Below are 144179 nucleotides of genomic sequence, written 5' to 3'. Positions count from 1 at the left end.
TTAGTAAATGTATAAAGGACTTATCAAGGTTGAATTCAAAATTAGGATCCACACGGGCTAGCATTAAAAAAGGAGAAAAGACAAACTCCAGTTTGAGTTAAAGCCAATGAGAAGGGTTAAATTAGAGCTTGTATCAGGTGGGCCCTGTAGCTTAACATATGTGTAACAAATTAACAGAAAGTAGATTTCTTATTTTGCTTGCATTTGCCTATTAGAGAGATGGTTCTTTAACAAAAAGTGACAGAACAAAGAAAAGTCAAGTTTGAAATGAAGGTCCATGTGGAGTGAGGCGCTCCAATTTCTAGTACCAGATTAAACAACACAAGATGTAGAAAGAACTTGCTTTTCAGGAGTAATTATAGAGTCTCTAGCAAATTCCTCAAAATGTTCCCCATTGGCTACCTTTAAATATATTCCACATGGTTAGTGATAAAACTTAGCTGTTATTTTTCTTGAGTCATACAGACATCCCTGGAAGAGTTAGCATGGAATAGATTGATATTCAGCCAGCTTATAACATCTAGGCAGAAGGGACATAAGCATATTATAATTGGTTTTCTTGAGTGAGACCAATGAGGAATCAACTTCCTGGGCCCAGATCCTGGTTCTGACACTTATTTAGCTCTGTAACATTGGAAAGAAGTGGGGATAAAACCTTTTGGGGTGGTTTCAAGGATTAAGTAAATCAATATGTATAAAAGTACTTAGAACAATGCCTGGCACATAGTACATACAAAGTAAGTTTTAACTATTATAAAAGCCTTAGAGCCCAGAAGTGACATCTCCTTACCAGCAATTGCTAGATGGAGTTTTAGAAGTTGCCAAAGGCTATTTGACTTATGGACAGAAATGGGCTAAAGCCTCAGGAATAAAAAATATTCTTTTTTTTAAGACTACAGGTTCCACAGGGAAATAATGTATCTCAAGGACAAAAAGCTAATAGTCTAGCATCTGATCCCTTAGAACTCTATTCCAGGATCCCAACCCAATGATGAACTTTCTAGTCATCTACTATGTCTCGAAGTAGGGTACTTTTTGTACTGTCTTAGCATTTTATGAATTTGAAATCAATTTGAGGACTATACAGCCTCTATACTTACTGAGATCTTGCTTTCAAGGGGTTTTACACTGCCACTAGTCAGAGTCTGGAAGTATGTGTTATACCACAAGATTACCAGCATTAAGTATTTTAATTTTTTTGCCAATAAAAATGGACATCTTTGTCATGTGTATATTTGCAATTATAAATTTTTTATAACAAATGAGACAGCTTTGCTAAATATTTTAGCTTGTGGATTGAGTTACTTAGAAACATAGCTTGAAGGAAATTTTGTAATGATATCAAAAGTTATAGTAAAGATTGCTTATATAATTAAAGGAAAATAATCATCAAATGATTTTTTGAAACAATACAGCACAACTTTAAAAGAGGTTATAACAAATTCTTTAGAGAGTAGATGACTAGATTAAATGGTTCAAAGAATACTGCATTTAAGTAAAGGAAGTCAAAATATAGATAAGTTTTTTAAAAAATTCTTTAAATACAGAGGTAGAAATTGGGTGGGCTAAAACAGCATGGAGGGGAGGATTCAGCTTAACTGTAATAGGTTTTAAAGAAAAATTGTGCCTCAATAGTCTCCCAAAATGTGTAAAATTTTAGATATTTAACTGGCAATAGAATACTCAGTAAAATACTGAACTTTGCATACTACAGTGGTGTTTTCTATAAGAAACACTCTTCTCCCTAATTTGAAGTGATGCCAAACACTTATCACCCTATAGATAGAAACACTACCACAGCCAGTCTTAGTAAAACTAATTTTGTATAATTAACAAACATTCTAGTGATTACAGTTAAAGAAAATAAAGGATGAGGACTGAAAGAGAAGGCAAGAAGATTTTTGTCTTCAGAAGGTGTTCTCTGCAATGCCTCTAATCTAGGTCAAAACAGATAGAAAGGGCCCCAGTTCTGAAAGATGATGTGTAGGGCAGAACCTAGGTGGCCATGGAGAAGACATCCTACCTGAAATTAAGAAAGTAATGAAGCTGTAATGTGTATTTCCATAACTCTACCTTATATGTTAATATCTCATCTGTTCTGAGATTAGCAGTTTGAACTCTAAGTGGCTGATAAGGAATGATATACAATGATAGACCACAAGATTCCAAGATCAGTGATTAAAAAGAATAATCATGAGCCACTGCTGTGTGGCCTCTTAGAGGGGACATTCACTCCCGCTAGGCAGGGAAGAGATTTTCATGTTACTGACCAGAAGAGAGAGGAGCCAACCAGGATCTCATTACCGATCATATTATTCAGACAGCTGTGTTCTCCTCTCAGTATCTGGAGGAAAACTAAATCCAGGAGTTGGTCCTTTCCTCAGTGCCAGTCAACTGATAGAACATTCTGGTAGGCCACACACTGCGAGTGGGCAGAGCCTTCTTCAAAGGACTTTGATTTTAAGAAACACCAAAGTTTTAGGACACTCAGTATTATGATAGAGGAAATTACCTATATTTTACAACTATATTCTGAAATAATTGCCAGTATTTATTGAACATTTTCTAAATTCCAGGCACCTTGCTAAGCACTTTACTACATTTTCATTTAATCTTCACAGAAAACCTAGAATTTCCTGTCTTCCCTATTTTAGAGATTGGGAAACTAAGGCTCAGAGAAAAATATACAACTGGTTAATTGTGAAGCTGGTATTTGCACCAAGGATTATTTTACGCTGGAGACTATGATCTTGACTACTACACCTTTTTGCATCTTTTAATTAAAATATGCTTATAAATGTGAAGATGACCAGTCTACTGTTCTCGACAGAAATATCTCCTCCAAGTTTCTGGGAAGAGGATACTCAAATTTGCTTTGTCAGGTACCAGCAACAGAAAGCTTAAATTCTTTTAGTATTTGTTCCTTTGTTATCCAGAGTCTAATGGGAATTAAACCTTAACTTGTTGAATCCTTTCTTAGTTATAAGACTATACCCCCAGAGATAAGTGGCCCACATACTTGTCAAAATAAATATTCTTTGTCTCTTCTTCATTCTCTTTTCAAAACATTACGACTGTCCTCTTTTGCATTTTATCATATTTAGCAAATTTTTTATTTGAAACAGTTCAGCATTATCCTTCAAAACAACCTGTTTACAAAGCATTTGTTTCACACATATGCACTATACATATTTGCACTGAATCAATTTAAATGACCAGTCACAATTTTTTTCCCCAATAGAGAAATAAAATAAGTAAAAACATACATTGCTGAATTATTCAAGCCCAATTTTAAGTTCTAGGTATAAACAGCTTAAAAAAGTTCTTACCTTACCTAGAAATCCACATAACACTGATTAATTGAAAACAAAGTAGTCCATAGGAATGAAGATTTACTTCAGGTGTGAGGGAAGAAGACAAAGGGCAGTCTGAGTATCAGAGAGCCAAGTTTGATTACTGATTTACAACAGACCAAAGGTAACCAGTGATGTCACTCAGGATGCCCCTCCTTCACACTAAACTCCAGCAAGTTCTGAGTCAATAGAACTTAAGAGCCCAGAAATCAGAATGTCTGATTTCAGACCATGTAAGGGAGCCACTAAGCCTAGACCAATGGCAGTAGTGCGATCTGGTTTCCCTGCCCCACAAGCCAGGCTGCACCCACACATTGAGGCAGACAACTATCTGGGGTGGGCCTGCCCTTTGACCTGCATGTCCAGGGCGTGTCTGGTTCCCTGCACAACGGTAAAGAAAATCATACGGCTGGTTTCAGTGGGTGCTGACTGTTCTATGAAAAAGAATCAACCCTACACAAAGTCATAGCTCATCCACATTTACAATTCTGTCTGCAGTTGTGGTTGCTGAACATCCAAGCTTCAACTCTAAAAGCTTCAGAGAAAAGCCTTCTCTTTAAATACTTCCCTGAACTCTGCAGGGAGAGCTTAACCATGTTTCTCCTTTATATTATCACATCACTTAACAGTATTACAATTATTGGGTGTTTCCTCTCTCTCAATCTCTCTACCACACACACACAGAGAGAGAGAGAGAGAGAGAGAGAAATAGGGAGCATGCTTTACTCATCTCTTCATCCTCAACAACTAGCACTGTGCTCACCACCTAGTAACACATAGTAGGTGGTCACTAGTGCTTTTTGACCGCATGGGAACAAAAGTTACAAAGTGAACAAAAAGATACTTTATGGTAACAATAAACCTGATTCTTCTGTCTGGATCAAAGGAGACCTTCCAAGCCTCAGCAGGGCACAGAAATCCCTTGATTATATGGCGTTGCCTAGCTTCCCAGCCTTCACTCTTTACTCCTTACATCTACTTTATCCTCCCACCACACCGAGACACTTGGGGCAGAGGGCAAGGGTGCATTTGGGGAACTCCTCCCCTCTTCTTCCCCTTCTCTTCCTTGTTCTCCTTATTGTAAATCCTATTTGTATCTAAAATTCTACTCTAGAGTCACCAGGCCTTCAAACTACTTACTGGAAGCTGGGTCAGGTGCCCCAACCCCTCTCCCATCATTCCCAAAGTCACTTATGCCAACTTTTATCATTATTTAATAAAACCCATTAGGAAATGAAATCAACTAAGGCTGCCTTAAAAGATACAGGCAATCCCAGCTTTCACCTCTGGATCCCCAGAGCCACGTAGCTGCTGGTACATCACAGCCATTCTTAATGTCAGCTTAAAGAAATATCTAAGTTCCTAAAGCACACACACGGGGACAACAGACTTTCACAGAATCTCAAAATAGAACTAGGTATTCTTTGAAGATTTTTGAAATTTTAAGATGAAATACTAGATACCCAAAGATACTTGTTACACAGGGATGGTTCAAGATGAATTAAGATTAAGAATATGAATAACTAAGAGATAAGGGTTGTTTAAAGGTTTATGTCACAGAGGAAGTTACTGTGAAACTTCTGCCACTTTTGAAGTGCAGATCAACAGTTTTAGCTTATTTACCTTTCCCTTGAATGTATTTGTCATTGCCTCTCCAGGAGGCGGAACTGAAAGGAAGTAGGAGAAGCCATTAGGACCCTGTATTAGGGAAGCCTGTGTCACTACTGCAAACGAAGGCAGAGTTGTTAAACTTTGAGATCTGTTACCACTTCAAATATCAGTTTGGGTTTTCCTTCGCAAAGTTCCTCCATAATGCCTTCAAGTTGCTTGGAGGAGAGATGGCACAGGATATTGTTAACCCTGATTATATCCATGAAGCATGTGCACTAAGGCTCAGAGGAGAATTTAAAGTAACATTTACATTTGACAATTATTAAATTTGCAAACGTTCTGAAGAAATAAAAGTATAATTATCCTGTAACTTATGGATGGGAGAGTAGCTACTGGCTGAATCCTCAGAGATCCAATAAGGCTGAAATTAATAATCCAACTGAAGTCTTTCAATAGAAGAAAGTGAATTTGAACTCTAAACCTGAGGGTTGGACTGATATGACTAAAATGTAGAAGATCCTAAATTGGTCTAACAGGCAGACTAGGCAATCCTGGACTTCATTCATTAGGCATTTACTAAGTTAATTGAATCAACATGTGTTTCTAACAAGAAACATCTAATATACCGGCTAATAGATAACATGACCTATTAAATTCACACATTTGTCTTCCAAGATGCTAAATGCACTGTTTATCATCATTTATGCATGTTTTCCTTTCTTGTTCTGTTATTGCTACAGAGCTACCACATTATGTGCAGGAGCTCCCCATGGTCTCCTAAATCCTTTCTGTGACCTTCACTTGGTTCTGTTTTCCCTTTATTTCCTTGTATTTCTACTTCTCTCAGGTCTAGAATAGACTCAACTATGTTCAAAGTGCTTTTACAACTTCCTTAATCACTCTGGGAAATAGGATTGCTTAGGTGTCTCCCTGCCCTTTCTAGGATGAAGAAATAGTTGCTAAGAGTGAACAAGTGATGAAACTGATGATTAAGTGACAATGTTGGGCACTGTGTTAGACATCTGCCAAGCCCTCCTCAGATTCCTCAGCCTATCTTTTTGCTCTGGCCATTGCTGCAGCCACCAGGTGTGCACAGGGACACCTGACAGCACCCTATCACACCTGTTCTGTGTTTGTCTTGCTTCTTGTTCTAGGGTTTCTCTGCTTTCCTGGTGAGAAAATTAACAGCTTTCAATATTAGCTGTCACCAACAGAGGTCAGATTGCTTGCTTCTTCTGGGTCTCTGGTTGAATATCCCCACCAGGACTGAGCCCAATTTTTGGCTCAGTGATAACCAGCTCAACAACACAACTGTGGATTGGCATCCCCTCTTTCCTCGTGCTCCACAGCTCCCCTATCCCCAATTTCCTGAGTTCACTTTCTAAAATAAACCACTTGTATGAAAGACTTGTCTTGGGTTCTGATTCTGGTGTAAACCCAAATTATAACAGGCTGTAGACATTTTTTCGATATTCTCACCCATTCTCCTTGCTACCCTATAAATCACGTGAGCTAAAATTCAACACATCTTTTTTCTCCATTTACAATTATAGACAGAACAAAGACTATCAAATCTATTTGAATACCAAATATAACCTCTATGCTTCTTGTGCTTTGCATATGTTATGTGCTTAAACATGGGAAAATTGTAGTTACATTTAAAGTTGTGATTGTTTAAGAAGACAGATACATATGTAAATATGAAGAGAAATCCATGAGCTGCCCTTCCACAGATGACTTGAGAGCTGTAAGTAATTATCTTTACTCAGTGACTTTTCTAAGTCTGTGAAGCTTCTATATAGGCCCTGGCTGGCTCCATTTCATACCATTTTCTTATTCTGGCTTATTTATTTTAGATATGTTGATGACTTTTTTTAAACAGACTCACCAAATAGAGAAAACAGAATGATGTCTTTATAAATTTAAGATTTATAAAAGCAATTATACCCATAGTTACCAATTGTAATTTTATATATATACACATATCCACATAATATTTGTATTAATGGGGGGTTGCCTTTCAAGAATTTTATAAAGGTGGAATGTGATTATTCATATTTCTTTGGTTCTGGTACCATAAGCAGATTGAGAGAAAGGTCAAGGAAACCTCTTGAATGAAGGTTCTATATTGCTATCAGCATCATATACCAGCTCAGAATCAAAAACTACTGGTGAGAGAGGAGCTAAGATGGCGGCATAGAGAGGAGTGGAAGACTGTTAGTCCCCCCCTGGAACAATTCATAAATGACCCAAAAACTAGTAAATAACCTGGAATAACTGCAGGGGGACGAACATGACCATCCACTCATCATCCACCAACTTGAATTGGGAGGAATGCCCAAGATCGCAACGTAAAATCTGTACGTAAAATCATGTGGACCTGAGCTGAGAGCCAAGAGCCGAGAGTCCCTCCCTTATGGAAGCCTCGCGGTGTTAGAGAGCAGCACTCTCCAAACAAGCAAGTGGACCTCAGCCCAGCCCCAACTGGGGTTTTAATTTTAACTGCTCAATACAGACAGCGAATCCCCAACAAGCAGACAGAGGCTTTTGGTGACAACTGACCTTGGGAGAGTCAGGGGACATATCTGTCTCAGGACGGGGAGCCCAGAGGATCAGGTTCTATCTCTGGCTGACGGGTGAACCTGGAGCTTTCTGTCCCTTTCTCTCTCTGTGAAGAAAGCCTCAGCAGTATTCAGCCTGCAGTGCTTTGCAGTAGAGAAAGCCTCAGCCATTTTAAAATCAAAGCACTTTGACCAGCGGTGTCAGAGAAACAAAGAACTTATTGATATGCAGAAGACCTCTTTGGAGGGGGCATAGCTTCCCAAGAGGAAAGGGAGGGTCCCTGCTCTACTGCCTGCCTTACTGGAGGCAGGGGGAGGAGAGCTACAGGACACACCCTCTTACACCAGCCAGTGACAGGCTGATAGGTGCACCTGCTAGTCAGAAAAGCACAGATGTGTCAATCCTCAAAGAAAAACCATCAGGGAAACCAGATACTGAATATTTCCTCCTTCTGTGACCTGAGCCTGTTCTCATCTGGGAAAACCTGATTGGGGTGGCCTAGGAGGTCAGATGCCTAGAAAACAGAAAACTACAACCTACACTAAGAAAAACGAAGTTATGGCCCACTCAAAGGAGCAAATGTACACTTCACCTGAGATACAGGAATTTAAACAACTAATGCTAAATCAATTCAAAAAGTTTAGAGAAGATTTGGCAAAAGAGATAGAGGCTGTAAAGAAAACACTGGGCATACATAAGGCAGAAATCAAAAGTTCAAAAAAACAACTAGTAGAATCTATGGAAATGAAAGGCACAACACAAGAGACAAAAGACACAATGGAAACATACAACAGCAGATCTCAAGAGACAGAAGAAAACACTCAGGAACTGGAGAACAAAGCACCTGAAAGCCTATACGCAAAGGAGCAGATGGAGAAAAGAATGAAAAAATATGAGCAATGTCTCTGGGAACTTAAAGATGAAACAAAGTATAAGAATGTATGTATCATTGGTGTCCCAGAAGGAGAAGAGAAGGGAAATGAAAATTTCCCATCTCTTAGGAAAGATAAAATTACAGATCCAAGAAGCGCAGCGTACTCCAAACAGAATAGATCTGAATAGGCCTATACCAAGACACTTAATGATCAATTATCAAATGTCAAAGACAAAGAGAAAATCCTGAAAGCAGCAAGAGAAAAGTGATCCATTACATACAAAGGAAGCTTAATAAGACTATGTGCGGATCTCTCAGCAGAAACCATGGAGACAAGAAGGAAGTGGTGTGATATATTTAAGATACTGAAAGAGAAAAACCACCAACCAAGAATCCTATATCCAGCAAAGCTGTCCTTCAAATACGAGGGAGAGCTCAAAATATTTTCCGACAGACAATGAGAGACTTTGTGAACAAGACACCTACCCTACAGGAAATACTAAAGGGAGCACTACAGAGTGAAAGGAGAAGACAGGAGTGCATGGTTTGGAACACAATTTTGGGAGATGGTCGCACAACAATGTAAGTACACTGAACAAAGATAACTGTGAATATGGTTGAGAGAGGAAGATTGGGAACATGTGAGACACCAGAAGAAAGGAGGAAAGATAAAGACTGGGACTCTGTAACTTGGTGAAATCTAGAGTGTTCAACAATTGTGATAAAATGTACAGGCATGTTCTTTTAAGAGGGAGAACAAGCAAATGTCAACCTTGCAAGATGTTAAAAACAGGGAGGCATTGGGAGAGGAATGCAATCAATGTAAACTAGAGACCGTAACTAACAGAATCATTGTATTATGCTTCCTTTAATGTAACAAAGGTGATATACCAAGGTAAACGCAGATAAGACAGGAGGATAGGGGAGGCATGTTAGACACTTGACATTGGTGGTGTTGTCTGACTCTTTACTCTACTTTGATTTAAGCTTATTTTTCCTTTTGCTGCTTCCCAGCTGTCATTTTTTTTTTCCTCTTTCTTTTGCCTCTCTACCTTCTTTGACTCTCCCTCCTGCCTTGTGGAAGAAATATAGATGCCCTTATATAGATAGTGGTGAAGGTGGTGAACACATAAATATGTGACAATACAGAGAACCATCGGTTGTTTACATCGGATGGAATGTATGGTATGTGAACAAAACCATCTTTAAAAAAAAAAAAAATGGGTTGATGACAAAACCTCGAGGCCAATATACTGAGTGAACTAAACCAGACACATAAGGACAAATATTGCAGGGTCTCACTGATAGTAACTAATTATAATATGTAAACTCACAGATATGAAATATAAGGTACCAAGATACAGGATGAGGCTTAAGAATGGGGAGCAGTTGCTTAGTATGAGCAGAATGTTCAACTAGGATGAACTTAAATGTTTGGAAATGAACAGAGGTGTTGGTAGCAAGATGTGAGAATAACTAACAGTGCCAAACAGTGCATGAATGAGGTGGAAAGGGGAAGCTCAGAGTCATATATGTCACCAGAAGGAAAGCTGGAGGTCAAAAGATGGGAATGTATAAAACTGAATCCTATGTGGGCAATGTCTGTGATTAACTGTACAAATATTAGAAATCTCTTCCATGAACCAGAACAAATGCATGAGAATATAATTAGAAGTTAATAATAGAGGGCCATAGGGAAGAAATATATGCCTATTGCAAACTATATACTACAGTTAGTAGTATTTCAATGTTCTTTCATAAACAGTAACAAATGTACTATACCAATGCTACGAGTCAACAATTGAGGGGGGTTGGTTAGGGATATGGGAAGATTCGAGTTTCCTTTGCTTTTTTTTTTTTTTCTTTTTTCATCCTCACTTTATTTCTTGTCTTGAGTAATGAAAAGTTTCTAAAAATTGAACAAAAATTAAGTGTGATGATGGATGCACAGCTGTATGAGGGTACCAGGGGCAACTGATTGTACACTTTGGATCTTTGGATAATTGTATGGTACCTGAACAATCTCAATAAAAATTAAAAAAAAAATGCTGAATATCAAAATATTCTTGATTTGGAAAAGACAAATGTAAGTATGAATAACAGTCCAAAGGGACTGCATAGTTTGTGAAGACTATCAGATCAGTTAGCCATAATGCTTCTAATTTAAGAGCCAACAAGGATAATTTTATAATATTTGACAGATGCCAGAAATCAGGCAGCCTTAATATAAACAAGCTCTGATTGCTTGTCACTAAAGATTGAGCAGTAGTGTGTTAAGCTATACACATGGAGAAAAGAAATTAAGACCCAGCGTCTGGATCTTAGATAAGTGGCTGAAATATCCATTACTGTGGAGCAACTGGTTGAGTTTATGTGTTCTTTAGGAAAATCATGGAATAAAGTATACAGAATGGCCCAGGAATCCATGAACTATGAAATAGAAATACCTATAAAATTTCATCTGTCACTATTCAATGTGCTGATTATCCATATGCTTAATGATGCATATGATTAACAACTTGGTAAAATTATTAAAGAGTACTTAAGTTTCAGCATAAAAAGTAAGAAGTCATCTCAGTTTAGACAATGGTTAAATGAAAGTTGTTTCATAATTGTTCTTAATTCTTCAGGAAAAAAAAATACTTGATTAAAAAAATTCTCTTGAAGTTTTGTGCAATTTACTGGTTAGTCAGGAAATTAAATTTGCTTCTCATGGTTACATTTTCATGGTCCTCCCTATGTTCCAATGTCAGAACTGGATTCATATTTACAAGATTATCTTGGTAAAGGCAAAGTTATGAAAGTAATCAATTTGTTTCAAATTCTATATTCTGACCTGGCAATAAATAAAAGTAATATATATTCAGACAAGAGCCAAGAGTTCGTAAGAGAGGGAAACACAGTGCCTGAGGAATGCTCGACATTATAAAAGGCCAAGATTGGTGGTCACCTTTTAGTGGTACAGATGGTCGACAGAATTCAACAGGATCAAGAGCAGAAAAAACTCTCTTTTCAAGCCCATTGGGTAACTAAGGCCTCAACTAGTGGCAGACAGGATGGACTTTATTGGATATGCATTATGAAGTCTTCATGCTGTAGGAAATTACAGACTTGCTCTAGAAACGGGGCAATTATGTGAAATGTTAATGAATACTTTCAGACAAAAGAAGTGTCAAAATAGCAAAGTGGGATTGGATTTTATGAGGAGGTTAATTTCTCAAGTCAGCATATAAAGCAAAACACTTGAAAAGTCAGTTACCTCTGGAAGTTCCTTATGAATAGCTCTTACCACCTAAAAAAAAAACAGATAGGAGCATCCAAGTTCAGAAACAGATTCTTTTCTTTTCTTTCTTTCTTTCTTTTTTTTTAAGATTACTATTTCTTCAGTTCAGGTTACTATTTTTTCAACTGTGGTTTCAGTGTGTCAGGCTTACATATGCGGTACCAAAAATATCTATTTAAAAGCATTATGACCCTAATCACTAAGAAATAAACGGTTGCACTCAAACTTATGCAGTAAGACTTTCGGACAGTCACAGAACACCATATGGCTTCAATTACCTTTAAGATCTGTGAGATATTTCTACTTACATACGAAAGCAACAGCATTTAGGTCATACCCTACTCTAAACTCTGCTTTCTGTGGGATAGGCTCATTTCTATGCAGAAGAAAGCAGTCAAGAAGTATTTATCCACAATAAAGAAAATTTTAAAAACCCATCACAAAATGATACATTAGGATCTACCATTACTAAGATTCTAAGTCAGCCTCCATGTCAATCACCTAAGTCTGAATTTATTGTTTGGATGTTTGACTCAAGTCTCAGATATTTTTGAAGGTTCTCTGATAGAGAACTGAGTCACAAATTTGGGTCAGTTTTGAGCATAAGATTTAGCACCAGACAGACCTACATTTTAAACTCAGATTCACTTTATTTTAAAACTTTTTACTTTTAGATGATTGTAGATTCACATTAAGAAATAGATCCCGTGTAGATCCATGTACCCTTTAACCAGTTTTCCCTGGAAGGTATTATCTTGCAAAATTAGCATAGTATCATAACTAGGATTTATTGATATCAATAGTCAAGATAAAGAACATTTTCATCACTTCAAGAATCCCTCATTCACCCTTTTGTAGCCACCCCACTTCTTTTCCCCTCCCCAGTTTAACCCTGGCAACTTCTAAACTATTCTCCATTTCTGTAGCTTTATCATTTCAAGAATGTTACATGAATGGAATCACATAGTTTGTAACCTTCTGGGATTGGCTTTTTTCACTCAGCATAATCGATAATGTACATGTATCAATAGTTGATTCTTTTTTATTGCTGAGTAGTATTCCATGAAGTGGAAGTACTACCAGTTTTGTTTAACCATTCTTCCGTTGAAGGACATTGGGGTTGTTTCCAGTTTGAGGCTATTATGAATAAAATTGCCATGAACACTTACTGACAGGTTTTTATGTGAACCTATGTTTTTACTTCTTTGGGACAAGTGCCCAGGAGTGCGATTACTAGGACATTTAAGTTTAAGAAACTGCCATATTGTTTTTCTGAGTGACTGCACCATTTTACATTACCACCAGCAAGGTAAAAGGGATCTAGTTTCTCCACATCCTGACAAGCATTTTGTGTTGTAACTATTTTTTATTTTAGCCAATCTCATAGGTGTGAGGTGATAGCATTGTGGTTTTAATTTGTATTTTTCCTAATATCTATTGATGAACAGGTAGGGGTGGAAGTACAAGCTCCCTACATAATCTCCACTGATGCTATATGGAGAGGGGCTGTAAGTCCCAGCTCCCCACTCAGCCTTCTGACACCACCGGGCCTGACGGTGTGGCACTTCATTATGGACCCAAGAAGGTGGCATTCTAGGCTTTCTACCACATTTTTCTTTGATGTTTGGGTCAAGTAGAGCCAAAATGTATATCATGCTAGGCTGCACCTTTCCTCGTCCTTTTAGTAGGGAGAGCAGGCTTTTCTTGGGCTCTTTTTGTCCACTGTTGATGGATCCTAGGTGCTGGCTTCTTCAGATCCAAGTATGGATATATGAGGCCAAAAGAAAACCTAGGGAACAGATCACACTGTGGTTTCTTGGATCCCGTGGTCCCCAGTCTGTTGACCTTCTCTCTACCTTTCAGAACCTTGCTTGTTTTCTACATAATGTCCAGGTTTTTAGTTGTACTTAGCAGGAAGAAAAGGGACTAGTACTCCTACTCTATTGTCACTTTTAAATAGCTATTTGATCGTGGCGAATTAACTACCCTCTTTATACCATGGTTTCCTTGTCTGTGAGATGTGGAAAATATCTATTTCATAGAGCAGTGCAGAGGGTTAAATAAGAACATACGGTATCGTGCTTGGCTCATTGTGGACATTGAAACATTGGATCTCTTCTCTTTCAAATGCAAAATTACTCACAGTGTCTTGATCTTGCAAGTGTGTATTACAAGACTTCTGAATCTTTCTATTCCAGAGGGACTCAATATCTGCCAGACCCTAAAAAGTGCTCAGTATCATTAGGACCATTCCCCCTTGGGGTTGGTGATTTTGACTTATATAAGCAAATGCAGTTTCGTTAGCAAAGCCCTTAGCACATAGTAAGTATTCAAATGCCTACTCAAATGCGATTTCCTCCTATATTATCCTAATTCCAAGGATGTGTCCACAGCAACAGGGCCATTCCCTTGGTAGCAAAACGGTGATGACGCCTGACACCTATCTCATAGGAACAAAGTGACTACCGGTGCAAACACTCTCTTTTGGATGATACCTACTCCTCCCAATAAATAAATAATGAAAGACAGGTATGCTACTGTAATGTCTTCCTGCCATTATCATTAGTCTTGCTCGGTCTTGCGTCACAGCAGAGTGGAGAATTATGGTGAGGCCAGCAGAACGGAGGTGAAAACAGTTGCCAGCAGAGTCAAAGTCTAACTTATAAGTGAGTTACGGCCACCATTAGGGAAAACTCAAGATTCCATTCCAGCAGAGCCACAAATCAGGCTGTCCTTTACTGCAAAACAGCAGTATAGGTACGTGGCTAGTGTCATGTAGAGATATAGAATCTTATTTCACCTATGTTAAGATCTAGGATGAGAGTTATACACGAACAAATCTAAACTATAATATTCCAAAGGCATATAATTTATTAAGTAAAAAATACTAACTTTTAATTAATTTTAGACCACTGTAACAATGAAGTACATAACGATAGTTTCTTTAAGTGATTAGATAACATAAAATTGTTGAGCTAGAGACCACTGCAAAGTACTCAGTTACAATCCTGAGGTTAATCAGTTCAGCATCCAGATTCAAACAATCAAACTAATCTGAAGGTGAAGATTCTCATATAATGGTTTAGAAATTCCAGATATGGTGAATTGATAGCCATCCAGGTAGTCTGTTTTAAAATGCATAGTTATTTTTATATACAGTAAATGATTCTAATTTTCACATACTCATTTTTCTTGATTTTTCTGGAAGATGGAAATTTGCCAGGGTCTCCTTCCCTAGTTTAGAGGGGAGTTTAGGATTCTTTAAAACCAGCCTATTTTATATGAAGATCAGATTTCTTCCTCTGTGGGAATGTATTTTCTGTCTGCATGATTTAGAAGAAAATCCCATGTCCAGAAACATAGGCTTCCTGTTTCCATATAAGTCAGATGCAACTTCACATCCTCTTTTTTCCCTCGAAAAACCTTGCTATTCACCTGTGGAGGCCAAGTATATCCAGACTTTGAGTTATATTTTTTCTGAATTGCTAGGGGTATGAGGAATGTCTCAAAAGACCTGGCAACTGTTTATTTCTCTACATAATTTATTTAAAAGATCTTGAGAACAGGAGTCATATCATTTACTTTTGTTTCCCTAGCACCTAGCCCATTGCCTGTAACTAAAAAACATTTATTGAATGAAAGGGGTTTGAAAGGAGGAGAAAAAAATAACCAAAAGGAATTATCTCAGGCATTTATTTACAATGTTGTAATGTGATGAGGGCCCAAATTTCATGTTCTGGGGTGAGCAACATGCTTACAGATAAGTCAAAATGAATTGTTCACATTTTTGAAAGGTGTAGCAAAACTGAGTCTGTGTTTATCACAGAATAAGTTGCAGGCTCCGCAACACTGGGGCCCCAGTTTAGCAGCCATTACTGATCAGTTGGGTTCAGTGACAGAGGTGGAGAGAAACAGCTGGCACAAAGGTGTTGCAAGGATTATTGGAAAACTTTCAGACCTTCAGCATCTTTCACAGGAATAATAATGTAAATGGGAATCTTAGAAGTGCAAGTTTCTACTTTCCAATGGATTGAATGCCTCCCTAACTCAAGAGCTTTCAAAAGCAGAGCCTGGTTTTTCGCTCTAGGAGGGATAAAAGGAAATAGATGACAGAGAATTGACAGAAAGTAACATGGAGGCTAGAAGTAGAACAGAGTGTGAGAAAAATCAGAAAGGAATGAAAATGTTAAGATTGTATTAAATAACAAAGGCAAGTAGCAGGTTGGCTTTACAAAAAGTTCTGGCGATAGTCAGATTCTTGCTTCTGCCTTGAATTATGTTAACCTTTCCCTTCTCCTCTCACAGGAGTATTTTTGGGTGAGGTAGATTTTTAACAAAAATGGGTTTTATTTAAAAATACCCAGTTATCAAAATATGGAAATTTACTTTCCAGTAGGAAACAATTAAAAATTGGGATATCATGAAAAACATAATAAAGAGTTATCAGTATTTATATTTTTAATGGTATGGTAGATTAAATAGCCTAAACAACCCTATCCCAATGGAATCTATGAGGGTGGATAGAAATATTTTAAAAATTACATGTCAATATGTTGGTACATATTCCAAATAAGGAATATGAAAACTTCCCCAAACTGTTTAAAACCAGGAACCCCTGGGAGATAAGCAGGCACCAAGACAGGCTCTTGTCCATCAGTTTCTGCTGAACCTTGGAGATTCTTGAGCTTCTTCTTTGTGAGCTAATTTGAGGAAGAACTAAATCCTATGGTCCACCCAATTGGGGAATCTATTAGGAGATCCTTGCATAAAATGTTGACTCCTTCAGAATATGAGAAAAAAAAAAAAAAAAAAAGAGAACACTGCCACAAATTATTAATCAAGGAAACATGCCTTCCTAAACTTGGTCTAGGGAGAGGGAAAAGAAAAGAAATTCTTCCCTGAGGATTCATAAACGTGAACTAGCCCTCACATACTTCTCCTGTCTGAATTCAAGTTACGTGTGGTTCCAGAAAAGCCCAAGCACATAAGTTAATTTGAGGTTGTCCTGAATTAGTCAAACCTCAAGGTTACTGAGTGAAGAAAACATTAATCCTCTCTGAGGAATTTAACAGCAACCCAGACCTCCAAGAATTCCTACAAATAAATTTCCAGTGAAATTGAGTGTCTCCGTACATATACACATACCAAAATACAAACCACAGGATAATAATGAAACAACCAAGAGTGAGAACTGGTAGAAATAGACCCACAAAGATTTCAGATGTTGGAATTATCAAGCAAAGTAAAAAGCAAATGTGTTTAAAGAAATAAGACACTTGAAAATGAGCTGGGAATAAGATTATAAAGAATAAGAATCAAGAGATTTAAAACACAATCAAATAGAATATGTAGAAATGAAGACTACATAAATGTAAGAATATGGAAGTGTAAAATTCAGAGTATAAACTAAAAAACTGATAATTAATTTTACTTTTTCTCTGTCTAGACTAGAAGACTAATTTGAAGAAATTCTCCAAAATGCATCCCAGGAGGATTGATATAGAAACATAAAAGAGAAGATAAGAGACATGGAGAATAGAGTAAAAAGCCCAACATATGTCTAATTGGAGTTCCAGAAGGGCATAGAGCCTGAGGAAGAGAAAAAGTGGCTAAAACTTTTCAGTAATTGAAAATCCGAGAATCCTCAAAAATCCAAATCAGTGAAACTAAAACTAAAATCACACCTATACATCATGATAAATGTTGAAGAAAGTAGATTGTAAAAGTAGCTGGAAAAAAAAGGATAATCTACAAAGTAAAGGCAATTAGAATGATAGTCAAATTCTTGAGAGAATGAAAGAAGGCAATGACTCTAGAGTTAAGTGAACATGCTGCTAGGGTGGTCCTTAGAAACCAGGGGAAGGGCTATCCCACACTGACTGAAGTAAAAATGCCAAATTGCTGAGGCACACAGTGGAAAATGAGGCTAAAAGGGTCAAGGAAGTAGGCTTGCTGGAGTGTGTATAGAATGAGATCAGAAGATACACCAGAGGACTAAGTTCCACAAGAGGGCCCAGAAAACACATTTATCAAGACCATTAGGAATGGGCTGGAAAGAGGAGAGCCCAGCAGTGCTCAAAAGTTCAGTGGTGGTTCTCTTCCTCAGGTTAGGGCTGAGAGTAGGAGAAATGGTCTCTGATTTTGGCTCATTAATAGCAAGGGGGATAATAGAGAATAAAAAAAACCAGGTTGCAGTGCCTAAAGGCTAGGAACTAGGAACTAGGGAGCCACAATTACCTTAACAACAAGCAGGAAGGGCAGCCAATGAGGCTTGACCTGCAGGGAGTTGTCATATCCCTATGACAAAAGACTAGCTGGCAATGAAGGTACTGCTTAATAAATACAAATAAAAGAAGGTAAGAATGGATGAGCAGGAATCTGAAGGCTGTTGTCCCACTTAAAAGTCACAGTTTTTTTGGTTTTGTTTTGTTTTTTGTTTTGTTTTAAACTTAGTTCCTGGATTTGAACAATTTTAAGATCTGGAAATCATTCACCAAAGGGGTGGCCGGGTCCCCAGGTGGAAGGACTCTGAAAAACTATGGAAATTACCTATTGTAATGATTCCACCAGTCCTTTAAACAAAATTGATGGCATTTATTTGGCCGTAGTGTAAAGAGAATACCCAGACATTTCAACGACTTTTGAATATAGGTTAGTTGATACTGATACCAGAGACCAGAATAGATATCAAGGCTCTACCATTAGAGTACAGGCATGCAAAGACCAGTAATAAATGGATTCCACTGGCTTACAATACATCTACTTGAGCTGTAGAACTCCCCAGCCATCATCTCCCTCTTTCAAGAATGTATATATAAGGTTGACATATTTGGCTCTTGGAGTAATCCCCACACTGGGTCTTTATACTATCAGTAGAACTATCATAGTAGGGAAGTCCAAGTGGAAGTCTCTGAAATACTTCCCACCAGCTAAAATAGTAAATAAAAACAGTGTCACAGTTCAGGTGGAATGGCAGAGATTAGTACCATTCTCAAATATCTAAAGAGTACATGGTGTTGGCCCTCATTGTATTTCCATTTAATTTACCACTCTGGCCTGGAAAAATTGAGTGGATCTTGGAGAATGACTGCAGACTACTGCAAATTCAAGCAATTAGTAGCCCCTATGTGCTGAATGTGTTACCCTTGCTAGAGCAGATTAACAAGGCCTCTGGTACATGGTATGCAACCACTGATTTAGCAAATGGTTTCTTTTCTATCCCAATCAGAAATGAAAATCACACACATGGAACAGATAAAATTCATTTATGGTTTTGTCTCAGGAATACGTTAACTATTTAGTTCTCTGTCATAATACAGTCTGAAGAGATCTTCATACCACTTGCAACAATAGTCCTATTATTATTCCCAGCAACCTCCTACTTTTAAGTACCCCTCTGGAAGAAAGGCCCACAGGAAATATGGAGTTGCTGTTCTTTGAATGTGCATGGAGAAATGGATCTACATAGTACAAGTGTGAATTGCAGCAGCAATGTAAGTGCTTGTGGTAGTTTGAAGCTGAATGGACCCCAGAAAATATCATGTTCTTAAGGCTAATCCATTCCTGTGGGTGTAGACCTATTGTGAATGGGTCCTTTTGATTAGGTTATTTCAGTTGAGGCATGACCAAGGTAGGTCTTAATCCTCTTACTGGAGTCCTCTATTAAAGGATGAAAGACAGAGAGAAAGACCCAGAAGTTGAGAGAGAAGGACACACACAAGCTTGGAAAGATAAAGCAGCCAGAAGAAAAACTCATAGAAGTTCAAGGCTTTCATAACAGAAGCATAAAAATTATACTCCCAAATCTGAAAAGAGACAATGGGAATTAGGTTTTTAAATTCATGAAGATCTGCCAAAGCCAAAAAGGATGCCTGGTGTCACCAGATAACTTCAAATAGACCTTGTTCAAATCCTCCATGATACAATCCATTACAGTTGGGATAAATTGGCCCAGATGTTAAACATTGATGGGAAAACTTTTCTAGAATAAGAGAAGATATGTCCAATTCTTGCCTCATCTGTAACTAACATATTGCTTGAAAAACTGTAAAAGTGAGACAGCCTAAACCATGAATGACAGGATTAGTTGAGCATCTCCAAATAGATATTTTAAATTGCTTCCCTCCATAGATGAATATGTACTAGCAATAGCATGTTTATTTTCTGAATGTGTTGAAGCCATAGCAATCATCTGTTAAAGCCATACCAATCACAGCGGAATAAGAGACTTGATGTTTTCATGATTTTGACCTAGGCCATCCTAACTTAAATATCTTATCCATTGATAGTGAAAGACCTTTTACTGGGACAATTATTCATGCATTATACAAGACTTTGACCTTTATTCAGAAAGTTCACTATTCTTATTAATCTCCAGTCCTTTGGGAAAGTGGAAACCTTCTTAACAAAATTGGAATGTTACAAGCATTAGAGACCTTAAAAAGATATTCTCAAGAGAACCTCACCCAAGCAAGTCAACTGCTGACTTTTAAGATTTTCAGAGGAAGCAGACAACTGCATGAAGTAAAATTTCTGCCCCAAATCATCTGAACCAGAGGCTCAGAACCACTGTCACACTCTCCATTGCATATTTGTGTTCATCATATTTTTGTTCATATTTTTTTTCTTTATTGGCTTAAGGTTTATATTTCTGGCATACTAATAACTATTTGCTTAAGTCTGTACTAACCTAGGGACCTAACACTACATTTCAGTGCCACCAGGCTATTGCTAGTATATTTAATTTCAAAGATGTCATGTTATACTAATATCACAAATACTTGTTGTAGACAATACATAAATGAAGGAAAATATCCTTGTGGGGGATACTTTCTTGGAAGATAACTATAAATATTTTGTCTGATCAATGTCTGAGAAACATAGCTATAGGTTGATCATGTATCTTACACAGCTCCTGAGTTTTTTCTTAATTGAAATCAGGCTCTTCAATCCCAACCCAAGACCAAAGCTAAATGTTCTGGGGCCTATCAGTGAGGCCATTCCAAATGTTTGATTCTCTAACAGACTTAGTGAACCATGTCTTCATACAAAATGACGGGATAAAATCCTTCTTAGGTATTTAAATAACTGGCTCAACAGACTCCTGAGGATAATGATTCCATCCCTAGGAGCTGAACACAGATAATTTTGAGGAAATGTTTGTCACTTTGATATATGGGAGCCTAAGCCTTGGGCTATATTGTGAACTACTTCAGCCAACCTTCATTCTTTAGCCCAAGGAGTTATAGAAAATAGAATAGCTTTGGATTGTCTTGCCAACCACAATGGAATCTGAGCTATTGTGAACATTTCATGCTGTGCCTAAATTAGCATCACAGATGAAAAGAACACCATAGCTAAGCTAAAAATAAAGGCAGCCTGGTCATCCAAGGTAGGCTCACAAGCTTTGGGGCTTGTTTCCTTATTCAGACTTATTTGGGTATAGTTCCAGAGTGCATTTTAGTCCTTTCATAGGGCTTTCAGTCATATTTGTCTCTCAATTGTTTCATTTCTATTGTCCATAGTCTTAAATGTTTCTATTCAACCCCTGTTCTGAAACAAATTATTCCAAGACTGTTTGTGCTATAGTCATGGTAACAAAAGATTACCAGAACAAGTTTAAGCCTAATTGAGGACACCTCTCAAGGCCAACCAATTGGTGACTGTCTGTTTTGAAAGTGGTAGACTCACTCCAGTAAACATACTTCAAAGCCTGATATCAACCCACTTCTGCCTCTGAGCAACACAAAACATGCTTGTAAAGCTGATGTCAACCCTTTTCCACCTCAATACAACCTTAGAATGACAAAACTATCCCTGACCAGCATAACTTTCCTTGAAGTAAGCAATAAAGGCTCTTATACGTTGATACAATGCAACTCCTTCCTTGGTGAAGGTTTCTGAATGCCCACACACCTCCCCCCCCCCGCCTTTTTTTTAAAATTAAGAAACCAACAAGGTCATATTCTCCATATCCACTGGCTGAAAGAAGTAAAGACTAACCCACGACAGCTGAAGCTCTTGCAGTCCCTGGGGAAAACAGGTACACTGTTGAATGTAGGAGCTTGGGCAACATCTGTGATCTAGACAATTTCATGGGCCTTTTAGAGGAACAGAATATTATTGTAACTCTAGTAATATAATCAGCTGTCTCTATACTTTGGAACAGGTTTTGAACAATGTCCATCCTGCTGTTGGCTTCCGAGCTCTGACTACAAACTTTTGCTCTTCCTCTCCTGGGGCCATTTGGGCCATTCTTGGAGTAACTGGACATTTTTCACCTCATGATTATGACAAGGTTAAGGAATGCTGATGTGCTTCAGCTTCTCCAGGGGCAGTTAAATGTGCATCTGTAGTGGAATTCTCCATCAGCCTTCCCAAGGAAAGAAAAAGAATGGATAATGGAATATAGTTTGGGGGGCAAACATAAGAGGTGAAAGGGCATCTCTTTGAGTTCTTCATAATTTAATCTATAAGATCATGGACTGTGATGATTTGTCTATGGTTGGCTTTTGGACTTCCTCTGACAGCCAACTTTGGTTTGAAAACTCACCAGTGGCTTTGCCAACCCTCATTAGACTGCATGGCAGTCTAGAACATATCCACCCAACCTTCTCTCCCTCTTTTCTTCACTCAGCATCAGATTTGCATCACAGTCTGAGGGGTATCACAGCCTTCCCCAACTCTTTATTTCCCTTCACATAGGCATTTTCCCTAATGAAAATTACTATCTTGGTGTTTGTTTCTCAAAGGATTCACACTAACAGGACTTATTGATGGCTTAACTCTATCCTCAGTGTGCACTTTGAAAACATGTTACATTAGATGTGAACTTGGACCAACAGAAAGTAAGCAAATGTTTGTTCAAACATCTTCATATAATGTGAACAAACACTGCAGTAGGAAAAATCCAGTCCTCAATAACTGATTCCAGCCTTCTTTTTTGCTCAGCTAAAAAAAAATGCGATCTACTCTAGTAATTTAGACCAAATGCAAGAGTCATTTAATCTGATTCCCATTCAAAGATGCCTCTCCAGGTTTCTTCCACCTTAACCTTAAGTTCTCAGGTACAACATTCACTCAGTTTTGGGTGGGGCAGGTGCATGGGTTTGCTGAGAGCAGGGAGTGGAGCTAAGAAGGGAAAAGAGTGAGAGTACATGTTTTTGGTATGATTGGAATCTCTTCTTGTGCAGCCACTGCTCAGCTACCTTTCAGCACAGATGACATCCAATCCAGTCTCTATCACGTGACACAGTCATTTTTATACAGATACATATTTTTATGACATCACCTCCTGTTAGACTGCCCTTTTCCAATCAGCTCAAGTAGGATTTTTCTCCTCCTTACCCCTTTAGGCCTGTAACTGGTTCTTAAATCCCTCAGCAGAACTTGTTTATTAATCCCTAATACCATCCACACCTCATTAAGTAGTCCCTTCATTCAGAAGCCTTTTACAAAAATCCCAGTTAGCTGTGCTATTTCCTGCTGGGATCCTAAAAGATAGTTTTTCTACAGAGGCATTGCCAAGTTAACTATAAAAGATTTGCAAAGAAACAGTTGCTAAAGGAATTAATTCAAGGGGACTTAGCAGGGATTGGGGAACAAGAACTAAGTCAGTCTCCCCATGCTGTGGGAAGCACAAACAACACAGATCCAGAAGTCTCAATGAGGGCCACAAAATAAGAGAACTAACCCAAGGAGTAGACAAACAAGTGATAACTCAGACTGAGAATCTACAGAATTGTTCCCAGATGTACCTACTTCTAGAGCTCCTGCCCATCCCATGGAGAGAAATCATGCTGTCAACATACAGAGAAATGGCTAGCTGAAGTCTTTCTGAAGACTTCTAGGTCATCCCAAAAATATAGCTTTGTTAGACGTTAAACCAAGAGATAAATACAAGTGCTCTTTAAAATCCATTTTTATGGTACTAAAAAAGGTGGGATAGAACTGAGTAAAGGGACCTGGACTGCCTTGGAATTAAGGACATCAAAAGCCAGTAAGAAATTGATGTAAACACACTCTTGACAGCCATACTCCAGCCTTTGGGCTCCCTTCTGTCTTGGCCCTGGGATCCAGCCTGCTTGACAGCACCAAGCACCAGCCTGACTCAAGCCCTGTACAACTCTGTTGACATGTGCCCACCTGCAGAATGAAAAAGTACCAGGCAGAACCTCAGGAAGACCTTCAAAAGGAGAGGCTTGAAAACCAAAGGCACATGGACAAGGACTTCTCAAAACCATAAGAGGACCTTTCTCAGGATTATTATACAGGAGCTTTAATCAAAAGAGTTTGCCCCAAAGTTGGCATAATTGCTACTACTCCTTAGTCAAGGAAAACCAGACAACATAAGAGTCAAATGACCACTTATAGATATCAGCTCAAGATTTGAAGACTTATTTGTCCTATAGATATTAAAATCAAGATTTACCTAAGCAGATGTATGGGTTATTTTCAAATATTCTCTTTGCAATTGACTTTGATATATTTTTAAAGCCTGAATGTTTCCAATAATCAGAGTTGATTTTCTAGATTTTTTCCTTCTAGCCTAGATAGTGTTAATTTTTTTTATAATCAAGGAAACTTTGGTAGTAACTTTTGATGGGTTTAGTTTTATCAGAATTTGTTTGAAAAGCTCCCAATTTTTAAAAAAAAGTTTCTCAAAGCAATAAACTATTTTAAAAATACATTTTACCTTTCTTGTAGAAAGTGGCTGAAAATATTTGGGGATTCCAAGATAAATAACTTTATCTCTTATCAGAGATTTAGATGGATATAGGGAAAAAGGAATATAAAAACCTTACCCACAGAGTAAAAGAGGTCTTGAATGTGCAGTGTGCAAACTTGGCAATTCAGAAGTTGCAATGACAGTGAAACACATGTTTATTACTTCCAATCCTCACCAGTGTTGTCAAACATCTTTGCATAACAGGTATAGATTTGACAGTCAAATTGGAAAGAACATAATTGAAACCCATTCTCTATAACTGATTTCATCTTAGTTCTGGAGGCCCAATCCTGCTGACAAGCCAAAGAAAAATGGCTCAATTCAGCAACTATTTCCAGTGAAGTTTGAGATTCATTTCATTGCATTCCTGTTCAAAGATCCTTTCTCAGGTTGCCTCTTCATCTCTTCTTGTTTTGCCCAGAGATGATATCCACTCAGCCATGGGGAGAGAGGACACAACCATATCTTTCTAGGTTGCTTCTGTGTAGTTGCTGGTGCCTAAGAATTTGGTCTTTTAGCACAGACATTGGCCAATAAGGTCTCTATCACATGACATATGAGTTTTTCCTGAAGATGCCCCTTCACCTCTCTTGTGGCTTCCCAGTATCCATAGTCCTATGGAGGTTTGACCCAATCCATCCATATCAGGGACTGGCAAACTATCAGATCTGTAGAGCCTGATGTTGTAGGACCTAGGAACTCAGAATGTTTTTTTTTTTTTTTAATAGTATCTACAGAGACCATCATATTTTGCCTGCAAAACTTAAAATATTTACTATCTGGTCCTTTAAAGAAAAAGGTTGCTAGCCCCTGTTCTATGTACTTTGAAAGAAAGGTGTCAGATGATAGTTACAATGGCAGAATAGACTTAGACTGCTGCAGCAGGGGAGAAAAACCAAGAACAGCTGATCTCAACTCCAAGCAGTACAAATAAGGTTAAGGATTGTTAAGGGGAACAAGAGAGAAGGGGAGAGGGGAACTGAAATTACTGACTGGGGCATGGCAGTGGGTTCATGGAGGCTGGGTGGTTGTACAGTCTTTCAAGAATAGCACAGTTGTGCAGTCTTTCCAAGAACAGTACATCCTGCGGTTTGGCATTATTGCACTATCTTGGAGCTCAGCAGGGGGTCAGGGGTTCACCCAGGGACATCGCCTAGCATTAGCAGAAGTCGAAGTTTGAACCAGTCTCAGGTACAAAGTTGCAACAAGTACATGGACCAAGCAGATATTTCTTCTAAGCATTTATAGTACACACTCACACCACGGGTTGGCACACATTGCCCTTTGATGCTGTTACTTCCCTCTATCTCCTAATCCTATGGAATTAATACTCTTATACTCAATGATCTGATGCTAACCACCTGGACTCATGGGGTGCTTGGGTCATCTTGATGCCAGACTCAGTGCCTTGTATATTAATTAGGGGTTGCCTTGGCTCTTTTAGCCTATCCAGACTTCACAGTCTTCATCCACGTCCTGTGCCCTGGCCATGCTGGATCAATCTGATTCCCACTGCTCAACAAACTCTAAATATGAAGCAGATGCCAGTCCCCTTGTACCTTATGGAAGGGTCTCTTGCCCACTCAATCCCCTGATAAAGGAACGTTATTCATTATGCTTACTCCCAAATATCTGTATCCCAGTACATCAACATTTAAAATCATTCAAGGACCTCCCAAAAGGAAAATCCATGAAGCTGGGACCTGAGTGGACACATGTAATCTCTCAGAAATTTCTGTTTATGCAAGCATATTCTGACAGAAGGCAGGTATTACTTGGTATTACCAAGTATTTGTTTACTTTGTACACCAGTATGAAAGGGTCAGACAAGAGGGCAGTCCATGTGAGGAATTTTCTCAAGACTGCCACAATTCCTTTCAGTTGTAGCAAGGGGAAAATTATATGCATTTATTAGTTTTAGATACCATCTTAGTTTCCCAGCTGCGATCACAAATACCACAAAATAGTTTGACTTAAACAATGGGAATTTATTGGCTCATAGTTTTGAGGGTAGGAGAAGTCCAAAATTGAGGTGTGTGTTAGAAATTGTAGGAAGGTGTAATGTATGAATCAAACCAACGTGAACCATAAACAGATAGCTGCCCTGCACAACAGCAGGTGCTGGCCTGTCTAAAAGGGAAGGAGAACCAAGGATACGTATAACAAAGGAAGTCACTGAAGCCTAACAGAGTTTACCCGTGAGTTGCGATAATAGTTAATAGATCACCTGTGTCTCCACCGAGGGGTAGGCTCCCCCGCTGCCAACCTGCCGGTAAAGCTAAGATAATGACGTCTTTGTGATCATCCCAAGGAATTAACCCTTCCTTGAGATATGCAGCAAAGCACTTGTACTCTTGGACAAATTGCCATAAATACTGGCCCAAGTCCCAGAAAAAGTTGGAGGTCTCACCCAGAGGGGATGACCCCTGGGTGCCAGCTCGGACTCTAACAGGCTAAAGAACCGGGACTTCCCCAGCCAGTAGTCTTAGATGTGGGGGTTTTCCCCAGCTTGGTGAGGTTTTCTTTTCCTTTCCTTTCTCTGCTGAACAGACTGCTTTGTCTGCTGGGCAGACCACTTTACTTTCAACTCTTGTGTCATTAATGATAGATATTTGTAACCCTGGTTTGATAAGTTTTTTCTTTCCCTTTCCTTTGTCTGCTGGACAGACTGCTTTACTTTCAACTATCGTATCATTCATAATAAATGTTTGTAAGTCTTGTAATTCAATAAATTCTCTTCTGTGAAGTTATACTACATCACTTTGTGTCTCTTCCCTCCTCCCATGATTCACCTCGCACAACAAGGTGTCAGCAAGGCAATACTTTCTCCCTGAAGACTGTAGGGTTCTGGGGTTGGCTCCTTATGATCCTTTGGTCTTTGGCTTTTCCATCATATGGCAGCACACATGGTGGCACCTTCTCCTTTCTCATCCAGTTCCATTGACTTTCAGCTTCTGCTCCTCTCTCTGACTCTCTCTCTATTATTTAATTTCTTCTTCTGATGAAGGACTCCAGTAACCCAGATTAAGACCCCACCTGTTTCAGTTGGCCACACTTTATCCAAAATAACATCTTCAAAAGGTCTTATTTGCAATGGGTTCACACACACAGGTATAGGTCAATATTAAGAGCATGTTTTTCTAGGATACGTAATTAAACCTACCATGGATACTGTTGATTTAGAGTTTGATATTCGCTATTACTTCAACATGAGTAACTGATTTAGAAATATTGGGACTTTAGAGAAAATTACCAAGTGTAAACAGAAAATGAACCCCTTTGTCTTTTCCTTCTAACTTAGTAACATGAGGGAAGATAGTCCAGTAAGTAGCAAGACCTCACTTTTAATGTCAAAGTGAGAAATACAGTAAGAATACCTGAACCCAGTCCACTATTTCTGTAATTAGATGATGTTTTCAATAGGTTTTAGTAAGGCCCTAATAAAAACCTTGCCAAATCAAGATCCAAAAAGAGCTAAAACTACCTCATTAGTTACCTGCTACATTATTCACCCATCTTGGAGAAAACACTGCTTGGATCATGATAGAAATAAGTATTTAGAAGTAGGGATGTCACCATAACAAAATTCCTAAATTATTTGGCATTATTTGGCATTGGCTTAGTGGCTAGGTGGCAAGGAACTCTTGGAGGTTGGAGGAATAATCATCCATGTAATACAGGGATAAAATATTTAGAATTATCACTTGTAACACCTTGGACAATAGAAAAAGTACATGTTCAGTGAATTTGCAATTGTAAGGGTAGAGGTTGGAAAATAGAGTCTTAGTTACCATTTGCTGTATTTGACAACGAACAAGAATTCAATTAACTCATGAAAGAGTTGGCTGGTTTGCAAGCAAGAATAAAGGGAAGAGAGAGGGCCTGGAAAGTCTGGGACTCGCGGGCTTGGAAGAGGCACTGATTCTCATCCACAACTGGCAAAAGATAAAATTGAGAAGGGCTTTGACCAATAAAGACTGACAGAACAAAATTAAAGGGTTAGCCAAAGCTTAAAACCTCTGAATAGATTCAGTTATCCCAGAGCAAAAACCCAGTTAAGGCTATAGCGCCCAATACATCCTTTCAAGAGAACAAAATAGGTCAGTGAAAGGATAGATAGGGCATGATTTCCCCACCAAAACCTTGTAGGCTCAAGCTGGATAATTAATTAAAAGAAGCACAGTGTTGAAGTTAATTGTGGGCATGGCTAGTGGCAAATGTCACTGATTGGAACCAAACAGATAACCCAGATATTTCTTTGGCCCAAAGAAGCACAATACTAGATCTAAAATTGATGGCCGTCTGAAACTTAAAACCATGCTTGGACCCTAAAGCACATACTTAAAAAGCTTCTCATTTCAGAAGAGGGCATAATCTCCACTGCCCTCCTCAAATGTAACCAAGGAGGATAATAGAGAACAAACTCCCCAAGGGTGAAGCCAGGGGTCTGGGAGAACAATGGACAAGTAATCTCCACCCAGGAACCAGAACTGAACCCTATTTAGAAATGTCCCCCAACCCTAGTGTAAATAGCCCCTTATAACCTGTTCCCGAGCTGATTTTAGAATTGCTACATTCCTTTAACTCCCAAGTGTCCCATTCTTTCCTTTCTGAATAGGCTTGTTTCTTGCAGTTAGCCTGTTTCTTGCAGTTATTCTGCCAATATGTACTGGATGTGTGAAACCAATAACTCATTTTGGGGGGGCTTTTATAAAGGGGGTTTATTTGGCAAAAAAAAAATACAGTTTGAAGGCCACAGAAGTGTCCAGACTAAGGCATCAAAACGATGACATGTTCACTGAAGAATGGCCGATGGTGTCTGGAACACCTCTGTCAGCTGGGAAGCCATGTGGCTAGTGTCTGCTGGTCCTTGGCTCCCAGGATGTGTTTCTAAAATGGCTTTCTCCGGTGTGTTCTTCCTTCTTTCTCCCAGGGCATTTCTCTCTAAGCATCTGGGGGTCCTCTCTTAGCTTCTCTGGGGCAAACTCTGGGCTTCATTTCTTAGCTTAGCCTCTCCAAACATCTTTCTGTCTGCATCTCTAAGTGTCAACATCCGTGTAGGCTCTTAAATCTCTTAAATACTCCGGTGAACTAATTAAGACCCATCTTGAATAAGTGGCATCCACACCTTCATGGAAGTAATTTAATCAGAGTTCTCACCCACATTTGAGTGGGTCACATCTCCATGGAAACATTCAATCAAAAGGTCACACCCTAATCAAGACTAATAGGTCTTGCCCTACAAGATTGCATTAAAGAACATGGCTGTTTAGGGGCCCATAACAATTTGAAAGTGGCACATTTCACCCCCTGGACCCCAGGATGACATGTTCTTTCCAAATGCAAAAATACATTCATTCCATCACTATATAGACAAGTACAAATTCTCATCAAAATCAGTTAGCGATGTGGTTTGTCCTAAGGCAACATTCTCCTCTGGCTGTGGACCTGTGAAACTCAGAACAAGTTATCCACTTCCAATATACAAAGGAGGGACAGACATTCCCATTGTCATAGGCAGAAATTGGAAGAAAAACAAGGTTCATGGGCCAAAACAATTCCTAAAACCCACAGGGCAAACCTCATTAGATTTCAAAGTCTGGGAGTCATTTATCAAATTATATTTTTTCCTTGGGGCTAGAGAGAGCAGGAGTCCAGCCGTTTCCAAGGACCTTTGTGGCAGTCCTTTTCTCTCCAAACACTGAGGTGAGTGCTCCAACATATCCCTTCACTGGGGAGAACACCTTCTTCTTAGGCCCACCTTCCTCAAGCATCAGGGTGCCACCCAGACTCTGCATCTCCAGGGCAAAGGCTCTCCCCTCTCTGAACAGTGGGGTAGTGGCCAGGCTCTCCAAAATCCCTGGGGAATGTGCTCCACCCTCTCTTCCTGATCATCAAGGTGGAAGGCCCACCCTCAGCCTCCGTAGCAAACTCACCCTTTCCACATGCATGCGTTGCTCTGATCTCCTTGCCTGGGAATTCGTGGCTTCAGACTTTGACTTCCAGGTTTTGCCTTCTCTGAAAATTTTATCTTTCTAACTGTACCTTTTCTGTCCCTTTTATACCAGACTGGCAGTGGGTCCATTTATACAGGTCTTGCAAAAAATTTGTTGGCTCAGCAGGCAGTATACAGGGATCAAAAACCATTAGATAATAGGACTTTCCACAAATCCTTTCTGGATAACTCCACTCCAATCCTGGCTTGTACTGAAATGGCTGGCTGGTTTTCTATTTGGATAAATCCTCACATGGAACCTCTAAGGTCTCACTTTCTGGAAGCCCAGAATCTTCCAGACCATCAATTTCTGGTTTCTTTGTACATAAGAGTTCAGTTCTCAGCTAATCTCTCTCCTCTCTATTTTTATTATAAACTGCAAGGCGAAACCAGGCTGCATTTTCCACATTTAGTTTTGAAATCTCTTCAGCTCAGTATCCCAGCTTGTCACTTTTAAATTCTGTCTTCCATCTGACAACAGGACTCAATTTTTCCAAATTCTCTGCCACTTTAAAACAAGGAGCACCTTTCTTCCAGTTTGCTATGACACATTCATCATTTATGTTTAAGTCCTTGTCAGAAGTATCATTAGAGTACATACTTCTACCAACAGTCTCACAAAGCAATCTAGGCCTTTTCTATCAAGCTTCTCACAATTCTTCCAGAATCTTTCCCTATCTATTTTAAATGCCATTCTAACATGCTTGGTATTTGCAAACTCAGAGACACTCCACTTCTCTGGTACCAAAATCTGTTCCAATTTGCTAATGCTGTCATTATGCAAAATACCAGGAATGGATTGGATTCTATAAGGGGGGGTTATTTGGCAACAAATTTACAGTTCTAAGGTCATAGAAGTGTCCAGACTAAGGCATCAACAAGATGATACCTTCACTGAAGAACAGCTGATGGCGTCCAGAACACCTCTGTCAGCTAGAAAGTCATGTGGCTGGTGTCTGCTGGTCCTTTGCTCCCGGGTTGTGTTTCAAAATGGCTTTCTCCAAAAGGTATCTGGGCTTCTGCCTTCTCTCCTCTCTGGCAGCTCCTTTGCGTCCTTTCTTTTTTCTCCAAGGGCGTTTCTCTCTAGCATCTGGGGGACCTCTCTTAGCTTCTCTGGAGCAAACTCTGGGCTTCATATCTTAGCATCTCCATACAGCCTTCTGTCTGCATCTCCAAGTGTCTCCAAGTGTCAGCCCCAATAACTTATTTTATTTCATAGGTTTTCAGATAAAGAACCACACCTAGACCTCACATAAAAATTCTATTTATCACTCAGATCCTGGGCCTTAAGTTTGATGCTCTGACAGGGAGTGACTTTGGGGTTGCATCCTTCAAGAAAATATGAATATATTTTGCCTGCAGGAAGGAGAGTGAACTGCATATTTGATACCCAAAGGGGCAGATATTAATTAGTGCTTTTTGTTGACTCTCTACAGCTCTGTTTTCTTGGCAAATGGTAGGACTGTACTTCCTGGTACTCTTGGAATGGATAAGGCCTCATGACAATTCCTGGCCAATGAGTTGTAGGCAACATGGTTCAATTCTGGGCCAAACATTTAGTTATTAGTGCTAGAATCTCTGGAATTGTCTCTCTTCCCTTGGTCTTAGCAACCAGCAATGCCTGAAGTAGTGGCTTCTCATTTAGTCTCTAAGTGACTGATGAACAGAGCCCACAGTGGATATGTTCACTTTTCACTCATGTATGCCACTGAGACATGGGGGAAGTTTGTTACTGCAGCATAACCTAATCTCTCCTAAGTGATATGGGGTCCAATGGAGAGGGCTGTGGATAAAAGGCAAGGAATGGGGACATTGTTCTTCTTGGTACGATATTACAAAAATATGTAACATTATGAGCATCTAATTTTAGAGCCCAGATATTATAGATTCTTAAATTGGTTTTTCCAAAGATACTTGTGGTATTTGAAACAAGACTAATACCTAGAATGTATACGAAGGAGATAGGAACTCTATGGAAAAAAAATATTGTGCCAAGTGTATATCCACAGGTTATTTATGGAAAGGAAACCCAAAAGGCCTGCAAGTATATAGCAAGATGCTCAAATGTATTAGTAGTTAAAGAAATATAAACTAGGACAAGATATCACTTTTACCTTATTTGCCTAGAAATAAAAATCCAGATAGTGGTCAGCAAATGTTGGCAAGAATGCAGATTTGGGAATCTTCAAGAATAGCTGATGGGAAAGTTTGTTGCTGGACAAAGGTGAGCTCACTGCCAGATGCACACAGAAATCGATTCTGTGACACCAGGGTTTCAAAGAGAGAAAGATTACACTGCTATCTGTAAGGAGACAGCAGCAAAGCAAGCTCAGATCTGTATTCCAGAGTCAAAAGTGTTTAGAGCTTTTATGGGATTTAGACAAAGGGAGGTAGAGATAGTGACACTGGTAGACAATGTTTATTGGTTATGGTTAAGTGGAAGTAAGTACAGGCCTGGAGACTGACAAGAGCTGGGGTAAGCATTAGGTTACAGTCTATAGCAATGTGGTAAATAGTTCAATTAACATAAGGTAACAAGTAACGAGACTAAGCTAAGCAAATGGACTATAAGATCTGACAAAAACCAGCTGACGCAAATAGATTGTTACTGGTTACAGCAATGTTGTAAAACACAAGATAACAAGTAAGGGAATGAAGTAAACTACATTTACAATTAAAATCTTGTAGCTGGTAGTTATGACCTACAGAGAAACAGAGGCTTTTCCCAAGGACCCAGTGGAAGGGTCCAAAAGGGAAATGGGCTACTTGGCGATAAGAGACACTACATGGTTTCAAGTTGACTGGTGAGTCCGTTCCAGAGGGCAATTGGTCATGACTTAAATTTAAAAATCCTTAAAACTAGTTCTGGATGTAAAAGGTATGAAACAGAATAAGGGAAACCATTTCGGCAACTTAATAGTTGTAACATGTACACTGTTCTGCATACAAGAAACACGTACAAAGAGATACACATTCAGTCAATTAGAGTATTTGTTTATGACAGAGGTGAATAGGAGATAAGAGTGGGTTAAAAGGGAAAATAAAAACCTTGATGATAATGAGCCATAAACTGATTAATGCCATCATCTGTGCTCGAGATTTCCCCCAAATAAGTAACTTTGTTCATCATCCTAACTGTGGTAGTTTGAAGCTGTTATGTACCCCCAAAAAAGCCATGTTCTTTTAATCCATTCCTGTGGATGCAGACCTATTGTGGGTGGGACCTTTTGATTAGATTATTTCAATTAGGATGTGATCCACCCCATTCAAGGTGGGTCTTAATTCATTTATTGGAGTCCTTTATGAGCAGATAAAACACAAACAGAAGCTAAGAGGTAAAATTAAGAAAAGCTCATACAGAAAAGCCCCAGAAAAGCTAAGAGAGGACCCACAGAAGTTCAGAGAGGAAGCCACTGAAGCCAGAAGCTGAAAACAACAAAACCTTGGAGCAAAGGACCAGCAGACACCGGCCATATGAATTCCCATGTGACAGAAGTGTCCTGGATGCCAGCAGCCTGTCTTCAGAGTCCAGGTATCATCCTGTTGATGCCTTGAATTGGGACATTTTTGTGACCTGAGAACTGTAAATTGTAGTTAATAAATCCCCGTTGTAAAAGCCAACTCATTTCTGGTATATTGCATTCTGGCAGCTTTAGCAAACTGAAACACTAACCAAAAGTGAGTTATGTCAAAGAGCAAACAATTTGTTCAGTAGTTGAAATAATTTAAGGCCTTCCTGTCACTTGTCACATGGCCAATGACTTTAAGCCATGGAAAGACACTGTTACGGAAGTCACAGACACCTGTAAAGTGGCCACAACCCAGACCCACCTACCCCCACACCTCCTTCTCTGGAAAGTCACAAACACAGACTAAGCAGCCATCCTCCAGCTTTCCACTACTCCCACCTCCTTTTCTACTGTGTGCCATTCTACAACCTGGGGCAGATGCTAAGTCTAATGAAAAGGCCAGCTAGAGCTTAAATTCGAAGACCAGGAATGAGCAGTCCCAGATGCTTATTAGAATAGGAATTCTCAGGGGCAGGGTCCCCTTCCCCCTGAGGAAGATAAAAACCACACTTAAAACTGCATAGATTTTCTCGTTTCTCCAGCACAAAGTGAGGCATGTGAAGATGTTATCCATCGACCCCAACCCAGAGCAGCGTTCGGCCACCTCGGGAGACCAGCCGGGATGGGACTTTTTCCCATGCTCTTTTGGACTCTTTGTGCTGTGTAAGTGACAAGGAAATATTTTCACTTTCTGGACTCTTTATTCTTTGCAAGTAATAAAGGGATCATTTGCTGAAAGTTTCTGTTGTGCCCTTAACCTGTGTTCCCACTAGGCACTGTTGTAGCAATTTGCTCCACAGATATCGAGAAAATCAAGGCCCCTTGAACACAACTAAATGCTAATAATCAGAGTGGAACCATTCTGTAACCTTTAAGTAGCAGTATGCTGGTAAGAGTTTAAAAATCAGTTTGGGATGGAGGGAGGAAGGGCCTGATTTACAGGGTTTGCTGATTTCTGTGGTATAAATATTCCCACCATGGCTGACTTCAAGCTATCAATAGTTTAAGGGGCAAAAAACCCATGAAAATTTAGCAATTTGCCTTCATGAGCTGGTAGTAGTAGGCCCCAAACAAATACCTTGGAGACTCCAGAATTAAAGCACAAGACTCATTGATTTAAGTGTAGATCTTGGAGATTTTCTGTCCATAATTTTTCAGAAGTAATTCATTTCATCTGCATTGAATTTTTAATCTAAGAGAAACCTTTCCCATCTTTCAAATTTAAATGTTTAATTAATGATGATCACAGCAAGACCTGAATCAAAAAGCCTAAGCCTTTGTTGGTGTATTTTGTTCTTACCAATAGGGAACAAAATAGAACAGCTGTGCATTCTCGACAACTTGGACAAAAGACAGGCCAGTTTAGGAGCTACAGAATGCCTGGACCCATTATTTCACAAATGCTTTCCATTTCCACCAAAACATATTGATCTCTTTCACCCAATGAACCTCCATGCCTATTCACCAGCATGCATATTCCAATCTGCTCCATTTCCAACTTCCATTTTTCTTCTATTTTCTCCTTTTGACATGTTCTGTTTTTCAACAGAGTAGGAAAATTGACCATTTCCCAGAATCCCAGTTTACTCTACCATTTAGTGAGGATTTTAAGTAAAGGTTACAACCTCCTCAAAGTATTTACACAAAAATTAGATTTGGAAGCATCAATATAGCCCTTGGCACATCATACACGTTTATATACTAGTTTCCTTTTCTTCTTGGTTTCCTCATCCTAACCCAGTTTGGAGAACTGGAAAAAAAAAAAAAAGAGCAAAATTAGTTTCTGACCAAGCTTTCCTACTATCTTCTTTGCTACCATCTAGTTTACTCAAGGACATTTTTTACCCACCATTGCAAAATCTTACACCTGTCACTTAAGCTCAGCTCTGAAATTCCCATTTCAAGCATATAATGGCCTTTTTAGCCACCAGGAAATTGTTACAAAACCCTTTTATCTATAGGCTCAAGCAGCTGAAACTTACAATACTCCATATGCAAGGGAAAGAGCCATAGATTTAGGTCAGTAGTTCTCAACAACGCAGGTAACCTAGAAGGCATTTTGGAAATGCAGCAGCCCTTCTGGTTGTCTTATGACTGGGGACAGAGACATGAAAGCCTCTGGGGAGAGGTAAGGGCCAAGGATGCTAGATATTCTATAACACAGGAATTCCCTCCCACAAAACATTATCCTGCACAATTTTTATATGTACCATGGAGTCAAAGCCACTACAAATATAAGTGGCAACTTAGATGAAAAACTGAGATTTAATTTATATTTGTGCAAAAATTCAACATTTTTAAAGAGAAGTATGTTCTGGAGAGAAAAGCTTGAATGGGATAAAGACATTACTCTGAAACTATTGAATAATTTACTTCCTCTTGACCTATCTACTCGATGTTGTATAGCATTTCCAAGTGCATATTTAAGTAAAGGGTTTCAGTGCAGAAGTGCAATTTCTGGAAAAACAAAACAAAACAAAACACAAAGCAAACTGCAAATAGATGGTAGATTTGGGACTCCTTTTAAGTGACTTGATGCCAAACCTTTTAAGTTAGCAGAAACACATGGAGTATAGTGATTATGTTATATTATGAAAATACTTTATAAAAATGATTTTAAGGGTTTCACATTCTTACCGTCTTATTTTTTTGTAACAGAAGGAAAAAATTTATGTTCTTAAAATAACCTTGAAATTATTTTGGGGTTGGTTTTCAGCTTATACTTCAATACTATCCCCAATGATTTGCCACCTAGTTCCTCTATGCTTCTTGTCTTAGTTTCTTTCCAATTCATTCTATAGTGCTCCTTGCCTATTGAAGAACATAGCCTCCTAGTCCTTTTTAGCAGCCTGAACGTATGCCATATCATGTAATGGAATTTCAAAATAAGTGACAACTTCAGTATTACACCCTGTCATAATATGGGACATTTTAACACTACACTTGTAATGCCAAGCTCATTTGCAAGAATCATAAATCCTTATTGTTTCTATTTCAACATTCTGTCATTTGTTACAGCATGTTATCCTACTTCATTGGGCTTGTTTCTTCTCATTATACACAATTAAACGCTCTTTCTTTTATCATACACTAAACTATTACTAGATTTTATTCTAGTGTCCACCCATACCACTGCTTCCATTTCCCTGTATGTTTTTTATGGAATGATTTTGATCATCTCACTTATTTAAATGACAAGGTACATAGCTGACTAATTTGATTATCTTTTACTGCACTTATAACTGAACATTTGTATACTAAAATATACAATTTACTTTAAATTACTTTCTGTATTATAAACAATAAGGACATTTATATTGTGTGTTTTTTTTTTTTAGAACTGCATAGTTAGGTTATATTACTCAAAAATTTTATGTTGGCATAACAAAGAGGGCCTTACAAATCCAAAAAAGAACTGGTTTCTAGAATATATGAAGCACTCTCAAAACAACATTTAAAGAGCAAACAATCCAATAAGAAAGTGGGGAAAAGACATGAAGAGATATTTTATCCAAGAGAATACACAGATGATAAATAAGCACACTAAAGGTGTTCATCATTATCCGTTGGTGAAATGCAAATTTAAACCACAATGAGTTATTACTACATACTTATCAGATTAGCTAAAGTGAAACAGAACACCAAATGCTTGTGAGGATGTGGAGAAACTAGATAACTCATACTATTTCACATTTCCATTGCTGGTGAAAATGTGAAATAGTACAGCCACTCTGGAAAACACCTTGGCAGTTTCTTTAAAAACTACCATGCAATCTAGCAATTGCACTCCTAGGCATTTATCCCAGAGAAATGGAAACATATGCTCACGCAATACTTATACATGAATGTGCATAGCAACTTTATTTGTATTAGCCCCAAACTGGAAACAATCCAAATGTCTTCAATGGGTTAACGGTTAAATAAATTCCGGTACATCCATACCATGGAACACAACCCCAGCAATAAAAAGGAACAAACTATTGATACATGCAACAAACTGGATGATTTTCCAGAGAATTATGATGAGTGAAAAAAAAAAAATCTGAAAAGGTTACATACTGTATGATTCCATTTATAAAACATTCACAAAATGATGAAATGACAAACAGAGTAAATTAGTGGTTGCCAGGGTCAGGGATGGAGAGAAGAAGGAGGTGGGTATGGTTATAAAAGGTCAGAATGAAAAATTGTTGGGTGATGAAAATGTTCTGCATCCTGACTTTGTCAGTGTTAGCATCCTAGTGATGATATTGTACTATAGTTTTACAAGATGTTACCATTGGTGGATATTAGGTAAAGGGTACATGGGATCTATCTGTATTATAAGTTATAATACATGTGAATCTACAAATATCTCAAAATCAAGTTTTATTTAATAAAATATAATTCATGAGCTGGTGAATGGAGTTTTGTATATACAAATAATTCTGTTTGAGGCTATTATGCTATCTATACAACTATGGAATAAGTATGGCCCTGTTTACTTTGTAGTGGAAAGACTATGGGCTTTGTCATTAGAGGTCTCAGGTCAAATATAGCTTCCCCACCTATCAGCTGTGCTGCCTTGGGCAAGCTATGTGGCCTTGGGCAATTGGAAGTTCAGTGTCTTCGTCTATAAAACATTAGACTTCTTTTATTGCTTAAGTTAGTATCTACCCTAGACAAACAAAGCCCAGTGCACTTTGTACCCTTGGCAGTGTCCCATCCTCTGTCTGTAGTATACTTGATAAGTAATTGCTCTGATTCTCTCTCCTGTATGAAGCTAGCATTTGAGTACTTACCATGGGCTAGGCAGATAGTAACATAGAATCAGAACAATTATTTGTCAAGTATTCTACAGGGGACAGAGGAAACGGTTATTTGCTAAGTGATTATTAAACAGCTTCTAAGACAAGATGTAAAAGTGATAGAGAACTCTAGGTAGATGTCCATTGACAGAAGTACACTTAAATAATTTAATACCTTTTCCTAATTTTAAAGTATTGATTATAGAGACTTTAGAAAGTTAAATGAACAGATGATGCAATCATAACAGAATAACTTGTTATCATGATGATTAATCTTTATTTTTAGATGCATATTTCTGCAACACTGATATTATGCTCTCTACACAATTTTCAAACCTAGTTTGATTACGTCAGACCCCAGAAAAAGAGTCTAACATACAGAAGGAATGTCTAATCCACAGGCCCTGCTGCTTATCTCATAAATACCAGGTGTGCCATAAACTAAGGGTTGAAGGCTGTTTTAGGAATCCCAGTCATAGTGGCACCTAGACTCCAGGGGTCAGACAAGGCAAGATCAGATATGCCCATAAAGATGAATGACCACAAACAAGCCAAAAGGCCTGCTTCCTCCACATAGATAATATAGTACACATCAAAGAAGAGTAGTGTGTTAGAACGCTAGTAACCAGTCAGCAGAAACTGATAAGCTCTCACCTAATCGAGACCCAGAACACCCTCAGCAGGACCCTTCCCCCCCAACACCCAACGTGGGTTTTTCCTTTAAAAAATGCTGATCTCAGAAAGAGGGCTGGAGCCGTTTTTCCTTTCTTTCTTTTCTGATGGCTCCCACCTGCTTTCTTCCTCTAATAAACCTTAAACTCTCTACTTAAACCATGACTCACTGCATTTGTACGGATTCTTGAATGGCTCTGAACCTAACAGATTACATGAGCATTTTTCTATGTCATTAAATACATTCAAACATCTTTTTCAATGTTGCCTAAATCAGAGCTCATCTATATAATAAAATACTAACCATGTAATCCTGAACATATTAGTTGGTTCCATTTTTTTTTCTATTATAGAAACTAATAGAAAAATTCTATTTACACAGAACTTTAAGTTAGCTATTAATATAGGAATGCTTCCTATAGAGAGAATATTGAGTAAAAAAAACTAAAAATATTGATTTGCTTGACAAATCCATCTGAAAAGGATGAAGCAGAATTTTAAGAAGCTGCTTTTCTGGAGGAAAACATTTACTCCCCTTGAATTAATTTCACTCTGGCCAACCTAAACAAATGCTTCTTGAAGTAGAAGTAATAGAAACTTTGGAAGAAAGTGAAAACCTCTCACATTCTATTACAACCAAAGAAAAGACTGTCAGACACATTATGAAAAATGTGCCAGATACTAGGAAGGTTTATTTCAAGACATTCAAAGCATTCAAATACCATATAGCCTCTATTGTTCTGAGAAAGTTTGGACCTGATGGGAGACTCCACCTGAACTCAGGCACTTTAATCACTTGAAATAAGAAGAGAGAAGAAAGGAAAACATGTTGATAAATTCAACAATTTATAGTTTCAAGGAACAGGTATATAACCAAAAACAAAGGATTGCATCAGGAAGTCTAAATTAGTTTTCAAAAAAAGAAAACAAAGACAGGATAGATCCCACTGCTTGAAGAATGTGATTAAAAAAAAAAAAGTAAAAGAAGGCAGAACTGCTCTTAGTTTTGGCTTTTTTAACCTTCATAAAGGAGAAAAATCTTACCTGAAAGGTATAGAAATATTAATAGGAAGATGAAGCTCAGGATGGATGGGGGAAGGGATAACTAGGGGGGGAAAATTCACATTATAAATATCACAAAGAGGTGGAAGTTAATTGACAAACAGTACTTGATGAAAAAGGAAAAAGGTAATTCTGAATTCTTATCCATAGCAACCAGATGCAAGATAGAGGCAGTAACTTTCCTGGGAGAAGGCTATAACTACTAGTTGCAGTTTAGATTCAACTGTTGAGATTTTAAACTAACAGATGTGCAGGCTCCATCCCAACTCAGTAAGTCAGAACGCCCTTGGTGGTGGGGGATGGGCATCCATCCAACAGCAACAGTTGCTGTTCAGTGAACTAGTTATTAACAGACCAGGGACACAGATACCACATGTTTAGAAAGACTCCAATCAAATGTTAGTTCTGGTCCCTAAAAGGGATTAAACCTCAGTTAATCACCTTGACTTTACAGCCAGGAACTACTGATGACAAATAGGTATCACTGAATACATGTATTATCTGTGTATTTCAATTGATTATATTCTTTTAAAACTTAGGTAAATTCATTAAGCTCAAACTAAAAGAATCTCCTCTTTATTTTTGTAGCCCTAACTGATGTCAGATATAGCTGTCCTATTCTCCTTTCTCCAGAACTCTTAGAAATGGCAGCTAATTGGAATAGAGCTACCCAAACCAGATCTTGCTAGATTCATGGGACTTTTCACTACTGTTTTAGGCTTTCAACTCAGTAGAATTTATGCTAAAACAAAGTTAAGGAGCTACCTACAATCACTATATACATATTCTCTCTTCGATCTGGCCTGCCAGAAGTGAGACAAGGAGATCATGGAGTAAGAGTCCAATTTACTCTGTTCTAGTCTGACTATAAAAACAAGGAGAATACAAGAAAAAGGTCTAATACCACCAATTTTCAAGAAAGGCAGGCCCAAGCCCAATAATTAGATTCTGTACAAAAAACTATTAGGCAAATCAATAATAAAAAGCATGAGTTGGTAGGAAAGCTGTTTTTCTAATTTCAATGGCTCTTTGCTTTTCCTCTTTAAAATTCTGCGAGTTTCTTATGCAGATTGTCACAGGCAAAAATCAAATAAGTGATATCTATTGCAGCACATGACTAAATAAGAATTTTATATTTACAGATAGGTCAAAACTAAATTTCCAATAAGGATTTCACTTATGATACAGCCTTGTACTGAGTTTTAGGCAGTCCCTGGGCCAATTTATTTTAAAGGGTGGATTTTAGTATCTTCCCAACTTATTTTAGTTTGGAAAATCTGCCTTCATTCTGATACCTCTGAGCTCTCCATACAATATCACAAATTAGATCGCTCTTCATGTATAAATAACAAGGAGATTAAACACAAGGGTGATTCAACACACAAGCCATAAGATGTATCTTGATTTGATCTCATTCATTTCCCTTTTGCTTCATTACTTTGCATTTTAACCACTATACAGATACAAAGTACTTTAATCACTTTTATGTTTAATATTTTCCATTTACTTCTTGGCAAGTTTTTTTTTTTTTTTTTTTTAATTTAATGGTTGTATGATTAGGGACAGACTAAAGAATTACTTTGAATGCCCTTCAGGACAAGGTGCTCTCATTCTTCCCAATTGTCTTACAGTGACAAGCACATTACACTTTAATACATTGAGAACACCCTTAAGGAGTCACTAGCTTCCTATGAAGGCCATTTAATTGCCTTTGGATAAGAACTCAGTTCCCTAAAACCCAGTTCAGAAAGGCATTTCAAGAGGGTTTTACAATTTTGGAATTATATGTCAGACTCTAGTTAAAATGTTTATTAATCATTTCAGGGGAAAAAAAGATACTGGAGCAGCTCCTTACAGTTTATTTGGATAATTCCAGATTTCTACCAACCTGGATTTATTCAGATGAAAGATCAATGAAAATTTACTTCTTATACAATTTGAATCATGTGAATCTGTAATGTCGTTGTCCTACTTTTACACTATTATATGTTAGTTTTGCTCTTAAAGTAAGTCGGGGAGGACAGCTAATTGAATGCCTATTAAGCACCTGTGTGCCAGGTGCTGAAGAAACAAGAAAGACTGAAACAGAAGTAAACAGGTAATTGCAAAACATGTTGACGAGTGCTGTGATGAGTATAAATCCAGGAGGTAGAAATGGCAGCAAAGCTAGGAAGTAATAAATTAAGTTGCAGGTTCTCTGTGGCCTGCCTTACAGGAAGCCTGTCAAATGGCTGTGGTTCTAAAAAATGGCCATGAAATTATCTGGCATTCTTCCAATCAAGAGGTGATGGCCTTTGTCCCCTCCCCATGAGAGCTGGTGGGCTGGTGTCTGTTCTGACCAACAGAATATAGCAAAGGCTGGATCACAGATGGTGCCTTGTTCACTGGAGGACTCATACCTGGAGCCCTAAGCTACCCTCTAAGAAGTCGTCTGCAGTCATCATGTTGTGAGGAAGCCCAGCCACGTGGAGGGGCCATGTGTAGGCACTCTAGATGGCTGTCCTAATCTTTGCAGCATCATAGCCCAGGTGCCTATTTTGAGCAAACAAGTCTTTAGAGAATTCCACCCCAAGCCATGGAGTCAGCCCAGGCAGCAAGTCTTCTTAGCTGAGGTGCTAGACTTTGCAGAGTAGAGACAAGCCATGAGTGCTTTGAAGTTTGAATTCTTGACCCAAACACCCATAAATATAATAAAACAGTGTCTTGGGCTGCTAAGTTTTGGTGTGTGTCACCATGTGTCAATAGTAACTAGAATACTGATCAAGCTGTGGTGGCCTTGAGAATGGCCACAGACCTCCAACTTCAATGAGTGCAATTGGCCAGAAGCCCCAGCTGCTGCAATCTGAAAAGCTATTGCCTTTTTGTACAGAGGCCATGCTTCGCAGGGCTGATTCCAGCCTTTTTGTGCAGAGGCCATGCTTCACAGGGCTGATTCCAGCTAATGACTGAGCCTGGCAAGAGGCATGGAACTCCTGACAGCTGGTCTTGGCTTGAGAACTCCTTTGTTGGCTTTATTGAACCTTCTCTTAGACTGCAAGGATATGCTTTCACTCAACATTTTTCCGTCCCTCCTTTACTCAAGGTTAGACTTGCTTCATGATCTGAGAGCTCTCTCAGCCTTTTCCACCTCCCTCACCATTTTTTCTTCACATGGGCATTTTCTCTAATAAAATCTTGTATGTTTAATCTAGTCTTGGTGTCTGCTTCTCAGAGGACCCAAACAAACACAAGTAGTACCCAGAGTGGCCCAAGAAAACAGGTGGTAAGAGTGGGGTTTGGTACCAGCTTACTCAACATGGGGCAGACAGAGGATTCCAAACAGGTTGGTAAGTGGGACACAGAGAGGTTCTGTCATAAGAGCAACTAAATTGCTAGATTTCATGGACAGGAAAATGTTCCAGTGGAGACAAATTCTGTGACAGGCAGGGGTGATACTGGGAATTAAAAAATTCCTACAGAATAATGAGAGACTGAGGGCTGAAAACAAGCAGTTAGCAGCTCAATGTGAGAGGCAGAGAACCTCTGTGGTAGCCTACAACAGGCCCTCATCTCCTGCAGTGGAAGAGCAGACACAGTTGAGCAGCAGACTGAAGACTTAATTGTTAAAGTCACAGAATTCCAGAAATGTTTTAATGCTTGGCCAAGGCAGATCAGTTGTGTGAAGTCCAGGGCCCTAGTGGATAAAACCTGAACACTCAAACAAAAGAGACACCTGATGGGATGTTCTCAGGATACTGACTCTGCAACTCTCCAGACCCTCTAGGCTCACAGAGATGCCCACTCCTCTCTAGTAAGAGCTAGCACTTCTGCAGCATTTCCCAACACAGAAGTCTTATCTCCACAAGACAACAGATGATCGTAATAAGGACAAAGACCTTTCCTGGCTGTCAGATCTATAACTAGGGTTAAATCTCAGCTTAACCCAGCTGATGATTGCTGGGTCTTAACAAAGAAGGAAAGAAACCACACACCCAAATAATTGCAAGAATGGCATGGCATATGCTAGCAAGAGCCAGAGAATTACTCCTGGGAGTGCATTTTGAAGATGCTTGATCAAGAGGGTCAGAATGTACAACTAGATGAGCAAGAATTCATTGACTTGAGGACACTATCTCAGGACCTGTGATTTAACACCCTAGCCAGAACCCCAGGAGATAAGCAATCACTCATTTCTGCAGTATTTCTTAGAGGAGCTCTCGACAAAGTAGAAATATCCAAGTTGCCCTAACAGAAAGTAGATAAAGGAATAAAGGAGCTGAGGAAAGCTGGCAGGTAAAATAGATATCTGACAAAGCCCAAGTCACACCAGAAGACTATATTCCACAGGAGGGGCCAGAAGACATGCCATTCACCAAGACCATCAAGAATGCACTGGGGAGAGGGGAAACAGCGTCACTAAGGAGTCCCATGGTGGTTCTCTTCTACAGGCCACAGACGATGATAAAAGAAGCAGTCGTAAGTCGAGCTGGTTAACATTATAGGGATGAAGGAGCCTTGAAGTAATAGAAGCCAGATGGCAGCAATTATCTGTCAGGAGCCAGGAGGTTCTAATTATCCTGGTAACTGGCAAGACCAGAGGGCAGCTTAGATGCCTGACCCTCAGGGATTTGCAAAGTTGGTTAACAGAGCCTATGGTCTCTGGGGCAAAACAGATAGACAGCTAATAAGGTTGTTGCTTACCACTACAACCAAAGAAAAACAAGAATGAAGGAGCAGGATGCCAAGGGGGGGTGCCCAATAAATTCACAATCCCTTGCTCAGCTCAGACCAGAACAAATTGTCATATCTGTAACCCACAGAGTGAAGACGGGTCCCCAGAAGGAAGGACTCTGCCATACCATGGAAAATATGTACAATAGACAATAACAATTCTAACAGTCCTTCCCCAAAGGCGCCTACAATAATTTACTTGGTTGATTAAACACTGGGAAACAGAAATAACCAAATATTTTAAGGCCCACCAGACAAAGTGTCCACTTGACATTAAGACCCAGACACCCTCTCCTCTGGCACAGTGTGGGCCTAACAGAGGCCAGGAAATAAATGGAATCCTTGCTGTCTGGCTAACAGTGGGTCCATGGTCCTACCCAGTAGTTATTTCCCCAATCTCTGTATGCAAAATTTGAATTGATATACCCCACATTAAGTCTCTGGTCTGTAGATTAAGAGCTATCATAGTGGGAACAGACAAATGAAACCTCTGAAACTGCCTTTTTAAGATAGTAAGTGAAAAATCAATATCATATCCTATGGAGGTGGGCAGCAAAGGTTAGTGCCAGAATTAAATATCTGAAGGATAAGAATGGTGGTTCCTATTGTATCTCCATTTAATTTACTAGTCTGGCCCCTGGGGAAAAAAAGATGGATCCTGGAAAATGATTGGAGACTACCACAAAGTCAACCAGACATTGTATGGTTGATAACACAATTTGCTTTCACATGGGATGGACAAAAATATTCATTTATGGTTTTCCCTCATGGCTATATTAATTCTCCTGCCATCGGTAATAATATAGTCCAAAGAGATATGGACCCCTCAGGACATCTGACAGATCACACTGATCCATTACATGGATGACATCATGCTGACTGACAAGAAAAGCAAGAAGTGATTAGTATGCTGGAGGCCTTGGGCCTTGGTTTAATGCATGGACTCCAGAGGGTGGGAGATTCAAATACCAGTCACTTGGGTGAAATTTTAGGGATTCAGGGGTCAGGGACATGCTAGGGCATTCCCTCCAAAGTAAGAGACAAGTTATTGTATCTTGCATCCCTTACTACAAAGAATGAAACACAGCATTTCAAAGTCCTCTTTGACTTCTGGAGACACACATTCCAAACCTAGGAATATTGATCTGGCCCATATACAGGGTGATACAGAAGGCTGCCAGCTTTGAGTATGGTGCCCATAGACTGCTTGGCAGTTTATATTGTTTCTATGTAAACTCTTCCCCCTCTCCTTCACTTGGGGTCAATGTTGCACCAAGATCTGAATGCTCTTCCAACCTTTGTGAGCTCTTTTTCATCACAGTATTTCCCCTAATAAAATTCTTGCATGTTTTATTCCATCTTTGCTTCTGCTTCTTGGAGGACAGACTGTGTTTTTTTAAGGAAATGTTACTGAAGGAATAAGAAATCATCATTTTTCCAAAATAGACTGTAGCATGGGGGGAGGTGGGGGGAGATCAAAATGTAGAGTAAGGAGAGGATGGTTAAATCTGGTAAGAAAAAAAAATGATAACTCAGCTCACACCATCCTCTCCAGTCTCCAACTGGGGTGAAACCAAGCCCATCTTCCACAGTGAGGAATAATAACAGGTGCCCTAAGCAATACTTGAGTGGTGTTGACTGCAAAGCCAGATGAAGGTGTAAGAGATACAGAATCTAATCAGTAACTGTAAAAATATCAATAAGAATTGTGGTTCAGACAGAAAGAAAGACAGAAACAACAGAAATTAGTTGTCACCAGGGTAGTGGGTTGTAATCTCAAATCACAGGGAGATAATTTTACTTGTTCAATTGAATTAAGCAATTCAAATAAACTTATTTGAAACCGACTGCAGCTGAAAATTATAGGCTTAAAATTCTTATGGTGACTATAAAAAAGACTCAGCATGGCTGATGTTAGGGAGAACCATCGTGGACATATGGAGTGCCTGCCTGGTCTTGAGTTCTAGTCAGAGATCTCTGGGCTATAGGCAATTTCATTTTGTTGGACAGCTACTTTATCTCGGTAATTATTCATGGGTATCTTCCCCGTGCCCCTCTCTCGGCCACAGCCGGCGCGGACCCGAGGCCCTCAGACACAGGGCATCACAGCAGCCCTGGCCCCAGCCACGTAGCAGGGCAGTGGCCACGCAGCCCTAGCCCAGACGGCCCCAATGGCCGCAAGGGCCGGCTGCCCCAGACTGCCACAGTGGCAGAACTGCCTGTGGTGGCCTCTCCGGAAAGTGGGTGCCTCATGTTCTTTGAGCACCGGGCCATGGTGGTCTTCATGTGACATTTCCTGTGTTATGTCTGCAAGGAAGAAGTAGAAGATCTGGCCAAAATCCCCAAAAGGGTTTTGTTTTTGTTTTGTTTTTAAAAGAAGCAAATGCCACCTTGATAGTAATTGGACAGTCGTCCTACCATCAAATTGAGCCTTTCTGCAAACTGACTGGGTATTCTCATGAATCTTTGTTGATCCTGAGAGAGAAATTTATACAAGATTGGGAATCAAAAGAGGTGAATAAATCACCTCCTCAGGACAGAGCCCCCATGCAAAGTCAAATATACTCTCAGGAGGTATCGGGAACCTGTGGCTGGCAGTGACTGGCCATCCTTTTGATTTTCAAGGAGACCCAGCTCAGCAAGGCAGAACTCTTGTTTTAGGTCCAGGTTTAATAACACTCATTTTATACACCACAATAGAAATAGATTGGATCACAAACCCATCAACTCTGTTCAACAGCTTGTAGAAGTTCAGCACATGAACTTGACTATCAGACCTTCAGTTACCCTTGTGTGACTCAAAACAGAATTTCTTGCTTTCAGTTGGATCCTGGGGAATATGACCTTACATATTTGGAATATAACCTTACATATTTGGAATATAGTATCCTTGTCTCACCTGCTGACCAGTCCAGTCTCCAAGAAATTATGAAAACATACAGAGATAATGTGACAATTGAATTGCATGTTGAGAGGCTGTAAGGCTATATGAAGCTATAAAATGAAGCATACCATTCTAACCTTGGTTTACCTTATGGCATATCCATTCAATGATTTTTTTTTTTTTACCATTAAAATGATAATTTTATGAAGACTGTTAAGGCAAGGGGAAGCAACTCAAGACCATTTTTTTTCAGTGAAAAAGCAGGATATCAAATTGTATAAACAATATAATCCCATTTTATACATGTTTATATTTTTGTATGCTTAGGAAAAAAAAAACAGGAAATAAATAAACCAGAATATTTCCAGTGAGGTGTCCCCACATGGTAGTATTTCAGGGTTTTTATTCTCTTCTCCATACATTCTATGTTTTCCAACTTCCTCTATGATGAGCATAATTAATTTTTTAGGCCAGGAAAAGATTGTTAAAATTATATGAGGAATATATTCCTCTATAAAACAAGCTCCACAAAGTTGCAAATTAAATAGGCTGCTGTCCACATGCTTTTATCCTGATTGCTTTACTAGGAGAAAATGTGGCAAATGGAATACCTTTCAAACAGCCCATGTTCAAAGCATCTTGTTGCCACACACCCACAATCAGTTTCACTAAAATTTTATTTTTTTGATGAAAGTAAAAAAACAAAATTTGCTTTAAGTATTTAAGATATATAGTTAGAGTATGAGCAGAATGCTTCTTGAAATTTATAATGTTTAAACTAGAAAATCTTTTTAACTTGAATGTACACTGTGGTTTGGTCGTGCATTGCCAGAGAGCTGCTACATCACTTCCAAATTGCTTTTATTTAGAGGATTATTATCATCATTTTTAGCATTCTAATGTTTTAATGTTGGATGTGTCCCAGAAATTCTGATAAAAAGTATAGCAAAATTAAAATATTGATAATTATTAAAAGGTATAATACTGCTGTGAACTTATAATACTAATAAAGTCTAGGCAATAACATGGAAAATATATACTTAATGTTTCCAAATATTTAAGTGTTGCTTTTATCTATATGTGCATGGACAATTATGCTTTTAATCAATGAAAGTGAGATTTCACATAAGATTAAAACATTGATTGGTAACCACTCACTTGGCATGATGAAACAATTCCTTTAGTAAATATCTTCTGGACCTTAGAAAGGTTTAGATTAGCACAAGTCAAAATTACAGTTTTACTACTTTTGCGAAAGAATAAACTGAAGTTTGTATGTTTGACATTTAGTATTTGTAATGTTTGAAAAATTTGCAATATAAGAAATATCAGCCTTATGAGTTCTATTTAAAGTGTATAGTTTAGACTTGTTATTTTAGGTTGAAAGTTAAATAATTTGACTTAGTGCAAACATTATTGGAATGTTGGAGAACTCAAGCACCAAATTTGTTAGTTGAATGTACTAAATTTATAAGAGTGAACATATTTAGGAAGGCTTGCTTGCTATAGTTATAAACCAGTATGGTCAGAATTTTAAAATCCTTAAAGGAAAAACAAAATATTACCTTTCTAAACGCAGTTAAAATATTTTAAGGAAAAGTAAAATAAGCTACAATGGGGCTGATTGAATAAACGAATTCTCTTAAACAACCATGTTAACATCAAGAAAAAGTGAAAGTGACTTATTTTTACTAGGATTATAAATAGAACACGATTTCCTAAGGGAAACCAGGTCCTGCAACTTACTACTTTAAGAAACAAATATTAACTTAAACTGCAAGTAACTTTTAATAGTCTGTGTTCAGAACCTGCCCTCAGACATTGAAAATTTCAATTGTCTTATAACCAGAGACAACAGAAATAGAAAGTAGAGGAAGCAATCTCTAGTTTCCCTCTGGAAAGTTTTCTTTGGAGCACACTCTTCTCACTAACGGCTTCCAGGACATGTGCTTGCTGCCCTAGTTGCTAACAAGTGATCTCCAGACACTATAGGCAGCCCCTGCTATTATCCCATAGCACCGTCAGATGAGCAGTCCTGTCAGTGGGACAGGGCAGCACTCACTCTAGCTCGTGCTCTCCCCGGACCCCAACACCGGTTATACGAGCATATCTGTGAGTTCCCTCACCCCACCCCACCCCACCCCGCCCCCAACAGAACTGGGTGCACCTGAAATGCAGCATTGGGAACTCCAGAATACAACCCAAGTGTGGACATAAAACGTAGAGACCAGGGAAGCAACAAGCTCAAAATGGAAACAGAGGTTCAAAAGTTTAACTAAACCATAATCTGCAGGTAGTCTCCCCACTGTATCTGCCCACCATTTTGGCTTCTGCAACATCCTCCTAAGTCTAAGAAAGAGTGACCCGGGGTTTTCTATGAGGAAGAGTTTGAAAGCTTATGATATTCCAGGAAAGGATCCAAAGAGAAATTTGCCTGCCCTTCTTTTTTTGGCAACTAACAGGCCTCATGAGGCCTGCTTCAATTTAAGGATAAATATAAAACGAATAAAACTAGTCAAAAGTTGGGCAGTATGAAATGAGTATGTGTTTAAAAGCTAGATGATAAGTATAATTTGAAATATGTGCCAATAATCTGGGAAAACTACCATTCTACGTTCTCAAATGAGAATGTGAGGATACAGTTTCTAAGAAAGATAAGAAGGTAACAGACAGATGGAAAGGGGACTGGCAAAGTTAAAGAATGAGGAACAATCTTATCTCTTATCTCAGGATTTTAAATTGCATTACATGTAATGCTCTTGTCTATCCTTTCAGGATTTTCCATTCATATTTAAGCATATATAGTTTTTTTCCCCTACAACAGAGAATACTCTATACACTATTCAGCACTTACATTTTTCAGGCACAGATCTTGGATCATATGCAGACTTTTCTCATTTATTTTTAGTGGCTACATATTATTCAATACTGTGGCTTTAACTAATCCCCTTTTAATGAACATTCGTCTTGTTTCATCATTTTCTTAAACATTGCAGCAATTAACAGCCCCATACATACAATTTTCCTGTTTGTGAGAGATGTGTAAGAAAAAACTTTTCAAATAAAATTGCTGGGCTAAACAGAGGTGCATTTCTAATTTTGACATCTGGAAAAGTTGCTCTCAGAAGGTACAAATATATGGCTTTACCAGTGAACTAGAATTCACTAACTTTTAAAATCTGCCATAAAGTAGAAAAATGCCATCTTAATTTGACATTCTGTAGATGACAGGTCCAATATCTTCTTTGTGTATAGCCATTTATATTTTGTATAAACTGCCCGTTTATGTTCTTTGCTCATTTCTCTGTTGGGTTTTGCTGTTACTAATTTACAGATTAAAATTGTTTAGGAAATTTGTTGTTTTCTGTCATTTATTGCAAGTATTTTTCTAGTTACCTTTGATTTTTGTCATGAGGAAATTTTTAACTGCATAGATATTTCCCTTTAAGGTTGTCAGTTTTAGATCTTGTTTAAAAACACCTTTCTTTGTCCAAGTTTTTAAAAAAAGAAATCTCCATGTTTTCTACTATGTTTATGATTTTATTTGTCATTCAATCTTTGTCCCATCTGGAATTTATTCTAGAAATGGACTGGAGGAGAGATCCATTGGACAGGTGTCCAGTGTTCTACCTGGCTTTTAAATCTTTATACATATTGTTGAAAATTACCCTCCCAACCAATGCAAAGTAAATACTAAATACGTATGTTGAATAAATGAACACTGCTAGTGCCCATTACCAGTATCCTATTCCAACATCCAAGCCCTATAGTTCTCCAAATCTTACAATTTCACATTTTTATCTATTAATCTTCATTGTTTGATTACTAATATATTGAGCACTGATGCTGTTTTTCTTTTTTGTTCAAATTGCTAATAAATGGATTATGTTGTCCCTATCATGTGCATTTCATGTTTAGACCACAGAAGATTTAATCAAATTAAATCAATCTTTCTTCCCACAATTTTGGTTTCTTTGTGATCCTTAGAAAGGTCTTCCCTACTCAATTTAAATTTTCATTTTCTTTCTTCTAGTCCCATGGCAGACTGTTAAACCACCCCTTCATTCTCCCTGCCCCACCTCTGCCCAATCCCAATCTTCCTGAGTTTTGGCAACTTCAACTTTGAAGAAGAGATGTGCCGAGTCTCAATCTCATGGCCATTAGTCTAAACCAGTGACTCTCAAATTTTAGTGCCTCAGAATCACTTGGAGTGTTTGTTACAACATAGATTGTTGGGCCCTTCCCTCAGGATTCCTGAGTCAGAGGGTCTAGGGTGGGTTCTGATCATTTGCGTTTCTAACAAGTTCCAAAGTGATGTTTATATTGCTGGTCTGCAAATCACACTGACAACCATCAGTCTAAGCCAACCATGAAATTTCCTTTCCCCAACTTTCCCAGACCTTCTACACAGCTAGAGGAAGTCACATGATCTAAGTGTATGTCTGTCTTGGTTGGGGGCGATTCTGGAAAATATTTTGCTCTTTTGACAACAGACATGGGCTGGCTTTGCCCCTCTCACTTCTTTCTTGAATTCTGAAATTATGTCTAGAGTTAATGCAACCATTTTGAAATGATGAAGTTATATGCAGGAGGGAAAGCCTTGAAGATCAAAGTTGTAAGCCCCATACCACCGAAACAGAAGTCACTTATCTCCAAACTTTCCTGTTTGTAAGTAAATAAAAAAAATTAAATTAAATTAAAAACCCTTGAAAACTATCGTTCATGCTCTCCATGACTTGAGGCTGAATCCAAGCAGTTATGGTTTCCATTAAATCTCTATAAACAGTGTGGATTTTTTCAGTACATGACGTAGGCTAGATGGAGAGTAAAGATATAGTTTAGCTGGAGGGAGTTTGCGTGCATATTTGGAACTAAGAAGGATACTGTTCCTAGAGATTAGACTTGGTATAAAAGCTGGGAGTGGTGGAAAGCTAGATGAACAGAAGCCATCCTCAAAAAAGGCTGCAGAGGCAGATTTACCAGGAAGTTGGTGGATTTTATGCTTCAGTGTGCCTCGCTTATATAGCCCTTTTCGAGTTCAAATTTTGTACTTATTAATTAGGGCACACAAATTATAAGCTTCAGTCCCCAAAAAAGTTTGCACTGTTCCCTGGAGTCTTGTACAGCAAGTTAAGAAATTTGGATGTTATCCTGAATAGGGGAGACCATATAAGGATGATGAGTAGGACAGAGAGATGTCCATATTTGTATTTTAGATTACTCTGGGAATAATAAGGACAAAAAAGTTTGAAAGAAGTCCACATCTGCAGGGAAAATGATAAGGAAGCCATCATTCTGTTCCAAGCATGAAATACAGATTTCCTGCTTTCTATTTTTTAAAAGGAGTTGGTGTTTCCTTTGAAAGAACAAGATTCTTGGGAAATTTCTAATTTTACTTATGAAAGTTTTCTCTGCCCTCCCATTTCAAAAGTTTTATGCTTCTTCGAGAAGCCTATGAGATTCAAATCTTTTCCAATGTAGTTTGTTCTTGCCTTCAGAAAGTAAAATATGAAGTTTTACTAACTTTACTAGCATACATAAAATAGCAAGCATTCTTATTTCAATATTGACTGTCAGGTTAAGAATGGAAAATAGGACAGTTTCAGTGACTTTTAAAATCTATTATGAGAATAAGCAAAGAGACCCACAGAAGTCTATTAAAAGTTTGAAGTCTAGAAATTGGACCAAATACATGCAAATATTTCATATTAATACAGAAAGAATGGGCTGGTAGATAGCCATTTTTCACAGCTCTCTGAGGTAAAGGGGAAATGATCTACCCTTGCTTCATGGGTGAACTGTAAAGAAAGTCTCCCCTTCTTTCTGCGGATTTAGACAAACACACACTCTATATACATCAATTGTCTACTCTCCTCAGAAAGTTACTAGGACAAATTCATACCCTGCCTTTGGGTCCTGTAAAGAAGAGAAGTCTTATGCACAGCTTATGAGTGTTCCTCTGAAGTCTGCAGTTACAATTTTTTAAAAATTTATACTTGGCATGTAGGTCAAGCAAAAGACCTACTCAAAGTGGTAAGTTATTAGAAAGTCATATAGATTTAGTTTATGGTCTTGATTTAGGGTTATTTTGGGGTGAGTTCTTTGGAATGCACTTATTCTTAGGAGTATGTTCCGACTCCAGATTCTGGAAACAACTACTGTATATGGCAGACCTCCTGCTAAAGTTCCTAGGCAAAGAACCTTTCCACACCTAGGCAAGAGGCTAAAGGACAGTCTCCATCTTAGACACAAAGGAGAGGAGGCACCAAAATGTGATGCCTGAAGTTTAGCTCTCTGAGCAAGAGATCTTTCTCAAACATGCTGATTTTCCTACTGATTTCCCCTGCCTAATTGCTCTTGACTCTTCAGAATCTAGCAGAAAAATGGGACTCTGGATAGAGGAAGAATCACAGGTTATGGAGATAAAGAGTGGATACTTCTCTATCATATCATGTTACAATTTTCAATTTACATGTGTCTCCCACTTTAGAATATGGTCTATTTAAGTGCAAAGACCAGGCTCCTGGGTTTTTGTATTACCATGCCCAAGCACAGTGCTTAAAACATTATATGTACTCAAATATTTGTGCAAGAAAATCTTAGATGATACTTGCTATAGCTGTCAAAATTAAAATGCTTACACCCAGATATTTTAGTTTGGGCTTTCACTCACACCTTCAGGGAAAAAAATGTTCTTAAAATTTCACTAGATGCAAAGGCAAAATGCATTACTTTTTTTATTTGTGAAGAAAAATGTGTAGGTGCAAAGTAAGGAATTCATCTCCACTAAAGTGCTAGGAACAAAATAAGGCATTTGGATTTAACATTTTATTACTAGGTGATGGTTTGGGCAATAGGTTCTAGAACCTCAAAACTGGTACCAATAACCATTTGTGAAACAGACCATCAGAAAGTCTGGCATTTTATACATGGAGATTTAGAGTTGTACCTTGAAGGAATGATAATTCCACAGATTGTAGCATCTAACAGATTTCGCTTTTCTTAGTCTCTAGGGAGCCCCACTAAGAAAGCTTTCTTCTATGACATTTGTTAACTCTACACTCTGCCTTAAATTTAATTTTTCCCTGGCAAGAAAAAGCTGTCCCACACTGTAAAGTAAATTCAGTCTTCTTAGTCTAGCCCTTGAAGAATAAATCTATTACTATTTAACCTTCAAAACTGACAAATCAGATCAATCCTTCCTGTTAGTACCCAAATTATATCAAACCAAAGTGCTACTAACATATTGGATGGAATAGAACTCTTATCAGGAAGCTAGGCTGAACGTTCAATATTTGCCGAGTTACTTATCTGCTGTTTCCCATCTGTCAGTGTATGATTTATACCTTTAGCAGACTGAATTTTTTTTTTTGTGAAAGAAATACAAGCTTAAGACTATACCCACTATATCGGTATACACTCCACATATAGAAATTCAAGTGTTGTGTTTTAATGTCAACTATTGTAGTAAAAGCTGCGGGCTTCTGCCCAGATCCCTTTTTACCAGGCCATTTTTACCATCCCCCAGTTACTTTGATTATTGACTGCTCATTGTTCACAGCTGCATTCCTCTCCAGAAAATTGCCCTTGGCCAACATAAGCCATCTCACACAGGTGTCTGAGGCAGCCCACTGCCATTGACCAAGTGAGGCAGAGTTATAAAGGCCAGCTCTCTTGCCCCAAGTGCTGCAACTCTGTGGTGCCATTCACATTACAGAGCACGTTTTATGGGGCCAGTTACTAATTTCTGCTGAGAATACTTCCTAAAACTATCATTTTCTCACCATTGCCATTGCCAATCATCTCTGTTCAGGACTTTCACCTGACTATTCAAATTGCTTTTAAATCAGTTTTCACCTTCCCATAGTCCCTTCCCTACAATATCGCCAGAACATTCTAAGCTACGCAATTGATCACTTCCCGCCAAATACACACACCTACTTGAAATCTTTTAATAGTCATCCCATCACCTATGCAAAGACAGTAAACTGAAGTTAATTCACGCATATATTTTGTTTCTCCCACACCCTTTCCTCACTAAGAAAATGAACCATGGAGCCAGGCAAAGCCTTGAGATATGTAGAATAGGATTGAATGGCATTTACCATGAGAGCCAAAGTTAGCTGAAGCAGTCAACTATAATCTTAGTGAGGTTAAAAGAAAAATTAGAGAAGAACTAGAAATCAAAAATCCAGGGCATGAACTGCAAAACCACTTCCTTTTCTAAGTTAGTGAGTTTGTTACAGGAAGTTAGATCTTAGCATGTACCATTGGTGTTTTTGACAAGAATTATTCTACTCTGGCCAAGAATCTTCTGATACATTTTATGGAAAACCTCATTGGCTCAGGTTGGTATGATGATTGTTTCCCAAGTGGGTAAGTATATTTTAACCCTGGAGAGTTGCAGCACTAAGTAAAGCAATGATGAAAACCAAAATCAGAGAAAATGTAATTATGTTAAAGAATAATTCTAAAGAATAAATTGATATTTAAGTATCATTGAAAATTTCACCTATTAGAGAAAAAAACAGCTTGTGATTCCAATTTATAATGTGTGAACTGAGAAATTGATTTAGACTCAATTTTAAGTTGAAATCTAAGTGTATATACAGTATAACATTCAATAGAAACTAGCACTCCCCCCATTTGTAACTGTTAGACTTATTAGTATCTGGAATGGTTTGTCAGACAGAATAACTAAAATAATTTCATGAACAGTTTAAAACCTTTACAGGAATTTAAGTTGTTAAAAACAAACAAACAAAAAAAAACTTAAGTTGACTGCAGCAAACTTACATTTATAAATTGAGTAAGATTTGAATATCAAACTCGAGAACTAGGCTTCTCAATTTTAAACTTTAATGCATTAACCAAATACCTTTAACAACTAAGCTCCTGAAATAGTTTTCTGTGCAGTAAAGTAACTCTCAAGAGCATTAGGATCTCATATTGTCATACAAATTCAGATTCAGATTCTTATAAAATCAGAACACATGGCAAAATTGCGTTCCATTCCTGCATGGCAAAAATGGTCCCCTCCTTGAGATGGTACATGATCTTTCTAGTTCACTGTAATCCTTTCCTCACACATCACTCATTTACCTTTACATACCTGGACCCTTATAAAGACAATTGATTTCAACCCATTCATTCAGAACAGTGATTCTCAAATGGTGGCTATTGGCCCTACAGGAGATATTTGGCAGTGTTTAGAGGTATTTTTGGTTGTCCCAACTAGCATCTAGTGGGTAAAGGCCTGGGATACTACTGAACATCTGAAATGCATAAAAATAGTCCCCAAGAAAGAATTATTTGCCTAAAATGTCAACAGTGCCAAGGTTGAGAAACTGACCTAGAAGAACACATCTAAAACCCTCCAGCATGGCATGGAGGCTTTGCAGTGATCTATGATCTTTGCATATGCTAGAAACTAATCCATTGACATTATATGAATTATAAATATCTTTCTTCACTGTTTATAGAGTCCTTTGCGGTATCTAAGTTCCTAAATTGATATAGATGAGTTTCTCTATTCTTTAAAATTTGTTTCCTCCCAAAGATCATTTCCTACCCTGAGGTTAAATACATTCTAATATATTTTCTTCTAAACATCCTACAAGTATTTTACATTTATGCTTTAATCCATCTGGAATTTGTGTGATGAGAATCAGAGATAATTGTTTCCATATGGATAGCCCATACCATGGCTTCAATAACATTTATTGAGTAGCTCATCTCTCTCCGTTATTTGGTAACACCAACTCTGTCAGTACTGTTTCGAGGATCTTTATTTTAGGTTTTACTTTTATTAGAATCTTGCTATCTGATATGTTGGCTGATTTCTTATCTCTGAGCATTGTATCTCTGGATTTTTCCAGGACTGTCAAAGTTTAATGATTTCTCCATGAAAATGACAGATTTACTCCTGGTTATGACATATAGTTATTAAAGGTTTTTTTTTGTTTGTTTGCTTGCTTACTAACTGCTATTTCCAAAAACTTTTCTTTAGTTTGGATCTCATATAGAGCAAACTTGCTGAGTTGTCTTAATAGCTTATCTGTAGATTCTCTTGGATATTTTAGTCAATCCTATCACCTGTAGTAGTTTTTGCAATACTTGCTCCAGTTTTCTTGTCTCAATGTACTGGCTCTGATTTCTAGCACAGTTTTGAAGAGTAGATGTCTTCATCTTGTTCTTGGCTTTAAAGGCTTTATTTCTAATGTTTCACATTTAACTGACTTTTTTTCCTAGGTTTTTGGCCAGATACTTCTTATTAGCTTAATGAATCTTATTAGCTCAAGGAATTTTGTTTTATTAGTGGTTTCTGAAGTTTTTAAAAATCATGAATGGGTGGTACTAAGCCACTTTTATAACACAAAGCAGTTTTGTCCTTTAAGCCTGCTCAGCCTTCTTGGAGGACTTTTTCTAACATTTGGAGACGCAGATTGAAAATCTTCCTCCATCTTTGAACCTGCCTCCTTTTCACCCCCAGCTTTGCTAAGCACCTTTCAGGTAAATCCACTTAGCTTAAGTCAGCTTTAAATGTAGTACTGTTCAGTTTTCAGAGATCAGCCAATTCACAGAAAGGAGGGCCTCAAAAATTATCTCTGTTCATTTCATACATGGTTTGCAAGAGATAAAAGTCAAAGTCAGAAGCCCATTGATTGCGATCAATATAGTAGAGCCAGGGATAGAACTCCCTTTAGATTCTTTAAAGGTGGTATGAACATACCTATTCTCCTCAAGCTCCATCTAACTCCTTCACTAACAAATACTGCTAGTCCTGCAAAAACTAATACAAATGTACCCCAAAGCTTCCAAGAGGCTGTGACAGCTAGAAGAGGATTTGAGTACATGCTCACACACATGAAGGAAAAAAATTTCCAACAGGGAAAAGAACTTTCAATTGTTACTAACTATGAAGGGTGACCAAGAAATCAGCAAAAATAATTTGTGGGTCTTATAAAAAGGAGATGACATTTCAATGTTCTTTCCAATCATTTTGCTGTGAAAGAATATGCAATGTTGAAAAGCTGGTTTTTTCTTCATTTCATTCTCTCTGTGCCACAATTATTGGGGACACTTTATATTTGTCTTTTTTTCTTTTTCACAACAATTAAGAGATAATTCTTCACACTGCTCTCAGGTTAGGCTGAGTTAGTATTGTACGTAGGAAGGGAACAGCTAGGTTTTAGAGGCTTTTTTCCCCCACCATTTTGGGAGATTTTTTGTCACCCAAAAAGCAACACTTGATTATTTCACACTGCGTGTTATTTAACATCCTGAAAATGTCAGAACTTCTTAAGTAAGCAGCATGCCCTGCATGAACGTCCATGTCCCTGGGTATATAGCCAATTTACCCTGAGAAGCCTGATACTTTTGGGTCATTAAAAAAAAGCCACAAGTTGTTTGTTGATTAACCAAGCACCCTAAATCATCTGAGCTTTTGGGTTTATTTACCATCCTAAGAAGCTGTCTATCTTGTACTCTGAAAGTTATGCAGATGTATCTCCCACATACACAAGCATACCCACACTGGGGCGGAGTGGAGTTTAGGGGCAAAGGGGGAAATCACTGTTTGTGAAAGCTAAGAAAAGGAAATACTGATTTGACAATAGTGTGGAGCCAAATTCAATTCTACCCCTTATCTTTATTGAGAACAGCTGGTTAATGCCTTGTAGCAGGGATGCAATACTATTTAACTAAAACGCATTTCTCAGTGCCCTTCCTTTTTTGAGTTACTGTCTAAAATGAGTAGTTGTGTTTCCTCTCTTTGGTGATGAGATTTGTTTTCTGGTTTTTTTTTTTTTTACTTTGATAACTTTACCAAAAATAAGTCAGTTCTAGATATATTAAAATGAGAACAGACTCTTCTGTCCATTTTTTTAATTCATTTCATTGAGATATATTCACATACCATGCAGTCATACAAAACAGTGTATTCAGTTGTTTACAGTACCATTATATAGTTGTGCATTCATCACCAAAATTAATTTTTGACATTTTCATTACCACACACAAATAATAAGAAAAATTAAAATGAAAAAGAGCAATTAAAGTAAAAAAAAAACACTGGGTGCCTTATTTTGTTTTTTCCCTTCCCCCATTTTTCTACTCATCCATGCAACAACTAGACAAAGGGGAGTGTGGACCATATGGCTTTCCCAATCACGTTGTCACCCCTCATAAACTACATTTTTATACAATCGTCTTCAACATTCATGAGTTCTGGGTTGTAGTTTGATAGTTTCAGGTATTTACTGCTAGCTATTCCAATTCATTAGAACCTAAAAAGAATTATCTATATTGTGCATAAGAGTGCCCATCAGAGTGACCTCTCAGCTCCCTTTGGAATCTCTGCCACTGAAGCTTATTTCATTTCTTTTCACATCCCCCTTTCGGTCAAGAACATGTTCTCCATCCCACAATGACGGGTCTAGATTCCTCCCCCCGAATCATATTCCACGTTTCTTCTGCCCATTTTTTCTAACAAAAATACAGATATTACAGGGCCATTTCAAACTTCAGTTACGTGAAAAAAGTGATTTCCATATTCTTTAGTGGCATATACAAGAAATTAGAGATCCCTCAAAAATCACACTAAACACAAAACACATTTTCAGCTACTTGTCTTAGCTTTTCTTCTCCCAGTTACTTCCTTTTCATATAGCCATTAGGAAAATGGCTCAAAACACAGCCTTTTGAGAACTGTAAACCTGGACAACATCTGCTGTCAGTGATGTTCCTTTCTTGCAATTTCTAAGTATAGCAGCAAAAACATTATTGAGTAGCACCTGGTCTTTTAACCACACTCAGGTGCTTGACGTTCTTTACAAGCAAATTCTCTCCTTTATTTTGTTCATTTTAACAAGGTAACCAAAAACTTTACACTACACATAATGGGTTTGAAATAGATTAAGCAGCAAAATATGAGCTAAGTATTTTTGTTCTTGAAACAGAACAAATCCTTCCCGAGGCCTCCTTTTCACTTTTCTGTTTCTACTTCCCTACCCCCTCCCCAACCAACCACTTTCCTAACACTGGCGTTAGAGCAGGGAATTAGAATCCTTTAAGCTTTATAATACATTGTTAAATCAAGTAAAGATTGCCAACGAGAGAGACGGGGGGGGGGGTGTGGTGGTGGAGCGATTAGGTTAAAACAAACAAAAAACTCCTCGTTGTAAAGTTCCTGAGATAAAGTGAAATCTACGCTGATTCTTTACAACTGTGAAAACTTTCAATTTTGAGAAAAAAAATAGTTATCGCTGGGCTAGGATAGCCTTCAATAGTGCCCGTCTTCACTTCCCTTCAATCTTTTTACTTGCTACCAGCAAACCAAGATGCCCAGCCCAGGTCCACCAGGAACGGAAAGCAACAACGCTAGCAGCCCCGCGGTAGGAGACGTGGCCGGACGTCGAGCGCGGGACACCACGCCTCCCTGGCAGTAGGGCCTGCCTCCCAACTACCTCCTCCGCAGGGGAAGGGGCGGGGCCCAAGGTGACGTCATCCAGCGGCCCGCCCTGGTTGGAGGGAATTTAGAAGGGAAATAGAGGGCCCAGGAAAGAGGCGGAGTCTAGTTTCCCTGGTGACGGGTTGCCCGGCGGGTCGCCTGGTAACGGGTCGCGGCGGTCCTGGTTGTGGCAGCGCAGGCGGTGGAGGCCGGGGGTCTGTGGGCCCGAGCCCCCTCCGGGGTCTTTCCGTCTGTTTTGCGATGGCTGCCGCCGCGGCCGTGGTCACACCGTCGGGTTTGGAGGATACGGTGTCTCGGTCCCGCAGCGAAGGGTCGGGGGAGATGGTCGTGGAGCGGGGGCCCGGCGCGGCCTACCACATGTTCGTAGTGATGGAGGACCTGGTGGAGAAGCTGAAGCTGCTCCACTATGAGGAGGAACTCCTCCGGAAGAACAACCTGAAGCCCCCGTCCAGGTGGGTCCCGTCGTCCCTAAGCTCCTGGGTACCGTCTGAGCACTGGGGAGATGCCTCCCTGCCTTCTGCTAGGGAACGCTGAGCGCGGGTTAGAAAGCACTTTCCTCCATCTTCCTAGCCCGGGGAGGGCATCTCACCCAAAACTCAGCGACAGCACTGTGGAGCACACAGAGCTCAGACTTGGTGTTTTGTAGAGAGAGTAAACAATTTTTGGAATGTCAGAAGGAACTGGAAGACAGCCTATTCTGTAAAACATGCGTCTCACAAGACACAAACTGTATTTTCTGATTATAAAAGTAATAAAAATACCCATTGTAGAAAAGCACAAAACTTTGTAGAAAAATACTGATGTCACCCTTAGTCTTATCCCCAGGGAGGAATACTGTTATTTGTTGCTATTTCTAGTTTTTTTGTTTTTGTCTGCAAGGACCTGTCTGTAGAGCTGCCAACTGCAGGTACCTCAGACCTTGCTGAGCACTTTATAAAGTTGTTGACTGATTGCTATGGTTTAAAAGAACTTCTTCTGCCCTTGCAATAACAGTAATCTCAGAAACTAAGAAGTGGAAAACAGAAAGGAATGACAATTATTGGAATTGTCCCCTTATAGAATCCTAAAGTTCTTCCTTTTTTCCTACAAGGGAAAAGTTCATCATTTCTTGATGACAGTACTATTCCTTGCTGAGAATAACGGATAGCAGCACTTTCTCCTCCAATCAACATAGCCTAGCTGTAGTCAGATAAATAAGTTTTATATATACTTACATTTGTTTATTTTATGTAAGAGGCAATTTAGATTAAGAATCTTTAGCATTTTCTTTTAATGTCTGTAGCTAGGCTAAAATAATTTCCCTCCAAATTTTGATTTCATTCCTCTGCTCCCTTCCAATAACTTGATTGTATGCTATGTAGGCTTTATGTAAACTGTTCTTATTGCTAAGATAATCTATAATATCAGAAAAGTTGGAGAAGGAAGAAGTAGTAGTGCTTGATCTATGATAGAAATTGTAAGATGGGGAGTTAACATGAATTGATCAGGATAATATAGACAACTTGAGTTGTCTATGTTAATAAAAATACATTACCTTTTTTCCCCAAATATATTTTTCAGACTAAAAGAAAATGGCCTCAAGTTTCTGTTGATATCAGCTCTGTAATCTTTCCTCAGGAATTCAGCAGGGTACTTTGAGTCACAGATGACAATGGGGATACACTAGTTCAGTGGTTCTAGAAATGTAGTGACCAGTCCAGCAGCATCAGCATCAGCATTACCTGGAAACTTATTGGAAATGAGATTTCTCAGGCCCATTCCCAAATCGACAGTATCAGAAAATCTGGGTGGGGGGTAGCTGCTAGCAGTTAGTGCTTTAAAAAGCCTTCTAGATACTCCTGATGCACTTCAAAGTTTGAGAACCACCGTCCTCCCTCTTTCTTTATCAGTATCTATCTCCTGTCCTGGAGGTGTAATCAACTGATAAGGGAAAGATGAGTTGTTGGTGAGCTGGTGTTTTGAAAGGGTTGTGAGCCTATATCTGGAAGGGCTGCAAGGCCTTTTCTGCCTTCTCAGCTTTCTGTTATCATCAGAAACATTTACACTTGTTAAACTGCAGAAGAAAGTTTTGGAAACATGAAGAAATAGACCTTTGCTTCTTATGACAAATAGAATAGCCATTTATTCAGCATAATCATAATAGTAATAGCTACAAGTGAAAAAAAGATCTTTGATGGGACTGACTTGAATGTTATTGCCAGCAAGTTTTATTGTTAATATGTTTAGGTATAAATCATATTGCTCCGAATAAGGCTGTTTTTAGGCTAGAGGATTTAACAAAATACAACAAATATTTGTTAGCCTGGGGATGTGATACTCAGTGGTTTTTGACCTTAGAACCATCTTGAGAGCTTTTAAAATATACCCATACTGGGGCTCCATTCCCAGAAGTTCAATCCATTAGTGAAGAAAGAGGCAGCCTTGGCTGGGCATCAGTAGTTTTATGAGCTCTTCAGGTGTTTCAAATATATAGCCTTGTTAAGAACAACTGTTAAACATAGCTGATAGGTTAGAAATAGCCTGCAAAGATTCTAAAAAGTAAAAAGTGTAAAAATTCATTGTTAAATAATCATTAAGGTGTTTTGTTTTGTTTTTTAATAACTCAGAGACTCTTAATTCCAGATTACCATTTTCAGGAGGCACTCTTTTATTAATTATTCCTGACAACTTAAATGATTTTGGCAAACCTTACACATGCACTACATTTTCTGGTTGTAAGGGCTTTGATCTAATATTTTGTGTACAGCAGTAATTGCCCTAATCCTGTTGGTTAAGTTTTAATGTGAGTACTGTGAATTACTGGAAACTTTAAGGGGTGACATATTAATCTCTTTTGATTTTAAGGTCATTTGAAAAATAAAAAAGGTCCTTTGGCAGATTTGGACTGAGCATCGTTAGGTACCACAGACTTACTTACATTTTTTCAAATGCTATCTCCCCTCCCCACCCCCCCTTGTTTTGAAACAGACACTATTTTGCCCTGCCTACCAACCCTGGAGAACAATTCTACATGTTTTGCACTCTTGCTGCTTGGTTGATTAACAAAGCAGGACGTCCCTTTGAGCAGCCTCAAGAATATGATGACCCTAATGCAACAATATCTAACATATTATCTGAGCTTCGATCATTTGTAAGTGTAAACAACTATTCTTTATACATGTTCTCAAGTTATGAATCTTAATATTGGTAATTCCACAACATAAATACTAGCTGTTTAGATGGATCCTGTCTGAATATATGCAACTATACCTGAATTGATTTTCAGATAAAACCTTCTCAGAAAGGTTGTTCTAAAATGAATGCCATTTCTAAAAAATGTTCAGTGTACACTCTTTGTAGCCCAAAGTAATAATGTTTTTTTTTTCTGATTCTTGATATGTCTCAGTGGTAGATTTATAGGTGCTTAGTTCTACCTCTAAAAAAATGATTAAAAAAAAAAAAAACCACAAGCAGGAAGCTGAAACACTGCATTTTAAAAGACAACTTTGATTTACTAGACCATGATGGCAGTTTGCTTTTCATTTATGACTTTTCTTGAGGACAGGCAGGGAGATATTTTTGGGACACATGTTATTAATTTTTGACAAGTAAATCACTCTATCCTTCAAGTGGTTGTTTAACAATATAGCAAGCTAGTATTTTCACTGATTTTTCACCCCAACAGAATTGATGATTTATTCTGCTGCCATGATGGTATTGCCTTTTAATTTGCTATTTTTGACAATAAAATGTATTTTCCTTAAGTTTTTTATTTGTGGATTTAAAAAAAAAGACTGAAGAGATGGATTTTTTTAAGATGCAATATAATTATAGTTTAAATCATATTTGAAAAATGGGGAAGGGATACATCTCATCACCAGTTCTTTGCTTAAAAGATTTTGACATTTAGGATATAAACAACAGATAATGCCCTGTTTATCTTTTGTATTTCAGGGAAGAACTGCAGATTTCCCTCCTTCAAAATTAAAGTCCGGTTATGGAGAGCATGTGTGCTATGTTCTTGACTGTTTAGCAGAAGAAACATTAAAATATATTGGTTTCACCTGGAAAAGGTAAAAACTACCCAAACTACTAATAGTAATTTTATGTTCATAGCTTCTTCCTCTAAGAGTTCAGAGCTTTTTAATTGAATTGATAATGATTTCCTCTTGACTGTTTTAAACTGAAAATGCCGCAGGTGATTAAGAAAAGTCAATAGAGACAAAATTGGAATGTCACATGTCTTCAAAATCAGTTCTTGAGTTGTGTGTTAGATATTGTGCTCCTTTCCTATTCAAATATAAAATCATCAAAGATTTAACTGTAACTGTATACCCTTGTCAACTTAGGACCATTTAAAAAAGTCTTTTGTGTATCTATTTATTTACATATTTAGGCATACTATATACTTGGGAGTAAAGGATAGCTGCAGATTTAAGGGAAAAAAGGAAATTAATATAGTATTTTAAATGGGATTTTCCCCTTTGCTTACAATGACTGTGAAGAATAATACTGAAGTAGCCATCTGATACTCTCCTAGACATTGTTCGTTGCTTTTTTCTCTAATCTGACAATGCTTTGTTTATATTTCTATTATTATATTGTATTTATCCTATAGTGTTAAAATAGTTTATTTACAGGTCTGAATTTCTTGCTAGAAATCACAAAATCTTAATATGTATGAATGCAGTTAGCATAGTGCTTGGTATATTGTAGATGCTCAGTAAATGTTGGTCATGTGGATGAGGGAATAAAATATTCAGGAACTGTCAATTTATATAGGTTAAAATTTGAAAATACATGAATTTGGTCCTTTGAAGGTTGGAATTATTCTTAGGTTAGAGAATGTGGAACATGTTATGCAGGTAAAACAAGTGTAAGCAGTAATTTGTAGATTAGAATTAATTTCTGTAGAAAGGTGTGCATATGGTCCCTGTTAATACTGTAATGTATTCTCAATTGCATTCCTTCAGATGAACAACCTACTTCCTGTTAATACATACTTTTAAAAACTTCCTTGACTTAGGTTATCATCAAGTTGAACCAATGGCATTACTGAACTAAAAAAATGGCAATTTCATATGCATCAACCCAAACATTTAGTGCAATATAAAGAATGACTAGATGATTCAAAGTATATCTTTATAAGATTTCAAGGAAAGAAAATTATGAGATGTGCACTCTATTTGGCACTTTTTGAAATTATTAAGACTGTAGTCCAACAGTCTGAGTTCACCAGAAGCTATTTGTTATCTTAACCACTACTCAATTTTATATTTCCTTTGTTTATAAGCACATTTTATTTTCTGGTGATATGTAGTAATTTGGATAATTTATGAAGGCTATATATATACATCAGGGAGAAAAAGAGGAAAAAACATTGAAAATAATAATCATTAGTTAATGTATTACCGAATATAAATTAAATAGAAATTACATATTTATAGATTGTTATTTTATATATCTAAATATGCCAAAAAATCCTAGAAGAACATTACTTTTGAAATATTATCCAATTCTAATTAATGACAAATTAGAAAATTTATAAGATTTACTTGGTTCATCGTGCTTTCCTTCCTTAATATTAAATGTTAAGTTTTGTATTTTTTTGACCAGGTCGAGGTATGGATTTTTAAACTGACTTTCCAGAAATCAACCCAAATATATTTGGATATTGTAATATGGGAAATACATGTTATTAATCTTGATGGAGAAATGATTGATTTTTCAATACTTAATGTTGGGATCACTGATTACATTTTGGAAATAAGAATAAATCTGGAGTCCTTATTACCTATATCAAAATAAATTTCAGATTGATCAAAAATATTAAAAAGGAAGCTATAGAAGTACTAAAATAGCAGAGGGGTGTGTAGTATGAGGGAAAGCCTTACTATAAATGATATCAAAGCTAGGGTTCACTCAAATAAAGATTGACAAGTTTACCTAAGAATTGTAACAGTCTTGAATAATCAAAATTAAAATAAATACTAACTAAAATATAAATATTATAATAAATGTGTAAAATATTTTTAACTCAGGTTAAAATATTAAAAGACAAAGGATTATCCTTGATATATAAAAGTCAAAGGGCAAAGAGCATAAATGGGAATTTCACTAAAAAAGAAACACAGAAAACCGATTAAAACATGAAAATATGTTCAACTACTCTCAAATGAAAAAAATGTAAATTAAAACAATAATGAGGTGTTTTCACTTGGATGATTGGCAAAGATTAAAGTTTATATTCCAAAGTGGTGAAGGATGGAAAAGGAGTCACTGTTCTTCATTGTTCTTGGGAATGTAAGGTACAACAACATTTTGGAAGACAATTTTGGCAATATTTAGCAAAACACTAAAATAGACAAAGCTGTTGACCCAGCCATTTCATTTATATCAATTTATTTTAAATGATATACATAAAGGTAAATGTGTAAGAAAGATCTTTGCAACATTGTCTAGGAAAAACTAAAAACAACCTGAATGTTCAATCAGTGCCAATTAAACTAATTATGGTACTGCTATACAATGTAATACAAGGCAGGTGTGCTTAAAAAAAAAAAAAAAAGAAAGATGTGTGTCTTAGTTGTCCTGGCTGCCATGACAAATACCACACAATGGATTGGCTTAAACAACCTTTGTTGTCTCAGTTTCGGAGTCTAGAAAACTTGCCTCCTTCCAGGGTGGTAGTAGTCTAGAGGGCTGGCAATCCTTGGGGTCACATGGCAATGGTCCTATCACATGACAATTTCCTCTCCCTTCTCTTCTGGTTTTCACTGACTTCTGGCTTCCTATTTCTCCCCATGGCTTTCTTTTTATAAGGATTAAGACCTATCATGATTTAGTTGACCACACCTTAACTAAAAATAATGTCTTCAAAAAGTGAAAGTCCTATTTACAATGGGTTCACACTCATAGGAATGGAATTAAGATGAAGAACATGTTTTCTTCTTAGAGTACATAATTCAGCCTACTACAATGTATATGTACTGAGATGTGGTATACTGGTAAGTGAAGAAAACAAGGTGGATAACTACGCATGATCCCATTTGTGTAAACTTTTTTTTTTTTTAATTAGAGAAGTTTTAGGCTTACAGAAAAATGATGCAGAAAATATAGTTTCCATATACCTGCCCCTATTACTAATATTTTGCATTAATGTGGTGCCTTTGTTACACTGATGACAGAATATTATTTTTGTACTATTAACTATGGTCCATCATTTACATTAGGGTTCATTGTGTTGTACAGTCCTATGGTTATTTTTTTTTTTAATATTTATTATAGTAACATATAAGCCACCTAAAATTTCCACTTTTAACCACTTTCAGATATTTAATTCACTGGTGTTTATTACATTCACAATGTTGTGCTACCATCAGCCCAAACAGAAATTCTATACTAATTATTAACTCTGCATTCTCTACTCTGACTCTGGCCCCTGGTAACCTGTATTCTAGTTTCTGACTCTTTGAATCTCTTTATTCTATTTGTTTCATATCATTGAGGTCATACAATATTTATACTTTTGTGCCTGATTTATTTCACTTAACATGATGTCTTCAAGGTTCATCCATGTTGTCATGTGCATCAGGACTTCATTCTTTCTTACACCTGAGTAATATTTCATCGTATGTATATGCCACATTTTGTAATCCATTCCTCATTGATGGACACTTGGATTGCATCCATCTTTGGCAGTTGTAAATAATGCCACTATGAACATCAGTGTGCAAATTACCTGTTCAAGTTCCTGATTTTAAGTCTTTCGGGTATGTACCTAAAGTGGGATTTTCAGGTCATATGGTAACCCTACACTTAACTTTCTGATGTACCATCAAACTATTTCCCATGGTGTCTGTACCATTTTACATTCCCGTTGACATTGAATGTTCCTATTTCTCTACATCCTCTCTAATGTTTGTAATTTTCCCTCTTTTTAATAGTAGCCATTCTAGTGAATGTGAAACAGAATCTCACTGTGGTTTTGATTTTCATTTCCCTGATGGCTAATGATGTTGAACATCTTTCCATGTGCTTTCTTGGCCACTTGTATATCTTCTTTGGAGAAATATCTATTCAAGTCTTTTGCCCATTTTTTAATTTGGTTGTTTGTGGGTTTTTTGTTGTTGTTGTTGCAGGATTTCCTTAAAATTCTGGTTATTAAATCCTTATTGGAGTAGTTATAAGAAAAACCAAATAACCTGAAATAACTTTGTTTATGGTTTGTTAATTTTCATGGGGTATGGTAGGAACATGTTGGAAGCAATGTAGTTATGTTAGATTATTTGTTTTTCTTATTCCTTTGGATATGGTTTATTAATTTTCTTGGGGTATGGTAGGAACATGTTGGAAGTAAAGTAGTTAGTTTAGGTTATTTGTTTTTCTTAATCCTTTGTTTTGTTTCATATGTTGTGTGTTTTTTATTTGTTTTAATTTTTCGATAAATAGCATTAAAAATTTTTTTAAAAAGACACATTAAAAAAACCTTATTGGATATGTGCTTTCCAAATATTTTCTCCCCTTCTGTAAGTTGGCTTTTTTTAGATGAAGTCCTCTGCACAAAAGTTTTAAATTTTGATGAAGTCCCTACATTTTCTTCTAGGATTTTGTAGTCCTGGTTCTTATATTTAGGTCTTTGATTCATTTTTAGTTGATTTTTGTATACTGTGGGAAATACAGGTCCCGCACCATTTGTTGAAGGGACTATTCTTTTCCTCATTGAGTGGACTTGGCACCCTTGTCAAAAATCATATGGTCATATACATAAGGGTCTATTTCTGAACTCTGTTTGATTCCATTGATGTATAAGTCTGTCTCTGTGCTAGTACCATGCCGTTTTCATCATTGTAGCTTTGCAATAAGTTTTAAAATTGGGAGGTACAAGTCCTCCAACTTCACTCTTCTTTTTTAGGATGTTTTGGCTGTTCAGGGCCCCTGTGTAAACTTGTTTTTCAAATTTGGAGATAAATTTTTGCCTCTTTACCAAGAAAGTTTTGGGAAGAATACATGAAGCATTTAATAGTGTATGAGGAGGGAAGGGACTATGATCTGGTATAGAAGAGATTCTTAATATTTATATTATACCTTTTTATTGTGCTAAAATATATTTTTAACTTGCATTTCATGTTAAACCTTATTATTTTAGGCCAACATACCCACTGGAAGAACTAGAAGAAGAAACTGTTCCAGAAGATGATGCAGAATTAACATTAAATAAAGTGGATGAAGAATTTGTGGTATGTGTGTTGCTGATCTTTCTGCTCATTTTCACCTTTGGGTTCCCTTCCCTTTTCTTAAATACTTCAGACTTCCATTTTCTGGAATGTATTTTATTTCATTTCCTCTAGAGTAGAAAAGTTCTTAAATACAGTACCAAGTATCAATTGTTTAGACCTTCGGTTAAGTTAATGCTCATGTTCTGTAATGTTTCAGGTCTGAGTTTCAACAGAGGTTCTTAAACTGTAGACAGGAAGTGGTATGCTACTAATTGTATGAATAAATATTTTATTAACAACTATCCATGATGTTAAATAGGCCATGAGTAACACAGAATTTGGAATGGAACAACAGAATTTAGGATTTCTGCATTCTGCTTCATTGTAAGGGTGCCATTTCATTTCTCAAGAATTCCTTTATGCTTCTAAAGTTAGAATGTGTACTGCTTTTCAGGAATCCTAGCCATACTGTGAAGCTAAGTGATCAAGTCTCTACAACAAATTAAACTAGTAAAATGATAGAGATAAAAGAACTGTTTCTCAAGATTATTCTTTCTCAGAGCTGGAGATGGATTGAACCCAGTGTTTTAGTTTACCTCTTGAAGGATGCTTGTAATTTGAAACAAATGCAGGAAAGAAAAAGACTTTATCTCTAGTGTATTCTACTGTCATTAACCAATTAAAGTTTTCAGGTGATTTTTAAAATCAGTAGATAGTAAATACATTATTTATTTCAGTTAATATATTAAGCTAACATGTGCTTTAAAGATATTAACCACTGCATTATTTTAATAGCCAATGCTGAAAATAAAAAGATGGGCATGGTTAAATAAATTAGACTCTATCCAAATAGTAGAATAGAATATAGCCATTAAAAATTGTTACAAAGAGCTGTTAGTGACGTGGGGATGATACTTAGAATTCATATTTGTTCTATACTTTATTCTCTAAAATTAACTCAGAAAAGTATTCTAAATTTTATGTCATCATAAACTCAACTATGTAAGCTATGTAAAAGCAATAACATTATGTTACGTTAACAGTAATTATATGGATAGAAGGATTATAGATGATTATTTTCTTTTCTGTTTCTCTGTATTTTTTAAGTTTTTAACATATTTTTCGACAGTCATATAAATATTTTTAACCACGTATATTGAAAAGATGGCTCTATGCTAGCATTTCACAGGAGAAAAAAAGACCATTGTTGAATTAATCAATTTAAAAGATAACTTTTTTAGTGTGATCAGTTTAAAAATCAAGATCATATATTGATTTATTCTGCATGTATTTATTGAGTAACTGTTACGTAGCAGGCATTGGGTGAAACCCTGCTGGTATAGCATGTGCAAAAGCTCTGGGGCAGGAAAGAGCTTAGCATGATCAATGATCTGAGAGAAGGCCATATTTTGGATGTTATATCAAAGTTCTTTGGGTGATGAGGCACAAACACAGACAGCCAGCCGAGAATGCATGAGACTACAGCTTTGTTAGATCAAAGGCCCTGGAGGGAGAGAGGGAAGAATGAGGGTGGTCGAGGGACCTTTATTCTCTGTGTAATATATCATGTCTTTCCATTCAAGCTCAGAAAATTTTAAGCCCACACATTCCCAATTATTCACCTCTTTCATTCTATTCAGGTATCTCCCTTATCCAGTTGTCTTTGCTATTAAAATATCTTGGCTGATCCCTGGTCTCAGTGCATCAGATTATTTTCAGAGAGACGTAACTAAAAACTACTAGCCAGGGGAAAAAAAATACAAAAACCTGCTAATCAGAAGGAAAATGCTGTGAGGGCAGAAACCAGGTCTACTTTTGCTCATTGTTGTATCTCTAGTTTATTGTGCAGTGCCTGGTGCATGGTAGGTGTTTGTTAAATATTTGATCATAAAATCCATCTGTCAGCACATTGTGTAACTTCTGCTAATTATTGCTATTTTTTTATTCCCCTGGGAAGCCTTTAAAGTTCAAAGCAGCAATTTTGACTGTGTAATTTAGAGAATCAATACTAAAAAGCAGTCTCCTAGCTCATTTCTTCCCAACCATGAGGTAAAGGACCAAGACCAAACTGAAAGCCTTCAAAGGGGCTGCCTCTAAGGCTGATCCTTCCCTTATGTCTCTTGATTTTTCTTTCCTTTCTTCCTTATTTTTATTTTATATCTTCATATTATTCTAAGGGATCCTCTTCTCTTACTTTTCCCATTCCTCCTGCTAAAGGAGAACTGGATCCATGCCACAGCCTACTTAAAAAATGCCTTTGGATGGTGGAATGTTACTAGATATTGTTGCCAGAGTTTGCGGGTTGTCTCAAGGATGGTAGAGATCATTTCTGATATAATTAGAAGCTAGAAACCTTCAGTTTTAGACTAGCCAAGTCAACATAAGAGATGTTAATAGCTGTTAAAAAGAAAAAAAGGAAGAGAGCATTGGTCATGACACAGAATTTTCTCACCTGCTATGTGTAGTCATATCCTTAGTAACTGGCAGTAAGAGAATTAAGAGAGTGCATGTTAGGAAAGAAATAGTAGAGAGTTGTTTTACGTGCCTTGTGAATTAATTGAGATTAGAATCCTTCTAATATATTTTAAAACTATTTTTTAATTCTTTATATTCTAATTTCTTTTAAATGTTCTCTTTATAATATTTGTTAACTTAAATCCTTTTTCTAGTGTCTACTATTAAAGCTTTTTACCTATTAGTATTCCATTTGATACAATTTAACAAGTATTCATTGATTGCTTACATAATCAGACTGATTAGGTTATTGTAAAAGTATTATAAAATTATCATTTCTCCCATGGGCATTGAATCATTGACATTTCAGTTATCTACTCTGGTTGTCAAGTAGAACATCATTAGTACAAGTACAGAACAAACATGCTTTCCTGAACTGCTTTTCGAAGGTGTGCATCTATGCTTATGCTCTAACGCATAAGCAGTTAGGTCAGTTTTATTTGTACCTCCATGCCCTACTTCCTCTGCCCTAAAAAAAGTAAACTTCACTTGAGTGTACAGAATCTGCATTTATATTGTTTCATGGTTTACTAAATTTTTTTGCCGTTCTCCAAGGTTGTCATCACTTAACCTTAGTGGTCCCATCCCCAGATTTTCTGAGTAGGCCTGGGAAGGAACCTTAGAATTTGCATTCTAAAAAGTTCCAAGGTGATGCTAATGCTGCTGGTCTCAGAACCACATTTAAGAACCTTAAATGCTTCAAAAATTCTTGAAGATAAGGATTGTCTTTGAAATTTACTACTGAAGCTTTTGTATAACTCCACATATAGAAGTGCCCACCAATCAACACACATTGATGTTTGTTTGTTTACTGTACAAGATCATATGACTTGAGGACCAAGCTCCTCTGGCTTTATTCCCATGTCTTTAAGCTTGGGACATTGTTAAAGTTGTTTCACCTGGTATGCCACTTGCCACCACAAAGACATTTGAAGAGAAAGGGGAACTCATGTTTTGTCCTGCATGCTTATAGAACCTGCTCAGACTCCATATTAACTCTGTACTGGGGAGGGGGTTGCCTCTCAAAGGGTCACTTTTCCCCATCCCCCAATGACTGGTCTGAGATTCAGGACTAGCTTAGAATCCACCTGAGCCATCCTTTTGAATAGATTTAGGGGTCAAGGGGTAGTAATGACCATTAACTTACCAAGCTTGAACATAGAAAAATGAAATATCAAAAATATGCATCAATATCATTGGTCCCTGGAGCATGTGAGAATATTCTGTGTGTGTCAGCCTCTTGTTTTTATCCATTTCAGTCATCTTTCTCAAAATTTCCTCTAACTTCTTCCATTATCTCTCTCTTGCAGATATACCACTTGATGCTGTTTCCTGCTCCCGTTCTTATATTTATTTCTCATTTTACAGCAATGGTACTCTTCCATCTCCTCTTTTTTTTTCTTTCTTCATCAACTGCAAAAAAGAGTCTATTTAAATAGCACCATCAAAAACATCAAAAGACAGATGAGCTACTAATAATATTATGCCCTACTTATGCATTCTTTCACTAGGTTTTTAAATATTCTTTCCTGCATTAGTCTTTATGTCGAGCTTTGTATATTATGTGTGCAAAATCTGAGAATACATTTTTCAAAGTGTAATTTTTTTTTATAATTAACTTAAAAATTCCTTTCTTTTTTAAGGAAGAGGAGACAGACAATGAGGAAAACTTTATTGATCTCAATGTTTTAAAGGCCCAGACCTATCGTTTGGTAAGTTACGTTCAATACACACAAGAGCAGTAAGCAATCAGTATACATGGTCTACTAGAAATTGAAAGGAGTAGATACCATTATGGCCATTGTTTTGTTTATCATTTGAAAGTAGCTCTCAGAATTGTTTTTCTATATATAAAAATGTTATAATTAAAGCAAATGTAAAGATCCATATGGGCAAGTGGGACAGTTTCCTGTCCTTGTTATGGAAGATCAACACAGTGCTTCTCATGCAAACTGAAAGAAATTTATTTGCCTGATAGCATTTTTTGTTATGGGAAGACATAAATTATTCTGTTTCAAGTTATTTTTCTGTTATACTAGGCCAATATTGAGTAATCTTGATTATAGGAAAATACTTAGTTTGTTATTCTTTGAAATAAAATGGACTGGAATATGACTAGATAGACATCGCTTTAAGTCAGTGTTTTGCTCTGTTTTAATTATGAAATAAAGCCAGTCTATAAAAGTACATACTCAATGAGATATTTCAAAAGTACATATGGAACTTTTGCATTTTTTCTGTATGTATGTTGTATTTCAGTAGATTATACCCATTACATGGTTAAAAAAGTATATATGGAAAATAATATTCTTATTTGTCGTTTATTCAATTTTTCTTATATGAATTCCACAGATAAGTTTAGATCTAGTTTTGGTTTTGTATCATAAAGGCTTCCTTGACCACCCCACCCAAGGATGATCTCCCCATGTATTATTTTGCTGCCTTGATGTTGTTAGTTATTATTTATTATCATTATTAATTATGTGTGTGTATTTTCACCCCAATTTGAGATGTAATATACCATTGTGGTTAACTTGCCTGAGTTTGTGACTTGACTTTACCATTTACTAGGTGTTTGACCTTGGGCAAGCTTCCAAACTTTTTGTGCCTCAGCTTCTTTATCTGTATAATGACAATAAAAATATTACCTATTGCATAAGCATCTTGAAGATTAGAAGAGTTGATACATGTAAAGCACTTAGAACGGTATCTGGCACATAGGAAGTGCTTAATAAGTATTGGCAAAAATGAAAGCTACATCTTCCACCCAAATCTCCACTCTCAAATCTGATTGGTAAACTCTTTGATAATGGGGTAGCTATCTTTTTTTTTTTTTATTCCTCATAGTATAGCACAGAAGGTATGCATAAATACTTCTCAAATGAATGAATGTATTTTTGATTGATAAATTGAAAATTATATCAGAATAGTACATTAACATTTAAATTCACACAAATGAACTCCAATTCTAACAATACCTTATATTTACATATCACTTTGTTGTCAGAGTTCTTCTGAAACAAATACCTTTTGTGAGGTATTTGGGTAGATGTTATCTCCATTTCACTAATACCAAAACAAATGTATAACCTTGGGACAATTTAACCTTTTAGACTTTATAAATTAGAGAACCTGACTTTGAATTCAGTTCTGCACACTCCCAAGCCCATTGCTCTTTTTTTTTTTTTTACTACCTCGTAACAAGAGTTCAACAAGGTAGGTATGTTCATATAATGTATGCATTAAAGATGATGATGGCACAGTGTTCCTAATGTATGAAAAGAAAAACAAAAGTAGAGATGTGTGCATAGTTATTCCCAGAAAGAAAATGTCATTTGTGTTATTCATTCTTATATTGATAGTGTAAACAGAAGCTTGTGAATACCATGTGGGATTCCTTCTGGACCAAACAGTTTCTGGGTATTAGAAAGGAACAATCATTTAATTTGCCTCTATGACTACTCTCTTATGTCCCTGTTTTTCCTGATTTCATTTATTACCTCATTTCTCACCTTATGAGAAAGGATTTTTCCCCCTGTCCAGGCCTTTATAAATCATCTAAGTATTAGATCCTTCAGGAAAAGATTATGTAATACCTATCCTCTACAGCTAAGACTAAGTATCATTCAATTTCACAAGAGGAAGAAGTCTGAAAACAGGGTGTTTGTGGATGGTCAGCCATTAAGTACTAATGAAGCAGAAAACACTTCTGTATTTTAAAAAAACTGGCAAACTTACGATATTGCCCACTAAAGCCATCTGCCTGAAACTTCTGTGTCTGACTACAGCCTATGAAGGTTCAGGCTGCTCTTTCCCCAAGAGAGAATTGCTATATAGGTTAGAAACATAGATTTAAGATTTTATGTTTCATGCAGCAGGTGGATTCACAATGCAGAAGAAATATTATTTTAATAAAGTTGAGTGTGATGAATTCTTCACTAGAAGAAGAATGATATATACTATCTAGGAAATAAATATGCTAAACGTATACATGACTGTGTAATGGATTGCAGCCATCTCTCCCCACTTGTGGTTTTGAAATAATAGATACTTCTCCAGTCATTGTCTGTCACCTCACATGGCTTTATTTTTTCTGCACAGACCCTGAAACTGGTTTGTATTATATTCATTTCTGATTTGTTCATTGTCTTTCTCAGCCACCAGAATGCAAATTCCCTCTGGCAGGAGCTTTGTTCATTGTGCTTTCTACCTGTGCCTGGTTTATAGAAGGCACTCAATAATATCGAATGAATGCATTCATGAATGAATGCTATTTTATGTTTGTATTTCATAGGAAAGGTATAGGTTAGTCTTCATAAAGTAAAAAACAATAATTGTTTTGTTTTCCATGAACTATGTAGGATAATGCAGGGAGAAATCTACTTATATTCCTTTCTTTCTTTAAATGAAATGAGAGCTAAAAACCCTGAAAAACATGCTTTTAAGTATTGTGATAATTCAAGAAAATGGATGTACATAAGCATTTTCCCTGGATTTGTGGTGAAATGAAGCAAGTGAATACAAGTGAAAAAGATGTATGTCACAGGTTGTGTTCTCTGGAAGCAGATACTGAAACAGAGTTTGGAGTATAAGATGTTTATTAGAAATAGACACCTGGGAAAGGAAAGAGAAAGACTGCAGAATTGGGCAGAGGGAGAAGTCCAACTGTGATGCAGGCTTGAGAAAGTCTTGGCCGCCCTGGTGAGGAGCTCTGGAACAAGTATTGCCTAGTTGGTGCAGGCTGGCCTGGGAAGGGCATTCCCTCAGGTGAGGTGGCTCTCTGCAGGTGAGACAGGCCTGAAGGAGCTGACCACAGGAGGCTGTCTTCTGGCTACCGTCCTTTCAGATGTGCCACAAGTCCTTCCTTGAAAGGGGAACTGGGAGGCCCCTCTTCTAAATACCACAGTGTATTTGAAGGCTGTAACCACTAATTTGAAAATTTTGTGAAGAAATAATGGCTGCTCATTGACTAAACCCACAAGTGTCTGCCTAAGCAGACTGTGACTTAGCAATAGTGTTTCAGGAACACTGAAGAAGGTGTTTTAAGAGAAGCATTCCTCCTGTAGATGTTGAATGCTTATACTGATGAAAATGGTGTTTTCTAAGCAGGTGCTTTCAGAACATTTATTTACTTTAGGGTTTTAAAAATATACTTAAAGCCATTCTTATTGTGTGATTCCTGCCCCCCTCCCCCCTCCCACTCCTTCAATTCCCTTACCCCAACTATAGTTTGCCAAACACTACTTTTCAGGAACTCCTGCAATTGGTGAGGGATTACTTCATCTTCCAAAATTCCATTTGTAGGTTATTTATTTAAATTTTAGGATAGTTTTGCCTAGAAGGAAAAAAAATTGTGTGGATATTAGGTTTCAAGGCTAGTTCCACAGTCTCTGTGTCCCTCTGATTCCTGAGTATTCTTGAAACCTGAAATTTAGCCAAAGCCACCCTGAGACTGGCCATGGGGGAGGACACTGATGCCAAATGAAAGCTCTGACAATTGGATAAGGCCTATGATCATTTGAGGTACCCTAGAATGTTCAGAGATTGGGGTGGGAAGCAGGAAAGGAAGGCTCTGGTGACAAGGTGAAAGGGAGAAGTGCTGGTCATTCCTATTTCTAAGTTAAGTGTGTCAGCTGGGAGCTGCAGCATGTTCATGGTGGTTACATTATAATTATGAGTGGTCTTTGTAGCTTCCTCTCCATTGGGAGACTCAACAGAATCATGGCAACAATATTCTGGCAGCATAACGCAGTTGTGTCATTCTCCTTCCCCAGTCAAAAAAAGATGGGAGGGAGCTGTGTGCTCTCTGAATTCTATTTTTAAATGCCCGTCACTCCATTTCAAAACATTTTTTTCAAACATGCCATAGATACCATTCCTCCTTGAAATGCTAAATATGAGGTTTTTGAAACAAAATCCTGAGTTGCACAGCATAAAACCAAGTATCTCAAAAGGTTTAAACACAATAGGTTTTTAATTACTTAGGGAAAAGAAAAATCATTGTACCAAGAATGAGAGTTGTTTTTTTTTTAAACTTAAAAAGCAAAAGCTATAAGGAAGTATAAATATGGGCTTAGAATAAAAGTCATTTCAGTTTTGGTTTACATATCATTGTGGCAAGTCGGCAATGTTGTAATCGAGAAGGAAGGAAGATGTATCTATTTTGGTTAACATCTTAAATACTTTCATTTTTTTTTAAAATTTGTATATGATTTATACATATCCTCTGGACAAAATGCCCTTACTGAGTAATATTGGGGGAAAACTTACTACAGCACAACTTGCTCCATTAGGTTATCACTGGTTATGATTTATGCTTGAGGAAAATGTTTTTTCTTCTTCCTTAAAACATTTGAGTGTTAGGTGTCTTATCTGTATTGGGAGAAAAGTCTACAGTTTGCATTTCACAGGAAAATGATTAAAATGTATGTTTGAGTGTGATGGTACACATTATGATTGAATTATTGCCTTTATTTTTCTGGTAACTATTCTGTACCACCTCCATCAGTTTTATATCTGGGGATGAACAGGAAATATGGGTTAGGGGAAAAAAAAGATAGTCTCCCTGCTCAGAGGAGACTCAAACAGCAATTCTTGCTGTGTGTCAAAGACAAAGCTCTGCTTGATCTTTTAGTATAGCTTTTGAGTCCACACTTGAAATAGAAAAGCCCCTTATTTCCATCTGTCTAGTTTATTGTGGGCTTAGTAAGAAGTAGGAAGCAAGGACTTTTCAAGGTCCCTTCTAGATCTGGGCCATATGTTCAAGGCAGGTGCTATGGCAGAAAGAACAGCCTCAGATAAAATCCTGACTGCACTTCACTAGCCACATGACCATGGAATGTTAATTAACCTCTCCATCACTCTGGTTTCTTATCTGTAAAATGGAGACAAAAATAAGTCTTTGCAGGGTTGTTTTGAGACAAAATAACCTGATTTGTGACCAGCACCTATCATGGTGTTTGCATAGAGTATACTCTTGACACATTTTTTATTTTGTATGATTTTTCAATTTCCTAGAGACTGAAATTCATTACTGACATTCTTATATGCTATACAGGAATAGAAGGAACCCCAATTCCTCAATAGAAATAAACTTCTAGATTGTCATGGGTATTTTTGAGTAAGGAGCTTACAGAGAATATAAGTTATCAAGAATCTTTGATTAGGATGTGAGATAGGAAGCCCTGGTGATTCATGGCCTTATTTTTATAATCTGCCACATGGATTATTATTGAAGGCCCACTAGCCTAAATCTGCTATCACACAAGGTCTCTTTTACAGAAATGACTAGGGAATCTGATGACAATTAATAAATGATTTGTTGAGGTATCACTTGAGAGCTGTCATTTTTCAAATGGATAAGTTGTTTCCTGGATCAATACTAATATCAGATATTTATTATGTAATTCAATATATTAGATGAACACCCAGAATTTATGATTTTTTTTCAGTCCTTTTCATAATTTCAAACAAAAACAAAAACTCCCCTCCTCCCTGACAGTGTTAGTGCTTTGAATATCTGACTTCTTGATGTTTAGAAGTCTGAGAATCACTGTTGACTGATTCCCTTTCATTCAGGGCATCCAATTAGTTACTAAGACCTGTGGGCACTGCCTTAGAAATATCTCTTGTGTCCCTCCCCTCAGCTGTCTTTCAAGACCAGGTCCTTTTCATCTTCTGTCTGGATTATGTAACAGTAATGTCCTAAATGGTGTCTTGTCCTTCAATTTTGCCCCTATACTTTTCCAAAATACTTTTCACTCTGGTCCTCTAATTGTCTTACCAAAACATAATTGTATCAGGTCATTCTGAGTTCAATAACTTTTGATGGCTTTTCACTGTCTATAGAACCATTTATTTAGATTATGAAACAATAAATTTTTTGTTCTGCCTTTCAAGGCCCTTAGGAATTTGATAACTATCTACATAGCCAACCTTATTCTTCCACAAATCTTTATTTCAGTTAAACTGGTCCTTTCATAGGCTTTCAAACACACTGTGAGCCTATCTGTTCCCATCTCATCCTTCCTCTTTGCCCTTTCTCTTATCTAAATGCCTTCTTACCTTCTCTCTACCTGACTCTTAAATGTTTAACGCTCAGTTCAAATTCTGCCTCCTCCACAATACCTTCCCTTATTACCCAGCCCCATTTTCATCCTGTGACCCAGCATCAGATAAATCTTTGTAAAACAAAACTAGAATGATTTTTCATGAGAATTTTTTGTCATTTTATTCACCGTTACTGGACTTAAACAGTACCTGGCACATAGTAAACACTAACTAAATATTTTTGGATAAATAAATGAAGCCATTATAGCTTGCTTATAACTCTGCTTCTCCTCTAGCTTAAAGAACAAAACTCACATACCTCAGTCTAGCTTCCCATGTCTTTCACAATGTATTCAACTATTTTCCCTGGTGTTCACCTTTCTAAGCCCCTGCTTTCTCTTCTCATTGTGATCATCACAAGCCATATTCATTCCTATTCAGTATTTTGGATATGTTGTTTTCCTCACTATTAACATTCACTTTACTGCCTGGTTTACATCCATATATCTGAGAAAGGCTAAATTTAAATCTCACCATCTTTAAAACACCTCTTTTCTCTTATTCAAACTCCTAAAGCACTTACCACCTGTACCAGCTAGTTTGTGGAAGTTAATCAAACTTACATTTTTACCTGCTTATTGAAAATAACTTTATTCTTTTTAAAAATGAAGTATGTTCCCTGTTTTAAAAAAATGAAAGCACAAAATGTACAAAGAAAAATGTGAAAATTTCCCCTGATCTCAATACCAGGTATAAGCATAATATCCCTTTATGTATTTTTACTGCAGTTATGTATTTTTTTGTAAATTTTAAAAAATATAGTATGATACTGACCCAGAAATAGATTGGGACTACAGAGTCCATAAAATAATACAACTATATCGTGACATTAGCGTATGAAGTAATACAAGTCAGTGGGGAAACCACTGTTAAATGGTGATAGGATAATAGGCTGTCCATTTGAAGAAAAAGTAACCTGGATTCCTCCCTGATATCTTAGAACCAAATAAACTCTACATGGTTCAACAAATTAGAAAGTAAGAAAATAGCAACTAAAATAATTAAATATATAAGACTAAATTTAACCAAGAATATAAAGGACTTGTACATGGAAAACTACAGAACGTTGCTGAAAAAAATTAAAGAATAACCAAATAAATGGAAGGATATTCCATGTTCTTGGACTGGAAGATTAAATATTGTTAAGATGTCATTCTTTCCAGAGTGAATTACAGATTCAACACAATACAAATGAAAATTTCAACAGCCTTCTTTAGAGAAATGAAAAAGCCATTCATAAAATTTATATGGAAGAATAAGAGGCCCCGAATAGTCAAAACCCTGTTGAAAAAGACAAGCAAAGTTAGAGAACTCACACTTCCTGATTTTAAAACTTATTAAAAAGCTACAGTAATCAAAACAGTGTGGTCCTGGCACGAGAACAGACGTATACATTAATGGGATCAAATTGAGAGGTCAGAAATAAACCCTCACATCTGTAGCCAGTTGATTTTTTTATTTTATTTAAACAGTTTTATTCACACACATACAATCCATCTTAAGTGTACAATCAATGGCTTTTGGTATAATCACACAGTTATGCATTTATCACCACAGTCAGTATGAGAATATTCTCATTTCTTCCAGAAAAAAAAAAAATCCCATATCCCTCATATCCCACTACTATTGACATTTAGCTTTGTTATAGTGCCTTTGTTACAATTAATGAAAAAGTATTTCAATATTACTGTTAACTATAGACCTTAGTTTGCATTAATTGTATTTTTTTCCCATATACCACCCTATTATTAACTCCTTGTAATAGTGGGATGCATTTGTTTTAGTTCATGTAAGAACTTTCCTGTATTTGTACAGTTAATCACTGTCATCATCCACTCTAGGTTTCACTAAGTTACACAGTCCCAACTTTTATCCTCTAGCTTTCTTTCTGGCCACATATATGGCCCTAGCCTTTCTTTTTCAACTATATTCATACTGAGCTTTGTTACATTTACAGTATTGTGCTACTATCACACAGTATTGTGCTATCCATTTCCAAACCTTTACAATTAACCTTATTAAACATAATAATATATAAAGGTAATATATGCCCATTCTACAATGTCTACCCTCTTTCTATCTCCTGATTACCTATGCTCTCAAATTTAACTCCCAGAGTTTGCTGATTATAATTAATTCATACTAGTGACACCATAAAATATTTGTCCTTTTGTTTCTGGCTTATTTCACCCAATGTAGTGTCCTCAAGGATCATTCAAATCCTTCCCTACATCACAACTTGCCAATTGATTTTTGACAAGGGTGCTATGGCCACTCAATGGGGAAAGAATATTCCCTTCAACAAGTGGTGCTGGGAAAACTGTATATCCATATGCAAAAGATAGGTGGACCCCCATCTCACACAATATACAAAAGCTAACTCAGAATGGATCCCAGACCTGTAAGAACAAAACTAGTGAAACTCCTAGAAGAAGACATGGGGAAACATCTTCACAACCTTGTTTTAGAAAATGATTTCTTAGACTATACCAAAAGCATGAGCAACAAAAGAAAAAAATTAGATTAATGGAACTGCATCAAAATTTAAAACTTTTGTACATCAAAAGACTTCAGTATGAAAGTAAATTACAGCCTACACAATCGGAGAAGATATTTGAAAACCAAATGTCTGACAAGGGTTTAATATCCAGAATACGTAAGGAAATCCTACAACTCAAGCAAAAAGACAACCCAATTTGAAAATGAGGAAAATTCTTGAATAAACACTTCTCCAAAGAAAATATATGAATGGCCAATAAGCACATGAAAAGACGCTCAACATCATTAGCCATTAGGGAAATGTAAATCAAAAACACAGTGAGATTCCATTTCACATCCACTATAATGGCTGCTATTTAAAAAACATAAGAGTTTGAGAGCATGTGGAGAAATAGGACTACACATACATTTTTGGTGGGATTGAAAAATGTTACAGTCACTGTAGACGACAGTTTGCAGTTTCAGAGTTAAGTATAGAATTGCCGTATGACCTGGCAATCCTGCTGTTGGTATATATCCAAAAGAATTGAAAGCGGGTACTCAAATAGATATTGCCACACCAATGTTCATAGCAGCATTCACAGTTGCCAAAAGACGGAAGCTTCCTAAATTCCCATCAACAGATGAATGGATAAACAAAATGTGGTATATACATACAATGGAGTATTATCAAGCCATTAAAAAAAAATGAAGTTCTGATACATGCGACAACCTGGATGAACCATGAAGACATGTTGAGTGAAAGAAGCCAGACACAAAAGGACAAATATTGTGTGATTTCACTGATATGAAATAATTAGAATAAGCAAATTCATAGAGTCAAACTAAAATACAGGTTATAGAGGCTGGGATGAGGGTAAGAAACAGGGATTTAATGCTTAATTGGTGTAGAGTTTCTGTATGAGGTGATGGAAGAGTTTTGGTTAGTGGATGGTGGTGATGGTAGCACAGCATTATGGGTGTATTTAATACCATTGAATTGTATATTTGAATGTGGTTAAAATGAGAAATTTTAGGTTATATATATGTTACCAGAATAAACATTTTAAAAAACCATAGGACCATATAACACAAACAGAGAACCCTAATGTAAACTATGGACTCTAGTTACTAGCATAATTATAATAATATTGTTTCATCAATTTTAACAAAATTAGCACACTAATGCTCAGTGTTAATAATAGAGAAAGCTGCATGTGAGTGGGGGCATATGGGAACTCTGTATTTTCTGCAAGATATTTCTGTAAAACTACAAATTCTCTAACAAAAAAAAGTAATAAACACACACAAAAAATTAAAACATGAGTGACTAGTGTTATACTCTTGAATTGAAATAAACCTAATGAAACATGACAAGAAAACCAGAAACCATTAAAGGGAAATTTGCTGATGAATCTGAAGACATAAAAATTGAAGCATGTATGGGAGGGAAAAAATATTTAAAGTTAAAAATAAAAGCACAAATGATAAACTGAGAGAAAATATTTGTCACCTATACGATAGGCAAATTGTTAATAGGTGAGGCATGGAGAGGTATTTAAGAGCTTGGGCTCTGGAGTAATAGAGACAGAACCCTGCCACTTAATAATGACAAGCCATTGGGAAAATTACTGAACTGCTCTGTAAATAGTTTCTTCATTTGTAAAAATGAAAATAAGATTCCCCCACTTCATGGTGTTACTATTCGGCATTTAGGCCATATGTGAAAGCATTTAGTACCATGCTTGGCATTTAATAATGGTAATAATATCTCCTAATATATATTGGGAACACTGTGAAAGCCTTTTAAATTTATCATCTCATTTAATCCTCACAAAACAACCCTTTAATTGAGAAAGGTAATATATGCCCATTCTACGAATGGGATCCTGAGATTTAGAGAAGTTGGGTAACTTGACCAAGAGCCAGGCTATGATGGAGGTAGAAGTTGAGCAAAAATGGTATTACAGACCTATCCTCTTAGTAATTATACCATACTGTGATGGCTTTCAAGACAATTTAGTTCCCATTTCCTTGAGTCTTTGTACTGTTGCAGTCTTGACAGTTAATTAGGACTCTCAGGTTCTTCTGGGTAGGTAAATGAATTGAGCTCTTCAACTGTATTTGGGCACTGATATATCCATGAAGTTGTCATCTTCATGAAAAGAAACCTTACAGAAATTCAGGCTATAAAGAATTTTGCAGCCTCTACAATGCCAAGTACAATGCAACCCTTTAGTAGTTTCTCAATATCTCCTTTGTGTAGGGTACTTTCTTTTTGTTTGGTTTTGTTTTGAGAAAAGTGGTGTGTGATCAGAGATGGTTTTGATTCTAGCACTTAAAATAGCATAGATACAAGTAGCTAAAGTAGTAGCAAAGACGGGCATTTCATATATTAAACAGAAAGAGTTTGGGAAGTTGAATTCTCTTTCAAATAATTTCAGATTTCTTATTGGAAAATTAAATTGATTTGTGTGAGTTTGGGGAGTTTTCTTTTTACTTTTTCTGATGTAAGAGTACATAATTTATTCAAATCTTCAGTTCACATTACAACTTAGGATAAAATTTCTTTTTAGTAATCTTAAAATTGAACTTTTTAAAAACTTTTTTGAACCTCATATATTTAAAGACAAAGGCTATCATCTATCTACTTTTTAAATAGATTATAACCAGGGTTTAATTTAGTTATTTCAGAAAGATCTAAAAATACTTTTTTCATAGTATTAAACATTTTTCTACATGGTAATATACTTATAAATCACATAAAACCCTATGTAGAGAGAAAATGGAATCAAACTCATGATTTATGCTTCTCATGTCATGAAGAAGAATTAACTTGAAGGAACATGAAAGGTTTTAACTCTTTCTGCCATAAATTTCATTTGCTTAAAATGATCACATTTCGAGGGAACACTCTTGATTGAACTAACTTGCTATTTATCCCTCTATGTAGCTTTTCACTGATAGACGGTAAAAAGGGAAATTAGTTGCCTTTTGAAATCCTGTTTAATTCATAGCAATCCTGTATATATTGTATTTAGTACTTAGCTTCTCTGTAGCCTATACTATCTTGAACAAAGTTCCATTGAAAGAGGAAGAATGCAAAAAAAGGCCTCTGAGCAACCACAACAGGTATAACCACTTCCATTTATTAAAATTTTTGTGGAGAGTCGCATCCCCCACACCTCCTGAGCTCTCACTTTTTTCCTGTATTCTTATTTTCCTTAAATTCTACCAGGCTTGAATATCAGGGTTTTCTAAATCCCAGAGTTGCTACAGGCAATTAAGGGGACAATCAAAAGTGGTCACTGGCATCTTGGTGACAAGAGAGGATACAGGGACAGTTTAAAAGCAGACATAATAATACAAAAATTACAGCTCTCTGGCATCAGTTAGCATGGCATCATTCTTATCCAGCTCTCTCAGCCCTGGGGCATCTTTGTACTACAGAATAGTACAGTAAGTAATAGTAGTAATAATGACTGAAAAACATCAAGAAAAGATTAAATCACTGTCAGTAAATGTCAGTCTCTACAAGTATCCAGGCTAGCAGTGTGTCTTCCCCCTAAGAGATAGGAATTTTGGCCCAGTGATTGAAAGACCCAGATATCACCATTTGCTCTTGTTTCATTATTAATTCAGTGTTGAGCTCTGGTCCTCCATTGATTTCCCATTTTCACCTTGAAGTCTATGAATCCTGTTCTGCCCAGGACCTCACAATCTAGGTTCTCCTGGCCGGGATCCCAGCTAAACTTGTGGTCTCTGTTAATTGTGACTTGGGATCTCCATTCCCAAGGAATTGTCTTCTCACAGATGCCTGAGACTTGAGCTTTGCTCTTGTGTCTGCCTGTGCAGCCATATGTATTCCTTTACTAGTCATGGTGTTTCTCAATCAGCAGTCAGGGGAATTATTCTAGTCTATCCATAACTAGTCAGTTTTAGAAGCACTGCACTGCCTTATTACTGTCTTTCTCTCCTTATTTTATCCCAAAGGGGAAGCCTCTTAACCAGAGCCAACTACCCAACCTGGCATGTACCCTTGGGATTAAAAAGATCCTATAGTAACAGACATTTGCTGTCATGGACATATCAAAGCTAAAATGAGTTCCAGGGTAGCTCTTGCTTCTATCAGGAATTTATAGTCAACATTGCTTGGTCTGGTAACCTCTTTAGTCTACTAACCCTTTTCTTTATGGGATTTTCCAATAATGGGTGTGCAGTGCATATTACGAATAGTTTCACCCAAAGACCTTGATATTTCTAAGTTCTTTTCTTGAGATGGCGATTCATCAGGTATGCTAAAAACTTGACCATTGTTCCCACTGTTTATTTTGTCACCTATAACAGTTTTTTCTATTAATACTTAGTTGTTATGGGTGTGTTTCCCTCTGTTAGTTTTCAGCCTACCACTACTCCTGCTGGGTAGTCATAGTTTCCCAGGGTCACCAGAGTTAAGAAGTGAAGATATTTTGAATGTGACCAGAACAGCAACTTTGCAGCACTACACAGGCTACCCAACAGCTCAGAGGCTGCAAAGGATTTTATTTCCCCTCAAGTAACCTCCCTTGCAGATATGCTAGACCTTCCCGTGTACCACTCCTGTAGCCCTTTAACCATAAAACAGTAATATATGGTTACAGATCATAGTCTTTCTTCAGATGCCTAACTATCTCATAATACTACCTAGGAAAAGGGGAGGGTTTCTTAAAGGAACAGGATTCTGAACAGGCTATTAACATTGCATGTTTGATCTTGAACTGACTTTGGTGATGTGCCCCACTTTCACAAAGGTTATTTAGAGGATGGTTTACCCTGTTACCTTCAGTTCTTCCTTTAGCAGTATTAAGGTCAGTTCTCATCTCATCAATTTCCCCTTTTACCTAGGACCAATTATTACCCCCATTAACTAGTCTCAAAGTCTTCCTAATGGACCATAAACTCTTTGCAGTCAGGGATTAAATCCTTTGTCTTTCTGTACTCAGCAGAGTGTTTGGATTCTCTCTTTGCAGGTTGTAGAAGCTTAACAAATGGCATATTGGTTAAATTAATTAATTATAAATGAGACTTCTGGATAGCCTATGTCTTATTGATCATCTAATTATTTCTGCAACAGCAGTAACTTGATTTCCCAAGAGTTTGCTTTATCTCAGTTAATGTTGTTCCAGAAAGGAACTTTGTCATGTTGATATAAAATTTTGATTAAACAGAAACAGCAGTTTATTTCTCTTTTATTAGTAGCTCCACATAAAATACCATTTATTAAATGGAAACAACTGGAAAGGAAATATTTTCTCAAAGTATTATAGCCAAGGTGAAATATACAGTTTTAAAATGATTTATACTTTATATATAAGGCTTGTTTAGTTCATGCATTTTTTAGGAATTAGGAAATTTTGAGTGAGGAATGAGGTTATGAAAGAGATGTACAAGCATGGAAGGGGAAAGACTCTGTATAGCCTGAATAAATTAATGTTGCTCTACCAAGCTTAATGTTCTTTTCCCTTCTTCATTTAGTACCTGGGCCATTTTTCCCAGTACATTAGCTGTGGCCCAGGAGTGAGTGAAAATCTTTAAGCTGCTACATTAAAATTATTTCAGGGCATTGGAAGTAATGATTAGCAAATCATTGCTTTAGGGAACCAAATAATAAGCTATAAAGGTAAATATAACTTACTAAAGAGCTCAATATAAAAACAAAGAGTAGCTAACACATTGGATGTTCTAATGCAGTGTTTGATATGCCTGCACCCTTCTCTTAGTTTCTGCATCTGATTCCAAACAGAGCCACTACTAGCTTGTTTGCTTTTGTGAAAATTAGAAAAACATACCTTACCTTGAGAAAAATTTTTTGAGAAAATTATTCACACCCTGAACACCTTTATATACAGGCCTGAAGAAAGTGGGACTGTGGATGAATGCCCCTTAGCTTTGTTTTGTGATTCTGTACTTCACCTTCCTACAAGGAGGGAAAAAGGGAGAGGTGGGAATGAAGGAATGGGGTGGGGAGCATTGGCTCTGGGATTTAGTAGCATCTGGCTTCAGTTCACCTGTACTGTGGTTCCATAGATCAAACTTATTTTTTAATCAGTGAGCAGAGCATCTACATTCTGTTAAGAATTGTACACAACTGCTGCTAAGAAGATGTGCCACCTTGGATCATCCGGGCTCTGCAAGATGGAGTGGTGGGGGGTTGGGGGGTGAGGGGTGGGAGGTGGGGTTTGGGGGTGGGTGTCTATAACCCTGGCAGGAGCAAGTCCTTTTTTCTTTGTTTTACTTTATACCCCAGACATCATGACAATTCACCTGGTATGTTTAAGTATTTTTCTCTATCTTAAAAGATCTTTTATTTTTCATATAACCACCATAATATTATCACACTTATAAAATTAATAATCCCTTAATATCATTTACTATTCTGTATTCAAATTTCCCTGATTGCCTCAAAAATGTCTTTTTACAGATTGTTCAAATTAGAATCCATATAAGATTCACACATTGTATTTGGCTGTTTATGTCTCTTTTATTCTATATAAATAAATATTTATATTTTTTCTTTATATTTTCCTATAATTTACCAAGGGATGTTAAAGGGAAAAATTCTTACCAAAATTAATGCCTTAGACTTTATCTTTAAATCATTAATTTGTACATTCTTTATGTTTTCAGATCCATATATACTCATTGCTGAAATGTGAAGGGTTGGCAAAAAGAAAAAAAGAGGTTTTCCTTTTGTGATTCAAAAACAGTCTTGAATCGCTTTTGTTACTCAAGGGCAGAAACCAAATGCAGAAATTTGGTCCCCACCCTACTTGAGTTCAAGTAGGTCTGTATTAATTCACATTTTTAAGCTACATTATTTGCTTCTTTTTTTAAGAAAGAAAGTTGCTATTCTACTATGTTGCTGCATTATTTTCTTTTAACATGGATAGGAGGATAGAAAAGAATTTCTACTGCCACTATAATTTTAATACTACCATGCTTGATTTAAATTGTGCAGTGCTGCTAAAATGCCTCAAAATTTTACCATTTCTTTTTATAAACTCTCAATCTTGTGATATCTTTCCTTTCTTAGGATATGAACGAATCTGCCAAACAAGAAGATATTTTGGAATCTACAACAGATGCTTCAGAATGGAGTCTAGAAGTGGAACGTGTATTACCACAACTGAAAGTCACGATTAGGACTGACAATAAGGTATAGAAGAGAACACATTTTGTTCAAATAATTTTTTGTAAGGCAGTTTTGGGATCGAAACTTATACAGGCTATTTAAGATTCAGTTTTCATCATTTTGTCTTAATAGGGATTTAACAAATTGTTGTCAAATAAATAAATAATACAGAGCAGTATAAAAAACAAGGAATAAATCTTTAAAAAGGTAATTTGGAATGCATCACATTTCCTGGGGATTGAGGAGTATGTGCAGAAATGTATTTTCTTGGAAATCATATTTGTTTAGGGGAATAGTGAATGAAATTGGAATTTCATGACCTAATACCCAATGATTAGGGTTAGAGGATGGTTTAGAACTCTGCTGGTTGGCAAAACAGATGATATCCTGGAAGTTGCTATAGATAATCTGTTTAGTACATATAATTGAAAGTTAAATATTAAGCAAATAATCAGGAAATCATATGTAATAAGATTAGGGATTAGAGCATATGAACTGGCCTATTTTATCGTTTCTGCTTCCTTTTTGCATACAATTTTGTAAGTAATAACTTCAGGATATTCTTAATAGGTGAATAAAAAATTCCATTCTCATTAGTACTGTAATAATCCCTGCAAAAGGGGCTACACAAACATCTAGGTAAAAAACGAAAAGATTCCTCTTATTTCTATCCTTGGAGGCTGGGAACAAGCCCCAACATTATGGAACAAAGTTTTAGGGAAGCTTAGCTTGTTACTCTAGAAATCCAGTTTGGTCCTGTGTCTGCTCCCAAAGCAGAAGGCCCTACAAAGATTACCGTTTTCCAACTGCCTTGGAAACTAATTCGTTCTTGGAAAGTCTGGATTTGGGTTTGTAGAACTGTAACCTAGAGAAGGTAAGAAGTAGCCTGGACTCCTAGGGCAGTTCCAGAATAGGCTAAGGACACCAATGGTGTTATTGGACTGTGAACAGTTGTGGAAAAAACTTTACCCAAGGTGAGTGGACAAACCCTTGCAGCCAGTTTACCATGTAATTACTCAGTCATTATGGAAGACAGCTATTGTTCGACTACATTGGGGGTGAAGTCTTTGTTTGCATATCTCTTCTATGTAAATATATATTAATAAAACTTTCTTCTTCACTGATTAGATCTCTGCTGGAAGTCATAATTTGCAAAAATGTTATTTGTGATTCTTTGGTCTCATTAGAACAATTCTCTTCATAAAATTAAAAATCACTACTATTGTTATTCTGGTTAGAATGATATGTTAAAATAAATGTATTTGGGAACTCTCGAGTACAGCTTAATCCCACAAGGAAGCAAGTTTAATTTGTTTACTTTCAAGCTAAGTAAACTCTCAAAGTTAAACATCTCATTTAGAACAACTAAGAGGATGACATGAGGATTTTTTTTAAAGCACAGTCACTAATTTACACATAATAGAAATAACTTAATAAAGAAAGGAAGAATATACATTTAATGGTTAATGTGTGCAGTTTTACAAAACTAAGTGCAGGTCAAATTCTTTTACCAACCAATATTACGGTTATCAACATTCTGCATACTTGGAAAATCGGTGGTCTCCTAAGTTTGGGAAGAATTAACTAGTTGAATGTTAGACTCTTAGTCTCATGTCCTATATTACCAGCCTTGACCTTATGAGGTTATCTTGTGCCAAATTAATTTTACAATCAAGTTTTATGGGCAACACTCCGTAATATCAGATTAAAGTTCTTTTTTTAAAAGTATTTTTTAGAATATGTGGCTATCATTTTTTATTTAGACTTCTGTAGTAAAACATATTGACCTAAAGTCATATTTGGTTGCTTTTTCAGAATTCTCCTCTAGAAGAATTTGGTCTTTGTTTTCAGTATTTCACAAACTCTTGTTTCTTCTAAACTTCCAAACATAGCAAATGGGAAATGCAGCTTTATGGGAAATGCAGCTTTAGGGCCCATTCTTTATTCAGCTCACTTAAGATAAATATATATACTGGCTTGAGAAAATAAGGGATTTATGCAAAGAGATATGTCTCTCATGTCTCAGAAAGAAAAATAAAATAATCTGATTACTTATGAGGTTTCTCATGGACTCATTAACTTCCTTTTTCAGAAGTGGTTGACTTCTAGCTTCACATAAATTCCATTCTTTTCAACAACTGACTCTTCAGTTGCTAAAACAATAAATTCATTCTACACAGGCTAAATTATTTAGGACATTTAGAGATTTCGACTTTGTGTTTAAGGAAAAAAAAGAGTTTATTATTATTTTCGGGTGGATTTGTTTTGTTGGTCACCATTAGATTAGTTTTAGTGGGTGGTAAGTAATCAAGGTCCTCCGTTATGTAAATCCATTACAAATTTCTTTAAAATGGCCTTGTGTTAGTAGTAAATAAGTGCTGTATTTATTTGGCACTGGATCAAATATTTGCTTTTACTCTTTTGGTTTTCTTACAAATTTATTTTTTCCATGCTTCCTAGCTGGGAATTACAATAAAAACAAATATTGTTTTCTGTTGTTTTTGAATATTACAGTATATGCTTTGATGAGATACTATCATATATTAACATTTTATCTTTGTATACTCTCCATACATTGCAATCAGGTTTTTATTACTAAGCCAACTTCTCCCTCTTGCTTGGCACCACTTGCTATTTTTGCCAGTCCTCAAAGAATGCAAACTAATTCAATATTAGCATAAATAAAATACAATTAGGAAATTAAAAATGTTGCCAAAAATACAAATAATATGTTCCACAACTGAAGAGAAAGGATTTTTATTATATACTGGTTTGAATGGACTATAGTAGTAGTTCTCTTTTTTTAGAGTTGGTTATAGAGGATGTTCCTGGTGATTACTTCTAGGGTAGTTATATACCCAGATACAAACTAAAATTTTTCCCAATTTGGAATAATGTGTCTAAAGACACAGTCAGAAATTCTGGGTTAATAAATCTAGCCAAATCCTAGGTCATCCCACTCTAGTTAATGCTCTCCGTTATGATCAAGTGTGGGAGGGTCAGGAGTTAATTCCTTGGAAAGATAGTCTGAGGATACCTAAGCTAGACATCGGTGCCACCTAAAATTGTCTAAGAGCATTGTTGGTGTACTGCAAGTCTATTTCTTGCACTTTTTGTTTTTTCCCCTTATTTTTTTTCCATCTTTATTTTTCTTTCCCCTTCCTCTTCTGCTGCTTTTTTCTCTCTCCTATGTCTTTATTAGACCTAACAGAGGTACACAAGTGTTATATAACTGCTCTGGTGGAATTTAAAGCTGAATTAGAGAAAACAATATGAGTATACTCAGACTAGACTTAAATATGCGACTAGACTTAAATATGGAACTAGTCAAGAATTTTTTTAAAACAATTTTTGGTTTTAATTATAAACATAATAGGTAAACAGTGTTTCAAGGGGTGGGTGGGGCAGGGGAGTGGTATGCTATGAATTAGAAGCTAAAAGATCACATATTGAGCCGAGATTTCAGAAACTTAGTGAAACTATGGTAGCCGTAAAGATCCAGAGCATACGGAGTCTATCTCACACACTTTCCCGTGGCCTCCAGAGTTCAGATTTGTACACAGAGTAAGCTACTATACCTCTCTGTTCCTCCATTTCCTCATCTGTAAAATGGAACTGATCACACCACTTTCATCATAGAGTTGCTATAAAGTACCTAGAACAGTGTTTGACACATAGTTGATACTTAATAAATGTTAATATGCTATCTTATTATTATCTATTTTAGCCCTTTTATATTTGATGCCTATATCAATATTCAGGAAAAATTTACAAAAAAATTTGCACTAATGCTTCCATCATTTAAAGGAGTATTTATAAACATCAGCTTCTCCTCATTCTTGCATCAATTTCATATTAGTAGATTATATCCTTTCATGGGGAGAAAAAAAGCCAACTTGGGGCCCTGGCCCCAGGTAGTATATCTCTGTCTTCAGCAGAGGATAAAAACAGAAAATAATCTCCCACAATCCTATGACCCAAGGATAATTATAATTATCACTTTGGTAAATCTTTTCAGTTTTTTGCCTAGTAAATGTACATAATTTGTACATAATGATGATAATAGTTTAGAAGTGACATTTACTAATTGTTTTGTGTGTGTCAAACACTGATCTTAGCACTGTTCTTAACTCATTTAATCCTTTCTACCGCTGTATGAGATGATGGTACCTTTTACTACAGATGAGGAAACTGAAACATGGAGAAGTAATTAATTGCCTTTGCCTAGTGTGAAATTTGATCCTGAAACCCAAGCTATTACTTACTTGATTTGAGACAATGTAACATACTAATTAAAAGCAAAAATCCTGAATCCAGTTTACTTGAATTCAAATCCCAGCTCTAACGCAATGTAGCTGTTGAACCTTGTGAGCAAATTATGCAATCACTCTGTGCTTCAGTTTCTTCATCTATGAAATGGAGTTAGTTATAATATTTACCTTAAAGAGATGTTTAAAGAATTACATGTATTAATATATCTAAAATATTCAGAATGGTGCCAAAAGTATGTGTTAGCTACTATTTCTCTACACTCTGTCGTGTGTGATTTTATTTATATAGTTGAGATTATTCCTCTCTTTTAACATGACATTATGTCATGAGTATTTCCATACATGCTTAAAAATTGTAAACCATAACTTAAATGGCTGTTAATACCAAAATTTACTGTCAATCTCTACCTGAGTGCCTGGTAGGGAGATTGATGGCTTGGCCAAGCTCAAGAGGTTGGAATCAAACTAGAAGTTGTATGATCTAAGTGGAAAATTGGCAAGGCCAAGTCATATAAGAGCTGGTGGTTAGAATACAGGCAAGCCTAAGGACCATAAGGTCTGAGTGCACAGACCAATAGCCAGACATAGATCAGGGCCAGTGAGTCATTTTAGAGAAAACAAGTGGTTGTTAAAGGTGGAAGTCCAGTAAAAAGGCAAAACTTGGAGAGCAGGAAGCAGAAATGAACATCAAATAGAAAGCTAGCTTTAGAAATCTTGTTATTGCTCATTGCTGCAAGAGTGTATAGCCTGACCAGGCCGTTGGTTGTGGCCGTTGGTTGTGACCACTGTTACGCTGTTATCTTCTTTCCAACTTCTGTGAGGGGCTCTCCTCCAGGGCAATTGATGACAATTATGGAAAGTTAATATTTTCCAACATGACTGAAAATTTTTAAATTCCATAATAGTGGTTTTTTTTTGTTTGTTTTTTAATTTTTAAGTGAATCATTTGGCAGTTGCTTGAATAACAGTTGAAGCTGAGCTGCTGAAGATTTCTACATGTCCTGCATTTCTGGAAGAATAGAAAATGTGGATGCATATTCATATAGATTTTCACTTTCTGTATTTTTTATTAATTTTGATTCTATAAATAAGTACTTAATGCTCTTTCTTGAGAAGAATTATTTTAACTTCTTGGATTTCCTTTTTATGATAAAATAGCAAACCTCTATTTGACTTCATTAATTGAACCAAAGAAAAATAGCTTCCTAAAATGATCAGTCTTATTAGTGTTTATTGGGAGAAAGTTTTTTTCAAGTCAGTGATTTTTACCACAGTAGAGAGCAGGTAAACATTAATAATATTTATTCCTGTTCCCCAGAAATAAGGGTGAATAGAAAGTGTGACATCAGTTTTCAACTAAATCTTACAGAGGCCCTTTTCTTCAATTATGCAGTACTTGATTCTAAAAGATTGTACATTATAATGATTTAATATAAGGTATTTAATGCAATGAACAAATGTTCTAACATGCTTTAATGCCCTGTGGCTATTGTAATTAAAATTTTGATTGACTTAAATAGATTTTTTCCAAATTATAATTAAATGTTTCCTGCTTTGTTGTTTGAAAAGATAGTTGGCTAGCTACCCCCTTCATTCCACCAAAAGTCTCTAGTAATTATGCAAATCTTCAAATTCATTACAAAGAATTTAGCTAAAGAGTTTTTTTTAAGGCTTTGAAAGTACTATAGCATGTGTTTTTAATTATTTCATACCTTTGGTTCACTGAACTGCTTTTTTATATCCTAACCTGTTATCCCTCAATGTCTGACTTTCTCAAGAGTGCAGTTGTAAAAAGAACCTTAAACTTTAAATTTCAACTTCGAACGATTTGATTTTGTTCAACATAAATCAGCCACACAGGTGTTGCCTTGGGTAATTCATACCAGAAAACCTTTTGGGAAGTCATTGTGCTAAGGGTGGAATTGTTGCAATAGTCCTGAGCCTTTGGGCTCCGTAGTCACTGTGAGAACTAAAATCGGAAAGGGAGGAAAGAGACAAGAGATGTTCATTAATCAGCAGGTGGAATTCCATTTAAATGAACCTGAGGGACCTCAGAATTGTTGTATTAGATCTAAGTCTTTTCGAATTGGAAGCCAAATCCTGTAGAAGTGTACAGTGGTAAGCTTTCTCTTTTTACTGTTGTAGACAAATCTGTATTTGGAAGCGATAGAGGGTATTTTTCTCATCCCAGAGCATTGGAGAGACTAGCATGCTTTGACCTGCCATCTTTGTGTTTGGATGCAGTGTAAGATGGTGTTAATAATATTTAGCTTTTCTGTGTATTTTGTACATGCAAGCATTTATAAATTGTTATAGTTTGGGAATAAAGAGCATTTTATAAGATTTGTACTCTGGTTTTTGAACAGTATCTTATTTATAGGACTCTTACATCCATGAGCAAAAAGGATACAGGAATATATTTTATGTATATATTAGTTATTAAAATGGGATTCTGCCTGTTATTTGAATAATAGAAAGACTACATTTATAATTCTTAGAGATTTTCTGGTAGACAGACCTACTGTTGAGAAGTATTCACATAATTTAAAGAAAAATAAGGCACCAAATAAAAAAAAAAAATCGGGTTTTAAAGTTACCAGTAACAAATGTAAATACAGGTGGCAATAAGTTGGTTTCCATGAGGCTCCACGCAGGATTAATAGCTCCAATTACTGTCACAAATGTTTGTAATTGTATCTATTGCTGCTAGGCAATAAATGCTTTTTAATATAGCAAGGCCATAAATGTACATGCTGCTGTTGTTTAAACAAAATACAATTTTCAGCAAATTTATCCTTGAAACACCTGCTATAATCAAAAAGAGGTGAAACTATCAAAATAAACTGCCTAAATTAACTAGACACATACTTTTTTAGAGCAGTCTGGATGATTACTCAACTGCCACACTGTCTCAGAGAATGAAGGGAAATATTCACTGATGGACTCCAAACTAGATTTTACAAGCAAAATCTAGTAAAGGAGACTACACAAAACTGAATATTGTTTGGAGGTTTTGTCTTATTTTTAAAACATGGTGGTATTTTGCGGACTTAAAATTGCATTTGAAAGATCAGCTGCTTTTTTTTGTTGTTCCTTGTGGGTCATGGACAGAAATCAGGTTTATGGGAAAGAATACTGTTAAAATTATACATGTAAAAATACAGTAAAGAGGTGGAGAAAAAAACACCATCCTTACACAACTGGAAAAGACTTTTAGTTGTTTCTGTCATCTCATTGAACATCCAGGATATTTAAAGATAGTTGATACCTTCCAGAATATTTACTATGAAAGTAATAAATGTTTCAACTGGTTGGGCGAAAAGTTCCGTTTATCACAAGCTGAAATAAAACAAGTGTTTTGGTTTAGAGATTACCATCAGCTGTAACAAAGTGCATCAACAGTGGTAGTGGGTTTTAAGGAAATAACCAATAAAGACTGCATGTTATGTAAATACTGCAGAGAAAATTACTAATGCCTCCCTGCTGATATACCTCAAATAGACATTTGTGATTGAGAGCAGTGAATTAATACATATTGATTATAATTAAAATTTCTAGACTGCCTAAATATTTCATTATTGCAAAGTATGATTTACTGTTTCCTTTAAATTACTTAGTATAAAATACAATTTGAAGCAGAAACCATTTGTCATATGGGGCTCCCCTACAAAATGTATTTTTTATTGAATTGACTCATTTTCCCAATCAACCATATTAGAGTAATGCTAACATTGCATGCTATTAAAAATTTCTTAATATTTGGACAAATGTTACACCTATAGTTTTTATCCCATTATATCTGATTCTCTTTTCTTATGTCATGATAACTATTTGAGTTTCCTAGGTCTTTAAACATGCATAGGATGTTTCTACTTGTTTTTTACATTTTTTTGAGTATGCATGTGACATCACAGTTTTGATTAGTAGATTCTTGAAGTTGGGAGGAATGTCCAGATCATCTTGTTCAGCTATCCACCAAGGTTTTTTAGCGTCTTATGAAATAATTAAATTCTGATTTGGCATATGAGTGTTCCTGCATTCTCAGAGAGACCCCATTCACTTCCTGTCTCCCTTGCAAAATCTCTCTCTGGGCTGGTAACTCCTTTGAAATCCTGGAACCCCTCAGAAGATTTGTATGGCTATATAAAAGGGGTATGAATGGGGTAAGCATGAATAATATGACTGAACAAATATAAGAAAATTCTTTCATAATAGATGGTAGTCAGTAAAGGTAATCTCTGAGCACCCGTTAGGAATATAATTAACTAACAAGGTATTTATATTTAGAGATTATGGGTCTACAGTTTCAGTTCAATTACAGGCAGGTGTGAGAATACCAGTGCTAGTGATAGCCTTGTTTACCCTCTCTGCACGCTCTTACTTTTCTAAACTAGAAGAGGAACATCTAGAAAGCAGGGATTTCCATGAGGAAAACCTTGCCAGCAATCATGATTATTCCAACTCCCTGCAAAAAATACACACATATACATGCTTACCTCTAAAATTGCATGTTTAGTTCTTTGAACACTTAAAAGGAAAAAGCATGCTTTCATACCACAAGGGTATATAACACAGAAGACTTTAAGTTGCTAGCAGTGGAAGAAAAATGTCATATTTTAAAATTCAGGAAGAAAAATGTCACATTTTAAAATTCAGGAAGGCCACATTCTGTAATTATACCACAAACCTGATGGCCATTTTTCATTAAGAAATTACTTCAATCTCATGAAAAAAATATTTAATTGAACGGATACCCACACACCCACATCACATGCACAACACAAACACGTACACAAAAGTGGTCAGTGATGAAGCCGAGAACAAGAAGTGATTACAAAACTGCTTGTGCAAAATGGTGAAAAGAAAGAAATGATGTTCTCTTATTAGAGAAGGGAGTGTTCTCTGTGGAGGAGGGAAATGAATTGCTCATATCCTTGCAGAAAGCATGATAAATTATAGTCTTGTCCCAAAAATATTTGCTACAGTGAACATAGATATATACAGCTCCTCCTATTATGTTGTCTTTCCTGCCACTTTCACTTAACCTGAGTTCCTGCCATTAGATTTTCAAATAATTCTGTCACTGACCATGGATGGGTTTTAAATGTATCATGGGAACACTGATATTCCCAATTGAAAGCTTGAGACTGGTCATTTTTGGACCTCTACCACCACAGCTATAGTTACAATTTTTTTAAGTAAATCCCTCTCTCTATTGAAAGAGTTGCACTTTTGAGATCTCCTTTCAAGCAAGGACTTGCCCAGCTGCAGGGTATGAGGTCAGCAGCCCTCAGAGTCTTCTTCACTGTCTACCTCGATGGCAGGGAGCTGCCATCTGGTGACTGAGCAAGGCAGGGGTATAAAGACCCCAGCCATTTTGGTCTGAGCTGGAAACTAATGAAAAATACTCGCTCCAGAGCTCCCTGCAGGTTAGCTGGTTCACCCTTTGTCAGGCTTGCATCTCAGTTCAGCATCTCTCCCTGCACAGTCCTGCTTCCTCTCCCTTCCTTTCACAAGTGTTGATCCTTGATAAACATCTTGCCCGCAAACTCTCCCTCACTGTCTACCTCTGAAGAACCTAACCTGCAACATGCCCCTCCCCCATCAGATTTTGTGCTCCTTAGCGGTTAGAAATACTATCTTATTTTTATATCTACATCATCTTCTATCACTACCTCTGCTTCCACCCCAGCATCTAATACATAGGTTCTGAATACCTGTGTGTTAAATATTTCCATGTACTGTAGAAGCCACAAATACGGGTATAGTATACTAGAACTTTGCTAATCAGAGTGGCCAGTTACTCAGCAATCTCACAGTCCAAACCATGGTAGTACCTTGGCATGCAGTTAACAATCACTCTTACCAGTGAACAACCCTGAAGGGCTCTGACTTCTAGTGGTAGCATTTCTGCCAAGTGTAAATGTAAAACACATCTACTGAGAGTGTCAGTTGTGTCACTAGCTTCCAGATGCTTCACCCATCCACTGTCAGTACATGAGAAAATATGCACAAATCTTAAGTAAATACAGCAGAATGAATTTTTACAAAGTGAATTTATCAGTGAACAAGCCACCAGATCAGGAAACAGAGCATTAGCAGCAGCCTAGAAGCCCCTCCTTATACTACCTCACAGTCACTACTCACTCCCTTTGGTTACCACTAATGCTGAATTCTAACTCCATTGATATTTTTTGTTTAGCTTTGTCTCATTTTTTTTGCCCAACACAATGTTTTTGAGGTTAATCCATGGTGTTTTAGTTACCTAGGCTTTCAAGCAAATATCTTGCAATGATCTGGCTTAAACAATGGGAATTTATTTCCTTACACGTTTGAGGCTGAGAGAAAGTTCAAATCAGGGCATCATCAAGAGGATGCTTTCTTCCTGAAGTTTGGAGCATTCTGAGGCTGGCTGCCAGCAATCCTTGGTCCTTAGCTTATCACATGGCAAGGCTCATGGCAGCATCTCTTGGTCTTTCCCTTCTCTTCCAGATTCCATCGATGTCCAGCCTCTTGCTTCCCTTGGCTTTCTCTCTCTCTCTGAATTTCATTCCCCTTATAAAGGACTCCAGTAATCGGATTAAGACCCATCTGGATTGGAGTGGGCTACACCTTAACTGAAGTAACCTGTGGTGGTTTGGAACTGTATGTACTCTAGAAAAACATGTTCTTAAGTTTAATCCTTTCCTGTGGTATAAACCTGTTCTAAGTAGACCTTTTGGTGAAGCTACTTCAGTTAAGGTATGACCCATTTCAGTCAATATAGGCCTTAATCCTGTTACTGGAGTCCTTCATAAAAAGAATGAAAGCAGAGAGAAAAAGAAAGCCATGGAAGCAAGGAGCTGAAATCAACAAAACCTGAAAGAGAAGAGAAACACCAGCAGATGCCACCATGTACCTTGCCATGTTACAGAGGAGCCAAGGATCACTGGCAGCCAGTCTTCAGGAAGAGAGCAACGCCTTGATGTTGCCTTGATTTGGACATTTTCCCAGCCTCAGAACCATGAGCAAATAAATTCCCATTGTTCTAAGCTGTACCATTTCATGGTATTTGCTTAAGCAACCTAGAAAACTAAAACACAACCTCATTAAAAGGTCACAATGGGTTCACACCCATAGGATGGATTAAATTTAAGAAGCTGCTTTTCTGGTTTATATACTGCTTCAAACCACCACACGCCACCCTGTGGAACCCAAAAAGACCTGCTCTTTCTATATGCAAAATATATTCATTCTGTTGCAATATCCAAATTCCTTAAGTCCTTTCAAAAACTATGCTTGGTGCAAAGTCTCATCAAAATTGGTTATGGGTGAGACCTGTCGGCACAATTCCCATCTGTCTGCGGACGTGTGAAACCTAGAGAACAACTTATCTGCTTCCAATATACAAAGGAGGGACAGGCATAGGATAAACATTCCCATTCCCATAGGGAGAAATTGGAAGGAAAACAGGTGTCACAGGTCCCAAACAATTCTGAAAACCAGGAAGGTAAACTGTTAGATTTCAAGGTCTGAGAGTCATCTATGGAGTGGTGTTTTGTCCTCCAGCCCTGGTGAAGTGACAGCCCCACCCCTTCCAAGTGCTTGCCCAGTAGCCATGCTCTCCCCAAACCCTATGGTGAAGGCTCCACCCTCTCCAAGCACTGGGGTGGCAGCTAGGCTTTCTGTGAGTGCTGGGTTATAGAACCCACCATCTCTGAGCCGTGGGGTGACAGCACTCTTCCTGAACAATGGGACAGAAGGCCTGCGCTCTTCAAGCAGATAATTATAAATCATTACTAGCTTCCACTTTAATGGACTGTGCCGGTTTGAATGTATTGTGTCCCCCAAATGCCATTATCTTTGTGGTCTTGTGGGACAGACGTTTTGTTGCTGGTTAGATTTGCTTGAAATGTGCCCCACCCAGCTGTGGGTGGTGACTTTGGTGGGATACTCCCATGGAGGTGTGACCCCACCTATTCAGGGTGGGCCTTGATCAGTGGAGCCATATAAAACATGCTGACTCAAAGAGACCGGACGGAGTGCAGCTGTGAGTGACGTTTTGAAGAAGAGCAAGCTTGCTAGAGAGGAATGTCCTGGGAGAAAGCCATTTTGAAACCAGAACTTTGGAGCAGATGCCAGCCACATGCCTTCCCAGCTAACAGAGGTTTTCTGGATGCCATTTGCCATCCTCCTGTGAAGGTACTTGATTACTGATGTGTTACCTTGGACACTTTATGGCCTTAAGACTGTAACTGTATAGCCAAATAAACCCCCTTTTTATAAAAGCCAGTCCATCTCTGGTGTTTTGCATTCTGCAGCATTAGCAAACTAGAACATGGACTCTAAGAATACAGCAATGTCCAGTGGCTTATCAAATTTAGCAAATCCAAAACCAAATTCCTCAGTATTTCTGACTTCCTTAAATCTATTCTGTACCCTGTCACAAGGTATTACAATCCTGTTAGTTCTTCAGGCTAGAAAAATTAAAAACACCTTCTCTCTACTTCCCCTCCTCCACCTCAGCTCTCCCCACAATCACACTGCCCCTTAATCTGAGTCCTGCTTGACCTGCCTCTATGATGTCCCTTGAATCCTTCCCTTCCTTTTTATTCTTATAAGCATTGCTGTCAGTCTATCACGTGTACCATTACACAGCCTCCTAACTGGTTTCCTGCCTATCTTCAGTTTCTTGCCTTTCTAATCATTCCTTCATTTTATTACCTTCTCAAAAGACACACTTGTCTTTAAAATGGAAACCAAAATTCCTTGATAGCTCCCCATTATCCACATGATAAAAATCTACCCTCCTTATTGTTATATTCAAAGCTCTTAATCTAATTTAATCTACCTTTCCAGCTTTGTTTCCTCATCATCCATCCTCCCACTTCACCCCCAGAACTTTGCATTTCATACTCTAGCCAGCGTAAACTACTTGTTCCTTGTGTTATTTTCCTAGTTTTCTTTATGCTGCTCCCTCAGCCTAAAATACCCTTCCTCTCCCCCTCCTTTCCAGCTTGTTGAAATGCTATTCATGCTTCAGAGTTCCACTGAAATGCCAGCTCCTCCATAGAGTTTTCATCAATGTAAGTTATCCTAATTGTACATGGAGGAGTCAAGCATGGTTGCTTCTATCGAAGATACAAATGTTTTGAATGGTCCATACATGAAAACAAATAGATTCACAATACTTCTGGGTGGTAAAAAGCAGAATGCAAACTGTTTTAAATACGTCAATTATAATTACTAAATATATAAATAAATAACTATATATATAAAAATATCAGTGTGTGTTTGAGTAGAGAAAGGGAAACTGATGGGAAGAGAGGGATGGTGTGTAAACACTTCAGCTTAGTTTTTATTAAATCCTCTGAAATTCTTTTGGGAACCAGGCAGGATGTGTACTTTAAAAAAAATTATAATAATACTTGTTAGAATCATAAAGATGTTTACTTGGGCTTAAACAAGTTTCTGTTTTAAGGCTTAACCATAATTGGTGTGTTTGCAGGAGACCAGCCTGTTGTTGCTTTTCCTCCCTGTTCCGGTGTTGACTTGATAAGTTGGAGGGACCTCATTCCCTTGGCAAATTTGTCTAGTCATAGTTGCCACAGTTCATGACTGGTGAACAGTACTTTGAAATTGTAAAATGAAAACATTGCACAAGATGACTATTAAATGGATGAGTAGAAGATCTCCAAAGTCCTTTTCAGCTCTCACATTTTGAGATGTTATTTGTTCGTGAGACAGAAAAATATTTGAAGATAAAGGAGCGTGCTGATTTGTTCTGCTCCTTCACCATAATTGATGTCAAGTAGCCATTTGCCCCTTTTATTAATGCCGAACTACCAACATGTGTTGTGTGGGTATCGGTACATTTGGTTTCTGATCCTGTGTGGCCTTAGAGGTATCATTTTCTATCTGTAGGCCTCTGTTTGCTTTTCTGTTAAATGTTAAGGGTGGGAGTACATGTTCTTTTGAGATTCTTAGCAGCTTTAATATATTAGAATTTTGTAATTGGTATGTTTGAAGTACCCAAAGATTCTTTTACCTTGGAGTCATGAGCCCCTGATTCAAAGTTAAGAAATAGATGGAAAGGGACTGTTCACAAATACTTCACTCTTCACAAAATAGTATAGATAGCAAAGTGGAGCATCAGGTATGTAAACAGATAGGTGTGACTGAGGAATATCCTAGTTCCATTGCTTACTTCAACTTACCATAATATTTTTTCTGTTATAATGGGTATTTCTCAAATCTTTAAAAATTGCTACCAGTAGTAATGTAAACTGAAATATTTTAAGTGTCTTTGTAGGATAGTAAAATGGTGTAGATTTCAAATATGCACACTAAAACAGACTAATCAATAACTCAAACTATATGAACTCTAGTAATCATTGAAGACTTCCTTTATTAAGAAAGAGACTCAAAAATCTTAAGAGGGCCCAATTTAATTTCCAAGGGACAAAATAATCTTTGATATATGATACTTGAGTCCAGAGTTGCTCCTGGTAAACATAACTGCTACTGTTTAAACAAGTATTTTCTAGTAATTAGAATTTTTTTTTTCATTTTGATGGATAGTCATAAATATTAACCACCAGCAGTGCAGGAATAATTTATATTCAAATTGTCAGATATCACTCTGTGAACATATGAAAATAATTTACATTTATTTAGAACCTTACCTAAAGTGCTCTACACGTATTTCCTTATACTCTGATTGCAAGCTATATATAGGAATCTCTCACCTGAAATAGAGCAGCAACCAAAGTAATTAAAATTAAGGACATAACTTTATAAGAAGTAGAGGAATGAAGGAAATGTATTTTTTTATTTTGTTCCTATGTGCTTATGCCTGTAGGATTGGAGAATCCATGTTGACCAAATGCACCAGCACAAAAGTGGTATTGAAGCTGCTCTAAAAGAAACCAAGGTATGTGAATTTCTTCAGCTGAATCAATGTACATTTACTCATGTAAGGAGAACCTTTTATGGGAAAACATGAAAGAAGAAAAACAAACCATAATCCTTGCCTTTGAGGAGGTTACTAATTGAATGTACCATGTTACTTTGCAAGAACCCTAATATTTAGTCAACTAAAGAAAGCTAACTTTATATAAAAAGAAACATTTCATCACTCTGTCCTCTGAATCCTAAGAGATGATAGAGTACCGGGCCAGCAATGCCTAAAACCTGCAGTCCCCCGGGCTTGGTGCCCAGCCAGAAACAAGAACTTTTGGAGGAACCCCAAAGAAACAAAGCTGGAGTAGGAAATAACAGATCAAAGGCTAGAGCTCTAGGGCTAAGGATCTACTTCCACTGGCATCTTTGAATTGTGCTAAAGGAAAGTAATATTGTTCCCTTGCCTCCTTTGATTGTGAACTTTATATAAAGCCAAATTCCAGTCACGTGCATTTTTTAGATATGCATAAGGACAAATGAATTGACTAACGCTACCAGGTGCTTTTTTATTTTAACATTCTGCAAAATGTGACTAAAATATTTCTCATTACAGACATTTTTTTGCCACTGAAAATTTCAAACTGATTTCTTTTTCACGTGTGTTGAGCATTTGTGGAAGGAATTGAAGGAGGTTTAACCCATTTTTAACTGTATTTTTGAAAAACTATATTTGTGAATTCTTAACCTACTAAAATCCCATGGAATTTCTAGGGATTTTTGGACAAACTCCATAATGAAATTAGTAGGACCCTGGAAAAGATCGGCAGCCGAGAAAAGTACATCAACAATCAGCTTGAGCACTTGGTTCAAGAATATCGTGCAGCTCAAGCTCAGCTAAGTGAGGTAACTTAAGAATAATCTTAAGAATGATCCCTAGACTTGACACAGCACCTGTCATTTGAGAATCATGAAATGCTTTTCAAAGAGCAACACACTGATTCTCTGCCCGCTTTTGGAAGGCAAGTGATGAGACAGTAGAACTTATGTCTCATATGTATATATATTATATATATATACATTGTATATATATACACACACACAGATTATACATATATATATGTAAGTAATAGGACTTGTCTCCTAGAAGTTTTCTTAAAAAAAGCATTTCTTCATTTGATTAAAATAAATGAAGGCATATAATCTTGGGGAACATGGCTTAGAACAGGAACGGAGTGTCAGGACACCAGGTTTTGTTTCTAAGTCTGCTGTTAATTTACTATGTGAGTAGGAGGAGAAGAATAGTGTGCATTTACATGTGTCAGGAGGAAAAGACAGCCCTTGCTATAATGGCTTATAACCACATAATAAGGAATATGAAAGCAAGATACATTCAGAGACGAGCAGTTTAATTAATTACATGGAAGAAAAAAATGAATCCTTTCAAAGTTTTAGATTTTTAACCACCACACAAAAAAATCAGCATTTGAAAGCAGCAGTAGGAATCTAAAGGCTTTTCTTTGGGGTTTTTACCACCTATTTCCTGATGTTGAAGCAAACTAGTAAGAGCACTCACAAACATCAGTTGAAAGTACGTGTTTTTCTTTCAGCATATAAGGTTAGAAGAAGGAAAATAATGGAAATAAACTTGAGATACTTCTGTACTTACAGCAGTTCTCAGTTAAAGACCAAATAGAAAGTTATCTTTACTTTTTTATTATTTGTTCAGTTAATTATTCCTTCATATATGTATCTGTTCATGAATATTTTTACTTTAAAAATGCTGTAAAATTCTCTGATTAAAGCCACTGTGTATCTATCAAACATTAATATTAAGTAATTGATTGTTGATTAGCTCCCAAGAATGTATTCCAGTTGATTATACTGACATACTGTTTGTTAATCCTTATAAATTGCTGAGCCTGGTGCTCTATTTTGATTGATTTTTAGAACTGGTTTTCTCTGCATCATATGCAAATTAGATTGACCAAGAGCCACTCTACTAAATTGTTTAGTAATGGCTGAGGACAGTTTTTATTGTGAACCGTGCTGATGTGAGTTACAAAGTTAGTATATGAAGGTTAAGGCAGTTCATCCTTTTATAATGCTGTAGTTAAATACACAATGCCTATTAGGGATATAAAATAGCTACAGTTAAATGTCACTTTTGCAAACGTAGTCACAAACAAGGAGGGGGTGTTGTCATAAAATAATACACAGAAATTGCAAATACAAAGAGGTTATATTTAAGTGAACTCTTTTGAATTTGTCATTAAACAAAATGTTTCACCCCTCAGACAAGGGAACGATACCAGCAGGGAAGTGGTGGAGTAACTGAAAGGACCAGGCTCCTGTCTGAGGTACACACTGTGCATCTTGCCTTACTTCTCACCCTGTCAGCTGGCCTCCTGCTGTGCAGAGCCATTGGATGGGATGGTTAATACGATTATAAGCATGGGTTGTTTAGTTTAATAGTTGGCTTCCTGTGGCTTTAAAACATTTTCTTATCAGTGAATCTATTTATTTATACATTTTCTATTTCTATAAAATGTTTGAAGTTGCTATATTACTTAAATTCAGCATAAAACCTACTCATAATATTAACACACTTATAACCTTTCTTAATCTTGTTTTTTGTTTTTTTTTTTTCCTATTATAATCATGTAGAAGAGCAGGAAAAGCACTGGCTTAGAAGTCTAACAGATTTAGTGTTAGTTCATAAGATACTAGTTTTTTTTTTTTTTTTTTTTTTTTTTTTTTTTTTTTTTTTTTTTTTTTTTTTTTATCATCATTTTATTGAGATATATTCACATACCACGCAGTCATACAAAACAAATTGTACTTTCGATTGTTTACAGTACCATTACATAGTTGTACATTCATCACCTAAATCAATCCCTGACACCTTCATTAGCACACCCACAAAAATAACAAGAATAATAATTAGAGTGAAAAAAAGCAATTGAAGTAAAAAAGAACACTAGGTACCTTTGTCTGTTTGTTTGCTTCCCCTACTTTTCTACACATCGATCCATAAACTAGACAAAGTGGAGTTTGGTCCTTATGGCATTCCCAATCCCACTGTCACCCCTCATAAGCTACATTTTTATACAACTGTCTTTGAGATTCATGGGTTCTGGGTTGTAGTTTAATAGTTTCAGGTATCCACCACCAGCTACCCCAATTCTTTAGAACCTAAAAAAGGTTGTCTAAAGTGTGCGTAAGAGTGCCCACCAGAGTGATCTCTCGGCTCGTTTTGGAATCTCTCTGCCACTGAAGCTTATTTCATTTCCTTTCACATCCCCCTTTTGGTCAAGAAGATGTTCTCCATCCCACGATGCCGGGTCTACATTCCTCCCCGGGAGTCATATTCCACGTTGCCAGGGAGATTCACTTCGCTGGGTGTCTGATCCCACGTAGGGGGGAGGGCAGTGATTTCACCTTTCAAGTTGGCTTAGCCAGAGAGAGAGGGCCACATCTGAGCAACAAAGAGGCATTCAGGAGGAGACTCTTAGGCACAAATACAGGGAGGCCTAGCCTCTCCTTTGCAGCAACCGTCTTCCCAAGGGTAAAACTTATGGTAGAGGGCTCAACCCATCAAACCACCAGTCCCCTATGTCTGTGGTCATGTTAGCAACCATGGAGGTGGGGTAGGCGAATACCCCTGCATTCTCCACAGGCTCCTCAAGGGGGCACTACATCTTTAGTTTTATTTTTAGTAATTTTTGTTGATAACTTGTGTGATCCTGGGTATTTTTCTGGCCACAAATTAAGAGTGGCTTATAACCCTTCCATTTGAGAACTTCTGGAATATCAAAGCATACTGTGTTCATTTTCATTATCTTGCAAGAGAGGTAAGAAGAGAGAGATTCACACTTTTTATTGACTTGCTGAAGAGGGAAAGAAACCTTGCAATAATGTCAGAAGCCAATTTGGGACTAAAATCCAAGGTTATGTTTGGTTACAACCCCAGTATAAATGTCACAGTTTTACTATCTAATACAATTAAGTTTCTTTTCTAGAGATTATTTGAAGAATAAATGGTTGTTTTCAAATACTAAAAATATAACATTAGAAATATTTAGCATCTAATCCTGTGATACTCCTAGGCAAATAAAACATTATGTAGAAGTTAAGTGCTCACTAATGTTAGGTAAATTAACACTTGAAGGGAGTCCAGGGAACCATTTAGTTCTTTTGGAGTAGGTAGTTATCCCCAGTCATAACGTTTCAGGTGCCTGAAAAAAAATAATTTGCTTTACTTGGATGAGCACTTTATTCCCAGGGAAGGTATTACTCACCAGTATGATGAAAATAAAACCTACTAAGTTAAAATAATTTTTATATTTAAAAGATGGTATTTTCCACCTATATTAATGCTAGCTTGGGATTTTGCTAATAATATAGTCTATAGGAGTATAATCGCAATGTAGAGTACAGTTTAAGAACCAATATGACAGTATAGTATATGTTTTACAGTTCACAGTTTGGATACAGCAGTAGAACATTTTTATATATAGCTATATGCTAGAAACATTTTTTTTTAGTCTTCTCTAGAGGAAAAGGTGATATATTCTTTTTATAAAACTGTACTATTAAGAAACATACTTGTAAGCCTTTAGAAATCCAAAATCTTTTCAGATGTTTATACTATTTTAAATAATAGCTTGATTGTTAGAGAATGGCATGGTAGATGCTATGAAATAATTGAAGCAACTTTAATTCTATTATATGGCAACGTGAGAACATTTATGAGAACGTAATTTGGTGAAGTTTATTGTTAAGAGCATTTTCAGAAGATGAAAAGCTTTATATATCTGTATATTTTGACTTGTTATTTGAATTATCTCCAGAGTATCCCTAATATCTTTATATTTATTTAATGTCTAAATTAATTTTTCTCAATACATCATTCAAAATTTGGAGAAGTTTATTAAAAATCAGTGATTATGAAAACTTTTTTAATGAAAGGTTACAGAAGAATTAGAGAAGGTAAAACAAGAAATGGAAGAAAAAGGCAGCAGCATGACTGATGGTGGTAAGTATACTCTCATTTTAAGGAGAAAAAGGTGAACAAAAGAAGAGCTGTTCAAAAATCTACTTGACAAACAGTATTCATAAATATGTAGTCTGCTTTTTAAATGAACTACTTGTTACTTGTTTGAGATGAGGCACATAGTGTGAAAATGATGTCTGATAATCACTATATACTGTTTTCCTTATAAATCAGTAAGAGTAGTAACTTCTTTCTACTATCATTTAGATTTTTTGTTTCAAATTGTACAGATTCAGAGATACAGTGGGAAATATTTAGATATGCATTTTATTATGCCAATTATAAAAATAACATTTTATATTGTTTTCATCAAATGATCTTCGTTTTTCCATTTTCTGTACAAAAGGGCAGTAAGTGTATGGCCAAATGGCATTATGGGAATGAACTGATGACCTTTTTTTTTTTTCCTTTCACCCAATTGACCTGATTGGGCAAGGGTCAAATAGGGAAGAATTAATAATCCTGTAACAATCAGCCTCCATCATGAGCTGGTTATTTTGGCATGGCCCTGGGGTAATTGCCTAAGACTTTTCTATGCCCTATAGAGATTTTCTAGAGTTCTGATGGTATATGCTAAGTGATCTTTCAAAAGGGGACATAAAGAGATATTTTGTCATTGTTGCTGTTGTTGTTGCAACAGTTTTTGAATGGGCCATTATCTATATATTGTCCTTTCCCCTTTTTTACAGATAAATATACTAGCCCATAAAATCATAGTAGGGACATTTTTAAACCCCCTTTAGCAGCTCTCCTCCTAGAAAAGGAAAGAAGTTTGAACTTCAGTATACATCAGATTCTGCATTATTTCCCATCCTAAAAATCTCAGGTATTTAAAATGCGAGAGCAAAACCGTACATGTCCTTAAGTCGTGGTCTGTGTTTTTAACCCTTTTTTTTTTTTTTTTTTGGCTTAAGAGAAAGTGAGGAAAATGTCATACAGTTCTGTAATGGACTGATACCCCAAATAAACATTTTATCTCATGCTGTTTTCATTCTATAGCTCCCTTGGTCAAGATTAAACAAAGCTTAACAAAACTGAAGCAAGAAACTGTTCAGATGGACATTAGAATTGGTGTGGTAGAACATACATTACTCCAGTCAAAACTGAAAGAGAAGTCCAACATGACTAGGGACATGCATGCAACAATTATTCCAGAATCTGCAATAGGCTCTTATTAAAACATATTATTATGATTCTCAGTTGTTTTTTTATGTCAAATTATATTTCATGTTTCACAGTTTGCAAAACACAATTTTATTTTTAAAGCTGTTCAAAGGGGAATTTTTTACATATGTACACACACATTGTATCATGGTGATTATGGATGGCTAAAGCCTTTAAATTGAATATAATGTTTAATAAAGTAATTAAAAATTCTCACTTTCAAAGAAGCTTCCACTAATCATTACATATGTTAAAGCTCCCATCTTGTGGTTCATTTTTCTTATTTTTGTTTGCACAAGTCAGTGTGTATGACCCATGCTTTCTGCAAATGCTGCTTCTGCTGTCATCACATGTTCCCTTTGCTTTGGTCCACCTGTACAGTGATTACAAGTGCTTCTGCTCCCAGAAGCAGCTAAGGACATCTGGAGATTCTTCATAAGAACCCAGACTACATCTGCTTCAACTTTATGGATATCTAGAATTACCATTAAAAAAAGTATAAGAAAAAACCCAGTGCCCTTATTAACATTTGAAGTTTATTATTTGTCATGAGTAGTTGATGGCTAAAGTGATTTTATAGGGTATGTATTTTCTAGGATCTAAGACCACGTAATAAATATTTAGTCGTGTTTGTGCTCTCAGAATAGGAAAAAGGTATGTGTGTGCCTCAATTCTACCTTTTTCTATGTTATCAACTATACTAAAGGACCATTTTATAGGAGACGGAAATATGGCAAGTCATGCAAAGATCAGCCTCACAATATCAGTGATCTTGATTTCACATCTTACTGGGAAATTTTCTAGACTGGGGTTTCTGAATTGGTGAAATCAGCAGTAGTGGAGTGACCAGACTTAGAACTGGGGGAAAGTAGAACACATATCAGGAGATAGCCTATGTCTATTTTCAAAAAAAAAAAAAAAACAAAAGCACTTGTGGCAAAAATTTTATAAGAATTCTATATGTGGAGGGCAACAAAATAATTGTCATTTTTTTGCCTAATACTTTTCTGCCCCCAATTTTATTTTTTTTCTTAGCTTTTACTTTATAGACATGTAACCCACATGCAAAAATCTTTTTCTTTCCTTCAAATTCCCTCTAATAAAGATTAAATTTAGATAAGAGAAAATCAGGGTATATAAACTACTCTCTTACCCAAGAGAGTAACAATCAATACAATAACAAAAAAAGATGTCATAATTTGTACCTCATGGAAAGAGGAAATCCACCATGGAATAATAAGCAGTTTAAATATGTCCAATTTTTTTTCTCTTCCTTTATGGTCGTTGGGAGGAGCCTAGAAGGAAGAGTGACACCTAACCTTTGATCCCACAAACTAATGTTGATTTCCTGGGAATTTATTTGCATACATATTGTCATGGCTGAGCAGTTTTTTGATGAATTCAAATCAATGCAGAGAACACTTTTAGATAAATCAGAGCTCTCCATAAAATGTGCTTTTACTCAGAAGCAAAGTGCACTCTTTATTTTGTGTAAACACTCAATAATCTCCAAACTCTTCCAATGAGTGTCATGAGCAGCCTATCTTTACTTCCTTTCCTGAGATAATCCACTTTACTCTGATTGAGCTGGTTGCTCTTCTTCTCTGTTCCGATAGAACACTGTGCAAGTCTCTAATACAGTATTTATTATGCTACATTTAACTGTTACTGTTTTTTCTTCTTTCTTGCTTAATAGATTGACCTTCTTGACGATAGTTACAGTCTTTTGCATTTCCGTTTTGCTAGCCAAGTGCCTAATATGTAGGAAGTATCCAGTAAATTTTTTGAATTAGCAAGTGGATGGATAGATGACTGGCATTGTGCAATTCTGGAATATCTTATAGCTCCTCTTCCACAACATGGTGAATTTATTGACTTCAAGCTGGTGAGCCTTGGTACAGTTTCAAAATAGTAATTTAAAAATGCTTCTTTTCTATGGTATTGGATTGCAATTGGAGGCATAAATTTGAATTCACGTTTTTTCATACATGAAAAATTTATAAATTTATAAATTTATAAATGTAGAAATAGACACACACATTTATTTCTACCTCTGTCCTCTGAGAGGGCCTAGTAGGACAGCCAAGTAGCAATGAGAATACCTAGTACTCAGATCTTGGTTTATAAATATCATTCTTTACTAAAAGAAACCAACTTCTTAGAAAAATGGCTGATTCCTGGGCTGGGGCAGGGGAACTACAAAATGAACCTAGAATATCTTGCTCTGTCAGAAAGAAGTATTCACAGATTGATGGAGAAACATCTAAAGGACATCCAGTTTGAGGGGGAGTCCACTGGCAAATCTGGGTCAATTTGAGTATCAAAATAATTATAATAACAGAATATAACCTATAGAATAAAATAAACCTTGAGTCTATATGGATATAAATAGATGAATAAATAAATGGGTAGAAGAGGAAGTTCTTAGAATAGAATGACAGCTATTGTAAAAACAATACTGGATTTAGAAAATCACTCATGGCAACCACCATAGTAGTAATTGTTTCAGGAAAGAATCATCAATGCTTGCTAAAACTAGGTGAAATTTTAGTAAGAAACAGGATATTTACATAATCTCACACTATGTAAGAAACCCCTATAAAGAGAAAAAAATTCCAACTTCACAGTAGAGAAACCTAGCAAAACGCCACCTTAACTAAAAGATGGAAGCTGTCACTCGTATTAGGACAAACCAATACCCTGCACCTCCTGACATAATACATTGAAAAGGGCACACACTTAGTGGATCCTGATGAAAATATGTATCCTGAATCTAATCTTGAGGAAACATCAGACAAATTCAAATTGAAGAACATTGTACAAAATAAATGCCCTATATTCTTCAGAAATGATGAAGTCATGAAAAATGAGACTAAGGCACTATTCCAGATTAAAGGAGACTAAAGAGACATGGCAACTAAATGCAAAAAGTGCTCTCAATCGCAATAAAATGATTATTAAAAAGAAAAAAAAAGTGCTCTCAGATTGGCTTCTGAACCAGAAAAAAAAAATTTTTTTTGCTATCAAGGACATTATTGAGTCAACTGGAGAAATTTGAAAAAAGTCTATACATTGGATAATAGCAATAAATCAATGTTAATTTTTTTTATTTGGATATGTGTACTATGATTATGTTAGAATATTCTTGCTTTTGGCAATACACACAGAGAAGTATTAAATGTAAAAAGTTCATGTCAGCAGCTTTCTCTCAAATGGTTCAGAAAAAAAATGTTTATCTGTATATAAAAATGAATATCTGTATTGTGAGAGTGAAGGAGAATGATAAAGAAAATGTGGCAGATTGTTACTTTGGGAATCTGGGGAAAGGATATAGAGAAAATTGTACTTTTTTGCAACTTTAGTAACTGAAAGTTTTTCAAAATATAAATTGGAAAAAAACTGTAGTTGTTGAAGATGATTTGCCCTCTCCCTGAATCAAATAGATAATCAACTTGTTGAAGTCATATGACTTCCCCAATAAAATTGTGTGGCCTGTTGAACATGTCTTAAGTTTATAATTTTATAATCATTGATTCACTGACCAAGTAAGTAGAAACAATTTTTGGCAGTTCTAAGGAAGTTCTTTCTACTGCCCTCTAATTTATCTAGGTCAGCATTTCCCATTAGTTTCACAAAAAAACAAAAGTTTCTATAATCGTAAGTTTGAGAAATGTTAAACAGGTTTCATTTTCTTCAGGACTTGTACGTCGTAAATCTGCAAGCAGCTAAGATAGTTCCACTATATTTTCCAAATACGTAATCACGCTCTCTTTTCTCCCAAAAACATACTTTGGAAATGCAGATTTAGGTAAATGACTGTGAAAACCAACATACAAATCTGAGATCATTTTCCACTCCTTTATTAGGACCAGCAAACCTGTGTAAGAAGACAAGGAAACAAATGCCTCTCTGATTCGTAACTTTACTATGTGCGTGTTTAACAAGCATGCAGTGCTCTTTGAATGTCAATAGAGTTCCAGGATTTGGGGAGCTTTGTAGACAACCTGCAGTTACATGGCTATATGCTTTTCTTCTTGAAACTCATATATATAAACCATGAAGAATTTTTTTAAAAGCAGTCATTATAGCAATGCAATTATAGTTAGAATGTACTGCCTGTTTTGCAATCATGTAGCAATCATTATCATAGTAGCTTCCTGATCTTTTTTTAAAAACTTAATGTGCCTAACAACCAAGTCACAAATCCTAAAACTATAGGGAAAAATGGCATTATAAACAGTAGAAACAATTTGGTATTTACCAGGTTTTTTTTTTTGGGGGGGGGGGTCTGGGGAGGTGGCGGTGGTAAGGATTTTTAGAATTTAAACTACAGGAGAGAACAAGGGCCATGACCATCTTTATATGTCCTAAATATCACATCTCAAGCTTTAGATTTCCATAATTGCCTGCTTTTGATATAGATATACTAAGTTCAAAGCTGTGATTTGCTGACTCACCATCAATGTGTTATTAGAGACCTCCCTTGGTCCCCTCTATACTTTGCCCTTACACTGTTAAGTGCTACAAGGACAGTTAGTGAACAACCATCAGACAGTACCCTACAGCCCATCCCTTGCTCCTTCCCGTCTTCTACTTGTGAAGTTTTTGGACAGGCTTGAAAATCCTGTACATAGTTCCCTTTCAGTACTTAACACCTAGTTATCACCTCCTTACCCTGCAAAGCATTCACCTAGGCTAGCAGCCTCTGAAGTTCCTAATTCTGGGTGTGCATCAAAATCAACTGGGCATCATACCAATTTGCCATCTATGGTAGAACCACTGCCAAGATGCAGATTTTGATAAAAACCCTAAAAGGAAAGGCCATCACTCAAGGTTGAATGCTCAGATATAATAGAAAATACAAAAGCCAAGATCCACAATAAGGAAGGAATTCCTCCTGATCAAGAGACTGATCTTTGCTGTCAAGTAACTGGGAGATGGATGGACCTTATCTGACTCCAATATTCAAAAGGAGTCTCTTCTTAGTTTTGTATTGTGACTCTGCAGTAGTGCTAGGTAAAAGAAAAAGTCTTGCACTACCCCAAGGAAGACTCAGTATAAGAGAAAGTTAAGCTCAGTGTCCTAAAATATATAAGGTGGATGAAAATGGCAAAACTAGTCACCTTTGTTGGGAGTGCCCTTCAGATGAATGTGGTCTGAAAGGTTTTATGGTCAGCCACTTCAGCAGACGTTATTGACACATGGCAAGTGTTGTCTGACTTATTGCTTCAACAAATCAGAAAACAATTGTGTATGGGTTAGTAAAAGACATGAACTAATAGCAACAACAAAAATCAAGTAGGCAACGCTTGGAATATATCCCCCGCCACACACACACACCCCACCCACAGTGCTTCATAGGTCTTATGTAGGACTTAGGATCAAAAGTTTGTAAAAGTCCCTTAGGTGATTTTTTTTTTTAATTCAGTTTTATTAATATATATTCACATACCATACAGTCATTCATGATGTACAATCAACTGTTCACAGTACCATCTTACAGTTGTGCATTCATCACCCCAATCTATTTTTGAACATTTTCCTTACACCAGAAGGAATCAGAATAAGAATAAAAAACAAAAGTAAAAAAGAACATCCAAATCATCCCCCCTCCCACCCTATTTTTCATTTAGTTTTTGTCCCCATTTTTCTACTCATCCATCCATACACTGGATAAAGGTGGTACAATCCACAAGGTTTTCACAATCACAGTCACTTCTTGTAAGCTACATTGTTATACAATTGTCTTCAAGAGTCAAGGCTACTGGGTTGGAGTTTGATAGTCTCAGGTAATTACTTCTAGCTATTCCAATACATTAAAACCTAGTAAATGTTATCTATATAGTGCATAAGAATGTCCACCAGAGTGACCTCTTGACTCTGAAATCTCTCAGCCCCTGAAACTTTATTTCATTTCATTTCACATCTCCCTTTTGGTCAAGAAGACTTTCTCAATCCCGCAATGCCGGGTCCAGATTCATCCCCGGGAGTCACATCCTGCATTGCCCAGGAGATTTACACCCCTAGGAGTCAGGTCCCACATAGGGGGGAGGGCAGTGAGATCACCTGCCGAGGTGGCTTAGCTAGAGCACATCTGAGCAACAAAGAGGCACTCGGGGAGACTCTTAGGCACAATTATAAGCAGGTTTAGCCTCTCCTTTGCAGTTACAAGCTTCATAAGGCAAGTCCTGAGACAGAGGGTTCAGCATATCAAGCCGTCAGTCCCCAATGTTTGTGAGAACATTAGCAACAATCCAGGTGAGGAAGTCCAACACCTCTGCATCCTCCCTCAGCTCCCCAGGGGGGCCTGCATATATATTTTTATTCTCCAACCAAATTTCTTTGGGATGTGCTATTTCACTCTAACCTATACAGACCTACCATATCTCACTTCCTATTCAAAGTTCTATGTAATTGTGGTATTTGAACAAACTGACTGCAGAAGTTATATTGTTTCAAAAATATAGATCCTACACCAAATAAACATCTCTTCCCTTGGTCTCATATAGAAGTTGAAGTGTTATTTGGAAAATATAGATCCTGCACCAAGTAAACATCTCTTCCCTTGGTCTCACATGGAAGTTGAAGTTTTAACACACAGTCAGTTTCAACCTTTACCCTTCGGCCCAATTTGCCCTTGTCTTAACCAGATTTGCTTCATTTATATCTCAAATCAAAGTCTGGGCTCTTTTTCAGCCTTTTTTTTTTTTTTTTTTACACTTGCTGTATGCATTAATACTGCCATTCATATCTGCTGAGCTCTAGCTCTGAGTTCAGGTGCCACACAGATACCCAATGTTCCAGAAACCAATCAGGTTATACACAAAGGGATCAGCATCTCAGAGTTCGGAGATAGCCATTACAATTCAGGAATAGATTTGACTGCTGTAAGAGCATACAATCTAGGGACCATTACAATAATCGTTTCCCTGGTAGGCTGTGCTCTAAGATTCAATTCCCCTCAGGTGATTTTGATGCAGCTAATCTAAGAACAACTTTAGAGAGCCACAATTCTAGAAATTTAACCTGGCAACAAGTAAACAGAGCATCTTAGATCTGAAGAAGTCTTTAAAGAATATCTAAACTAGTATTTCTTAAAGTGTGGCCTGTGGACTGCCTACATTAGCCTCACCTGGAGTGTTTTTTAAATAAGTACCCCAAATAATACACACTAGAGTTTGAGACATATTCATATCAAAAGTTATCACTTAAAAAAAATTCAGGAGGGGAGGCGGGGCAAGATGGCAGACTGGTGAGCTGTATGTTTTAGTTACTCCTCCAGGAAAGTAGGTAGAAAGCCAGGAACTGCATGGACTGGACACCACAGAGCAATCTGACTTTGGGCATACTTCATACAGCACTCATGAAAACGTGGAACTGCTGAGATCAGCGAAATCTGTAAGTTTTTGCGGCCAGGGGACCCGCGCCCCTCCCTGCCAGGCTCAGTCCCATGGGAGGAGGGGCTGTCAGCTCAGGGAAGGAGAAGGGAGAACTGCAGTGGCAGCCCTTATCAGAAACTCATTCTACTGATCCAAACTCCAAACATAGATAGACTGAGACCAGACACCAGAGAATCTGAGAGCAGCCAGCCCAGCAGAGAGGAGACAGGCATAGAAAAAAAACAACATGAAAAACTCCAAAATAAAAGCGGAGGATTTTTGGAGTTCTGGTGAACATAGAAAGGGGAAGGGCAGAGCTCAGGCCCTGAGGTGCATATGCAAATCCCGAAGAAAAGCTGATCTCTCTGCCCTGTGGACCTTTCCTTAATGGCCCTGGTTGCTTTGTCTCTTAGCATTTTAATAACCCATTAGATCTCTGAGGAGGGCCCTTTTTTTTTTTTTAATCCTTTTTTCTTTTTCTAAAACAATTACTCTAAGAAGCCCAATGCAGAAAGCTTCAAAGACTTGCAATTTGGGCAGGTCAAGTCAAGAGCAGAACTAAGAGAGCTCTGAGACAAAAGGCAATAATCCAGTGGCTGAGAAAATTCACTAAACACCACAACTTCCCAAGAAAAGGGGGGTGTCCGCTCACAGCCATCATCCTGGTGGACAGGAAACACTCCTGCCCATCGCCAGCCCCATAGCCCAGAGCTGCCCCAGACAACCCAGTGTGACGGAAGTGCTTCAAATAACAGGCACACACCACAAAACTGGGCGTGGACATTAGCCTTCCCTGCAACCTCAGCTGATTGTCCCAGAGTTGGGAAGGTAGAGCAGTGTGAATTAACAAAGCCCCATTCAGCCATCATTTCAGCAAACTGGGAGCCTCCCTACACAGCCCAGCAGCCCAGAACTGCCCTGGGGGGACAGCACTCACCTGTGACATAGCACAGTCATCCCTCAACAGAGGACCCGGGGTGCACAGCCTGGAAGAGGGGCCCACTTGCAAGTCTCAGGAGCCATACGCCAATACCAAGGACTTGTGGGTCAGTGGCAGAGACAAACTGTGGCAGGACTGAACTGAAGGATTAGACTATTGCAGCAGCTTTAAAACTCTAGGATCACCAGGGAGATTTGATTGTTAGGGCCACCCCCCCTCCCTGACTGCCCAGAAACACGCCCCATATACAGGGCAGGCAAACCAACTACACACGCAAGCTTGGTACACCAATTGGACCCCACAAGACTCACTCCCCCACTCACCAAAAAGGCTAAGCAGGGGAGAACTGGCTTGTGGAGAACAGGTGGCTCGTGGACGCCACCTGCTGGTTAGTTAGAGAAAGTGTACTCCACGAAGCTGTAGATCTGATAAATTAGAGATAAGGACTTCAATTGGTCTACACATCCTAAAAGAACCCTATCAAGTTCAGCAAATGCCACGAGACCAAAAACAACAGAAAATTATAAAGCATATGAAAAAACCAGACGATATGGATAACCCAAGCCCAAGCACCCAAATCAAAAGATCAGAAGAGACACAGCACCTACAGCAGCTACTCAAAGAACTAAAGATGAACAATGAGACCATAGTACGGGATACAAAGGAAATCAAGAAGACCCTAGAAGAGCATAAAGAAGACATTGCAAGACTAAATAAAAAAATGGATGATCTTATGGAAATTAAAGAAACTGTTGACCAAATTAAAAAGATTCTGGACACTCATAGTACAAGACTAGAGGAAGTTGAACAGTGAATCAGTGACCTGGAAGATGACAGAATGGAAAATGAAAGCATAAAAGAAAGAATGGGAAAAAATTTGAAAAAATCGAAATGGACCTCAGGGATATGATAGATAATATGAAACGTCCGAATATAAGACTCATTAGTGTCCCAGAAGGGGAAGAAAAGGGTAAAGGTCTAGGAAGAGTATTCAAAGAAATTGTTGGGGAAAACTTCCCAAATCTTCTAAACAACATAAATACACAAATCATAAATGCTCAGCGAACTCCAAATAGAATAAATCCAAATAAACCCACTCCGAGACATATACTGATCACACTGTCAAACACAGAAGAGAAGGAGCAAGTTCTGAAAGCAGCAAGAGAAAAGCAATTCACCACATACAAAGGAAACAGCATAAGACTAAGTAGTGACTACTCAGCAGCCACCATGGAGGCAAGAAGGCAGTGGCACGATATATTTAAAATTCTGAGTGAGAAAAATTTCCAACCAAGAATACTTTATCCAGCAAAGCTCTCCTTCAAATTTGAGAGAGAGCTTAAATTTTTCACAGACAAACAAATGCTGAGAGAATTTGCTAACAAGAGACCTGCCCTACTGGAGATACTAAAGGGAGCCCTACAGACAGAGAAACAAAGACAGGACAGAGAGACTTGGAGAAAGGTTCAGTACTAAAGAGATTCGGTATGGGTACAATAAAGGATATTAATAGACAGAGGGGAAAAATATGACAAACATAAACCAAAGGATAAGATGGCTGATTCAAGAAATGCCTTCACGGTTATAACGTTGAATGTAAATGGATTAAACTCCCCAGTTAAAAGATATAGATTCGCAGAATGGATCAAAAAAAATGAACCATCAATATGTTGCATACAAGAGACTCATCTTAGACACAGGGACACAAAGAAACTGAAAGTGAAAGGATGGAAAAAAATATTTCATGCAAGCTACAGCCAAAAGAAAGCAGGTGTAGCAATATTGATCTCAGATAAAATAGACTTCAAATGCAGGGATGTTTTGAGAGACAAAGAAGGCCACTACATACTAATAAAAGGGGCAATTCAACAAGAAGAAATGACAATCGTAAATGTCTATGCACCCAATCAAGGTGCCACAAAATACATGAGAGAAACACTGGCAAAACTAAAGGAAGCAATTGATGTTTCCACAATAATTGTGGGAGACTTCAACACATCACTCTCTCCTATAGATAGATCAACCAGACAGAAGACCAATAAGGAAATTGAAAACCTAAACAATCTGATAAATGAATTAGATTTAACAGACATATACAGGACATTACATCCCAAATCACCAGGATACACATACTTTTCTAGTGCTCACGGAACTTTCTCCAGAATAGATCATATGCTGGGACATAAAACAAGCCTCAATAAATTTAAAAAGATTGAAATTATTCAAAGCACATTCTCTGACCACAATGGAATACAATTAGAAGTCAATCACCATCAGAGACTTAGAAAATTCACAAATACCTGGAGGTTAAACAACACACTCCTAAACAATCAGTGGGTTAAAGAAGAAATAGCAAGAGAAATTGCTAAATATATAGAGACGAATGAAAATGGGAACACAACATACCAAAACCTATGGGATGCAGCAAAAGCAGTGCTAAAGGGGAAATTTATAGCACTAAACGCATATATTAAAAAGGAAGAAAGAGCCAAAATCAAAGAACTAATGGATCAACTGAAGAAGCTAGAAAATGAACAGCAAACCAATCCTAAACCAAGTAGAAGAAAAGAAATAACAAGGATTAAAGCAGAAATAAATGACATAGAGAACAAAAAAACAATAGAGAGGATAAATATCACCAAAAGTTGGTTCTTTGAGAAGATCAACAAGATTGACAAGCCCCTAGCTAGACTGACAAAATCAAAAAGAGAGAAGACCCATATAAACAAAATAATGAATGAAAAAGGTGACATAACTGCAGATCCTGAAGAAATTAAAAAAATTATAAGATATATTATGAACAACTGTATGGCAACAAACTGGATAATGTAGAAGAAATGGACAACTTCCTGGAAACATATGAACAACCTAGACTGACCAGAGAAGAAACAGAAGACCTCAACCAACCCATCACAAGCAAAGAGATCCAATCGGTCATCAAAAATCTTCACACAAATAAATGCCCAGGGCCAGATGGCTTCACAGGGGAATTCTACCAAACTTTCCAGAAAGAACTGACACCAATCTTACTCAAACTCTTTCAAAACATTGAAGAAAATGGAACACTACCTAACTCATTTTATGAAGCTAACATCAATCTAATACCAAAACCAGGCAAAGATGCTACAAAAAAGGAAAACTACTGGCCAATCTCCCTAATGAATATAGATGCAAAAATCCTCAACAAAATACTTGCAAATCGAATCCAAAGACACATTAAAAAAATCATACACCATGACCAAGTGGGGTTCATTCCAGGCATGCAAGGATGGTTCAACATAAGAAAAACAATCAATGTATTACAACACATTAAAAACTCGAAAGGGAAAAATCAATTGATCATCTCAATAGATGCTGAAAAAGCATTTGACAAAATCCAACATCCCTTTTTGATAAAAACACTTCAAAAGGTAGGAATTGAAGGAAACTTCCTCAACATGATAAAGAGCATATATGAAAAACCCACAGCCAGCTTAGTACTCAATGGTGAGAGACTGAAAGCCTTCCCTCTAAGATCAGGAACAAGACAAGGATGCCCGCTGTCACCACTGTTATTCAACATTTTGCTGGAAGTGCTAGCCAGGGCAATCCGGCAAGACAAAGAAATAAAAGGCATCCAAATTGGAAAAGAAGAAGTAAAACTGTCATTGTTTGCAGATGATATGATCTTATATCTAGAAAACCCTGAGAAATCGACAATACAGCTACTAGAGCTAATAAACAAATTTAGCAAAGTAGCGGGATACAAGATTAATGCACATAAGTCAGTAATGTTTCTATATGCTAGAAATGAACAAACTGAAGAGACACTCAAGAAAAAGATACCATTTTCAATAGCAACTAAAAAAATCAAGTACCTAGGAATAAACTTTACCAAAGATGTAAAAGACCTATACAACGAAAACTACATAACTCTACTAAAAGAAATAGAAGGGGACCTTAAAAGATGGAAAAATATTCCATGTTCATGGATAGGAAGGCTAAATGTCATTAAGATGTCAATTCTACCCAAACTCATCTACAGATTCAATGCAATCCCAATCAAAATTCCAACAACCTACTTTGCAGACTTGGAAAAGCTAGTTATCAAATTTATTTGGAAAGGGAAGATGCCTCGAATTGCTAAAGACACTCTAAAAAAGAAAAACAAAGTGAGAGGACTTACACTCCCTGACTTTGAAGCTTATTATAAAGCCACAGTTGCCAAAACAGCATGGTACTGGCACAAAGATAGACATATAGATCAATGGAATCGAATTGAGAATTCAGAGATAGACCCTCAGATCTATGGCCGACTGATCTTTGATAAGGCCCCCAAAGTCACTGAACTGAGCCATAATGGTCTTTTCAACAAATGGGGCTGGGAGAGTTGGATATCCATATCCAAAAGAATGAAAGAGGACCCCTACCTCACCCCCTACACAAAAATTAACTCAAAATGGACCAAAGATCTCAATATAAAAGAAAGTACCATAAAACTCCTAGAAGATAATGTAGGAAAACATCTTCAAGACCTTGTATTAGGCGGCCACTTCCTAGACTTTACACCCAAAGCACAAGCAACAAAAGAGAAAATAGATAAATGGGAACTCCTCAAGCTTAGAAGTTTCTGCACCTCAAAGGAATTTCTCAAAAAGGTAAAGAGGCAGCCAACTCAATGGGAAAAAATTTTTGGAAACCATGTATCTGACAAAAGACTGATATCTTGCATATATAAAGAAATCCTACAACTCAATGACAATAGTACAGACAGCCCAATTATAAAATGGGCAAAAGATATGAAAAGACAGTTCTCTGAAGAGGAAATACAAATGGCCAAGAAACACATGAAAAAATGTTCAGCTTCACTAGCTGTTAGAGAGATGCAAATTAAGACCACAATGAGATACCATCTAACACCGGTTAGAATGGCTGCCATTAAACAAACAGGAAACTACAAATGCTGGAGGGGATGTGGACAAATTGGAACTCTTATTCATTGTTGGTGGGACTGTATAATGGTTCAGCCACTCTGGAAGTCAGTCTGGCAGTTCCTTAGAAAACTAGATATAGAGTTACCATTCGATCCAGCGATTGCACTTCTCGGTATATACCCAGAAGGTCGGAAAGCTGTGACACGAACAGATATCTGCACGCCAATGTTTATAGCAGCATTATTCACAATTGCCAAGAGATAGAAACAACCCAAATGTCCTTCAACAGATGAGTGGATAAATAAAATGTGGTATATACACACGATGGAATACTACGCGGCAGTAAGAAGGAACGATCTGGTGAAACATATGACAACATGGATGAACCTTGAAGACATAATGCTGAGCGAAATAAGCCAGGCACAAAAAGAGAAATATTATATGCTACCACTAATGTGAACTTTGAAAAATGTAAAACAAATGGTTTATAATGTAGAATGTAGGGGAACTAGCAATAGAGAGCAACTAAGGAAGGGGGAACAATAATCCAAGAAGAACAGATAAGCTATTTAACGTTCTGGGGATGCCCAGGAATGACTATGGTCTGTTAATTTCTGATGGATATAGTAGGAACATGTTGGAAGTTAAGCAGTTATCCTAGGTTAGTTGTCTTTTTCTTACTCCCTTGTTATGGTCTCTTTGAAATGTTCTTTTATTGTATGTTTGTTTTCTTTTTAACTTTTTTTTCATACAGTTGTTTTAAAAAAGAAGGGAAAGTTAAAAAAAAAAAAAAAAAAAAGGAAAAAAGAAAGATGTAGTGCCCCCTTGAGGAGCCTGTGGAGAATGCAGGGGTATTGGCCTACCCCACCTCGATGGTTGCTAACATGACCACAGACATAGGGGACTGGTAGTTTGATGGGTTGAGCCCTCTACCATAAGTTTTACCCTTGGGAAGACGGTTGCTGCAAAGGAGAGGCTAGGCCTCCCTATGGTTGTGCCTAAGAGCCTCCTCCCGAATGCCTCTTTGTTGCTCAGATGTGGCCCTCTCTCTCTGGCTAAGCCAACTTGAAAGGTGAAATCACTGCCCTCCCCTCTACGTGGGATCAGACACCCAGGGGAGTGAATCTCCCTGGCAACGTGGAATATGACTCCCGGGGAGGAATGTAGACCCGGCACCGTGGGATGGAGAACATCTTCTTGACCAAAAGGGGGATGTGAAAGGAAATGAAATAAGCTTCAGTGGCAGAGAGATTCCAAAACGAGCCGAGAGGTCACTCTGGTGGGCACTCTTACGCACACTTTAGACAACCCTTTTTAGGTTCCAAAGAATTGGGGTAGCTGGTGGTGGATACCTGAAACTATCAAACTACAACTCAGAACCCATGAATCTCGAAGACAGTTGTATAAAAATGTAGCTTATGAGGGGTGACAATGGGATTGGGAAAGCCATAAGGACCACACTGCACTTTGTCTAGTTTATGGATGGATGAGTAGAAAAATAGGGGAAGGAAACAAACAGACAAAGGTACCCAGTGTTCTTTTTTACTTCAATTGCTCTTTTTCACTCTAATTATTATTCTTGTTATTTTTGTGTGTGTGCTAATGAAGGTGTCAGGGATTGATTTAGGTGATGAATGTACAACTATGTAATGGTACTGTGAATAATCGAAAGTACGATTTGTTTTGTATGACTGTGTGGTATGTGAATATATCTCAATAAAATGAAGATTAAAAAAAAAAAAAAATTCAGGAACCAAAGCTCAAAAAGGTCCATTTACAAACCAAGGTTACAAACAACACTGTTTCCTAAATGGCTCTCAAGGCAGCTTGGAGCAAGACTGCCAAGCATCCTGCCACACTCATATCCCAAAGTCAGATTATACATTCAGGTTTTCATTCATGTCCAATGATTATTTTTTCCCTACTCCTTATATAAAGACTTGTGATTAGACTATTACACCAAGAGTCCAAACACCTTGGTTCCAATCCCGAGACAGCTAGTAACTTTCTGATGACTTTTAGCACATCACTTTTCCTCAGGTCTCAGTCTTTTCTCCTATAGAGGTAGGGTTAGGATTAGAATATTCTGAATACCATCAGCTCTAAAATTGCATGATGTTAAATCTTTACTAGCGGGTGCTCCTCCAGTGTTTACAATAACTTGCACTGGTGGTGTGCTGGAGCTCTCTCTTACCAGCTCTTAAGAGCTGATTGTCAGATACTTAGAAACTTTGAAAGCCAGTGGTTAAACTGTTAGTAGGTTAAAGTCATCCCAACATGGGAATTGGAAAGACTACAAATCAGAGCTTTAAAACACATACACATAGCAGAATGCCAGTTTACAAGCACACCACTGATACTATTACAACTTTCCATAGGCCAAAACCAAATGTAATAATATATAACAGAATGTCCTAACTATATTTTAAAGTACATTATTTCAGTTCTAATTGGATTAGACCAAATTTGTAAATTGTTCTCAAAAATCATTAAGTCTACATAAAGCCGTTCAGTGTGTCAAATGCTCATCCTCTGCACCATTTTATTGATGTTCCTTTACTGCCTTCCTAACTGTCACCAGTTCCTTTAACAGCTTCTCAAATCAATAGGCTAAAGCAGCACAAATATATTCCTGCAGGACAGACTCAGAGATTATGCTTGTATTACTGAAATAATGTAGAATGCACAACCAGTCTAATTATTTGACCACAAAAAAAAAAAAAACCTAATTTAGTTCACTGCATCATTGATCCATTTAATTGTATAGCAGCTTCCTATTGATAACAGGAAATGTCCCCGACCTGACCGTGCTGCAACTGAAACTGTTTTTCCACAACCATAAATTTCAAGAAGGATTCTACATAAAACATGGACTAAAAATAATAGCCAGAGTTCATTAGATTTTTCTTAGTTTCACTGACCTATTTCCCTTGAGTATGACCTAACTTCTCGTAGGGTTGCTGGACTTCTTTACCCATTAAATGTTAGCATATGCTTATGATCATGACTGGATATTTTATTTCATACGGAGATCATATGTCATAAACCATCTAGACATTCAATATAACAAACATTTGATGGAAAACTACTATATTTTGAGAATAGTATTAGGTGCTGAAGGAAACATATTAATGAAATAATCCCTCCCTCAAAGAGCCCACAGTCCAATGGGGGAGATATATGTACTTAATTAAAATATTATAATAGTATGTTCCATAATTGGGATACAAACAGTGTGCTATGGAAGCTGGGATGAGGAAGTACTTCTAACTTGGAAGAGGCTGAGAATTCTCAGAGTTGATCCTTGAAAAATGAGTAAGCTTCCCGTAGCAAAGAAAAATGGGAAGGAACGTTCCAGGCAAAGGAAAGGATATAAAGCCATGGAAGTATAGAAGAGCATTAAGGGATCAGATGGTGAAGGAGAAGTATTAAAAGAATACTAGGAGAAAAAGAAAGAACGGAAGGTTTCGAATGCCAGACTAAGGAGCCAAGCAGGAGATATGCATGAAGCAAAAATAAAAAACCTAGTACAATAAAGTATAATAATAGAGCTATGTGCAGTAGAAGGCATTGAAGATACATAAATCCACTAAGAAGAAAGGATATTTGAACCAGGTCTTCTAGAATTTTGGTAAATGGAAAAGAAAGGAAGTAGCACTCCTGGGAGAGAGACCAATGTGAACAAAGGCACAAAGATAGTAAGAATAACTGTTATTATCATGTATGCCAGGCACTGTGCTAAGTGCCTTAATTATCACATTTTATTTCATAACTGAGGGAGGTTTTATTTCTATTTTACAAATATAAAACTGAAGTCCAAAGAGATTAGTAATATGGCCAATTCTACACAATCGTGGATGCAGGATTTGAAACTATTGTGCCATAAAACCTCCAATTTGAAGATGTAAATATACACAGCATGTTGAGGGCAACAGCAAGTTAGGACTGTTATAGTGTAATATTTTTTAAATTATAATTACTCTTGCCTGAGAACTACTATTCTGTAAGGAAATTTATGTATGTATTAAGTTGTCACAACAGTTTAAGAGAAAATTTGACAAGTCACCTAACAAGTGGCAAAGCTAGACGCTATTGTCACATGAGAAGGGAAGAGGGAGCTGGGGAGGGGAGGATGAACAGACACCAGTGGTGACTTTCCAGAGAGGTATCTGTGGAGAGACAAGCAAGAACATTTCACCAACGATGGATGACTGCTACACTATTCTATCCCTTCTAACATGACCTTCTTACCGAAGGAGGAGTAGGAACAAGATTTGGGGTCAAGGAGAGAGATCCTACTTGACTTGAACCTTGTTAAATTTGAAGTATGTTGGAAACATCCTTGTGGATAGGCTCAAATAGACAGTTGCAAATATCTTCATGGCATATTATGGGAGAAGCTGAAGTAATCTGACTAGAAACAAAAATGGAATATGAGAAAACATGAGCTTCCATTCCCTGGAAGGGAGCCCAATATTCCAAAGATCAAGTCTGGCTACAGGTGTCATGATTTAGCCCAGTTTCAAACCAGGAAGGAGCAGCAAGTCAGGGATTAGGGCAGAGTTGATATGATCTCAAGTGCCGAACTGGGTAAATGCCACATTCTGGAGGATGACAGTAAGAGCTGGTCCTCCCAGAGCTTGGGGCTGGTAAGGAAATAGTGAGCAGGTGAGGATACTAGGTGGGATACCCCTGGAGTGGCCACGCACTGGAGAAGATCCAAAAAGTTTAGGACACCAGAAACCTCTGTGTGGCTCTGAATGATCATTCAGCAGCCCTCAGACTTTATAGAAGGTGCTGCTCATCAGAAGTGCCACCTTCAGACGTATTTCTGATCTCTTGGTTTAGGCTGATGCTATTTAGTCCTAATCCCACTGGGATTCCAGAAGGGGCCACTGAGTTGCTCAGCCCACTCACTTTTGTGTAGCTATTGCCAGCTGGGTGGGGTGGCAGCTGACATGATTCTGGAACTCAGTACAGAACTAGGGCTAGAGATGGAATTGTCTACTTGGAGGCTATGCCACAAGCCTGGAGTGACTAAACTGGGTGTGGTTGATTAAACTGGGTGTGGTTGATTTTTACATAGTGGCTTAATAGTGAGAGGAAAGAAAAGAATCAAGCTTTTGGTCTCTGAATCAGCTTTCCCAGTATATTGAAAATGTGTTCTTTGCCTATACTTTTTTTGAGTAAGAAAATTGAAATAATCAACTGAACAGAAGTGCCCTCTCCAAATTCGTACTGGTAGCCTATGCCCTAGCACACATTTTCTTGCCTGTTACTTAGCATTTGGGGAATTTCAGGGAGCAGAAAGTAGCAAGACAAGGAATCATTTGGTATTACTTATCCTTCCAATTCTGAAGCAAACCAGTTCCCTGGAATCACTTTGTAGAAGGTCTCTTGCTTGGCAATTACGTTTTAGCAGTACCATTTTACAAGGGCAAAGGTGGTAATCATTGGCCAGCTACCTTTTCCCCTTATTAGAAGTAGCCAGTGTTTATGATTATAGAGGTCACCATTAATTCCATTTCATGGACCCATCTTTCCTATAATATGGCTCATATAATTTACCTTAGAAAACTCACACAACTGTCAAAGCATAGTTCCATTATACACATGTTCACTCCTTTACGGCCAGGAGGACCCATGATCTTTGACAAACCACAAGGGGAATCCAAAACAATTTGAAAGCTGTGTTTCTCAATTGTCAGTCCCTAGGAAGGCAGTAGAATTTTACATCATGGGTCCATACCCACCCATTGGAGGTTGTGCTGATCTCCAAAAAAGAGAATGGGAGGCAAGAGCTGACGGCAGTGTGCTGCCATGCTGGGCTATAGTCAAGTCTTCCCCTCCTGGACTGGCATCAGACTCTCCCCTCCACTACCAGAGGGATGAGGGATCCCAAAAAAGACCCATCATTTTGTCTGACAAAAGAGAATGAATAGATGTGAATATGTGTATACACACATATTGAGGAGCAAGTTGCTATAAGGTGTGTCATGGGAACACAGGCTTAGGCATAACAGAGGCTCCCAGCAAATAACCACTCTGTTGCTTGCACAGAACAAAGGATCCAAAAGAGCAGGGGAAGAGATCCCACTGCGACTAGTCCCTGGGGTAGGCCAGCTACTCAGGTCAGTATCAGTGGATGGCAGCTTCACATGCCTCTCTTTGCATCGCAGATGAGGGGCCAATTGTGACTGGTCCCCCAGGGAGGCCAACTGCTTGGCAGCACCACATGCCTCTCAGTGCTGGGTGCTGAGCTTTTATACACTCCAGGGAAAGGGGCTCTGCCAATAAACAACCTTTGTGCCCTGGTAAGCAGCTGGAGCTGGTTAAGATTTAACATCCCCCCTAGCTGCTTGCAGTCTCTCCCTGCATTGCCCGCAAAATTGAAACATACCAAACACCTGCATGCAAACAAATAAGACTGGAAACATAACAAACACCTGCACACAAAAAAAGCAAGAGCCAGTGATTGTATACTTCGGATGGTTTGTATGGTGTGTGAATATATCTCAATAACACTGCATTTTAAAAAAGCAAGAGGGAAAAGGAAGGGAATAAACAAAGGCTGGGAGATGGCTGCCGAGTGTGTCCTTGACCTGCCCAACGCCACCAACATTCAAAAATTAGGGGAATTTCACATTAAAAAAACTACAGATTGCAGATTTAGGTTGAAAGTCAGAAGATGTCACAACACTGAGCCCACATTCCCATTTTGACGATCAGTTCAAGCTGAGTAATGCTGGCCTTGCTTCCCTAACATCTTGGTTCTTTTTCTAATTTGAGAATGTAGATATTAATGATGTTAATCTTTAATGGTCCTTATCCTTCTGTTTCAGTTTACTAACGCTGCCGTTAAGCAAAGTACCAGGAATGGATTGGCTTTTATAAAGGGGGTTTATTTGGTAACAAAGTTACAGTCTGAAGGCCATAAAGTGTCCAAAGTAAGGCATCACCAATCGGGTACCTTCACTGAAGAATGGCCATTGGCGTCCAGAAAACCTCTGTTAGCTGGGAAGGCATGTGGCTGGCATCCGCTTGCTCCCAGGTTGTGTTTCAAAATGGCGTTCCCCAAAATGTCAGCATCAGCTTCCAACAGCCGTCTTCAAAATGTGTGTCTCAGCTACAGCTCCTCTAAAATGTCACTCTTAGTTGCTCTGAGGTCCTTCTGTCCGTGAACTCCATTATAGACTCCAGTGATCCAATTAACACCCACCCTGAATGGGCGGGGTAACATATCCAACCAAACATTTCACACACAGTTGATTGAGTCACATCTCCATGGAAACACTCAAAGGATTCCAACCTGATCAACAGTAATACATCTGCCCCCACAAGATTACATCAAAGAAGATGGCTTTTCACGGGACATAATATATCCAAACTAGCACACCTTCTGAACAACCTTGCACATCCTTTCTTACTGAAGCTTCACATTTGTCCACAAAGTTACATGTAGCAGAAATCATTACCCTGATTTAATGAAAAGGATCTGAGGCTCAGAAAAACAGACCTGCGAAAGGCCATTGAGGTGGTTGGGGTAGAGTCAGAGAAAAGCAGACCTCCCAACTGGCAGCCCAGGGCCCTTTCTGAGACTGATACCTAGACCAGAATCCAGTGAACATTTAGAACATGCCTGCTGAATGAATAAACTACCCATGGTCCCTGACAGCTACTACATAAGAAGATAAATCAGATTATTAAAAATAACATACGTGCTCTAGTGAAAGTTCCTAGGTATTCTACTGGAGTTAAAGGCTTAAAGCAGTTGTCAAGTTACTCTGTAATGAAAAACTGTCATGGTCTGAATATGCTCCTTTATCTCACTAATTTTATAACCTAATTTTTATTAAAGACCTCAGGCCTGAAGAGCTCATACTGCATTTTCAAGCTTATCTCATTGATATTTGCCACCACACCTTCACAGGTTGGGGGTATATATCATTATCTTCAGATAGAAATATGGAAGTGAAAAGAAGCATAGACATTTGTGTCTGGGTTAAGAATTCAGAGACTGTCTCCTTTGGGCACCGTCATCCATGTCCGAGTCAGCTTTGCCCTCTCCTGTAAGAAACAACACTGAATAAACACTGAAATAAATCAAGTGTGATGCTGTCATTTCAGCCTGATGTCCCCGGTGTCACAGTCTGACCAAAATAATATCAAAGTCCTAAGGCTACAATGAAAATGAAAGGATATGATGAAGCAAGTTTGGCAGAGAAACAATTATGTATCAACCTGGACATTCAAATGTCCTTAGAGAAATATTAAGAACCTGGAAACGTATTATTATACAATGACAATGACAATTAAAACCTCTACCTCACAGTGAAAACAGCCAGCTCAGAAATCCAAGCAGTGATCACAAGAGCTGGGATTTTAGATTTGATTCAGTTCTAATCTTTCCGCATGATCTCAAGCATCCATGTGTCATTTTCACTGCTTCCAAACCTGCTCACTATTTCTCATTCTGCCAAATCTCTCGGCCTTTTTAAAAAGCAGGCCAAAGGCATCTGGCATTAACAACCCCCGATAACCACTGCAAAGAATATACGAAATGTCATGATGGGTCAGATCAGTGGTCCATTTGATCAAGAATTCTGTCGCTGCTATCTGAGACATTTAGGAAGGACATGACCTCTTAAAAACTGATGTTGCCCTTCTGGGAGATTATCCCACAAATATAAAAATTTCACAAGATCACTTATTGCAGCAATGGTTCTAATAGCAAAAATTGGGGAGCAACCTAAGTGGCCATTAATAAGAGGTTGCTTGAATAAGTTATGGTACTTTCATACAATGGAATATAACTCAGTCCTGAAAGAAAAGGATGAAGTTCTTATGTACCCATAAGGAAAGATCTTGAGGATATACTGTGGAAAAAAAAATTAAGCAGGATGTACACATGCACATGTGTGTGCGTGCATGTGTATAGAATACTACCATTTGTTTAAAAATTATGGGGATGAATATAATCGATCATTTAATATATATATTTATTGAGCATCTCCAATGTACCAGGGATGGTTCTAGCCACTGAGGAGATAGAGCAGTTAACAAGACAAATCAAACTCCCTGTCTTCAAGGTGCTTATTTCTATTTGCTATATATGCATTTTTAAAAATTTCTGGAAGACCCACAAAAATCTGTAACACTTATTACCTATAGGGGGATGCAGGGACTGGGCAGATGCGGGACAGGAACAAGGGGGTAGATTTTCACTGCATGAACTTTTATAATTTTTAAATATTTAAGTCAAATAAAATACAAATTAAAAAACAGATATGTCTTAAACACCTTTCCTTATTAACCAGCTATGAATTTGTACTCATGAACTTACCCAAATCTCTCTTGAACCTCTTTTATCTATTTAGCCTAAGTATTAAATCCTTGAAGAATTTAAATAATTTTTGTATTTAAATTCAAAAGGAATTAAAATTCAAAAGGAAAGGACAAACATTTCTTTTTGTTTGTCCTGTATGCATTTCTTTCTTCCTTCAAAATATACCTTTCATCTAATATTCTGAGATTAAATGAACATAATCATGTTCTTTGTTCTCAAGTCATTTGGTAATTTGTAATCCTTGATCAAATCTCCCCATTACCTTTGTTCTCTTACTGAAGAGTCCTCATTCCTACTAATAAAGTACATGTTTCCATCTGTCTGAGTCATAAGCCAGCTTCTCTGCTTGTAAGCCAGCTTCTCTTGACTAAAACTCCATTCCTTCCTTCTGCTAAAACCACCAGGCACCCTTTTAACATCTCTGGGACTACCTTTCAGCTTCCTTTTTATCCATGAACACCTTTCCCTCAAAACGCATACAAAACGGTAATTCTGAAACACAGTAACTCTTCAAAAAGAGTCCTAAGAGTAGATTGATCTCCATCTGTCCGCCATACTTCCTCAAACTGCCAGTTTTCAGCCCGTCTCTCCTTCCCTTTACATCCACACCTGTGGAGAAGCCTGCACCCATGTGCCCATTGTCTAGCTTTCCTCCTGCACCCCCACCCCCAGTCTACTCTTTCCAGTGTGCTTTCTGCCCCTGTTCTCTCACCCTTGCCTCTAATAGACAAAATAAAAGCATCTTCCCACTCAAATCATCCTCATCCCTTCTGCAATGGAGGAAACCATTTGAAAACAAACCTGTCATAGCTCTTATGATTAAAAAAGGTCCTATCTCTCATTTCCCTCCAGCGTCCCTGGCCACTGCCAGGGATTCACCTCTGCAGGATCCTTGTGGAGCCCACTCACACCAGCCTGGGGACAGTCAGGTAACCAGTACAGCAGATGCAGTCAGGCTCTGCCCCTGTCCCTGCTATTCCTTTCTAGGATGGTCCTTAGCCCAGGACTAAGGGGATTCCCAGGTCACAGGACTTAAGTTTAAAAAGTGGACAGTCCTGGGCAAACAGGTATGAGTTGGTCACCCTACTTTACCGTTGTCATCCACTGCCACCACGTGTGCCTTCACTCCCAAAGGACAGCACCTGTGTCTTCTTGTCGGAGGCCTTTGCTCAGTCTGCTCTAATGCTCTGTGCCTGCTCCCTGGAGAGCCAGGAGTGAGTGAGATTTTTCAAATCCCTTGGGCAGTCCTCAACCAATGACAGAAGGGGAAGGAGGTCAGGCACTCCAGTGCCCTTGACCTTGACAGGGACAATGCTGAGTTATGACTTCCACTGTCTCCTAAGCTCCCTGAAGGACTGGAACAAAATTATCCTCCAGGAGACTCTGCTTGGTTTTCTTCCCTTTGCTTGGTTTTCTTCCCTTTGCTGTCTCACTTTCCCAGGCCCCTTTCAGTTTTACCTGGGAACATTTCCTAATAAATCGTTTCCTTATCTCAGAGTCTTCTTTTGGGAAGACTACAGGTTTTGGTTATCTATTGCTATGTAGTGAAGCAATCCAAAATGTAGTGACTTAAAACAACCATTTTATTTTCTCTCTTAATTTGGTGGGTTGACTGGGCTCAGAGGGGTGCTTCTTCTATGTGATGTCAGCTGGGACTGCACTCACCTGGGGGCTCTACTGGGCTGGAATGTCCAAGATATCACAGGCCATGGACACTCACATGTCTGAGTAATTTTGCTGATCTCACTTGGGGTCTCTCAGGTGGTTGTGGTCAGGTGGCAGCTGGGACTGGAGTGATCTGAAGGACCAACCAGAATGCCAGGTAGCTAGTCCTTGCTGCCCCTCCATGAGGTCTCACATCTGTCTCTCCATCAGGGTAGCTGGAGGTTTCCAGAAGCACAATAGTGGAAGTCACTGGACCTTTTTCTCCCCGCCCCCTCTCCCCCCAGGAATTCCCCAGGTGGGTAAATTTAATATTTCCACATTTTTCCTCAGTCCTTCAAGGGGTCTTTGCAAATATTTTTTATTCTGTGCCCAAATTACTCTGGGATATATTGGGGTTTCACATTAACTTGTACAAACAAACCAGTTTGCACACCCTATTCAAGATTCCATGTAATTATGGTGTTTGAGTAAACTGAACATACAAGTCAACTTATATAGCATGCTACAGAAAATATAGATTTTGCACCAGAAAAACATCTCTTCCTTTGGTTCCACACAGAAGCTGAAGTTTTAAAACACAGTTAATGTCATCTTCTATCCTTTAATCTGATCTACCCCAGTCTGAACCAAGTCCATTTCCTTCTTATCTCCAATGGAAGTCTGATCTCCTTCTCAGCCTCTTTAACAGTTGCTTCATGGGGCAATGTCGACACTCACAGCTGCCAAACTCTGGCTCCATGTCCCAGGTGCCACACAGACACCCAAAGCTCCAGAGACCAACCAAGTCATGCACAAACAGCTCAGCATCTCAGAATTTAGAAACTACTCCTACAACTCACAAATAGATGTGACTACTGCAAGAGCTTACAATCTAGGAACCTTTACAAAAGCCTTCCCCTGATAACCTGTGCTCCCAGATTCAATTCTCAAAGTTTGCTCATTATTGTTAGTCCATATTAGTGAGGTGTTATAATGTTTGTCTTTTCATTTCTAGCTTATTTCACTCAACATATTGTCCTCATGGTCCATTCACCTAGTTGCGTACCTCAGCTTCATTCCTTCTTGCTGCCACTCAATACTCCATTGTATGTATATACCACAATTCACCTTAGGCCACCTCCATCCGTTGCAAATTGTGAATACTGCCACCACAAAAACCAGTGTGCAATGTCCTCTCATGTCCCTGCTCTCAGGTCCTCCAAGTATATACCCAATAACAAGGTTGCAGGACTGTATGGCAACCCCATAGTTTCCTGTGGAACCACCACACTGCCCTCCAGATGGGCTGCACCATTCTACTTTCCCACCAACAGTGAAAAGGTATATCTCTCTCTCCATGTCTTCTCCAGCACTTGTATCCCTCTGTTTATTTTTTAAACAGTTTTATTCACACACCATACAATCCATCCTAAGTAAATAATCAATGATTCCTGGTATAATTACATAGTTATGCATTTACCCCAACAATCTGTATGAGGATGTTTCCATTTCTTCCACAATGAAAGAGGAAGAGAGAGGAAAAAATGAAGAATGAAAAAAGATACAAGAAAAAAATAAAATAAAATGAAAAGGTCACACAACAACACCACCACCACCAAGAATCCCATACTCTTCCCTTGTATTCCCCTCTTACAGACGTTTAGCTTTGGTATATTGCCTTTGTTACAATTAATGGACACATATTACAATGTTACTGTTAACTATAGACTCTATCTCGCATTCGTCATATTTTTCCTCTATCCATCCAGTTTTTAACACCTTGCAATGTTGACATTCATTTGTTCTCCCTCATGTAAAAACATTCTTATGTTAGTACACTTAATAACCCTCACTGACCACTCTAGATTTCACTAAGTCATATAGTCCCAGTCTTAATCCTCTATCTTTCTTTCTGGTATCATACAGGCCCCTAGCCTTCCTCTTTCACCGGTACTCACACTCATCTTTGTTCAGAGTACTTACAATATTGTGCTACCATCACACAGTATTGTGCTATTTCTGGATCTATACAATCAATCCTGTTGAATATTCTGTACGCCTTCAGCATCAGTTGCTAATCTCTACCCTCTTTCTATCTCCTGATAACCTGTGTCCTCAACTTTAACTTTCAAGTTTCACTCATTAACGTTAGTTCACATTAGTGAGACCATACAGTATTTGTCCTTTTGTTTCTGGCTAATTTCACTCAACATAATGTCCACTGTCTACCATTTTGTCTTTTGGATTTTATATGTCATATCTTATATTATTTTTGTGCTCCCTCTCTCTCTTTTTCTCTCCCTCTCTCTCTTTTTCTCTCTCTCTCTCTTTCTCTCTCTCTCTCTCTTTGCCCTTACTGAGAGTCTTCATTTCTACACTCTTCTCCAAACCTCTCTCTCCTGTCTTTTCCAATTTGCCTGTAGTGCTCCCTTTAGCATTTATTGTAGAGCAGGTATCTTGTTCACAAACTCTCTCAGTGTCTGTCTGAAAATATTTTAAACTCTCCTTCATTTTTGAAGGACAGTTTTGACAGATATAGAATTCTTGATTGGCAGTTTTTCTCTTTCAGTATCTTGAATGTATCATACCACTGCCTTCTCATCTCTATGATTTCTACTGAGAAATCCACACATAGTCTTATCAAGCTTCCCTTGTATGTGATGGATCAATTTTCTCTTTCTGCTTTCAGAATTCTCTCTTTGCCTTTGACACTTGATAATCTGATTATTAAGTGTCTTGGAGTATGTCTATTCAGATCTATTCTGTTGGGTACACTGTGCTTCTCAGTTTTGAAATTTTATATCCTTCATAAGAGATGGGAAATTTTCATTGATTATTCCCTCCACTACTGTTTCTGCCCCTTTTCCCTTCTCTTCTCCTTCTGGGACACCCATGACACATATATTCATATGCTTCATGTTGTCATTCAATTCCCTGAGACACTGCTCATATTTTTCCATTCTTTTCCCTGTCTTTTTGTGGTGTAGGATTTCAGATGTTCTCTCCTCTAGTTCCATAATACTTCCTTCTCCCTCTTCAAATCTGCTGTTGTAAGTCTCCATTGTGTTTTTCATCTCTTCTATTGTGCCTTTCATTCCCGTAAGTTCTGCCAATTGTTTTTTCAAACTTTCAGGTTCTTCCTTATGTTAGCCCAATGTCTTCTTTATATCTTTCATTTGTTTTGCTATATCTCCCCTCAAATCATTGATTTGATTTTTGAACTGATTTAGCACATTTGTTTGAAGATCCTTAATTAGTTGTTTCAACTCCTGTGTCTTATTTGAAGTGTAAGTTTTTTCCTTTGATTTGGCCAGATCTTTGTTTTTCCTAGTGTGACTCATAACTTTTTGTTGTCTAGGCATCTTGTTTCCTTGATTACCCCAATCAGATTTTCCCAGACCAGACAGGCCCAGGTCTCAGGAGGAGGATGTAATCAATATCAAGTTTGCCAGAGGATGAGATCCAGAAGATTGTCAGACTTTTCTTTGAGGCCTCTAGACTCTGTGCTTTTCCTATTCTGCCCAGGAGGTGGTGCTTGGCAGCCCACAGCTCCCCACTGGTGTGAAGAGGTGTGGTGCCTTTAATTCTCAGTGGTTCCTGTCCCTGTCAGAAGACAACCTTAAATTGTTTCTGGGTTTTTGTCTTGCTTTTTTTTCCCCCCAGGCCCTGGGGTCTGAATTCTCTGAGGAAGGGCAGCCACTTGAGCTGGGCCCCAGCCCACCTTTTCTTTAGGAAGATAAGCCCTTTAGGAAATTATCTCCTATACTTGATTTCTTCCTTTGACTCTATGATTATCTTAACTCCACCCTTGTCTTGGTCAGTACTGACAATTGAAAATGCCTGAGGATTTCTCTAATGAGCTACTTAGAATGAGAGAAAAAAAAATGAAAAATTAAATCCCCTTTTCAGAGCCAATCCCCAGCCCCCCAGTTTCATCAGTCGACCGGAGTTAGTACCCAGTTCTATGTGCCCCTTTTCTTAGGACATTGCTGTTTTCCAGTAATCTGAGCTCAGCCATTTCTAAAAGCCTCTGTTTTAATTTATTTCTTTTTCTGTCAGTCCTGCCTCCTCTCTGCTGGGAGAGACCTCAGGAGGCCTTTCCTGTTTGCCCCGGGTTTATCTGTACTCATAGCTTGTTTTTAGTAGTCCAAATTTGTTAATTAAAACTGCAGTTGGAGCTTGGTTGAGTTACTTTCCCTTGTTCCTATTAGACTGCTTCTTTTTTCCCACAGGGAGGTCTTCCAATCAGCCTGCTGTGCCAGTAGGGGAGGGGCACCAGCTCTGCAGTTTGGGGAGCTTTACTTACAGCTCTATGCTGCAATCTCAGCCATTCCACCCATTCCTGATTGGTGTACGATGTGTGTCCAGTCATGGATATACCCCAACAGTTGTTCCAGACTATTTACTAGTTGTTCCTAGATATTTATTAGTTGCTCTGGAGGACTAACTAAATTCCACACCTCTCTATGCTGCCATCTTGCTCTACATGGACCTTCTTAAGAACTATTAATTATACTCATGATGTGCCCAGAACTGTTTTAATGCTAGGGTTAGAGTGGAGAACAAGACAGGCAAGGTGCCCAGTGTCATGCAACTTCCATTGTAACAGGCACAATATCATTGCCCAGTTCCCTTGCCTAGAACACTTTTAATTAATATGTTTTGGTAGTGTGGAAAGAATAATGAACTACATCTGACACCTGGATCTAGCTCTGCTTTGGCTTCCAAACAGAATAAAAGATAATGTAGCATATCTCCTGGCTCAGTCACATAATGTCCCTGGGCCTGCATTTCCTCATCTATATAATGGAGGATTTGACTCAGATAAGCTGAGGTCTTTCCAAGTCTAATGTCTCCCCACCATTCACACAACTGCCTTCCCTTGTTCAAACAACTTTTGAATTTTCATCTCCTTCATAAAGTCTTTGGAGTTAACTAACGCTTTGGGAGTTGAGAAAGGAGGGGATGAAAACTTATGGCGGAGAGGAAGGACAGGTTCTTGGACAGTTGAAAACTGCCTCACCCACTCTTTCCATTATTTTTTTATTGTTTCTATTAAATTGTGACAGTTCCCTAAATTATAAATCCACATCTGCTCAAATTATGTTTTCCATCTCAGCTGGCCTATTTGGCAGGAGTAACAGGCTGCAAATTGTGAACTGGCCTAACAGAATATGATTTTTTTTTTTTAACATTGCTATCTCCAGCATACACCTGTTACAGAGCATGTTCCATGTTAGTCAACAGGTGTTCCTGGGATTCACAAAGGAAAAAAGGTAGCTGCTCCTCTATACTTAGCATAAAAACACAGTAATATCTATCAATATTCTTCACCAGAAGAGACCAGAGAAAATGACCACGTAATGGCATGTGTGTATATTGTTCCAAGCAAGTCAGTAGGCATGCGAATATAGTAGTATTTGAGAATATGTGTTAATCTTGCTCCAAAAAAAAAAGGTGCCTGTATGCCAGTGTTTCTTCAAAGTGCAGTACAGGGACCACAAGCCTCACAATTACTTGGGCTGTGTTCTAGTTTGCTAATGCTGCCAGAATGCAAAACACCAGAAATGGATTGGCTTTTATAAAAGGAGGTTTATTTGGTTACACAGTTACAGTCTTAAGGCCATAAAGTGTCCAAGGTAACACATCAACAATCGGGTACCTTCACTGCAGGATGGCCAATGGTGTCCGGAAAACCTCTGTTAGCTGGGAAGGCACATGGCTGGCATCTGCTTGATCCCAGGTTGCGTTTCAAAGTTGCATTCTCCAAAATGTCTGCATCAGCTTCCAACAGCCGTCTTCAAAATGTCTCTCAGCTCCAGCTTGCTGTGAGCTCCTTCTGTCTGAGCTTACATAGTGCTCCAGTAAACTAAACCAGGCCCAAGCTGAATGGGCAGGGCCACGCCTCCATGGAAATTATCCAGTCAGAGCTATCACCTACAGCTGGGTGGGTCACATCTCCATGGACACTGAACCAATAGGTTCCAACCCAATCCACACTAATACGTCTGCCCCCACAAGAATGCATTAAAGAATATGGCTTTTTCTGGGGGACATAACATATACATACAAGCACAGGCTGCATATTAAAAACGTAGATTCCTGGGCCAATCCCAGAGATTTAGTTTTACTAAATGGCATTTAAACATTTCCCCAAAATGTACTGAAAATAGAGACTCCTACTAGAGTCTCATCCTCATGCTTTCAAGCAACTTCCATTATTCCCTGTTCTTTCTTCTGGGAAGTTTGTATTACAAGTCAGATCTTCACAAATTCCCCCCTAGGCCTCTCCCAGGGCTGCAGGAACATAAATCTTACGGGTGACACATAAGGAGGAGAGTGAAGAACCACTCCAACCAAGGGCAAGCAATGGGTTCTGAAACCAAACCAAAATAGCTGGGAACCGCGGAATGCCAGAGATGCAGGGAAGTGCAGCGAGTGTGGTGAAAAGGGTGCATCCAAGCCAGTACCCTGCCACACGTTTCAGCGGGTCAAGTTTCAAGAGCCAGGGATGGGAACCTCCAGATCATACGCTTTTGCCAAATGCCACTGAGAAAATTACAAGGACTATACAATGAGATATTCAGAGTATGTTAAGAAGCTCACAATAGAAGAGGGGGGTTGTGAGCCAGAATATGTTTAATACATTAAAATTTAGCATACGACCTATCACTCCACAGAAATTTAGTTTTTACCATTTAATTTAACTACTACATTTAAGAAGAACTTTGTTGTATTTTTTCAAGTCATTCATTTAATGAATACTTTTCAAATGCTTGTGGTGGCTACAACATAGTGCAAAAGCTGACATGGCCCCTGCCCTTATGGAATTTACATTCCACTAGGAAAAAGAGCCATTGAGTAAACATTCATATAAACAAAAGCATAATTACAAACTGTACTAATATTATGATAGTGAGCTTCATGGAGTTATAATAGTAAATAACAGGAGAATTTGACTTAGTTTGGGAGGAGGGACAGGGAAGGTGTCCCTGAAGGACTGAAATGTGATCTGAGAACAAAAGAATTTGTAAAAGTTAACCAGACTGGGGTGAGAAGGGGTGGGAGCATTCCATGCAGAGGGCACAGCATATGCAAGGGCCATACCATGGGAGGAAGGTGGCCAAGTGAAATACGGCAAGTGTGACTGAATGCAAAGAACCAGCGCGGAGGGGTATCCAGATGGGCTGGAGCTTCAGGCAGAGGCCAGGCTGAGCAAGGCCTTGCAGTCAGGTTGAGTAGATAGCTCTTTATCTGAGAACAATGGAAGCCATTGAAGAGTTTAAATTGGAGGTGATACGATCTGGTTTGCATTTTGGAAAGATCACTTAGCCTGCCCTGTCAAGAGCAGATGGAATACGGCCAAAGCTGGATGTGAGGCAACCAATAAGAAGACTGTGGCGCTAGCTCAGATGTGAGATGATGGTGGAATGGACAAGGGTTGTGGCTGTAGAGACAGAGAAGAGGACTGCTTTGAAATATTTCGGATATATTGATGATTGTACCTATAATGGATTGGATATGGGATTGAAGAAGAGAGAGGAGTCCAGGACGATACC

The 144179-nt window shown here is 37.6% G+C and overlaps 1 protein-coding gene and 2 pseudogenes across 3 annotated transcripts; all 3 read left to right on the top strand.

Moving 5' to 3' along the window:
• Window positions 1-47456: 47456 nt before the first annotated feature.
• LOC119534934 lies at window positions 47457-48002 on the top strand (annotated as a pseudogene).
• A 13667-nt stretch (window positions 48003-61669) lies between these two features.
• On the top strand, window positions 61670-115898 carry IFT57 (intraflagellar transport 57). Of its 3 annotated transcripts, none has more exons than XM_037835166.1 (11): window positions 61671-62012; window positions 64528-64690; window positions 65494-65612; window positions 70688-70778; window positions 74915-74983; window positions 90931-91053; window positions 106141-106212; window positions 106953-107084; window positions 108476-108538; window positions 111150-111216; window positions 112780-115898. In XM_037835166.1, exons 1-11 carry the CDS (start codon window positions 61801-61803, stop codon window positions 112812-112814), a joined length of 1146 nt encoding a protein of 381 aa, XP_037691094.1. In that variant the 5' UTR covers window positions 61671-61800; the 3' UTR covers window positions 112815-115898. The 3 variants fall into 3 exon arrangements, with proteins under 3 accessions (XP_037691089.1, XP_037691094.1, XP_037691082.1); XM_037835154.1 differs by lacking the exon at window positions 112780-115898 and adding an exon at window positions 112234-112773 and having other exon boundaries at window positions 61672-62012; XM_037835161.1 differs by lacking the exons at window positions 106953-107084; window positions 112780-115898 and adding an exon at window positions 112234-112773 and having other exon boundaries at window positions 61670-62012.
• Window positions 115899-117185: 1287 nt separating this feature from the next.
• Window positions 117186-117700, top strand: LOC119515771 (annotated as a pseudogene).
• The last annotated feature ends 26479 nt before the right edge of the window (window positions 117701-144179 follow it).

Source organism: Choloepus didactylus, chromosome 1, assembly GCF_015220235.1.
Source record: "Choloepus didactylus isolate mChoDid1 chromosome 1, mChoDid1.pri, whole genome shotgun sequence".
Taxonomy (NCBI): Eukaryota; Metazoa; Chordata; class Mammalia; order Pilosa; family Megalonychidae; genus Choloepus; species Choloepus didactylus.
Note: the sequence above shows the minus strand (reverse complement) of the source record. Positions and strands in the feature narration are given on the sequence as shown.

What these genes read in the sequence shown, in the direction of transcription:
- IFT57 (XM_037835154.1), top strand. Translation starts at nt 61,801, where the DNA reads ATGGCTGCCGCCGCGGCCGTGGTCACACCGTCGGGTTTGGAGGATACG. An exon ending in CTGCTCTAAAAGAAACCAAG is followed by an intron (nt 106,213 to 106,952) that starts GTATGTGAATTT and finishes TGGAATTTCTAG; the next exon opens with GGATTTTTGGACAAACTCCA. An exon ending in CAGCAGCATGACTGATGGTG is followed by an intron (nt 111,217 to 112,233) that starts GTAAGTATACTC and finishes TTCATTCTATAG; the next exon opens with CTCCCTTGGTCAAGATTAAA.